We start from the raw sequence: 144,179 nt of genomic DNA on the forward strand, positions 1-144,179 counted from the left end.
ATTGTCACTGAAGGAAAAGTAAGTGCAGCTTCTCTGAAGGCAATAGTTTAGGAGTCCTCAGAAGCAGCAAGAGAATGTTTCTTATCCAGAACCTGCAGTCCTTTTGAAGATGATCTGTGAGGTTTTTTTTTTTTTAGTATGCTCAATAGGATATCTGTCTGAGGAGTCTCACAGGAATGCTGCAACAGGGGATTTGGAAGGGGCAACAAAGTGCCTCCTGTCACTTGAGGCCTTAATACCAATCCTGCACTCTGGAATGATCGATCAGAGATTGTGGCCTTGTGCTTTGTGACAACCCATCCAGTCCTTGAGGAGTAGTATCATAACTCCCTTCAGCCCCTTCATCTCCAGGGCAACCTTGCACAGGTCATTCAGTCTCTCCTCATATGTCATACTTTCAGGTGCACACATCATCCTTGCAGTCCTCTTCTGAATGCTTTCCTGTGCCTTCTTCTGAGATACTACAAATTTAATTTCTGTCTATGATGGTGCTGTGAATAACACATGAGATGTGCAGATCTGATCAACACTCCCTGCACTTCCTCATTCAAATCATCAATGCAAATGTTGACGAGCACCAGACCTTGTACAGAACCCTTAAGTACCCTGCATGTTATCTCTCCTTGGTCTAGAAGTGGCCATTGGTGAGCACACATTGGGTCCGATTCTCCAGCCAAAAGAGCTTCTATCTGAATGTTGCTGTATCTACCTTAATTGGAGCTTGTTTGCTAATCATGATATCATGGGGCACTTTGTCCAAACTTTTGCTGAAGACCAGATAGATGATATGCACAGCATTCCCACAGTCCACCAGGAAAGTTTCCCAATCGAAAAGTGCAATCTGATTAGATGAAAGGATTTATCCCTGACACATCCATACAGGTTTCTCAGCATCGCAATGTGTCTTGAGATCTCTAGTTTACAATCTGCTCCAGATTTTCCCATGCACTGTTGTCAGATGGACTGTTCTGTCATTCCAAGAGGCCTCCAGCTTTCCTTTCCTCATGGTGAGGACAAAATTAGGCCTTCTTTAGCCAACTAGACTTCTTCTGCCAGTTCCTTTCTACCATTTGGATGCAGTTCATCAGGCCCTGGAGACTGACTCCTTCATTGTGGGTAGAAGGTCATTTACCCTTTTCCTATCAGTCTTGATCTCCCACCATGCTCCTTCCTCTTGTCCCACCCTTCTGCAGAGGGCTTGTTATTCCTCCTCTTTGGCAGAGTCAAAGACAGAACTGACAAGTTTGGGCTTGCCTTATCCTCTGTCATCATTTTGGCCTCTGAAGGGACAACCCAAACCATGACGTCTTCCTTTTGTCTTTTACCCTGGACATATCTGAGAAATCTTTTGGTTGTTTTTCATATCCCTCACCAAGCTCCACTCCTTCTCCACTTTAGACTTCCTGATGCCATCCCGTCCATGCAGTGCTGCCTGCCTGCATTCCTCTGCTTTAGCTTGGCCATCCTTCCTCTTCCTCAAGATGCCCTTTTGGGTGGGTAAGGTTAGTTTTCAGATCATCATCAGACCCATTTTTCCTAAAAACACATTCACCAGAGCTTTTCTGTTGTTTTCTATTTTTTGAAAGAAAAGGATGTAATTGTGCCCATTGAATTGCCTTTTTAAAACATCTCCACCCAATGAGGACTGGTGGTTTGTCTCCCTAGAGTCATTTGCCATGGGACCTGCCTTAGGATTGTGTGGAGCATCTTAGCACGAGCTTTCCTGAAATTTGGGCAGTCAGTTTCACTACATTTGGATTTGCCTTCTGTAAGGATTCAAGTAAGGCATAGCTGCCTTGCCCCTGAGTTCCTTTAGCTGCCCCTTTGTGCATCAGGTCTTCCCCGTTGGGAACAAGCAGTCTGCGAGTCCGATTTCCTCTGAAAGTGATCACACGGTTGCACTGCTTCCAGTAGTGAAGAGCCGCTTCTAGTTCCTTTGCTCATGATGTGCCCCCCATTCGAGAAAATTTCCTCCTCATTGTCACTTCCCTCAGGATTCTCTTCCTCAGCCTTAGCTACCAGATTCTCCTCTGTCGCCACTTCTACACATACTGTTGCCACTGTACTGTTTGACCTCAAAATTGTCCTTGCCTTGAGGGTGCCCACTTACTCCTCAGGTGCTCTCATGTTTTCTTTCAAGATGGCCACCAGGTTGCACTGGTTGCACTTGCCTACCTCTCTGACGTTCGACAGAACACCAGACATGGCATGGAGGTTCCAGGCCAGTACAATGTGGAAGGATTCCAGGTCCATATTAGCTGACTTTGGATTCTACCTTTCTCTCCAGGTTGTGACATTCTGGCCTTTCTCCTCTCCTCTCTGAAGGTGAGCAGTGGAATCCCAGATCCTTGCCTCGATCTCCTCTCCCACTACACCCCAGTGCCAAACTCCAACTAGCTCTCCAAGTCAGATCACTCGCTGGAAACTTTCTTGCATGTATAGATCATCCCAGACCAACTGGGGCACCATTCTTTGCTCTTCCCAGGTTGGAATCTGAATGTATCCTGGGGTGAGGATGCACACACAACTAAGGGCAAATTGTGTTCAGCTGGGCATACCAGGTATAATACAGATTGCCTTGTATTCTGATCCCAGGCAAGATAGCAAGCCCCATTATTTGTAGGTCAAGGAATCTGAACAAGGACCTGTACAGTACTTGTCTAGACTTGTATACACACTTATTGATTCAGAAAGACTCAGAACAACTCTACAGGGCAGGAACAGCTGGATTCAATTTCAGGAAGCCAGCAGATGGGGCAAAAAGAGGGACCAGAATAGAGAGTGTTCCAACTGCCCCTTCATTGGGAAAATCTTATCTCCATTCTAACATTTTAAGTTTAACCGCTAAGAAGATGGTGATTTGGGAGAATACCTGCCATGGATGAATCTGGTGTAAATCTGGCCTGCCTCCACGTTCCATTTTCTTCCTCCTGGATCTGGAGGAAACAGCCACATCCACGGCACGGGCCATAGCCTGGACTGTGTTGTAAGAGAAGAAGCTGTCCAGAGAGAGTGTTTGCTCCTTGTCCACTTGGGGCAGGCCCTCCGGTCCCTCCTTCTCTCTGCATCTTGCCCACTCTTTCACTGACAGAACATGCTTTGAAAATGAACACTTGAAAGCTGTCTTCACAAATGCATGCATACTTTTATACAAATTCTTAAAACCATCATAGTTGGTCCTTTTACTTTTTGGGGGAAGGAAGGAAATGTATGCATAAATGTGTGGGAATATTCTTCTACTATTTGCATACAGTAAAGCCAAGGTAAAGTCACACATAGTTGTGGTGATCCAGATTTTTCCATTAACAGGTGGCAAAAACGATTTAATTACTAATTCAACAATTTCTATTCCATAGAAGTTGAAAATGAACTCTTCAAAATAAATGAAGACATTGATTTCTACCAAAATTTTCCCAGACTGCCACCTGACTGGTACATTACCCGATTTCATTTGCGAGATGCTGCGTGAAAAAATCAGGCAAATGCCATTCCTGATGAGCTCTGGTTTCAAGGTTCTCATGAACTTGTCTCCATTCTCAGTGTCCAGTGCAGAGAGACCCACCATCGTCCACTTGAAATGCAGCAGCAGCCTGACAATCCCTGGGTACTGGATGCCTTCTTTGGGGAGCATCCTGTGGAAGGAAGGGGACTGACTATTTTCTCTCCAAACCTGAGCAGTGAAAGCATACGTGACCTGGGAAAGAGAGGAAGAGGGAGAGTGATGGATTGGTTCATTCCAACACCAAATCAAAATTCCTCATCTTAAGGAAATAAACCATTTAAATTTCATTTATCTCCATACACTATGATTTGAAAGAAACAATGCTTATAATAATCTGAATAATAAAGTGTTTATCATAAAACATTTATCCTTTAACGATCCATTTGAAACATGATCTGACAGGAACCAATGCTTATTATTTTCTGAAAAATGAAGTGTTTTAGCATTCTAAGTTTAAAACTATGGCAAAAGGAAGCAGGGAGTAGCCTGCACTCTTGAGCTTCTCCAGATGTAGCATCTTTTTATGAATTCCCCAAGACTTTATCCCATAAAAGGGAGAGGAAATTTTTTGTAGGGTTGATCATACACAGATGCCGTGGACACCTTCCTAGGTTCTCAGAGTCAACCTTGTCGTTCTGCATAAGATGATGGGAAAGAAAAGGGAACTATCTTGGATGCCCATGATATGATTGACCCAGAAGTACAGAATTATTTGCTCTATAGCCCGTCCTAGTTAAGAAAAGAAATTTTTCCTGATGACAAAACTGCAAGGCTCAAGTATTTAGGAGACAGAGAGACATAAGAAGATCATTTTACCTATGATCAGCAATATCAGCTTGTTTTGATTTGAGAAGTGTAGCTTGAGTTAACTATGTCCAAAAGAATACTTTTGATGTTGTCTCTACATTTAATCATTGCAAAAAGCTGAACATATAGAAGCCCTGCACATGATGGTGGTGGCAGCCAGTCTCTAGTGGAGACGGACTCAGTCTCGATTAGAAACATATCAACATGGAAACAAAGGGAATCAGAAGGACCCCAGGCCCCAGCCAGCTCTGCTATATCAATCCTCCACATGTGGTTATTGGTTGTGCACCTACAGCCAAGAGTCTTTTTCATACAGTTACTTGCTATGCTGCCATCCCTTTCATGGTCAGACAAGAAACAAGAGGGTCCTTTTGGTTAATCCTCAACACTAAGAATACTGGATGGGTGCCTGGTGTGGGGACCAAGGGGGTTTAACCCTTTTCATCTTGGGTCTGTGAAGGATGGTCTGTTGTCCAGGGATAGAGATTGTACTTGCAAATTATTTGGAGAATCTTTTACTTTCTCTACGTACCAACTCATATTGCTTCTCTGAAGCCTCCCACCTGTGGGATTTTGAAGATGCCCAGCATGTTGGAAAGCTGCATGGAATTGTCGGAGTCTGATGATTCAAGGACGGCCAGCAGATGATTTTTCCTGCCACACATGTAGTTGGGCACATGGGCCCCAGCTGTTGAGAGTAGGTCTATGGCTGCATCGGATGTCAGTCTAACATCATGAAGGTTGTCATAGATGCTGTAGCCCAGGGTGATGTTGGGCAAGAGGCTGGGATTCTGGTTGACCTCCTGGATCGCGAACAGGAAACAGAGGATCTTCCAGTAATCTGTTGGAGCCATCCTGAAAAAAGAAAGAAAGTTTATCCCTGCCAACCCTGCTCATGAATCCTTCCAGTGCCCTTTCAGGTTTCATCCTGCTTCTCAGTCTTCCATGTGCTCAGCCTGGTCCCAACTGAAAGAAAGAGTTTAACTGCCGATTCCTGCAGAATGCCTGCTGGGATTCCAGTGGTTGGCAGGCCTATTTCCCATCTTAGTCCAGGTCCGTTCCCCAAGACAAGACCCCTGCAGCCAAGGTGCCCATCCCAGACATGAGCCCAGCAAGTGCAGCCATTAACCCTGAAGGGGAAGGGAAGGCAGAGGAGTACAGAGGCAAGGAATGTGGGCCATGTTCTCAAGTCTGGGGCCTCCCATTGCCCTGGACTCCCTGCTGACCTTTCTGCCCATGAGTTAATTGGCTGCATCTTTATGAGGAAGGAGCCAGCTGGAAGAAATTGCTCTGGGTTTGCATGCTACTAAAGTACTGACCGTCTTCCCACGGTGCTTTGTGGAATTAGGAAAAGCAGGTCAAGGACTTACACAAGCTTTTCATTAGAGGCAGGTTTATTGAAAGTGTGTGGCTTCAATTGGCCTTGTGCTGCAGAGATGCTGGCACTGAGGACGTAGTGTCCTGGCCAGTAAAAATTCCGTGGCTGCAGCTCCTTCCTGTGCCAGCTCCAGGGGCATTTGGCCTGCAGCTTCAGATAGCAGGCCCCTGGGAGCAGCAGCAAGAGCAGCAGTAGGGAGATGAATGCAATTCTGCCAGCACCTTGCAGGACCTCCATCCTGCCCTTTTCAACCAAAGAGAGTTACAATTAGGAGAATGAATTGCTTCCCGAATGCAGGTGGTGCTGAGCCAGCCAAGGCTTTAGTCAAAGGGAAGGAGAAGAGGGGCCTTCCACGGAGGCCTCCGCCTCTGTCTTCAGCCTCTCCTGAGTCTGAGCCAGACAGGAGGGAATGAGATCCCTTCCTTTTTGCACCTGGTTGCAAGACACACCTGTGCAATCTCAGGTGTGTATCAGGAGTTTCAAGATAGTCCTGGGGGATGGCACCCTCCCCTATTATGGCCTCTGCAGCAAGGGAATTTGGCCCTGCAAAAGCTCTTCTTCATTTTTTTCCCTTCCCGTTTGTGTTGTGCGCATCTGGGTTCTCGGAGATCCTGCTCAGGGCATATCTATCTCAGGGGAATCCCATCAGCAACAACATGTCACAATCCTTAGCAGCGTTTTTGGTGAGATCCTACAGGAAACAACCCTCTGCAGGGACAAACGGATAGTAATGCTACCAGGTAGTGGTGTACAATCCAGCTGCAAGATTTCAGAGCATACACAGAGTGTCTTAGAGTTTCCTGTCACATATGCAGGGGTGACAACGATGATGAGAGAAGGAAAGGTACATTTCTACAGATAATACATTCATGAGCAAAAAGAAGATGTGAAATTGCAGGGGGGACATAACAAAATGGTGCATTAAATATTGGGGATTACAGAGGATTGAAAGGCAATCAGGAAGGTTCACGAATCGTAAGAGGTCCTGGTTGTGAGCTTGATTGTCCCAACACAGTGTGTTACCTCCCTGGCAAGCTGGGCTTCCTGCAGCAGTCCCTTGTGTGGGCATGAATGCCTAAGACCCATGTCCTATTAGTCTCTATTCTCAGGGCTCCCCATGCCCCAGTTCCTCAGGGACCATCTAATGGCATACCATAGTCAGTCTTCCCCTTCAAGTTTGGGTTTACCCTTAGAACCCCATCCTGCCACTGCCCATGCTATCTGTTTAGCAACACCATGCAATTTCCCAAAAATTTACAAAACCAGTTTCCTCAGTGTTGCAAGAGAATCCTTTCCCTCTATATCTTTCCCTTTTTCTTCCCTCCAGGAGTCTCTGGATGCCCACCATGGGGATTCTCAGCACTTTTTTCTTTTGTCGACTTCCTGCAAATGCAAACCAGCCACCAGCCATCTCCCGAGTTGCCTTCCCTCCTGGAATTGCAGGCTGTAATACTTTCTCCCAGTCAAAGGAAACACCACTTTTCTAGGGGAGCAGTGATTAGGAAGCTCGGAGGGTGGCCTAAACTCTTGCCAGATTTTGGACAGATGTTAGTAAAGCTTAAGATGCCAGTGTTGCCATTTCTGCCAAGGAAGTGGACCTGCATCAAGATTTCTCCCCTACTCTCATTGCTCACTGGGCTCCCACACAGAATGAGCTTGCAAAGGGCATCCAGCATTAGTTGACCTGCACAGCGGGCCCCGTGAAGGGCACAGGAATTCACTCACTTTGTGTTTCTGGCTCATTTTCACCACAGTGGGAAGGACAAGGAAAGGATTCAACACACACAACACCAATCACTGCTTTCCCCCATTTGGACTCAGCTTTGCTTTGATTCAGGCAATGCCTTCATGGACCACCAGCAAGGCTACTAGCCTCAGATATCCCCCTCCCTCATTAATCTGACCATTCCAATTTTCTATCCATCCATTTTTTCATGGCAAAGAATTCCACACTTTTACTCTATGGTGTGTCAAGAAAGTCTGTCTTTTTTGAGTCCTCTCTCTCCCAGCCATCAGCTTCACCAGGTGACCCAGGTTGAACTGTAATGGGGGTGCTGAGCCCCTGGTGCTCAGGTAGGTGGGCATGAAGGACACCTAGACACTGCAGACGACCAGCATGCTAAAGGTGATCAGCTTGGCTTCGTTGAAGGCCCCAGGCAGCTTCCTGGCCAGGAAGGCTACTGTGAAGCAGATGGCAGCCAGGAAGCCCATGTAGCTGAGGGCAGCGTACAACATAGCCATAGAGCCTTCGTTGCACTGCAAAACAATCTGCCCTGACTGGGAGTGCTTGTCAGAATCAGGGAAGGATGAAGAAGTGCCCAGCCAGTTGGAGGAGAGGACTATTTGAACACCAGAACAAGATATGACAAAGGAGTTGGTCTAACTCCTCCTCAACCAGTTCCTTGCCCAGTTGCCTGGCTTGGTAGCCAAGAAGACCAGCACCACAGTGACTGTTTTGGCCAGAAGGGAAGAGATGGCCACTGAGAAGATGATGCTGAAGGCTGCTTGTCAGAGGAGGCAGGTGATGCTTCTTGGCTGGCCAATGAAGAGCAAAGATCATGCAAAGCAAAGCAGGAGGGCAAGCAAGCAGAATGTAGGAGAGGTCTTGGCTGTTGGTCTTGACAATGTGACTGACCTGGATTTTGCTGGTGACATTGACATACTTGCAAATGCTACAGCACAATGGAGGGAAATTACATGGGCACTTGCAACAGAGGCTTGTAATGGGAGTTGAAGAACTGGTGAAGAAGACACCAAGCTGGTGTAAGCCTTGTCCAAAAAGCACCCTGGCAAAAGCAGGAGGCCAGGTACTAAAATCGGTGTAGCAATTGGGTTACCTTGGCAGTATTATGAATGCAGAAGTGGGGACAGAAGCAGATGTGAAATGCCGGGTAGGGAAAGCAACCACTGGATTGCGACAAAAGTGCTTGTTTGAAGCATGTATACTGAGGTTATCACAAGAAAGTGCTGAATTTTTAATGCCATTGCTATGCCGATTGCTAGTGAGGCCTGGAGGTTCACATGAAAAATCACCCTGAAAAGAAATGTCTTCCAACAATTCCTTAGAAAGTTATTATGCAGTGCATGTTGCGACCATACTGTGAATGCAGAAGTATTGCAAAGAGAAGGTATCAGAAGAGTCTCTGCTGGTTGACACAAATGTTGGTGCATGCTCACAACGTTGCTTTTGGAAGGCTTCCCTTCCTTAAAAAAATTCCCCCAACCCCTCATTGAGAGGGCTTAAAGGGACTTTTGTTTCAACTTAATCCTACCTCCACACAGATGCTCAACATGAGGCAGTAGGAGCACTGAACATGCAGAGCTTCTCCCTCCGTGTCCTGCAAGTGCCTCGCCTCTTCTGAACAAACCCTCTGTGCTTTAGGCACACCCAGATTAGCTTTGAGTGTCAGCCCAAGCCTGCCTTCAACTGTTGCTTGAAGCAGAGCTCATATCACTTCCAAAGACACTTTGTGCTTTGCACATGTTCAGGGGCTATGTGTGCACACTACAGTGCTCACAAAGCGATGATAACTTCCTCACAGAGCATCCCATCTTTCCTTAGCTCGCTGGACTAGCCATGGCCACAGAATCAAAAGTTTGTGCAAAGTGTCCCCCTGCCATTCCCTGAGTCAGGCTGGCCGAACCAAACCCAGGGAAGAACTGCAGGCGTTGCCTCACATCACTGGCTGCTCTTAGCAAGCAAGGAAGAGGCCCCTTTTCCCTTATTTTGTTTTCCTTTTCCAAAGGTTCTGTGGCTGCATTCCTTTCCCCATGGCTTTCATTCTCTCCCTCGTGCATCACCTCTCCATTCTCACTGGTCAGGCCTCCCAAAGCCTTTCACATGCCAAGCAGAAGCAATCAGGAGGCATCCCAGGCCAATCCTCCACCTCACACAATCTCTCTCCCACAGGGCACACTCCCAGCACAAACTAGAAGCCTCCAGAGCATATACAGAGTGTTTTCTAGTTTTCTCATCGTGCACACAGGAGTGGAGTTGCTGATGAGGGAAGAATAGGGACATTTCAACAGATGATGTGTTCATGAGTAAAGACAATCTGAGAAACTGCAGAACAGACTGGACATAATGGCACAGTAATTATGGGTGATTAGAGAGTTGACATGGCAACAGGTACCGTACATGAAGCATAACAAGTCCTGCATGTGAGCTTGATTTTTCCAACACAGTGTCTTGCCTGCCTGGCCCGGTTGACTTCTACAGCAGTCCCTTGTGTGGGCAAGAAGGCACCAGACCAATCTCCAGAGCTGGCCTCAATTCTTGGGGCTCCCCCACCCCGACTCTTGTGCCTCTGGAACCATTTAATGGTTTATGGTGCCAGTTTAAGTTTTAGCTCCATGGGTGTGATTTGATGGCTGGCTGAATCCTCTGTCTTCTAATGATGGGCATTTTGTGCTGTGCTGTTCCATTTTATCACTGTACCGAAGGGCACATCCCTGAGTCCCTGGAGAATAATGAGGCACCTGTCCATTATATGAATTGCAGGAGAAGCATCTGGGAGCTCAAAGCTCTCTCCAGAGTGCTGAGGCTTTGATGTGGGTGTCCTGCTTCCTGCCCAAGGGGGCTAACCAGCCCTGAGAGCTGCCAATTCCTGGTTGGGCACATGCTCTGTGCTGCGGCTGCTGCCCAATCTCTCCTTCCCATCCCTTGCCATTTTTGACCCCCATTTTTCCTTTCAGCCTGTATACTTAAGAGCCCCCCCACCCCTATTTTTCCCCTTTAATACACTGCTCTGTTCCCCCAGCTTGGCTGTGTGGTGTGCTGATTCCAGAGCCTGGCTTTGGATTGACAGAACTGGGGAGTTCCTGGTGGGATTTTTCCCAGTGGGTTGGGAACAGGGAATTCCTGCCTGCTCTCTCTTATGCTAACCAAGCAAAGAATGAAAGGATCTTTGCCCCAGCAAAGTAGGAAATGCACCCCTTTGATCTTTTGCACTGCAGTAGCAACATATTACTTGAGGGATGAAACAAAATTCCCCCAAAGCTGGAATGTTGAACTGTGGAAGGGAAGGCCTGAAGAAGACTGGAGGGTCTTATGAGAGGTAGGGTGGCCAGGTGGGATGAGTGCCAAGTTGGAGACCATAGAGGTCCTGGTCCCTGCTCCCCTCATCCTCAAAGCTCCCACTCAGCTCTCCCCCACACAGGTTTCTGGTTGTAGGGTGGATATAAAAAGGAGAGGGGAAAAAACTGTAAGCCACTTGGGTCCTTGGCAAGAGGGAGCAAGGCAAGGAACACATGCAGCATACACAGAAAATGCAGAGCCCCAAATTCCTCCCCTTTCTGCTCCCCCACATGCTGCCTTTACACCCCTCAGATCAATTGTGGGCTGCTGCTCTTCTTGAAATATGCAGCAGGGAGACAGCCCCCTGAGGATATAGACTCCTGACCTCCATAAATAGGGGCATCATAGAAATGGTGCACTGAGTTCAGTCTGCCAGTTGCCTCCCACATGGCCCAGGAAGCAAAGCAGTGGTCCTCAGTAGGCCCCACATTTGCAGCTTCTCTCCAGAAGGGGCCTGAGCCAAGCAAGGCCAAGGGAGCTAAAACGGGAGGAGTCTGGCTGGATTTCTGCTCCTGACAGGACAACCTCCACCCTCAAAGCAGAGACCATGCTGACTCCTGAGTGAAGCAAGAGCTCTCAGTGCTAGGAAAGGACTTCTACAGTCCTTACTCATGTGGAGCAAGAAATTCCCTCTGCATGATCTTTCTCTTTGTGTTGTTAAGAGAAGTGTTTGGAACTCATGCTGAAAAGCATGTTTGTGAGCACATCCCAGGGAATCAGTGATGAGCTGGTGGCAACGAAAGGGACCTGCAATACCAGAAGCAGCTTCCCAAAGAACCCTCACACCCCACAGGAACACCACCCTGGTAATCTTGCTGGAGGGACTTCTGGGAAAATGGTGACTTGAAAATGATTTTTCTTGGCTGTCCAATGAAGAGAGAAAAGCATGCAAAGCAAAGCAAGAGGATGTGCTCCTTGGAGAGGTGTGCCCGGCACCGAGTCTATATTCTTTTCAGTGCCAGGTTAAAACACTTTATTTAATGGATATTTTAAAAATCAATTTTATCATCAACAGTCATGTTTTATTTTTGGTTTTTTGTTTTTGTTTTGGTTTTTATATTATTTTACTGTTACTGTTTTATTGTTTTCATTCTATGTTGTAAGCCGTCCCAAGATGCCTAGGCATGAGGGGACGCCATATAAAAGTTTTACATAAATAAATAAATAGGGATTCAAGCAGAATGTAGGAGAGGTCTCGGTTGTTGCCCTTGACTACTGGAGTCTCTTGGAATTTCCTGAAGATTTCCAAAATGCTTCCTGTGACTATAGAGATGAATAGAGCCATACCATTGAGGGAGATCCCCAAATATTCTTCATAGGACAGAAAGGTGATGGCTTTCATGATGCACTTGTCCCGGGCCGTGTTTGGATGCTGTTCTTCTGGACACTTCAAGCAATGCTCTGCATCTGTCGAAAGCAAGAGAAACAGCACCCCAACCGCCATTCCAGTCTCTGCTCTGTAAATTTTATTGATTATTGTGATTTTTGTTATAACTAGTACTAGTAATAGTAGTGCATGCTCACAACATTTCTTTTAGAAGGCTTCCCTTCCTTATACAAATAGGTTCCTCTATCTCCTGCATGAGAGTGCTTAAAGGGTCTTTTGTTTTAAAACAATCCTTTCTCCCCACAGATGTTCTCTATAAGACAGTAAAAGATATGAACACTCAGAGATTCCCCCTCCATGTCCAAAAACTGCCTGGCATTCCCAAGATTTACCATGAGTGTCAGCCCAAGCCTGCCTCAACCTGTTGCTGGAAGGAGAGAGGATCTAACTCCCAAAGGGGTTTTGTTCTTTGTACATGCTCTGTGGTTCTGTGTGCACAGTACCACACTCACAAAACAGTGATCCCTTCCTGCCAGAGCAACCACTTTTCTGAGCTCTCTGGACTGGCCATGGTGGCAGAGCCAAGAATTTGTACAAAGTGTCCCCCTATCTTTCCTTGAGTCAGGCTTGCTGAACCAAACCCAGGGAAGAACTGCAGGGGTTGCCTCACATCACTGGCTGCTTGTACTAAGCAAGGAAACCCCCTTATTTCATTTCTGTTTTCCTTTTCCAAAGGTTCAGCAACTGCATTCCTTCCATTTCTTTCATTCTTCCTCCCTTGTGCACCAACTCTTCATCCTCAGCCGTCAAGCCTCCCAAAGCCTCTCCCATGCCAAGCACCAGCAATCAGGGAGCATCCCAGGCCAATCCTCCACCTCACACAATCTCACTCACACAGGACACACTCCCAGCACCAACAAACTACAAGCCTTCATAGTATAAACAGAGTGGTTTTTTGTTTTCTAGTCATGTACAGTGGAGTGGAGTTGATGATGAGGAAAGAATAGGTAAATTTCAACAGATAATGTGTTCATGAGTAAAGACAATCTGAGAAACTGCAGAGTGGACTGATCATATGGGTAAAGTAATTACTGGTGATTATAGAGAGTTGGCATGGCAAAAAGGAAGGCACATGAATCAGAATAGGTCCTGCATGTGAGCTTGATTTTCCCAACACAGCGTCTCGACTGCCCGGCAGGATGGACTTCCAAAAGCAGTCCCTTGACTGGGCAGGAAAACGCCAGACCCGTGTCCAGGGCTGCTCTCGATTATCTGGGCTTCCCCCCTCTGGCTGCCACTGGGACCATCTAATGGCTTATGGTACCAGGTTTTATGTTGTTGGCACCAGGGCTATGATTTGATTACTGGCTGAAGCCCATGTCTTCTAGTGGTGGAATTTATTTATTTATTTATTTATTTTTGTGTTGTTCCATTTTCTCACTGCATCAGGGGGGCATCACTCTGTCCCTGAAGAAGAATGAGGCACTTCTCCATTTTGTGTGTTGCAGGAAAGCCCCCGGAAGCTTGAAAATCTGTCTGGAAAGCTGAGGCTGGGATGTGGGTTTCCTGTTTCCTGCCCAAGTGGGCCATCCAGCCCTGGGAGCCTCTTGTTCCTGACTGGCCACCTGCTGTGTGCTGCGGCTGCTGCCCATGTTCCACTTGCCGTCCCTTCCCATTTTTGATCCTTATTTCTCCTTTCAGCCTGGATGTGACAGAGCCACCCTGCCTTATTTTTACCCCTTTAAGACACTGCTTGGGTGTGTGGGTGCTGAATCCAGAGCCTGGCCTTGGATTGACAGAACAGGGAAGTTCCAACTGGGATATTTCCCAGTGGGTCGAGGGACAAGGCATTCCTGCCTTCTCTCTTTTAGGCTAGCCAAGTAAAGAATGAAAGGATCTTTACCCCAGCAAAGTAGGAAAAGCACCCCTTTGATCTTTTGCATGGCAGCAGCAACCTATCACTTGTAGGGAGAAAATAGGGGATGAGACAAAATTCTTCCCAAGCTGGAGAGTCGAACTGTGGCAGAGAAGGCCTGAAGAAGACTGCAGTATCCTCTGAGAGGAGCAAGGAGGCCCCACTGAGGATTAAGACTCCTGATCTCCACAGATGGGGGGCTCATAGATATGGTGCACTGAATTTAGCAGGTTGGTTGTTTCCCACATGGCCCAGGAAACACATGGCAGGAGTTGAAGTGGTGGTCCTCAGCAGGCCCCAGGCACATGGAAGCTCTCCAAAAGGTCCCGAGCCGGGGCAAGGCCAATAGTGCTAATATAGGAGGAATCCGACCTAGACTTCTGTACCAGACAGGGCAACCTCCACCCTCGGAGCATAGTCCCTGCCAACTCTGGGTTAAACCTGAGCTCTCAGTGCTGGGAAAAGGCATTTTCAAACTTACCTGATGTGAAGCAAGACATTCCCTATTCCTGGTCTTTCTCTTCATGTTCTCAGGGGCAGGCTTCCAAACTTAGCCAGCAAAGCACGTTTGTGAACACATCCTGGGGAATCAGTCCTGGGGAAGCTGGCAAGGAAAGGGATCTGCAATACCAGAAGCAGCTTCTCCAGGAAACCTCACACCCCTCAATAATGCCACCCTGGAAAATTTGTTGGAGGGATTTCTGGGAAAACGGTGACTTGAAAATGTTTTTGAAAACTGAGAAGCTGCATTCTTGCCACCATATCAGTTTCCAGTTGCCTCCTTGCACATCAAAATGTAGCAACATCTCTAAGACTGCAAAAAAAGATCTGTTAGTAGAAACAACAGAAAAAGACTAGACAAAAAGCTTAGATAATGAGATTAGCAAGGGAAAAATTCCTGCATGCTCTTTCCCCAAGGATGAAACAGAGCTTTTATTTTAACCAAGAACTGAAAGGTGCAAAATAATTTTTTTCCTATTGGTTCCTTTCCTTACTGTCCATATACCCAAATGAATCTATGGGCTGTACACAAAAATCAGACTCTTGAGCTCTTGACAAACAATAAAAACAGAATTCATGCTTTGCTTTTCATCATGAGTTGCTCCTTGGTGTTCAGGTCAGGCCTCACTAGAATAATGTAGCACTTGGGGAGGAAGATGCAGCCCAGCAGTCCGGCACTGGAGGCCAAGATGGAGAAGACCTGCACGGCCACCATGTACTTGCCCTTGGTGCTCAGGTAGGTGGGCACGAAGGACAGCCAGACACTGCAGAAGACCAGCATGCTGAAGGTGATCAGCTTGGCCTCATTGAAGGCCCGAGGCAGCTTCTTGGCCAGGAAAGTCACTGTGAAGCAGACGGCAGTCAGGAAGCCCATGTAGCCAAAGGCAGCGTAGAACATGGCCACAGAGCCTTCGTTACACTGAAGGATGATCTGCCCAGGCTGGGAGTGCTTGTCTGAGTCAGGGAAGGGTGGAGCAGTCCCCAGCAAGATGCAGGAGAGGACTACTTGGATGCTGGAACAGGAGATGACAATGGAGTTGGCCAAACTTCTCCCCAGCCAGTTCCTTGCCCTGTTGCCTGGCTTGGTGACCAGGAAGGCCAGCACCACAGTGACAGTTTTGGCCAGGAGGAGAGAGATGGCCACTGAGAAGATAATGCTGAAGGATGCTTGTCGGAGGAGGCAGGTGATGCTTCTTGGCTGACCAATGAAGGGGAAAGAGCATGCGAAGCAAAGCAGGAGGGAGATAAGCAGAATGAAGGAAAGATCTCGGTTGTTGGCCTTGACTACTGGGGTATATTGGAATTTCCTGAAGATTCCCAGTATGCTTCCAGTGGCCATAGAGAAGATTAGGGCCATGCCTGTGAGCAAGGTCCCCATATATTCTTTATAGGACAGGAAGTTAATGATCTTGGGGATGCACTGATCCTGGGCCGTGTTTGGATGCTGATCCTCTGGACACTTCAGGCAATGCTCTGCATCTGTTGAAAGCACGAGAAACAGCACCCTGGCATTTCTTCCATTCCTTGTTCTGTACATTTTATTCATTATGGTTGTCCTTCGTATTATGAGTATTAGAATAAATGGTAGTACTGCTGGTAGAGGCACAATTCTGCTGTGAGAGGCAACATAAGGGTGTTTTTCTGCCCTAAGTGGACTTGATGAGCCCCTTCATTCTGTAAAGTCAGCAAAAGTCTTCAGAGTAATTGTCATTGCAGCCATATACCTGGAAGGCACTTTCAAAATGTACCAGGATGTGAGGCAAACATGAATACAGTCATGCAACAGAAAATGTTTGATGCTGGTGGGGACTCCATTCCTTGCATCTGCACCATCTGGAGTATTTCGCAGAGATCTCCGACAGCTTCACTGGCTTCCCATTGAAGTCCGGGCCCAATTCAAGGTATTGGTTATGACCAATAAAGCCCTGAACGGCTTGGGACCTGGTTACCTGAAGGAGCGCTTACATCCATATTTGCCCGACCGCCCCTTGAGATCTGCTGGAGAGGCCCTTCTCCGGGAACCCTCCGTGAAAGAAATTAGGAGGGTAGGTTTTCGGAGGAGGGCTTTTTCTGTGGTGGCTCCCAATCTATGGAATGTGCTCCCCAGAGAGGTCCACCTGGCGCCGTCGTTATTTGTTTTTCGGTGCCAGGTGAAGACCTTTTTATTTAAGCGTCATTTTAATTGTTAACAATATTCACTTATTCCTCTGGCCAGGACAACTTCTTTCCTTTCCTTTCCTTTCCTTTCCTTTCCTTTCCTTTCCTTTCCTTTCCTTAACTTTTCTTTTCTTTTCTTTTCTTTTCTTTTCTTTTCTTTTCTTTTCTTTTCTAACTTCTTTTATATCGCTTATATTTTTAAATATTTATTTATTTTGTAATATTAATTTTAATTTTATATTGTTATTTTTGTATTGTATTTTTTTGTGTTGTAAGCCGCCCCGAGGCTTCGGCAAGGGGCGGCATAGAAATGTTCAAATAATAATAATAATAATAATAATAATAATAATAATAATAATAATAATAAATGCCACAAGAAGCTTTCCCAGGTCAAGCCAGGCACCAGCCTTCTCAAGACAAGCTCAGTGCAATCCCACTTGAGTGGCAGGATACAAAACAAGGGCTCAAAATTCCGCTGGGATTTCCCAAGTTCTTAGCTAATCCTAGCTCTAACTCCAATTATTCTTCTTATTACGACTGTTATTATTAACTGTAGAAGGAGTAGACTTGGTGGGCCACTTCTTTTTCCAAGCTCAGCAAATGTCCTGAGAAGGACCCTAATGAGGACGGTGACACATGGGCACTGCCAGCCCCCAATCTGCCTTTTCTGCCATTTCCTACGAAGTAGTTTCATCAGCTTTCTCCACAGCCAAGGAAATGGCAGGATATAAAGAAGCCGAATAAAGAAATGTTGGATGCTTTATGATGTGATATTCCATGTTCAGTACACTTTAAGACACATTCACAGTACTACTTTTATGCCTTTTTTTACATTTAGAAAAATATAGAATGTTGTGGAACTGTACAATCTTCTTGGACTGCATGGAAGCCCATCAGTCCCCTGCCCATTTCACAATATGCTGAAGCCCAACATGCACACCAGACGATCCAAAGAAATTTCCTTCCTCCCAACGCTGCCATAGAAATGTGAACCTTCTGCCCCGTTCCCCAAAAGCCAAGGGAACCGCTGGTTGCATCATCCTCTGGACCCAGCGACCCTGCTCAGCATCCTCCCTCGTGAACCACTGCAGTGCCATCAAGATGTCCTCTTTCAGCTCTACAAAGGAGGCAAGAGCAGGTCCAGAAACTCCTCATGCTTAAGGAAGGTCCTTTTCTGCAACCTTCCCACTTCTTCCTGGGGGAACTGCTCAGCGTGGGATTGGATGCTTTTTAAGTGGGGGGAAACAACAACAGAGAAAGGTTGGCTTCATGAGCCAAGGTGTTTTGAGGTGTACTGTGAAGGGAGAAAAAGGTGTATTGACACAAGAGCACCCACAAAACTGGGAGGAGATGTTCTTGGGGAGAGGGAGAAGACAAGGAGGAATGCAGGGCAGGGTGGGCAGGGGAGGTTTAACAGGAAGAAGCAGTGAAGGGAAAACATGTTTGGAGTGTCCTGAAAGACAAGGAGGCATCAGACACAGAAGGAAAGAGGAATGAGGCATTCTGGGAAGCAGAAAACAACCCCCCAGGGTGTGATCCATGTAATGCTTCCAGGACTGGAGGGAGGAGGTGGGTAAAAACACCCCCACGGATGAAAATTTTCAGCTCTGTTCCTCCAGAAACAACCAGACCATGCTAAATTCTTTGCAGAATGGCAGAGCACCCCCAAATGATCACCATACCATGGTGAGATCTTTGCCTTCTTAACAGGTATTGCCTTTTCCTCTACACTCACCCACCTTCCCAAGTGGAGATGGTCCCTTCTGTGCAGGGAGTGCAGTCATAACAGCACACGGGCTCTCCTTCCTGAGCCACCTTGAAGAATCCCGGGTGGCATTTCTCCTTGCACCTGGGCTGGGGCAGGGGCTGAGTGAGAGAGAGTAGGAGCATTAATGGAGGAGGTTTGCAGCTGAAGAAGTTGTGGAGATAGAGAAGGGATGGATAGAGAGGGGAGGACCTCCAGCATGTCACTGGATTCCATAAGTGATTCTCCATTCTGTGAGGCTGACGCAGCTGGACATTCCGTCCAAGTGAAACACATCACCCTTTACAACTCTTTTTATTTAGTTATTAAATTTCTGTTCCCCCAAATAACCAGAACATTAGTGAATGGATGGAAAATTAAAACGTTGGGATGATGGGTATGGTTTTCTTCACCTGTTCTTGCCATTGGGGCCATGCAATGGGATCTTGCAGAATGGTGAATTTGGGGCCAGGCAAGCCCGTTCTTTCTAGATTTCCAACTTTTACCCTTCCAACTGTCCGGTTTGGAAACATCACCCAATTCAAAAGATCCAAGTTGACTGCCAAGTCTCCTTTCTCATCTAAATACACCCCATCAACAGAATGATTGAGAAATTGGGGGTCTCTCAGGAAAGGATGGAGCTGGAACAGAGAAAGCAAAACTTTTGAGAGGACAGTGTTCATATCCCTCCTTTTGCAAAGAGCTGGTCCCAGTTTAATGTGGTGGGGTATGACTCTGGTTATGGACAGGATTTTGATTTCAGGGATGAATGCCCATGGTCTCCCGTAGGAATTTAGGAAGCCAAGAATAGAAGCCTCATCAATGAAGGGAAAGGAAGGGCAGCTTCTCTGAGGGCAATATTTCACCTACCCTTAGAAGCAGCAAATGGACAGTTCTGCTCCAGAGCCTGTAATCCTTCAGAAGCTGACTGGCAGTCTATTTCAGTGTACTAATAGCATAACTTCTTGAGGGTCTCACAGGAAACGCAGAGCAGGAGATTTCAAAGGGGCCCAAAAGGGCTTTGTTTCCTGTGAGCCCTTTCTTCCAATTCTGCACTCTGGGATGATCAAGCAGAGATTGCTATCATACCTCCCTTCAGTCTTTCCATCTCCAGGCTGAATGTGCCAAGTTCATTCAATCTGAACTCATATGTCTTTGTTTCCAGTCCACACGTCATCCTTGTTGCCCTCTTCTCAGGGCTTTCCTGTTTCTCCTAGTGACATCCTTTGAAACGTCCTTCGGTCTTCAAGGTTACCCTCCCTGTTTGTGTGAGCTCTGAGAATCTGATACACATTCCCTGCACTTCCTCATCCATGTCATCAGTGGAAACGTTGAAGAGCACTGGGTCATGAATTGAACCTTGCTGAACCCCATTTGTTACCTCCAGGTGTGCCATTGATGAACACACTTTGAGTCTGGTTCTGTAGCCAACTCTACATGCAACTGAGGGTTCTTGTATCTCCCCTGTTTGGAGCTACATTGCTAATCATGATGTCAAGGGGCACTGTGTGCAAGACTTTGCTGAAGTCCACATAGACGATATCCACAGCATTCCCACAGTCCTGCAAAGAGGAGGGGGTTACCCAATTAAACTGTGAGATCTTGTTGGTTAATGGGATTTCTTCCTGACAAACCCATACTGGTTTCTTGGCATCACTGAATGATTTGCAAGATGATTGATGAACACTAGCTTCATCTTCTGCTCCAGAATTTTCCAAGCCCTGAAGTTGGATGGTCTGTTCTGTAATTCCAGGAAGCCTGCTCTGTTCCCTTTCTCAAGGGGAGAACAATATTAGGCCTTCGTCAGACATATGGCTATTCTCCCTTACTCCATGACTGCTAAAGGAGAATAATGCGGTGGTTCTGAGACTTCTTCTGCTTACTCCTTTCTAACTTTGGATGAAGTTCATTAGGCCCAGGAGAAAGACCCTTTCACTCTGGGGAGAAGATCATTAAGCCTTTTCCAATCAAATTTGATCTCCTATCATACTCCTTCTGCTTGTCCTTCGCTAGCGCAGGGTGTTCCTTACTCCTCTTTTGGAACAAAAGAGTCAAAGAAGCACCTGGGCAATTTGGCACTTTCCTTCTCCCATGTTATCATTTTGCCCCCTGTAGGGACTACCTGAATCACAGTGGCTTTCTTCTGCCTTTTATTCTGGATGTATCTGGAGAAGGTGTTTGGTTGCTTTTAGAGTCCCTCACTAGTATCCATTCATTCTCCAGATTAGTCTTCCTAAAGCCATTCCTTCCATTCTATGCTTCATGCCTGGAGTTCACTGCTATTGCTTGGCCTCCCTTCCACTTTATAGATATGCCATTTGCGGAGGGATTGTATTCAGATCATCATCAGAGCATCTTCTGGTGAGAACATATGGAAGAGCCTTTCTGTGTTGTCTTCTAATTCTTCACCTTAAATAAAAATCTCCACCCACAGACTGCTTTTCTCATGAGAGTCATATGGCTTGGGGCTTTGCTTAGCATTGTTCTGAGTGTCCTAAAATGGGTTTTCCTGAAATCCATGCACGCAGATTGACCACAATAAGAATTTACAAATGGCATGGATGCCTTCTCCAGAATTTCTGAAGCTGCCACCTTGTCCACTACGTCTTCCTCTCTGGTTACACGGAGTCCACGAGTCTGATTTTCCAGATAGCGAAGGCAGATGCATGGTTGCACTGCTTCCACTAGGGAAGAGCATCTTCTAGCTCCTTGGCTCCTGACTGCCCTTCCCGCCCCCGCTTTCCAGGGACATTATCACTTCCCTCAGGATTTTCTTCTTCAGCCTCAGATTCCCATTTCACTTCTGTGCTGGACTTAGCATCACAACTACACTGCTTGACCTCGGAAATCATATGCTTCTCATTCCCATGAGGATGACCCCTCGCCGCTCCCGCACTCTCACTTTTCCTTCCAAGACGGCCACTGGCTTGCACTTCCTGCACACGCCTGCCTTTTAGACTTTAGACCAAAGACAGACAGACAGACAGACAGACATTTCATGGGGGTTGCAGGCCACTATTGTTGGGAAGGCTTCTAGGTCCATAGCCTTCCTTTTGGAGTCTACCTTTTCCAGCCTGAATATTCTTAGGAATAGGAGCAAGAATCTACGCAATCCTCCTGGTCCTTCAATTTACTGCTTCAGCATGATTCAGACCAAACATATTTTCCATGATGAGATGGACTCAGTAGAAGGGAATCCAGTAGGAGGGGCCAAAACAGGGAGCAGAACAGAGTTACAGGTGCCCTTTCATTTGGAAAATCACATCTCATTTTCTCACATTCTAAATTCAGCACCTAAGAAGGAGAGGGAATACCTGCCATGGATGCCATTCTTCTCAATCTGCCCCCCCCCCCATCACCACCAGCACCTCCATTTATTACTTCCTAGATTGTTACATTTGTATTTGCCTATAGCCAATCATCATCGAGTGAAGCAGCCAACTCCCTAGTGCTTTTTGCGCAGGCGCAGGATACAGGAAGCTTACTCATTGCTTTATATGGTCACAAGCCTTATATGGTTACACAGGTAAAGTACAATACTATTGGCTGGGTAAGTTGCAATACTATTGGCTGTCATGGCGGGCGGAACTACAGCGTAATCTAGCAATGCTATTGGCTGCCGCGGCGTGCGTAACTCAGCGCGACGCTGCGATGCAGCGATGAATTCCCACAATTCGTGCTGGAGACGATGCAGCCGAGGGAGTTTGGGTGTGCATCCATGCATGGGATCAAGTGTGCAATAAATGGAATTGGGACTGTGAGAGCCAGGTCTGGATCCCCACTCATCCCTGAAGCTCACTGGGCGACTTCTGGCAGGTCATTCATTCTCAAGCTATCCTACTTGACTGGGTTGTTGCTGTCAGGAAAAGAACGGTGAAGGGAAGCATGCAAAGTGCTTGCTTTCCTTATGCATGGAAAAGGTCAGGATAGAAGTGCAATGTGAGGCTAAGACTCATACTACCACTGAGAGGAGGAATATTAATGGAAGTACTGCATGGTGAAAATTCACTAGAAGATGCTTCAGTGAGAACTCATAGACCAGGTGGGCATCCAGGCTGCCAGGAAACGGCCTGCCCATTGTCACATTTTCAGACTTCATGACACATTGATGCAGCTGTGCAGAGAGTGGTGGGACGGAGTTGAGGGTTCTGGTCTGGGAAGGCCCTCTTGATGTGCAGAAGTGGAACCACGACCCTGGAGGCCAATGTGAGATTGCTGAAGTGAAGCCCACATCCCAGATGCCAAGGTGGTTCCTCTGGAAGCTTCCTGTTGCATGTGCAGGGAAGGGGTTGGCCCTGCGAATTCTTGGCCTTTCTCTTTCTCCATGTGCGCCTGGGAGGTTTCCTCCAGGATTACATTACAGAATTCGGAAGCGTCTTCAGCTCCAGGCTCCCCCTATGCTCAGCTCTCTCCTGGGATCCATTCAAATCTGTGCTGTCCCCTTGGGAGGTTTACCATGAGAGAAGTAAGGGAGAGAGAAGGCAGTAGCTGAGCACAACGTGTATTTTGATCCTGCGTTAAAGAGGCAGATGAATGAGAGGGGCAGCTTTCCTAGAGCCCATATGCACAGGACCCACAGCTCCTGCAACTGGTAGTGTCAGGGAATCCGGTTAGGAAGTCTGTGAGAATGTATTGCTCTGACTAACAGTAAGGCATAGGAATCAAAGCAGGTCTGGAGTGTGAGCTTGAGAAGTCAGCTAATGTGATTGGAACAGAATGAGCAAACCAGTCAGAGCAGCTTTGCTGCAGCCACAGAAGAACAGACATGAAGTACGAGTCATATCTTTCCTTGGGAACCACAAGTTGTCTGCACACACGCTGAGTCTCTCAGCCGCCTGTGATGGATGATGCAGTTCATGTGAGTTCTGGCAGAGTGAAGTTTAAAACGGGTGACTGGAAAAGGCCTTTCACACTTCACAGAAACTTGTGGTGGGCAGGAGATGGCTTCACCTGCTCTCAGGTGATTTTAAAGACTCACATAAGTCGGGGAAGAAATTGTGGAAAGTTGGGAAAGAAGATGGAAAACTGTGGCCTTTTTAACTCTGTCCCAGCAAAAGTCTCCTCATCAGTCTCAGAAGTTCTGGGTTGCAGTATAAGTCCACCGAACATGAAGAGCAGAAATGTGACAAAGAGAACCTGCTGCTTGCTTGGCTAATGGAAATGTGCTCTCCAATGGAGTTCATGGACGATGAGAATCAAGTTTCCCTCAATTTCTTATCTACCCAGGTGGTGTTTTCCCATATACGTACATAGGGACAAAATGCCCCAACTCGTTGCGAATACACGCAAACCTGAACTAGCACATTCTTCACCATGTTGCGCATTGCAATGAAATGAATGCTGATGCTCATGAAAATGTTCTAGGAGGGGGTGATTACCCCCCTTTTCTTCCTAGCTAACCATATCCCTGGGCTGACAAAGGGGCTCACCCAACTGCAAAGCATTGCTTTCCTTTTTTGGCACCATCAATCAAGCTTAAAGTTTGCTTTTATGTGCCTGCCATACCCCACAACATGCCTGCACTTGGTATGGGAAGAAAGCCTGGGCAAAACCAGGCCATCGTAATTCTATTGTTTTTGTTTTTTGTTTTAAATGTTGGTGTGCAACACACCCTTTAAGCAGGGAACCATTATGGAATACATTGCAAATATATGGCATTCCTAAGAAATATGTCCATGTTTCTAAACGTCTTCAGAATAATTTTAGGTGCTTTGTGAGAACTGAAAATGGCACCAATGACGTTTGCACAATTGATACTTTGTCAGAAAGGGCTGTATGTGACTCCCACTTTTATATTTGATCATTCTGGATTATCCCATGAAAAAAGCAGTGAAGGACTCAGGCTTTGGCATCCCGTGGGACAAACAGGGCAAATTGACCGACCTGGATTTTGCTGGTGCATCGCCCTACTTGCACATGCTGCAGCACAGTGGAGAGACTGACATGGGCACTTGCAACTGAGGCGCATAAAGTGGGCTCAAGTATTAGTGAAGATGAGACCAATTGATGCATGTTGCCCGTGTCCAAGGAAGCACCCCAATAACAGCAGGAGGTCAAGTCCTAACATTGGGGTAGCAATTGGTTCCCTTGGCAGCATTACAGATGCAGATGCAGGGACAGAAGCAGATGTGAAATGCCGGACAAGCAAAGCAACTGCTGGGTTCCAACAAATGTGCTCGTTTGTAGATATTACAAGTACGTGTTGATTATTCAATGCAAATGAGACCTGGATAGCGAATGAGACCTGGAAGATTACAAGAGAAATTACCCAGAAGAGAAACATCTTTTAGCAACGTTGCCTTAGAAAGATATTACACATTACGTATTCGCACCATATTTCAAGTGAGGAAGTGTTGCAAAGAGGAGGTACCAGAAGAGTCTCTGGTGGTTGACACAATCCTTGGAGCATGCTCACAACACCGCTTTTGGAAGGCTTCCCTTCCTTAAAAAAATTCTCCTAACCCCTCAATGAGAGTGCTTAAAGGGTCTTTTGTTTTAAATCAATCCTTTCTCCACGCAGATACTCTCCATGAGGCAGCATAAGATTTGAACACTCAGCGATTCTCTCTCCATGTTCAACAACTTCCTTCGCTCTTTTGCCCAAACCCTCTGTGTTTTAGGCACACCAAGATTTCTTTGAGAGTTAACCCAAGCCTGCCTCCACCTGTGGCTGGAAGCAGAGCTGATCTCACCCCAAAGGAACTCTGTGCTTTGCACAGGCTCAGGGGCTCTCTATGCACACTTCTGTGCTCAAAAAGCGATGATAACTTCCTCACAGAGCATCCCCCTTTTTCTTAGCTCTATGGACCTTCCGTGGTTGCAGAGACAAGAGTGTCCACCTGACATTTCCTGAGTCATACTGGCCAAACCAAACCCAGGGAAGAACTGAAGGTGTTGTCTCACATCACTGGCTGCGTATAGCAAGCAAGGCAGGCCCCCCTTTTTCTGATTTTGTTTTCCATTTCCAAAGGTTCAGCAGCTGCATTCCTCTCTCCATTTCTTTCATTCTCTCTCCCTTGTGCACCAAATCTCCATCCTCACTGGTCAGGCCTCTTAAAGCCTCTCTCCTGCCAAGCACCAGCAATCAGGGGGCATCCCAGGCCGATCCTCCACCTCACACAATCTCTCTCCCACAGGGCACACTCCCAACACAAACTACAAGCTTCCAGAGCATATACAGAGTGCTTTCCAGTTTTCTAGCAATGCACACTGGAGCGAAGTTGATGATGAGGGAAGAAAAGGTACAGTTCAACAGATAATGTGTTCATGAGTAAGGACAATCTGAGAAACTGCAGAGAGGACAGGATATAATGGCACAGTAATTATGGGTGATTACGGAGAGTTGACATGGCAACAAGGAAGGCGCATGAATCAGAATAGGTCCTGCATGAGAGCTGGATTTTCCCAACACAGTGTCTCACCTGCCTGGCAAGGTGGACTTCCAAGAGCAGTCCCTTGAGTGGGCAGAAAGGTGCCAGACACATGTCCAGAGCTAGTCTCAATTCTTGGCGCTCCCCCTCCCCACTGTCTCTGGGAACATCTAATGGCTTCCCTCGGGTGTCAGTTTTTTCGTTGTTGGCTCCATGGGTATGATTTAATGACTGGCCGAATCCTGCATCTTCTAGTGATGGTATTTTTGTTTTGTGCTGTTCCTTTTTCTCACTTCTCCGAAGGTGGCATCCATGTGTCCCTGGAGAATAATGCAGCACCTGTCCTTGTTGTGTATTGCAGGAAAGCACCTGGGAGCTCACAGTGGTTGTACCTTCTTGCCACAGCATCCCTCATTTTTGGCCAATGCCCACAGAGCTAAGAAATCCATAGTTTCCTGCACATGTTTCCCTGAATCCAGTTGGCCATACCAAACCTAGAGAAGAGGCTGCAGTTGCTAACTCAAATAACAGGGTGCACTTTGCAAACAAGGTAGAGCAACTCCCCTTCGGTTTTCCTTCTTTTCTTTATCCCAAAGTTTCAGTAGCCACATTATTTACACATTTTTCCACTCTGTACTAAAGCACCCAATGGCCATTTACCAAAACGCTTAACACGCCCTCTCACACTCCAAGCACTATGCACCCCTTACATCAAGGAATTCCTGCCAAATGCATCGTCTCTCGCACATGGCGCACAAACACAACATCCAGCAAAACATTTCTATTGCCATTTAGCCCAGCCTCTCATTCCAAAGAGCTGCATGTTCAACAGGGGGAGAAAACAAACCACCTAAGGGAGACAAAGGGGTATCTCTTCCCTGGCTGACAAGGTGGATTTCTAACAGCAGTCCTTGTGTGTGAGGGAAAGTGCAAGATCTGCACCCAGAGCTACTCTGCTCACAGGGCCTGCCACACCCTCCCTCTCACTGCCTCTCGGCCACCTACTGGCTTACTGCAATCTTCCCCCTGATTTCTCAATCTCCCTCTGTTGAACTCCAGCCTTCCACTCCCCTGGCTAATTGCTTAACACAACCATTCAAACTTCCAGGACTTTACCAACAAATTTCCTCAACATAGAAAAGGAAACCCTTCCCTGTATATCTTTTCCCCCTTTGCCTTCCTCTTCTTTACTTCTCTCTCTGGGAATCACTTCAGGATTCCCACCCTCAGAATTCTCAACAGTTTATTTTTTCTTCTGGCCTTCCCCCACCCACTTTTTTCTGGCCATAATCTATCTGCTCACCTGCCTCTGCCACATCTGCAGCACCTTCTACCAAAAGTCCCAGGCCAGCTATAAGATTTACAACTTCCCTCTACTAGCACAAAATCACACCACATAGTAGTTTCCCTTTGCTCATCATTTACCTGCGCAGGTTCAAAACACTTTAGCTTTGACCAGGTTACTTCCCACTTCCTTTCCTTCTTCTCTTTCCTAGCATGCACTTTCTGAACCTCCCTCAACAAATCTTCCAACATTTCACATCCATCCCGTTTCTGTCTAATATCCTCCCCTACCTTCCCTGCAAACTGATATTCCAGCAATACCTGATGGGCTGGATTTCCTGAATCCAGTTGCCCATATTTCTGCATCTGTTCCTTCAGTCTCCTCAGCCACTCAGATGGAGTTTCATCTTTCTTTTGTTCCAAAGACAGAGTCTTGTGTACCTCTAGAGACTGAGGTACCATCTCTTTAATTCTCTTAACCATATACCGGTGATATACTCTAATAATTCCTAACTCGCCTTTCTGGAAGCCAGCACAGAGCATCCCTTGCTGGTGTGGGGTTGTCTTTAATCCAGATCACTAGTTGCCCATTGGATCAGTTGCAATTCTCCACCAGAAAACAAGATACAAAAAATAGTCTTATTTTAGTTATTTTCTTAGTTCCTTCTAAGAAATATCTGCTGGACCCTAGAACTGATCTACCTGTTTTCCTACCTCAACTGGATCTTTTTCCTGGATCATGTATATGATTACATTATATATAATATACTAAAATAAATTATATCATGATTATTGTTGTTGTTGTTGTTGTTGTTGTGCGTGATTAACATCCATAAAGTCCCAAACCTCCTTGGGGAATACAGAACATGAAAGAATGGTTCCCAAGTCACCTCCATCCTTCCTAGGGTATAAAATATCTAAGGATTACATGATTTTAAGGCCATCAGATATCCAGGCCATACAAATGCACAGTAGCTTTCCAGTTTTCCTTTTTCAGTCCCTTAACCTGTTGAAAAATATCCAAGAACCTTAACATCCTCCCCAGGAACTTTCATGAACTTTCAAGGAAAGTTCCTTTCCCTTGTGCCTTGCCTTTAGGGGCATCCCCCTTTCTAAACCCTCTATTCCCCATCCCTAACCCTCAAGTAAGAAATAAAAATCCCTTACCTTAATTCAGATGCACCGATCAGGGTTTCCTCCTTTCCTCTGAGTAAACACTCCAAAACCATCCATCCCACTGGTGTCCTTAGAAGTCTCGGGTCAGTGATCCCGAATTCAATTTGTCTCGGGTCAGTGATCGCCCTCGTATTTTGCAGAGAGCTGCCAGTGGGACTGCTAAACTTAGCAGGGTGTACCTTCCCACTGCCACCCACTGATCAAGCCGATGATGGATGTAGGAGGATCCTGGACAAGGCCCCAAGTTGTCAGTAACTTTCCTTTCCCCTGGAAGAACAAATGTACCAGGCAACAGAGAGTTCTTTTTGAAACTTTATTGCAATAAAGGGAATTAGAAAGGTTTTCTTCCCCTTGCCAACTCACAAAGCACATGTTCACATCCCATATTTATGCCCTTTCTCCAGCCGCTTCTTCCCTCCTCTTTTTCCCTCAATAGCTAGGTACTGGGAGATAAGTCTTTTCTGTCTATCTATTCCGTGCTGCTCCAAAACATGTTCTTTCTTCCCACTTGATCCCTTCCAGGTGAATTATTATGAGCTTATTTCCTATCCAGAGTGTGTTTGTTAATAGGCATGAGGTCATTGAGCAAGGAATCTGCTATCTTGTCTATGTGCCAATTCCACAGTGCTATCTGATCCCAGTGTCCCGCTCCTATGGCTAAGGAATTTTCTTTTTTACATTTTTACTCTTCTTGTATCCTTGTTTCAAATCATCCTCACATCCCTATGATTTGCTAATGAAGAAGGAGTCTGGCTGGACTTCTGCTCCAGAAAGAGCAACCTGCACCCTTAGAGTAGTGTCCCTTCCAATTCCCAAATGAAGCATGAGCTCTCAGGGCTGGAAAAGGACTTCTTCAATCGATATACATGTGGAGCAAGACATTCCCTACTCCAGATCTTTCTTGCTTGGTCTCAGCAGTCTTGGGGATCTTCCTGCAGATCAGGCAGGATGCCTTTGCCAGTGCACTTTTGCAGCAAAGCAGGTGTGTGAGCATGCCCCCAGGAGCCAGTCCTGTGCAGGCTGGAAAGGGAAGTAATCCACACTGCCAGAATGAGCTTCCTGAGGAATCCTCCCCCAACAAAAAGCCCCCCGCACCCTGGAGAATGACTTCTGGATGACAGGCAACTTGAAAATGTTTCTAGAAGCTAAGAAGTTGCATTCTTGCTACCCAGTCAAGTTCTGGTCAACAAGAATTTATCTACTGATACTTTAAAATGCCGCAGGAACATCTCAATGATTGAAAACAGGAACAATTAGTAGAAACAAAACAAAAATGATAAAAACCAAACTTAGCTAATGTGATTGACATGGGGAAATTTCTTGCATGCTGCTTCCCTATGTATGAAAATAAGTTTTTATTTTTTCCAGCTACTGAAAAGTGCAAAAGATCTTTTTCCCCTTTGCATCATTTCTATATGATCTGTACACCTAACATAGATGATGCCTGAATGGTTCACAAATGTTACAATCTTGAGCTGTTGACAAACAATAAAAAGACACTTTATGCTGTGCTTTTCATCATCAGGTGCTCCTTGGTATTCAGGTCAGGCCTCCATAGAATGACGTAGCACTTGGGGAGGAAGATGCAGCCCAGCAGCCCAGCACTGGAGGCCAAGATGGAGAAGACCTGCACGGCCACCATGTACTTGCCCTTCGTGCTCAGGTAGGCAGGCACGAAGGACACCCAGATGCTGCAGAAGACAAGCATGCTGAAGTTGATCAGCTTGGCCTCGTTGAAGGCGCCGGGCAGCTTTCTGGCCAGGAAAGCCACTGTGAAGCAGAGGGCAGCCAGGAAGCCCATGTATCCAAGGACAGCGTAGAACATGGCCACAGAGCCTTCGTTGCACTGCAGGAGGATCTGCCCAGACTGGGAGTGCTTGTCAGAGTCAGGGAAAGGGGGAGAGGTGCTCAGCCAGATGGTGGAGAGGACTACTTGAATACTGGAACAGCAGATGACAATGGAGTTGGCCAAACTCTTCCCCAACCAGTTCCTTGCCCTGTTGCCTGGCTTGGTGGCCAGGAAGGCCAGTAACACAGTGACCGTTTTGGCCAGAAGGGAGGAGATGGCCACTGAGAAGATGATGCTGAAGGCCACTTGCCGGAGGAGGCAGGTGATGCTTCTTGGCTGGCCAATGAAGAGGAAAGAGCAGGCAAAGCAAAGCAGGAGGGAGACAAGCAGAATGTAGGACAGGTCTCTGTTGTTGGCCTTGACTACTGGGGATTCTTGAAATTTACTGAAGATTCCCAAAATGGTTCCTGTGGCTATGGAGAGGAGTAGGGCCATGCCAGTGAGAAAGGTCCCCAAATATTCTTCATAGGAGAGGAAGGTGATGACCTTGGGGATGCATTGATCCCGGGCTGTGTTTGGATGCTTATCTTCAGGACACATCAGGCAATACTCTTCATCTGTCGAAAGCAAGAGGAAAAGCACCTGACATCCCTTCCAGTTTCTCTTCTTTACACGTTATTCTTTATTGTTCTTCTGATTTCTAGTATTTTTATTAATTGCAGTAAGATTAGTAGGGTCATAATTTTGGTGGGAGAGAAACAGAGAGTACTTTCCATTCGGGCATGGACTTGGTGGGCTCCTTCTTTCTCCAAACTCATCAAATATCCTCAGATCCCTGGACCATCCACAGTTCCACCACAAACCCACAAGGGGGGCAACGCAATCCAGCATTGATGCTTAGACTCCAGTGTGAAATGATTGAGGAACAGCCTGAGCAAAGCCTCCATTGCATATGAATGGGTTTTCGCTGTCCCTCTCTGACTTCTGAGTTGTCCAGCATGGTTTTCACAGTACGCAAAATTACTACCTCTTTTTCCTGCAGCTCCAGGACAAGGAGAATCTGCATGTGTGGTGGAAGTTGAAGTTGTTCAAAGCAGCGCACAACAAGCATTCTCAGGACAAGCCAGGCATGTAGCCTTCTAATGACAAGCTCACTGCAATCCTGCTTGAGTAGAGGGAGATGATACATGGTTGCACCACCTTACTGGGATTCCTCTAGTTTCAGTCCTAAAACCAGTTCTAACTCCAGTGGTTGAGCCACCCCTTGAGAGTCAGGGAAGAAGCTGGAAGGGCTGCTGCTCTCCCACCCAGGACTCATCCAACCTGATTCCTGACTCTCAAGATGCATGGAACCTGACACTGGCTGAGCACGCACCAACAGGTCACCAAAGCCACACCATGGTCTGTCCTTCCACTGTTTCCAAGGCTCCAGCTGTGTGTCCTGGGAATTCCATCTTCCCAGTCACAAGCCCATCTTCTGCCACAAGTTCTCCAACAAGTCACTTTTCCAGGACCAGAATGCCTGCCTACTCCTCTCTGCTCAGTTGAGACACCCATCCCTCCATGAGTTGAGCAGAGAGACAATCTGGACAATACTAAACAGTTGCATCAACCTCCTCCACAGCTATGCATAGAACCATCTCAGAGCATCCCTAAATGTGCTGCTTACTGAGGACAGATATCTGCCCTCCTCCCAGGTTATGACTTTTCCTCTGTATTTACCCACCTTCCTGACTGGAGATGGTTCCTTCTGCACATGGGGCACAGTCATAGCAGCACACGGGCTGTCCTTCCCGAGCCACCTTGAAGAATCCCGGGCTGCAGCTCTCCACACACCTGGCCTGGGGCAGGGGCTGAGCAAGAGAAAAGGAGCATCAAGGGAGGAGATTTGGGGCTGATGAAGCTGGGTACTGGGGAGACAGGGCTAGAAAGGAGAAAGAGGATTTCAGTGGATTTCATAACTGAACCCCCTTCTGTGAAACTGAAGCAGCTGGACATTCCCTCCAAGTGCAATGCGTCAATGCATTCACCATACCTTTTACATGGCATGCATTTTATATAATTATTAAATGTCTGCACCTCCCATAAGACAGAATGTTAATGAAGGGAAGGGAAATTTAAACAGTGGAACAATGCGGATGGTTTTCTTCACCTGATCTTGCCACTGCTGCCACACAATGGGATCTTGGTGAATGGAGAATTTGGGGCCCGACAAGCCCTGTCTTTCTAGACTCCCAGCTTTGACTTTTACAACAGTCCCATTGAGAAACATCACCCAATTGATCAGGTCCAAGTTGATTGCCAAGTCTCCGTTCTCATCTAAATACACTCCATCAAGAGAATGGTTGTGAAACTGGCGGTCTCTCAGGAAAGGGTGGAGCTGGAACAACACAGAAGGAACAAGCATTTGACAAGGCACTTCTCATAGCCTACTATTAACTGAAGAGCAGGTTCCAGATTAATGTGGCTCAGTTTGTCTCTTATGGACAAATTACCAATTTCTTTGCTGGATGCTCATTGTCTGCTTTTTGTATTTAGGAAACAGAGAATAGAACCCTCATCATTGAAGGGACAGGAGTGGCAGCTTCGTTGATCACAAGATTTCAGGAATCCTTAGAAGCAGAAAATGGACAGCTCAGCTCCAGAGCCTGGATCATTCAGAAAATGACCTGGGAGTTCATTATGGTGTACCCAATAGGATTTGTTTCTGAGGCATCTCAGGCAAAACCTAGAAGATTTGGAAGGGGTCAAGAAGGTTTTCCTTTCACTTGAGCACTTTGTTCCACGTCCTGCGATCTGGAAAGATCAAGCAGGGATCGTGACCTTACCCTTTGTGACAACCCATCAAGTACTTGCAGAGTGCTATCATACCTTCCCCCAGTTTTTTCTTCTTCTGGCTAAACTTGCCCAGTTCATTCAATCTCTCCTCATCTGGCTTTCTTTCCAGTCCACCCAACATTCTCGCCATCCTTCTCTGAATGCTTTCCAGTTTCTCCTACTGAGATCCTGTGAAATTTCTATCTTTGTTCTAACCTCTTAGCTAGCCCACTGGCTTCCGTGAGATCTGCAGATCTAATCACCATACCCTGCATTTCCTCATTCAATTCATGAATACAAACATTGAAGAACACTGGGCCATGGACTGCACTCTGCAGTGCTCCACTTCTTACCTCTTCTTGGTGTGGAAGGGGCCATTGATGAGCATGCTTTGAGTCCGATTCTGTAGCCAAGTGTGCATCCAGCTGAGAGTTTTTGTATCTCACCAGTGTGGAGCTAGTTCGCCAATCACGATATCATGGGGAACTTTGTGCAAAGCTTTCCTGATGACCGGACAGATGATAGCCAAAGCATTCCCACAGTCCACCAGGGAGGCTACCCAATTGAAAAGTGAAATCCAACTAAATAAAAGGATTTACTCCTGACAAATTCATATGGGTACCTTGGGATGACTACACTATTTGCAAGGTTTTCAGAGCACTGAATCCAGATGGACTCTTCTGTCATTCCGAGAGGCTTCCTGCTTTCCCTTCCTCAAGGTGGGAACAACATTAGGTCACCTGCACCCATCTGCCACTTCTCTTATCCTTCAGGATTACTAAAGAAGCATAAGAATGTTTTTGTGAAGCTCCTTCTGCCAAGTCCTTTCTAACAATTGGATGAAGTTCATCAGGCCCAGGAGACCGGCTTCTTCATTGTGTGTACAAGTTCATTTACCCTTCTGCTGTCAAACTTGTTTTCTCATCATGCTCCTTCTGCTTGTCCTTCCCTTTCTCAGGGGCTACCATATTCCTCTTTTTGCACAAGACAGAGTCAAAGAAAGAACTGAGGAATTTGGGCTTTTCTTGTCCTCTGTCATCATTTTGCCACCTGCAGGGACTCCCTGAACCACAACATCACTCCTCTGCTTTTACTCTGTAAGTATCTGGGGAACTCCTTTGGTTGCTTTTAACATTCCTTATTGACCTCCACCCATTCTCCACATTAGTCTTCCTGATGCCACCCCTTCCCTTCTCTGCCTCCTGCCTGCATTCTCCTGTTGTAGCCTGGCCTGCCTTCCGCTAGCTACAGATGGTATTTTGGGTGAAAACATGTGGAGCAGATCTTCCCTGTTATCTTCTATTTTTTTATTTAACAGACATGTATAGAATTATGCATTTAGAATTGCCATTTTTAAAAATACACCCCCCACACACTGAGGACTGACTGCTTTTCTCCTTAGCATGATTGTCCCTGGGGCTTGACTTAGCATCTTTCTGAGCATCTTCAAATGCATTTTCCTGACATTCAGGCAGTCAGTGTGGCTACACTTGGATTTGCCTTCTGTAGGAATTCAAGTAAGGCATGGCTGCTTTTCACTGAGTTCATGTAGTGGCCATTTTTCCACTGGGTCTGGCCTGCTGGTTTCATGCATCCTGCGTGCCTGAATGTCAAAGTGCTGAAAGTGGTCACTTGGTTGTACTGCTTTCAGTAGTGCAAAGCATCTTCCAGCTCTTTGCTCCTGACTGCTCCCTGCTTTTCCAGGGACTTCCATCCTCTTTTTCATTTTCCACAGGATTCTCTTCCTCAGCCTCAGTTCCCTGATGCTCTTCTGTCTCCGTCATTACATGTAGAGTTGTGGTTGCACTGCTCAACCTAAACAATTGTCATCTTCTCATTGCCTTGAGGGTGCCCACTCCCCTCTCCAGCATTCTCACAATTTCTTCCAAGATGGCTTCTGGCTTGCACTTGTTGCATCTGTCTGCCAGTCTGAGGTTAGGCAGAAAAGCAGGCTTGGTATCGAGGTTGCAGGCAGCTACCAGTGGGGAGGTTTCTAGGTACATATTCTCTGATTGTGGATTCTACTTTTCTCTCCATGTTGCAACATTCTGTGCTTTCTCCTTCCCACCCTGAAGATGACTAGCAGAGTCCCCTTTCCTCTGCCTTGGTTTCCCGTGCCACTACAGCTCCACTGCCAAGCTCCTCAGAACTCTCCATGTTGACTCGCTTGCCAGAAGCTTACTTGCTTGTCTAGAAAGACCTAGACCAGCTGCGACAGAATTCCCTGCTCTTCTCAGCTAGGAACCCAAATGTATCTTGTGATCAGGAATGCAGACGCAACCAAGTGTGGGTTGTGTTCAGCCAGACATATCAGGTCAAACATGGATTGACTTGTCTTCTGAACCCAGGCAAGGAAGCAAGTTCTACTATTTTTATGTCAAGGAACCTGAGCAAGGATGCATATAGTCCTCATTCTCCTTCTACTTTCCACTTAAGGCTGACTTGAAGCAACTCTATGGGGCACGATCAGTCAGGCTGAATCCTGGAAAGCCAGTAGGAGGGTGCAAAGCAGAGAGCCTTCCAGGTGCCCCTTCATTTGGAAAAGTTCGTCTCATTTTCACACATTCTGAATTCAATACCCAAGAAGGGGATGGAATACCTGCCATGGATGAAGCTGGAGCACATGTAGCCTGCCTCCAGTTTCCATATCCTTCTTCCTGGATCTGGAGGAAACAGCTGCATCCACGGCACGGGCCACAGCCTGGACTGTGTTGAAGGCAAAGTAGCTGTCCAGAGACAGTGTGCGCTCCTTGTCCACTTGGTGCAGGCCCTCCGGGTTCTCCTTCTCTCTGCATCCCACCCACTCTTTCACTGACAGCACATGCTTTGAATAGGAACACTTGAATGCTTGTGTCATGAATTTCTCCATAGATATATAGAAATCTTCAATACCATCATAGCTGATCCTTTTACTTGTTTGGGGAATGAAGGAAAAATATGCAGAGACATGATGAAAATTCCAATTTACATATGCTAAAGACATGGTAAAGTCGTACAAAGTTGTGGTGATCCAGATTTTTCCATTAACAGGTTTTTCATACGTTTCAATGCATCTTTCTACAATTCGTATTCCATAGAATGAGAAACGGAACTCTTCAAAAAAAACAAAAACATTGATTTCTGCCAAATCCTTTGGTGAATCCAGTGTGATTTTTATATTGCCTGATTTCAGTTCTGAGATGCTGCATGAAAAAATCAAGCAAATGCCATTCCTGAGGAGCTCCAGTTTCATGGTTCTCAGGAACTTGTCTCCATTCTCAGTGTCCAGTGCAAAGATGCCAACCATCCTCCACCTGAAGTGCAGCAGCAGCCTTACAATCCCTGGATACTGGATGCCTTCTTCAGGGACCATTCTGTAGAAGGAAGGGGACATACTTTTTTCTCTCTGCACCTGAGCAGTAAAAGCATAAGTGACCTGGGAAAGAAAGGAAGAGACTGATGGTTTGCTTCCTTTCAGCACCAGATCTAAGTTCTCTAACTCATGAGGATAAACCAGTTACCCTTGAACTATCTGCATGAAACATGACTTTCCAGGAAGCAATGCTTAGCATTTTCTGAAAGATAAAGTGTTTTAGCATCATGAGTTTAAAACAGTGACATCCAATAAATGGGAGAAGAATACGTTTTTGGGGTTGGTCAAACACATATGCTGAGCACACATTCCTGGGGTCTCAGAAGCTGCCTTGCCCTTCTGCATTTCATGCCTTCGAAAGAAAAGGAAACTATCTTGTATGTTTATGACATAATTGACTGTGCCATTCTATTTGCTGTACATTTGATACTATTGAAGAATAGAATTTTTTCCTGATATAAAATAAAATGTATAAACCTCTGTCTCGAAGGTCAACATGTGAAAATGATCAGCCTGGAGCCAGTTGTTTTGACTCGAGAGGTGTAGTTTGAGATGGCCATGTCCAGAAGTAACATGCATTAATTTCTCTCTACATCTGATCACTGTAAAAAGCTGAACTTGTAAAGGCCCTGTGTGTGATGGCTGTGGCTGCTGGTCTCTCCTTGAGATGGCCTCACTCTCTAATGTGGGTGTGCACCTACAAGAAAGTCTTTTTTATAAAAATTACTGGTCTGCATTGCCTGTCTCTCTCATGGTCAGACAATGAACAGAGACACCTTTTTGTTAAACCTCAACAAAAACCAAACCTGATGGGTGTCTTGGGTTGGGGCAGAGGGGGCTTGAACTCTTTTCATCTCCGTGTTGGGTTGGACGGTCTGTTGTCTTGGGAGGGGTATCATGCATGCAAATGATTTGGTGAGTCTTTGCTTTCTCTACATGGCCCCTCACATTGCTTTTCCCTGAGGCGTAGCTTAAGATAACTGTGTAGAAAAGTAACCTGCAGTACATTCTATATCAAATCATTGCAAGCAGCTGACCATTAAAAAGTCCTGTGCATGCTGGCCATCCACTGCTCTCAACTGGAGATGGGCTCACACTCTGATGTGAGAGTGTACCTAAAATAAAGAGACTTTTTACACAATAACTTGCTGGAGTTTCCTGTCTCTCTCACAGTTGGAAATTAAAGAAGAGGAACCCTCTGTTAATCCTTACCATTAACAGTACCGGATGGGTGCCTGGTGTGGGGCAGATGGACTTGAACCCCTTCTATCTAGGGATTGAGTAGAACTGTCTCTTGTCCTGGGAGGAATACTATGCATGGAAATTTTTTGGAGGATCTTTGCTTTCTCTACATAGCAACTCGTATTGCTTCTCCCAGTCCTCCTACCTGTGGGATTTTGAAGATGCCCAGCATATGGGAAAGCTGCCTGGAGTTGTCGGAATCAGATTCTTCAAGGACAGCCAGCAGATGATCTCTCCTGCCACACTTGTAGTTGGGAACGTGGGCCTGAGAGGTCGAGAGCAGGTCTATGGCTGCATCGGACGTCAGTCTAACATCATGAAGGCTGTCATAGATGTTGTAGCCCAGGGTGATGTTGGGCAAGAGGCTGGGATTCTGGTTGACCTCCTGAATGGTAAACATGAAGGAGAGGATCTTCCAGGAATATTGGGTTGATAACCTGAAAGAAAAGAAAAGAAAGTGGTCGTCCTGTCATCCATACATGTGAGTCCTTCAACTGTCCTTTGGGGCTGGTTCCTGCCTCTTGTGCTTCCAGAAGGTCAGCCTGATCCCAACCCTAAGCAAGAGCCCAACTGCTGATTCCTGCAGAAGTTCTGGTGGGATTGCAGTGGGTGAGAAAGGCGTATTTCCCATCCAAGTCCCTGTCCATTCCCCATCTCAAGACGCCTGCAGCAAAGGGGCCCATCCCAGGCTTGAACCCAGCAAGTGCAGCTGGTCACACTGAGTGAGGAGGGAAGGCAGAGGAGGGCAGAGGCACAAAAAGTGCCATGTGTTTTAGGGCCTGTTGCCTCGATTGCCCTGGACTTCCCCTGGACTTTGCTGCCTGTGAATTCGCAGGCTGGGTCTTTGTGAGGGAGAGGCCAGCTGTACGGAATTGCTCAGGCTTTGCAATTTCAGGCTGCCCTGCCCAGCTGCCCATGGTGCAGTTTGGTGTCAGGTCAAGCAGGCCAATGACTTACTGAAGCTGCTCGTTAGAGGCAGGTTTATTGAATGTGTGTGGCCTAAATCGACCATGTGCTGCAGAGATACTGGCACTGAAGACAATGTCTCCTGGCCGGAAGCATTTCCATGGGTGCAGCTCATCACGGTGCCAGCTCCAGGGGCATTTGGCCTCCAGCACCCCACAGCAGGCCTCTGGGAGGATCAGTAGCAGCAGCAGGAAAAAGAGTACCATTCTGCCTGCACTTGGCACAGCCTCCATCCTGCCCCTTTCAACCAACTTGAATTCTGGAATGGACTTGGTGCCCGCACAGCCATGACTTCCTCTGAAGAGTGTGAGCAGAAGTGCCGCACAGGTAGGGCTCCTCCCCTTCCCTCAGCTCTTCCCTGAGCTCTGACAGCAGGGAATAAGGTGCCTGCCCTTGTGCGCCTGGATGGAAGACACCTCTGCAATCTCTTGTTTTCATCAGGAGATTTGGGATGTCCTGGGGCAGGGGACCCCATGAGGTTTAGACAGAAGACCAGTCATGCATTATGATTTCTATAAAACTGTTCTACACATTTTGGAAATTTTCAACCTCTGAGATAAAATGTGCTAATTCTTACATATTTTGATTACATGAATTAGAAAACAGGTGATAAAGGTGCTGTTTGGCTAAAGTTTTCAAGATATTTCACAATTAAGATTTATACACAGGCGAGTATATTTGCCTACAAGGGATGGAAGTGTCTGCTGTTCATGATGCCCCATAACTTCTCAACAACGTGTGCCAGAACAATGAAAATGGTACCACATGGAAGTGTCTAAATGTATCTTCACTTTGAGACCAAAGATTATTACCTAACTCTAATTTATGGTTCTTTCAATGCGAGGTACATTTGTCTCGGTCACATCTACACATCACAGAGTTACATCTGGTGACTTGTGAAATTGTCATTGCCTAACATTTCCATGCTGATTCCCCAGGTATGAAATAGTACTTTTTTCCTCCAAGTACTGAAACATTGAAATGAATTTTATATCATTGGTTTCATTTGTATACTATGCACATACCCAAAATGGAGGTCTGGGCTGTTCACAAGTATAAGAACCTTGAGCACTGGATGTAAAATACAAATCCAGCTTTATACTTTGCTTTTCATCATGAGGTGTTTCTTGGTATTAAGGTCAGGTCTCAGGAAAATAATGTAGCACTTGGGGAGGAAGATGCAGCCCAGCAGCCCAGTGCTTGAGGCCAAGATGGGGAAGACCTGCACGGCCACCATGTATTTGCCCTTGGTGCTCAGGTAGGTGGGCACGAAGGACACCCAGGTGCTGCAGAAGAGCAGCATGCTGAAGGTGATCAGCTTGGCCTCATTGAAGGCCCCAGGCAGCTCCCTGGCCAGGAAGGCCACTGTTAAGCAGATGGCAGCCAGCAAGTTCATGTTGCCAAGGACAGTGTAGAACGTGGCCACAGAGCCTTTGTTACACTGCAGGATGATCTGCCCTGGCTGGTAACTTTGCTGAACTTTGTGTTTGCAAACCCAATTGTTTGCGAGCAGAAGCATTCATGAACCGAAGTATGACTGTATTCGGATTAGCTACATAGAAAACAAGTATATCAGAGGGTCCCCCAGGCCATCCAGTCTGACCCTCAGTTTCTGCCGGCTTTGCTTATGTAATACCCAACAAGTGCTTATCCAATCTTTCCTTGAACACCCTCACTGATGGGACCTCAACCACCTCCCTTGGAAGCCCATTCCATATCCTAGGGGTCCTGACCATCAGGAAGTATTTCCTGACATCCAGCCTGAAACCCAGTTCCCTGAGCACTTTCCCACTGGACCATGTCCTTCCCCTGACCAAAGGAGAGAACAGATCACAGCCCTTTCCCATGTGACACCTATTTGCATACCTAGATGTTGCTATAAGATCCCCTCTGAATCTTCTCCAGGTTATGAAAAAGAAGGGTTGCACCTTCTCCTTTCCTGAAGAGCCCAGGGGCATGTGGTAAGTGCATAATGTACATCTATTAATGGGTATGGTCCAGGAGCCCAGTCAGATGGAAGCAAAGAGAAACTTTAGATTCCCAGTGAGCTGCTACTTCAGCTTGATGCTGTGCCAAACACGACAAAGAGGATGCGCTTCTTCAATGAAATGCACTCTGTACATGCTCAGTGGAATCCATCGCAGGGATGGAAATTCATGGCAGGTTGACTGGGTTGCAAGCCTGTCTTTGCTGAGGAGGACCCTCCCCCCTCATATGTCCATGACAGTGCTGAAAGATCCCCACTCTCCTTGAAACTTCCTGGCCACACCACCGTGTGACAACCATGTTGTGGATGGGCTGGTCTCATCCATGCTTTAGCGGGCTCCAAGAGAATACTCTGTCTCCTCCTACTAGAAAATAAGAGCAACCTTCCCCGTGTTTTAGCAACTTCCTCCAGCAGCCTGATTCCTGAATCCTGTACATGTGGTTCATTTCCTCCTCACCCTCCTCAGCTGTGAAGACTTCAGTGTGGCCCCTGCCCCCATCACTAGGCCTCCAAGAGACGAAAAGCAAGGGAAAGAAAAGCGCATTGCTTCCCTGAGTACTGGGAGAATCCCCAGGGTGAGGCTGCGGGCATAAACCCTAAATTCCAAGCTTCCCTTTTTTCTCATAGACAGGATCGATCTGCAACCTTCACAGAACCCCAGAAAAGGACCCCAACCTTTGCAGGGCCTATTCTGCCGAGCTGCTTTGTAAGTCTGCTTTTGCATGCAGTCACCCAGAGACCTGGCTTGCTAGTTTGACCTAATGGATTAATGGATGCCAGTTTGACTTAATTCTTTTGAGTTATCTGCCATGGCCAGTGCTGGGATCAGGCCAACACCATCCTCCGTGTGCAGTCTCCAACTGGCCCAACTGGCGAGTCCTCCCTGATCCCTGAACTTGAATACTGTGGGTTACACATCTGCTAAAACCTCTCACAGCCAACCAACATTTTTATTTATTTGACTTATATCCTGTTTTTTTCTTATGAACTCAAAGCGGTTTTCACCATCCTCCTCCTCCGGCTCTCACTCTTATCCCCACAACAACAGCCCTGCCAAGTAGGTTGGACTGAGAGTCTGTGGCTGGCCCAAAGTGACCCATTGATCTCCATAGCAGGGACCAGAACCCAGGTGGCCCAAGCCCCCATCCCATGGTCTTAACCACAACACCACTTTGGCTCTCTCAGGAGTTTCCAGGTGAACAGTTTTCCCCCACTCAGATGCCATGGAGCACCCTCTCATCCAGCCAACTGCAAGTGGAAAAGTATGGCAGCACAAACCAAGGGAAATCTTGGATTAATTAACCCATGGTTTGCTGATGTTCCATGGAAATGCAGCCAGTACCTGGAGTAGGAAATCCCTAGTTAGGGTCAGGTCTTACAGGTCAATTACATTTGGTTAGGGGGCATTCTCTCTCTCTCTCAGAAGACATTCCTCTGCCAAAGCAGTCCACACAATCTGTTCTCTTTTCAGTACACAGAGCTTCTGATAATGTTCAGACTTTGTAAGCATCTCTTTCAAAAGGCCACTGGGACATGTCTTTTCACATTTTTTTTACTGGTTAGTCAGGTAGTAAGCTGTCCACCCAACCTGAAAAGAGAATGGAACTGTAAAAGAGGAAGGTACAGATAAAAGGAATTCTATTAACTGCCTTCCCATAAAAAACAAAACTGGATAATCAATGCTTTATTTCTTTAAGGTGACTGTATTTCTTCTCATTGTTACACATTTCATTTTCTTCTATTGTAAATGACATATCTCAACATTACTAAGTAATTGAATTTTCCCCTCTTTCCTTCCTTCCTTCCTTCCCTCCCTCACTCCTTCCTTCCCCTCCTGCCTTTCCATGTAGGCAGTTTCCCATTCCATTGACTGCTCTGTGGGTGGTGCAGGATCCCTCCCTCTGTGGGCTGCACTGCTGGGGATGAGCCACTTGCGCTGCAGGGAAAGAGCAAAGCATAGGCAGGTGAGCCGGAGGCAGCTGGGACAGGAGGCCAGAGAGTCCGTGTGGACCAGTTGCTGGGCATTTGGAGTGTGTGCCTTTCCTTTACCTTGACTGAAAGAGTCTTCTGAAGGTTTCTGCTTCCATAAAAATCAGGAATTGAAGAGCAGGAGCCTCCAAATCTCCTCCACTGACATCTGGGTGCAATATCTCCAGACTGCAGATGAGGGTCCTGAGACACTTCTGATGGATGTGGATGAATGATTTCTTAATTTAAGTTCCTGACAATAAAGGGTTCTTGGAGATCTTTGGGCCTCTTCCTCTTCACAACAAAATTGTAAATTTAAGCAGATTTGATTGGACACTCAGTAGGTTTGTAGGCCATGAATTCAGGTGCAAGAAGATTTGGGAAAGGAGATGCACAGTCCTCACATTAGTGATCTCAAAATTTCTCCAAGTGTAGGAAAGAACTTTTTTAAAAAAGTTGAGAAGTTGCATGTCTGCATCCTGTAAAGTTCTCGTCAACAAGAATTTTTCTTCTGACACTTCAAAATAACATGAAAATTTCAAAGACTAAAAATGGAAACTAATAATAGAAAAAAAAAACACACAAAAAAGATAGCTTAGCTAATGAGATAAAAATGGGAATTTTTTTGCATGCTCTTCCCCAGGCATTAAATAGAGCTTTTTCCCCTCCAAGTACAGAAAAGTGCAAAGGAATTTTATATCATTTGTTTCATTTACATCCTTTTGGCATACGCAAAATGCATCTTACCTCAGATTCTAAGGGAAATTCTTGAGCAGTTGACAAACAATAAAATATACTTTATGCTTTGCTTTTCATCATGAGACACTCCTTGGTGTTCAGGTCAGGCCTCACTAGAATAATGTAGCACTTGGGGAGGAAGATGCAGCCCAGCAGCCCAGCACTGGAGGCCAAGATGGAGAAGACCTGCACGGCCACCATGTACTTGCCCCTGGTGCTCAGGTAGGTGGGCACGAAGGACACCCAGACACTGCACAAGTCCAGCATGCTGAAGGTGCTCAGCTTGGCTCGTTGAAGGCCCCAGGCAGCTTCCTGGCCAGGAAAGCCAGTGTGAAGCAGACGGTAGCCAGGAAGCCCATGTAGCTGAGAGCAATGTAGAACATGGCCACAGAGCCTTCGTTACACTGCAGAATGATCTGCCCTGCTTGGGAGTGCTTGTCAGAGTCAGGAAAGGGGGGAGCAGTCCCCAGCCAGATGCTGGAGAGGACTACTTGGAGGCTGGAACAGCAGATAACAATGGAGTTGGCCAAACTTCTCCCCAACCAGTTCCTTGCTCTGTTTCCTGGCTTAGTGGCAAGGAAGGCCAGCACCACAGTGACAGTTTTGGCCAGGAGGGAAGAGATGGCCTCTGAGAAGGTGATGCTGAAGGCTGCTTGTCGAAGGAGGCAGGTGATGCTTCCTGGCTGGCCAAAGAAGAGGAAAGGGCATGCAAAGCAAAGCAGGAGGGAGACAAGCAGAATGTAGGAGAGCTCTCGGTTGTTGACCTTGACTACTGGGGTTTCTTGAAATTTCCTGAAGATTTCCAAAATGCTTCCTGTGGCAACGGAGAAGAGAAGGGCCATGCCAGTGAGGACGATCCCCAAATATTCCTCATAGGAGAGGAAGGTGATGACCTTGGGGATGCAATAGTCCCTGGCCTTATTTGGATGCTGATCTTCTGGACTCTTCAGGCAATGCTCTGCATCTGTCAAAAGCAAGAGAAACAGCAGCTGACAACTCTTCGTGACTTTGCTTCATGCATTTTATTCATTTTTTCCTCATTAATAATAATAAAGTATTAACTGCAGTGGTGCTAGTAGGGGCATAATTTTCATGTGAGAGGAAATATAGAGTTCTGACCAGCCAGGAGTGGAACTGGTGGGCCCCTTCTTGTTCCAATCTCAACAAATTTGCCAAATAATTAGCCAGAAAGGAACTTTGCAAAATGGACTAGGATGTGTGGTAGTCATGAAACAACCCTGACCCCAGAAGATGCTGGACCATGGCAGGGACTCCATCCCTGTGTGTCTAAATGGAGTGGGGAGAAGTTGGCAGGATGAAGTGTGGGGAGATAATCTTTGCCTGGATGTGTGGGAGGACCATGCCGTCTGGTGGGGCAGATCCCTGGAGCATCCATTGCCTCTTCCCAAACACACATTGGAGGGTTACATCCTCCAGCATCAGTGCTTAGATTCCCGTCTGAATGATTTAGGGAGAGCTGAAATAAAGTGCCTGTAGTATATGTCTGGATGCGCCCAACTTCACTCTCACTGCTCAGTTGTCCATCATGGTTTTTTCATCACTCAAAAGACCATCCCTTCCTCCTGCAGTTTCAGATTTGCTTTTCCAAGCTTGTATAGAGCCAGGAGAAGCTACACAGGATGAGGAAGTTCAAGGATATCAACACAGCCCACAAGAAGCTTTCTCATGTCAAGCCAGACCAGCTGCCTTCTCATGACAAGTTCCCTGCAATCCTGCTTGAGTGGATGCAGATGATGCAGGGTCGCAGCACTCTGCTGGGATTTCTCTAGACCAAGCCGTAATCCTAGCTCTAACTCCAGCACTTGAGCCACCCAGCTAACCAGCTGGAAAGGAAGCTGTTCCTTCACCCAGGACTCTTCCAGTCTGACTCGCACACACTCAAGATACATTAAGCCTGACACAGGCTGAGCTTCCATGTACGGTGCACATAAGTCACACTGGGTTGAGGCATTAGGCTGTGCACCCTGGGTATGCCATCCCTGGCACCCCAGCCACCACATGGCCCACCTTCTGCCATAAGCTCTCCAGCAAGGCATTTTTCCAGGACCCAAAGGAGTGCCCATTTCCCTCTGCTCAACAGAGACCACCACGCTTCCACTGGTTGAGAAGAGGGCCACTCTGGACAGATTGAGGAATTGGGACCAGTCATTTGGTGATCCATACCTTGACTGACCCAGGTTACATGTGGGTGGAGAAGAACCCAAAGAGGATGCTGACACATGGGCTGATCATCTGCCGCTGTGTGGCCTTTTCTGCCCCTCCCTATTTAGTAGTTACCTCACCCTTCTCCAAAGTCATGCAGAGAACTACCTCAGAGCCAAATGGACTGGGACCAAATGAGAAGTTCAGCATTTGACTCCTTCTGCCCAGCAAAACGGTCTGAGTGGGTCATCTCGCATTTGCAAAGTATTCTGGGAGGTTCTCTGAGTTTTTAACTAACTCTAATTCTCAAGGTCTTCTGGATGGGAGAAAAGAGGAAGTAGTATGAGGGTGGGATGTTCTGACTTGGTGGAGGGAGTTCACTCTCCTAATGGGGTGAGGGAATTCCACAACTGGCAGTTCCTGCCTGACTGGGGGCCCAGAAGGTGCAGTAGGAAGGTGATCCAGATTCTAGTCCTGACTCAGCCATGGAGGTCACTAGATGAAGGGGGGAGCAGTCCCCAGCCAGATGCTGGAGAGGACTACTTGGAGGCTGGAACAGCAGATAACAATGGAGTTGGCCAAACTTCTCCCCAACCAGTTCCTTGCTCTGTTTCCTGGCTTGGTGGCCAGGAAGGCCAGCACCACAGTGACAGTTTTGGCCAGGAGGGAAGAGATGGCCACTGAGAAGGTGATGCTGAAGGCTGCTTGTCGAAGGAGGCAGGTGATGCTTCCTGGCTGGCCAATGAAGAGGAAAGGGCATGCAAAGCAAAGCAGGAGGGAGACAAGCAGAATGTAGGAGAGCTCTCGGTTGTTGACCTTGACTACTGGGGTTTCTTGAAATTTCCTGAAGATTTCCAAAATGCTTCCTGTGGCAACGGAGAAGAGAAGGGCCATGCCAGTGAGGACGATCCCCAAATATTCCTCATAGGAGAGGAAGGTGATGACCTTGGGGATGCAATAGTCCCTGGCCCTTGATTTTCTCAATAGATATGGCTGAATGTAAAGAAATTGAATAAAGAAATAGTGAATGCTTTATCGTGTTGTATTCGACATTCAGTGCACTTGAAGACACATTCATTGTATTACCTTTTATGCCTTGTTTTTCACTTTTAGGAAAACATAAAATGTTGTGGAACGTTACAATCCTCTTGGACTTAAACCCATCTGCCCCCTGCCCATTACACAAAATGTTGAAGCCCAACATGCACATCGGACGCTCCAAGCAAAATGTCCTTCCTCCCAACACTGCTTTACAAATGTGAACCTGCTGCCCCATGCCCCAAAAACCAAGGGAACCACTTGTTGCATCATCCTCTGGACCCAGCAACCCTGCCCTGCATCCTCCCTGATGTGAAGCACTGCAGTGCCATCAAGATGTCCTCCTTCAGCTCTTCCAAGGGAGGCAACAGAGGGTCCAAAAGTCCCTTATGCTTAAGGAAGTTCCTTTACTGCAAGTTACCCACTTCTTGTTGGGGGAACATCTCAGGGTGGGGTGGTTGCTGTACAAGTGGGGGGAAACAACAGCACAGGAAGGTTGGCTTCATGTGCCAAGGTGTTGTGATGGGTACTGTGGAGGGAGAAAAAGGTGTACTGACACATCAGCACCCACAAAAGTAGTAGGGAATGTTCCTGGGGAGATGTACAAGACTAGGAGGAATGGAGAATTAGGGAGGGCAGGGGAGGCTTAGCAGCAATAAGCAGTGAAGGGAAAACATGTTCTGAGTCTTCTGAAGAACAAGGAGTCTGTGGATGCTGAAGGAAAGAGGGAACAAGGCATTCGGGGAAGCAGGAAAGAACCCCTCAGGGCTTGGTCCATGTAATGCTTTCAGGAGGGGAGGGAGAGGGTGGGTAAACGCACCCCCAGGCATGAAAATGTTTTGTTTTGATCCTCCAAGCCATTCTAAGGTCTTTGCAGGATGGTTTAGCACCACTAAATGCTTCCCAAAATATGGTCAGATCTTCTCCCTCTTCACAGGAAGTGCCTTTTCTCCTGCACTCACCCACCTTCCTGATTGGAGATGGTCCCTTCCGCACATAGAGCACAGTTGTAGCAGCACACGGGCTGTCCTTCTCGAGCCACCTTGAAGAATCCCGGACAGCAGCTCTCCACACATCTGGCCTGCAGCAGCAGCTGAGCGAGAGAGAAGGAGCATCAAGGGAGAAGGGTTGGGTTGAGGAAGCTGCGACTGGGGAGACAGAGCAGGAAAGGACCGAGAAGAGAGGACCTCCAGCAGTTCAGTGGATTCTCTAATTCAGTGGGTTTCAACCTTTTTACCATTGTGGACCAGCAGTAATAGGAAAATTATTTCGGGGACTGCTGAGGCAGGAGTAAAAAGCCGTCTATAAACAATATATTATCTTGTGTATTAGTTTTTATATATATTACTAAAAAAAGAATTTTCTCTAAAATTACCAGAAACTGAGCAGTAAAGATGCTAATAAAAGAATAAAACATTGAAATTAATTGTAACTGAATGCAACTGAAATTTTTAGAGAGCAATATCTGGTGCAGATAGGGCTACTGTGAAACCTGGTGTCGGGGTTGAGCTAATGAAGCTGGGAAATGGGGAGACAAATGAGGAGAGGAGAGGACCACCAGCATTTCAGCAGATTCCATATCTGGACACATTCCTGTGCAGCTGAAGAAGCTGAATATTCCCTCAGAATTAAATGCACCACCTTTATTCACTACAATGCTTACATCTCATGCTTTTTATTTACATAATAAATTTCTGTACTCCTGTTATCCAGCAGCTTGGTGAAGGGACGGGAAATGAAAAGAATGGAATGATGAGGATTGTTTTCTTCACCTGATCTTTCCATCTCGGCCACACAATGGGATCTTGGCAAATGGTGAATTTGGGGCCAGGGGAGCCCCTCCATTCTAGACTCCCAACATTCCTTCTTGCAACGCTACCATTGGGAAATTTCACCCAATTGACAAGGTCCAAGTCGACAGCCAAGTCTCCTTTCTCATCTAAATAAACCCCGTCAACAGAATGATTGTGAAACTGGGGGTCACTCAGGAAAGGGTGGAGCTGGAAGAACAGAGAAAGAAAAAACTTTTATGGCTTGGTATGACTCTTATTATATGCAGAATTCTGCTTTCAGGGGTGAATGCCCATGGTCTCCTTTAGGCATTTAGGAAACCAAGAATACAAGCCTCAGGGAAAGATGGGCAGCTTCTTTGAGGGCAATGTTTCACCTACCCTTAGAAGCAGTAAATGGACAGTTCTGCTCCAGAGCCTTTAATCCTACAGAAGCTGATTGGCAGTTCATTTTAGGATACTAACTTCTTGAGGGTCTCACAGGAATCACAGAGCAGGGGATTTCGAAGGGGCCCAGAAGGGCTTCATTTCCCTCAAGCCCTTTCTTCCAATTCTGCACTCTGCGATGATCAAGCAGAGATTGCTATCATACCTCCCTTCAGTCTTTTCATCTCCAGGCTAAATTTGCCAAGTTCATTCAAGATAAACTCATATGTCTTTCTTTCCAGTCCATGTGTCAACCTTGTTGCCCTCCTCTGAATGCTTTCCTGTTTCTCCTAGTGACATCCTGTGAAATGTCTTTTGGTCAACAAGGCTACCCTCCCTGCTTTTGTGAACTCTGAGAATCTGACCCACATTCCCTGCACTTCCTCATTCAAGTCATCAGTGGAAATGGTGAAGAGCACTGGGTCATGGATTGAACCTTGCAGATCCCCATTTATTAGCTCCAGGTGTGCCATTGATGAACACACTTTGAGTCCGATTCTGTAGCCAACTCTGCATTAGCAACTCTGCATTGCTAATCATGATGTCAAAGGGCACTTTGTCCAAAACTTTGTTGAAGTCCACATAGATAATATCCGCAGTATTCCCACAGTCCTTCCCTTCCACAGGGTGCTCCTTCCTCCTTTTTTTTAAGGAAGACAGAGTCAAAGAAGCACCTGAGAACTTGGAGCTTTCCTTCTCCGTCATCTTTTTACCAGCTGCTGGGGCTACCTGAACCACAGCAGCTTTCTCATGCCTTTTACTCTGGATGTATCTGGAGAAGGTTTTTGGTTGCCAAAGGTTTTTGAAGTCCCTCACTAGTATCCATTGATTCTGCTCTTTAGTCTTCCTGATGCTGATGCCCTCCCTTCCATTCTATGCTTCATGCCTGCATTTCTCTGTTGTTGCTTCGCCTTCCTTCAACCTCTTATATTTGGGTGCAGAGGAATGGTATTAAGATCATCAGAGTCTCTATTTTGAAAGCATGTGGAAGAGACTGTCTCCTTTGTCTTCTTCTTTTCCTTAAATAAAAATCCACACCCCATCCTTTTGTCATTAGTTTCACATGGCATGGGACTGCATTTCTCTTCAACGTCACTTGTCTGGCCCTTTCCTTAGCATTGTTCTCAGTTTCCTAAAATGGGCTTTCCTGCCATTCGGGGCATCGGTTTGACTGCACTTGGATTGGCCTTCAGTCAGAATTCAAGCATTGTATGGGTGCATTGCCCCAGAGCTCCTGTAGCTGCCACTCTGTCCACTCGCTCTTCCATTGTGGTTACATGTAGCCTGAGAGTCTGATTTTCAGGGAGCCAAAATTGGTTCAATGGTTGCAGTGCTTCCAGCAGTGAAGAGCATCGTTTGGCTCCTTTGTTCCTGACAGCCCTCCCTTTTATCCAGGGACTTCCCTCCATATTTTCACTTCACTTGGGATTCCCTTCCTCAGCCTCAGATCCCCATTTCACTTCTGTACTGGACTTAGCATCACAACTGCACTGCTTCACCTCAGAAATCATATTTGTCTCATTCCCATGAGGATGCCCCCTCACTGCATCCGCAATTCCACTTTTCCTTCCAAGATACCTGCTGGCTTGCACTAGCTGCACATATCTGCCTTTCCGACGTTAGACCAAAAACAGACAGACAGAAAGATACTTCATGGAGGTGTCAGGCCACTACTGTAGGCGAGGTTTCCAGGTCCTTAGGCCTTCATTTTGGATCCTACTCTTTCAAGTCTCATTATACTTAGGTCAAGGAATGTGAGCAAGAATCTTTACAATCCTCCTCCTCCTTCAATGTTCTGCTTCAACATGATTCAGACCAAATATATTTGCCATGATGAAATGGACTCTCTTCCAGGAAGTCAGCAGAAGGGGCCACAACAGGGACCAGAGCAGAGATAAAGCTGCCCCTCCATTTGGAAAATCTCATCCCAGTTTCTCACATTCTAAATTCAGCACGTAAGAAGAGGAGGGAATACCTGCATTGGATGGAGATGGAGCATGTCTATCATGCCTCCACGTTCAATGTCTTTCATCCTGGATCTGGAGGAAACAGCCGCATCCACAGCACGGGCCACAGCCTGGACTGTGTTGTAAGCAAAGAAGCTGTCCAGAGACAATTTCCTCTCCTTGTCCACTTGGGGTAGGCCCTCCAGTTTCTCCTCCTCTCTGCATCTTGTCCACTCTTTCACTGACAGCACATGCTGTAAATAGGAACACTTGAATGCTCTCTTCATGTATTTCTCCATGAAGAAGTACAAAACATTAAAACCATTAAAATTAATACTTTTACTTGTTTGGTGAATGAAAGAAAAATATGCATAGAAATGCTGGAAATCAAAAGATGTATAAACTAAATCCAAGGTAAAATCATACAAAGTTGTGGTGATCCAGACTTTCTCATTACCATTTTTCATAAACATTTCTCTAACTGCTTCTACAATCTGTATTGCATACGAGGAGAAGGCCTCTTCAAAATATACAAAGACATGGATTTTTACCAACTCCTTCAGTGACTGCAGCTTGATTGGAATACCACCCGTTTTCACCTCGGAGATGCTGCATGAAAAAATCACGCAAATGCCATTCTCATGAACCTGTCTCCATTCTCAGTGTCCAGTGCAAAGAGACCAACCATCCTCCACCCGAAGTGCAGCAGCAGCCTGACAATCCCTGGGTACTGGATGCCTTCTTCAGGCAGCATCCAGTAGAAGGAAGAGGACCAACTATTTTCTCTCCTAACCTGAGAAGTGAATGTATACATGATCTGGGAAAGAAAGGAAGAGACTGATGGGTTGCTTCACTTCAGCACCAAATCTAAGTTGCTCCATTCATGAGAAAAAGTCATTCAACCTTTAATTATATGCATGAAACACAATTCAAGAAGAAGCAATGCTTATAATTTTCTGAAAAATAAAGTATTTTATCAATAGTTTAAAACACTGAAAAATGGATGCTAGGAGTAATGTGAACATTTGAACTTCTCCTGATTTTTCATCTGCAAACAAACTTCCCAAAACTACATTGTATGAGTGGGAGAAGAATTTGGTTCATGGGGTTGGTGAAGCACAGATGCTGTGGTCACCTTCCTGGGGTCTCAGGGTTGTCTGTTCCCTTCTGCATTTCATGCATGGGGAAGAAAAGGAAATTATCTTGGATTTCAATGATTCGATTGACCCTGAAGGGCAGAATAACTCATTCTACATCTGGTCCTAATGGAGAATACAATTTATTCCTGGTGGCCAAACAACAAACATCTATTATTTAGGATTCTATCCTGGAGACATAAAGAGTCAAAAGTATAAACCTTGGCCATGAAGGAGAGAACTTGGGAAAGATCAGCCTGGAGCCAGATCATTTCACACCAGAGGCATAGCTTAAGGCAACTGTGTAAAAAAGTAACTGCCTTTATATTCTCTCAGTATCTAATCATTGCAAAAAGCAGAACAGAATAAAGCCCTGTGCATGCGGCTGCGGACAGTGCTGTTGACAGGAGATGGGCGCACGCTCTGATGTGGGAGTGTACCTACAATAAAGAGACATTTTACTCAATAACTTCCTGGAATGTCCTGTCTCTCATGGTCAGAAAATGAAGAAGAAGGACCTTATTCAAATCCTTGCCACGAACAGTACTGATGGATGCCTGGTGGGAAGCAAAGGGTCTTGAACCCTTTTCATCTAGGGATTGAGTAGGACTGTCTCATGTCCTGGGAGGGATACAATGCATGCAAATGTGTTGGAGAAACTTTGGCTTTCTCTGCATGGCACCTCATATCGCTTCTCCCAAGTCTCTCATCTGTGGGATTTTGAAGATGTCCAGCAGGTTGGAAAGCTGCATGGAGTTGTCGGAGTCAGATTCCTCAAGGACAGCCAGCAGTTGATTTCATCTGCCACACTTGTAGTAGGGAACGTGGGCCTGAGAGGTCGAGAGCAGGTCTATGGCTGCGTCGGACGTCAGTCTAACATCATGAAAGTTCTCATAGATGCTGTAGCCCAGGGTGAGGTTGGGCAAGAGGCTGGGATTCTGGTTGACGTCCTGGATGGCAAACAGAATGGAGAGGAACGTCCAATAATCTGTGGAGCCCAACCTGAAATAAGAAATCAAGCGGGCCACCTTGCCATCCTGCTTGTGAATCCTTCTTCTGCACTTTCAGGTTACATCCTGCTCCTTAGGCTTCCACATGCTTTGCCTGGTCCCAACCCAAAGCAAGAGCTCAACTGTTGATTCCTGCAGAATTGCTGGTGGGATTCCAGAGTTTGGGGAAGGTCTATTTCCTGTCTGAGTCAGATCCACTCCCCATTCAAGACACAGGCAGCAACTGTGCCCATCCGAGGCAGGAGTCCAGCAAGTGCAGCCACTATTGCTGAAGGAAATGGGAAGGAAGAGGAGTGCAGAGCCAAGAAAGTGGTGCACCTTCTGGGCCAGCGGCCTTTCCATTGCCATGAACTCCCCTTTGGCCTATGCTGCTTGTGGGTACCTGGCTGGGAGTTCACGAGAGAGAAGCCAGCTGAAAGCAATTGCTGCAGCTTTGCATGCCACTGCAAGCTTCGCTGCTTGGCTGCCCACAGCGCTTTGTGGCATCATGTCAAGCTGGCCAAAAACTTACTGAAGCTCTTCATTAGAAGCAGGTTTATTGAAAGTGTGTGGTCCAAAAATACCTCTTGCCAAAGAGATGCTGGCACCAAAGATGAAGTCTCCTGGCCGGTAAAAGTTCTGTGGCTGCAGCTCAGCCTTGTGCCATCTCCAGGGACACTTGACATCCAGCATCCCACAGCAGGCCTCTGGGAGGAGCAGCAGCAGCAGAATGAAGAGCGCCATTCTCCCGGTTCTTGGCAAGACTTCCATCCTTCCCCTTTCAACCAAGTAGAGGAACAGTTAGAGGAATTTCCTTCCAAAATGGACAAGGAGCCCAGGCAGACAAGGCTCCAGCTGAGGGAAATGAGAATAAGTGTCCCTGCATGGAAGACTCCTGTGCTGCCTCCAGCTTCTCCCTATCCCTGAGCTGGGCTGCAGGGAAGGAGGGGCCTTGCCTTTTTACTTAGATGCTAGGCACAGCCCTGCAATCTCAGGTGTGCCTCATGGGCTCAGGATGGTCCTTGGGGGAGGGGACCCCATGGGGTTTAGCAGGAAGACCAGTGTGCAGTGTGATTTCCCTAATAAATGGCCATATGGCTGGAGCACCCCTGTGGTTTTCAGGCTGGAGCACCCCTGTGCTCCAGCCTGAAAAGCTTCCTCTCTCCCATGTGCAAGAAAGGCATGCTCTGAGAACTTGCTGACATGACCCAGTTTAAGTAAGCAGGATCAAGGGACTCTTTCCCTCATGTGCTTTGCTACTGGCCTTTAAGGGGTGATCTGCTGTATCCCCTGCTTGCAATCCTTCCACCCCCATGTTGCATCTGCAGTGGGGCAACTTGGCCCTGCAAAGCCCCTGCCTTGCTTTGCCATTCCCATTTTTGTTTTCTCAGGTTGGTGCCTGGAGCTCAGGCTCATGCCAACTTTATCTCTGAGTGTGCACCCTCATCACGTTGCAGACTAATTGTCCCTCAGTGCCCAGCTTCACCTCTGGGGATGGGGCCAGGTGTTCTGTCCAAATTTCCTTCTGCAGGGATGGCCAAGAAGTGCATTGAAAGGGAAAGGTCTTGATGGAGGATGTCAGCCCCATCCCAGCAGCCTCTGAAGGACTGGGAGGGAAGGCTCTTTTCCTCTTTCTTCTCCCCTCCCCTTCTATTTCCCTTTGGAAAAGTTTCCATTTTCCTAACTGCTGTGGCCACTGCCCATTTCTGGCATCCTCTTCCCCTTGGACTGCATGTGCTGGGACTGCGTGTTTCCCGCTCATGTATCCAGGAGGGGAAGCCATTTTGAGGATAGGCATGTCTAACACTGAAACTGTTCTTGCTTGATAGGATGAAGCAGAGGGAGTTTGGGTGTGCATCCGTGCATGGGATCAAGCGTGCAGTAAGAGGGATGGGGACTGAGAGAGACAGGTCTGGATCCCCACTCATTCCTGAAGTTCACTGAGTGACTTCTGGCAGGTCATTCATTCTCAGCCTATCCTACCTGGCAGGGTTGTTGTTTTCAGGAAAAGAATGATGCAGGGAAGCATGCAAAGTGCTTGCTTTCCTCCTGAATGGAAAGGTCAGGATAGAAGTGCCATGTGGTGCTAACAATCATAGTGCCAACAATGGTAAGAATATTAATGGAAGTACGCCATCAGGAAATTCTCCAGAAGACACTTCAGCAAGCAGTCATAGACCAGGTGGGCATCCAGGCTGCCCAGAAATGGCCAGCCCACAGTTATGTTTAAGATTTCATCCCACATTGAGGCAGCTGTGCAGAAAGCGCTGGGAAGGAGTCAGGGTTCTGGTCTGGGCTGACCCCAGTGATGTGCAGACATGGAAGCATGATCCTGGCAGCCAGTGTGAGGTTGCAGGAGAGAAGTCCGCATCACAGATGCCAAGGTGGTTCCTTTGGAGTGCTTCCCATTGCACATGCAGGCCCAGATGGGCAGCCCCCATGTGGATGAAGGGGTGGGCTGGATGCTTTTATTGGAACTCCTCAGCTCTCCTTTTCCCCCATGTCCTGCTGGGATATTTCCCCCAGGTTCCATTACGACATCAGAAAGCATCTCCAGCTCCAGGCTTCCCCCTCTGCTCAGCCCTCTCCTGGGATCCATTCAATGCTGCCCTGCCCCGTTGGGGGTTTGACTGTGTGAGGAATCATGGAGAGAAAAGTCACCAGGTGAGAATGACATGGATTTTGGTCCTGTGGAAAAGAGGCAGACAATTTTGAGGGGCAGCTTTGCTTGGGCCCTTGTGCGTAACTGTTGCTTCTGCAACTGGTAGTTGCAGGGAATATGATCTCACAGTCTGTGAGGCTGTCCGCTCTGATCCACAGGGAGAGCTCTGTGTCAGCAGATTTCAACTTTTCTACAGGTGGGGAGTGGCAAAAATGGGAAAGTTATTTCAGGGACCACTGGGGCAGAAATAAAAAGCAGTGTATGCATAATATAGTATTTTATGCATTTGTTTTCAAATATAGTACCAAAGAAGGAAAGAAAATTCTGCTAACATAACCAGAAACTGAGCAGTAAAAATGCTAATACAAGAGTAAGATATTGAAATTAAAAGTAGTTGAACATAACTGAAATGTTCAGAGAGCAATATGCAACTCAAATAAACTGAAATCTCCGGTTGCTTCTTTTCAGGAATAATTGATCAAAAATTTAATATAGGAAAACCCAAAATCAATATAAATGCAAAAACATACTTATAGCTAACAGGAATTCAAGTACAATATTAGCATCAGAGCAACACACAATCAAACAAAGTGACTTAATACAATAATCACATTGTGAAATACTGAAATACAACTCCCCCCCACAACAAACCCCCAGACCCACCAGCCAAGCCTAGCCTAGAAAATGCTTCCCACACCAGCCCGCCCCATTTCTGCCCTGCCTGGCAGAGAACGTGGCAGAGAGAGGGGAAGGCTGGTCTCGGTCCCCACCCAGAGGCAGACCTGGCCAGGCACGGATCCCACTGAGCTGCCTCTCCTCCTCCCACTCCCTTTGTCGTGGAAGAGGCAGGCAACTGGCAGGGGGCACAGTGAGTCCCAGGTGGTCCTGGTGAGCGAGATGTGGCTCTCAGGCACGCATGGCAGTGGCTCTTCCCCGGAGTAGCAGGGAATGCCAGCGGCCCTAGGCCAGTCCCAGACCGTGGAAGACCACTGACTGTGTTGCTGACCTAGGAAGAAAAGCCCTCTGCAGAGACAAGCCTTCACGGACAGCACTGCTGGGTAGTGGTAGGCCCACCAACAACACAGTTCCAGAAAATGTGCAGAGTGTTCTACAGGCTTCTAGTCATGTACGCAGAGCAGGGGTGATGACAAGGGAATATAGGTACATTTCAAAAGAGAATGCATCCATACACAGAACAATACGAGTCAACTGCAGAGGGGCCATGAGATGTTACTGTAAGTACCAATGATTGCAGAGTATCGATCTGACTATCAGTAAGGCACCAGAATCATTACAGGTCCTGAAGGAGTATCTCATTCCATATGTATCTAGCCGCCCCTTAAGATCTAGGGCAGGTGCCCTTCTCCGGGTGCCCACCCTGAAGAAGTTAGTAGGTTGACTACCTGGAGAAGGGCCTTGTCTGAAGTACAGCCCTGTTGTGGAATTCGCTCCCCAAAGAGGTTTGCCTGGTGCCATCACTTTATTCTTTTCAGCAACAGGCCAAACCCTTTTTATTTTCCCAATGTTTAAAGACCTGGCTGTTTTAATTGGGGTTTTATAATTAGCTAAATGTTAGAATGCTGTATGTTTGTGTGAGTGAGTGTGTGTGTGTGTGTGTATAGTATTGTTATACTCTCCTGAGACTTCACTAATGGGACAAAAGTTTTAAACAAACAAACAGGTCTGGGGTGTGAGCTTGAGCAATTTCGCAAATGCGATTGGAACAGAATGAGCAAACCTAGTCAGAGCAGCTTTGCTGCAGCCACACAAGAAGGGGCACAAAGTAACTTTCCTTGGGAGCTGGAAGTTGTCTGCACAGACGTGGAGTCTCTCAGCTGCCTGCGATGGATGCCAGAGTTCATATGCAGTCTGGCAGAGTGCAGCTTAAAATTGGTGAAGGGAAAAAGCTTTCACACTTCCCAGAAGCTTGTGGTAGGCAGGAGATGACTTCACATGCTCTCAGGTGATATTGAAGACTCACCTTAGTTGGGCAAGAAATTGTGGAAAATTGGGAAAGAAGATGGAAAGTCCCTGGCCTTTATAACTCTGTCCCAGCAGAAATCCCTTGAGCACAGCATCAAATGTTCTGGGCTTTGTATCAGTCCAGCCAACACAAAGTGCACAAACATGATGAAGACAACCTGCTTCTTGCCTTGGCTAGAGGAAAATGTGCTCTCAGTGGAGTTTATGGACAAAGAGACTCAAGTTTCCCTCAATTTCTCATCTACATGGGTGGTATTTTCCTGCATACATAGGGACAAATTCCTCAACTCATGGTGAATACACACAAACCTGACCTCACACACACTTCAACTAAACAACCAAAGCTTGGCCATTGGGATGAAATGAATGAAATCTAGGAGGAGCATTTTTCCATTTTGTCTTTTGAAGTGGCCACATCCTTGGGCTGAAAATGGGCTCACCAAACCCACCAAATGGTGTAAAATACAGCCTTTAAGCAGAGAATTGTTATGGAGTATATTGCAAATATACGGCATTCCTCGGAAATATGTCAACCTTTGTAAAAACCTTCAGAATAATTCTAGAAGCTGTGTGAGAACTGAAACTGGCACCACTGATGTCTGCACAACTGAGACTGTGTCAGACAGGGCTGCATGTGATCCCCATTTTTGGTATTTGATCATTATGAATTATGCCATGAGAAGAGCCATGAAGAACTCAGGCTTCAGCATCCCATGGAACAAACAGGGCAATTTGACCAAAATGGATTTTGCTGGTGACATCACCCTACTTGCAAATACCACAGCACAGTAGAGAGACTTGACATGGGCACTTGAAACAGAGGCACATAAAGTGGGCTGAAAAATTAGTGATCAGACCAAGATGATGCAAGCTGGCTGTGTCCAGGAAAGTGCCCCAGTAAGAGCAGGAGGCCAAGTTCTAACATTGAAAGCAATTTTGTTATCTTGTCAATATTATGGACGCAGAAGGGGGGACAAAAGCAGATGTGGAAGGCTGGGTAGCCAGAGCAACTGCTGCATTCCACCAAATGTGCTCGTTTGGAGCACGACCTCTGAGGGTATTACAAGAAAGTGCCGATTATTGAATGCCATTGCTGTGCTGATTGGAAGTGAGAACGAAGTTTAGTATAAAAATTAGCCAGAAGAGAAATGTCTTTCACCAATGTTGCCTTAGAAATATGTTACGCATTACATTTTGGGACCATATTATGAATGAGGAAGTATTGCAAAGAGGAGCTACTGGAAGACTCTGAGTGAAAGAAAATATTTTGCTGGACTTTCGCTCCACATGAATAAGCTACGTTCTGCTAAGATCGCAATGGACTGGTTACCACTCGGTCGGAGCAGGAGAGGAGGACCAAAAATGGCTGCACATCAACCTTTCTAAACTAAACTGAGAAATATCAACCTTGAATGGAGGAATAAGGAAATCGTTGCTGTGCATCAAACACTGGGAGACACTTGTATCCTTTACCCAGGATATAAAGGGAGGAAACACACCCTGCAGCCTCCAGGACTCTCCCTGTGCATTCTGGGGCCTGATCACCTCTCTCCTCACTGAGAGTGCTTGAAAGGTCTTTTCTTTTAAACCAATCCTTTCTCCACACAGATGCTCTCCAGGAGGCAGTATAAGCTCCAAACACTCAGAGCATCTCCCTACATGTCCTGCAACTGCCTTGCCTCCTTTGCACAAACCCTCTGTGTTTTAGGCACACGCAGATTTCTTTGGAATGTCAGCCCATGCCTGCCTCCACCTGTGGCTGGAAGCAGCGTGGATATAACTCCCAAAGGCACTTTGTGCTTTGCACGCCCTCAGGGGCTCTGTGTGCACACTGCTATGCTCAAAAAGGGTTGATACCTTCCTGCCAGAGCATCCCCTTTTTCTTAGTTCTCTGCACTGGCCATGGCCACAGAGCCAAGAGTTTGGGCAAAGTGTCCCCCTGACATTCCCTGAGTCAGGCTGCCCAAACTGAGCCCAGGGAAGAACTGCAGGTGTTGCCTCACATCACTGCTCATGGCAAGCAAGGAAGAGCACCCTTATTTTCTCATTTCTGCTTTCCTTTTCCAAAGGTTCAGCAGCTGCATTCCTCTCTCCATTTCTTTTGTTCTGTCTCCCTTGTGCACTAAATCTCCATTCACATGGGTCAAGCCTCTAAAAGCCTCTCACATGCCAAGCACCAGCAATCAGGGAGCATTCCAGGCCAATCCTCCACCTCACACAGTCTGTCTCCCACAGGGCACACTCCCAGCACAAACAAACTACAAGCCTCCAGAACATATACAGAGTGTTTTCTAGTGTTCTTGTCATTCACACAGGATTGGAGATGATAATGAGGGAAGAGTAGGTACATTTCAACAGATAATGTATTCATGAGTAAAAACAATATGAGAAATGGCAGAGCGGCTGGACATAATGGCATAGTAATTATGGGTGATTACACAGAAATGTAATGTAATGACTTTGGGCCAGTCACAGACTCTCAGCCCAACCTACCTAACAGGGTTGTTGTTGTGGAGATGTAAGCTGCCTTGAGTCCTTTGTGGGAAAAAGGCAGGATATAAATAGGAAAAAAAAAATGGCATGGAAACAAGGAAGGCACTTGAATCATAACAGGTCCTGAAGGTGAGCTTGATTTCCTCAATAGAGTGTCTTGGCTGCCTGGCCAGGTGGACTTTCAACAGCAGTCCCATGAGTGGGCAGAAAGGTGCCAGACCCATGTCCAGTGCTCGTCTGAATATCAGGACACCCCCCACCCCCGCTCTCTCTGGGAGCATCTACTGGCTTATCTCGGGTGCCAGTTTTTACACTGTTGAATCCATGGGTGTGATACAATGACTGGTTGAATCCTGTGTATTTTCAAGATGAGATTTTAGTTTTGTGCTTTTCCGTTTTATCACTGCATTGAAGGGGGCATCCCTGTGTCCCTGGAGAATAGTGAGGCATCCCTCTACTTTGCATATTGCAGAAAACAGAGCGCTCTCGAAGCTCTCTCTGGACAGCTGAGGCTGAGATGAGGGTTTCTTGCTTCCTGCCTGAGGGATTCAACCAACCAGGGGAGATGTATGTTCATGGCTGGCCACATGACATGTGCTGTGGCTGCTGCCCAATTCCCTTCCCACCCTTCCCCTATTTGACCCTCTTTTATCCCTTCAGCCTGGATGCTTCAGAGCCCTCAACTCCTATTATTATGCCTTTAATACACTGCTCATTTCCCCAGGCTTGGATGTGTGGTGTGCTGAATCCAGAAGCTGATCCTGAATTGACAGAACAGGGAAGTTCTAGGTGAGATTTTTCCCAGTTGAATGAGGACCAGGGAATTCCTGCCTGCTTTCTGTTCTTTAATTAAGCAATAAATAAAAGAAACTTCACCCCAGCAAAGTAGGAAATGCACCCCTTCCCTTTTTGCACTGCAGTGGCAACCTATTGCTTGCAGGGAGAAAATAGGGGATGAAACAAAATTCCCCCAAGCTGAAGAGCCAAACTGCAGCAGGAAAGGCCTAAGGGAGCCTGCAGGGTCTTCTGAGAGCAGGGTGGTGTGGTGGGTCGGGTGCTGAGCTGGAGGCCTGGGAGGTCCTGGTTCCAGCCCTACACCCATCCTCAGAGATCCCTGAAGATGCTTGGCCAATCCATCCCTCTGAGCATGCCTCCCCACAGGGTTGTGGCTGTAGGGGGGATAAAAAGGAGAGTAGGACAAACGTGTAAGCCCCTTGGGGGCAGGTAAAGAGGGAAAAATGCAGGGAATAAATGCAGCATGAATATGAAATGTAGAGTCTCAAATTCTCCCCTCTCTGCTCCCCACAATACACTCCCTCTTCTACCCCAGATGTCAGTAGTGGGCTGCTGCACTCTTTCAGATGAAAGGCAAGGGGACCCCCCCTAATGACATACACTTCTGGACTACAAAAATGAGGGGATCACAGAAATGGTGCACTGTATTTGGCAGCCCAGATGCCTCTAACACAGCCCAGGAAATGCAAGCAAGGAGCTGAATGGTGGTCCACAGTAGGCCCCAGCCATGCGGCTGTTCTCCAGAAGGAGTCCAAGCTTTGGGCATGGTCAAGGTTGCTAATAAAGGAGGAGTCTGGCTGGATATTTGCCAAGAAAGGGGAACCTCCACCTTTGGAGCGTTGTCCCTTCTGACTCTCAAATGAAACCTGAGCTAGTAGGCCTAGGAAAGGACTGCTTCAATTCTACCTCACGTGGGGCAAGGCATTCCCTCTTCCTGATCTTTCTCTTCCTGCTCCCAAGGGCAATCTTGGGGAACTCCCCACAGCTCTGGCAAGATGCTGGTGTTGGTGAGTTTTTGCAGCCAAGCATGTTTGTGAGAACTTCCCATGGAGCCCACCCTGAGCAATCCAGCAAGTGAAAGGATTCGCAATACCACATGGAACTTCACCAAGGAACCATCCCACTCCCAAAAATTCTACCCTGGAAAACATCCTGGAGGGATTTCCAAGGATGTGAAAATGTTTTAAAAATTGAGGAGCTGGCTTCCTGTTACCCAGTCAAGTTCTGGGCAAAACCATGAAAATCTCAAGGACTGAAAACAGAAATTATTCATAGGAACAAAGCAAGAAAAAACAAAAAACTTATCTAAGGTGATTAAAAAGGGAAAATTGCTTACATGCTTTTTCCCCATATATGAAATAGTTTTAATTTTTCCTAAGTACTAAAAAGGCAAAGGATTTTTTTTCATTTATTTCAATTTGATACTCTCCTTATTCATAAAGTGGATTTCTGGGCTGTTCAAAAATGTCAGGACCTTGAGCTGCAGATGAACAATACAACACAATTTATGCTTTGCTTTTCATCATGAGATGCTCCTTGGTGTTCAGGTCAGGCCTCACTAAAATAATGTAGCACTTGGGAAGAAAGATGCAGCCCAGCAGCCCAGCGCTGGAGGCCAAGATGGAGAAGACCTGCACGGCCACCATGTACTTGCCCCTGATGCTCAGGTAGGTGGGCACAAAGGACACCCAGACACTGCAGAAGACCAGCATGCTGAAGGTGATCAGCTTGGCCTCGTTGAAGGCCCCAGGCAGCTTCCTGGCCAGGAAGGCCACTGTGAAGCAGACGGCAGCCAGGAAGCCCATGTAGCTGAGGGCAGCATAGAACATGGCCATAGATCCTTCGTTGCACTTCAGGATGATCTGCCCTGGCCGGGAGTGCTTGTCAGAGTCAGGGAAGGGGGGAGAGGTGCCAAGCCAGATGGTGGAGAGGACTACTTGGACACTAGAACAGCAGATGACAATGGAGTTGGCCAAACTCCTCCCCAACAAGTTCCTTGCCCTGTTGCCTGGCTTAGTGGCAAGGAAGGCCAGCACCACAGTGACAGTTTTGGCCAGGAGGGAAGAGATGGCCACTGAGAAGATGATGCTGAAAGCTGCTTGCCGGAGGAGGCAGGTGATGCTTCCTGGCTGGCCAATGAAGAGGAAAGAGCAGGCAAAGCAAAGCAGGAGGGAGACAAGCAGAATGTAGGAAAGGTCTCGATTGTTGGCCTTGACCACTGGGGTTTCCTGGAATTTCCAGTAGATTCCCAAAATGCTTCCTGTGGCTATAGAGAAGAGTAGGGCTGCACAAGTGAGGAAGGTCCCCAAAGTTTCCTCATAGGACAGGAATGTGATGAGCTTGGGGATGCACTTGTCCCGGGCCATGTTTGGATGCTGATCTTCTGGACACTTCAGGCAATGCTCTGCATCTGTTGAAAGAAAAACAGCACCCCGAAAGCCATTCCAGCCACTGCACTGTACATTTTATTCCTTGTGGTTGTCCTTCTTATTATGAATATCAGTATATATGGTAGCACTGCTGGTAGGGTCAAGATTCTGGTGGGAGATGACACATAGAGTCCATTCCTGCCCTGTATGGACTTGATGGCCCCTTCATTTTCTAAGATGAACTAATGTCCTAAGATTAATTATCATTGCAGACAAATACCTGGAAGGCAATTTGCAAATTGGACTAGGATGTGTGGCAATCATGAATGAATTCATGCAACAGAATATATCTGATCCTGGCAGGGACTCCACCCCATGCATCTCCACCCTCTGGGGTATTTCATGGAGATCATGAAAGCCCACAACAAGCTTTCAAATGTCAAGCCAGGCAGCAGCTTTCTCATGAAAAGCTCTCTGCAATCCTGCTTGAGTAGTGGGATATGATAAATGGGAGCACAACTCCACTTGGATTTCCCTAGTTCCAGGCCTAAGGCCAGGTCTAACTCAAATGCTTGAGGAAGCCTTTGAGAGTCAGATACGAGGGTGGGAAGGGTGCTCTTCCACCCAGGTCTCATCCATCCTGATTCTCAGGCCCTAAGGATGCATAGAGCCTGAAACTGGCTGAACACCCACCACCATTGCATGAAAGCCACTCCCAGGTCCGTCCTGTTTGCAAGCCTCCAGCTGTGCACCCTGGGAATTCCATCCCTACACTCCAGCCACCATCCAGTCAATCTTTCCCCACTAGCTCTCCAACAAGGCATTTTTCCAGCATCCACAGCCCTGCCTGCTCCCCTCTGCTCAGTGCAGACCCCTACCCCTCCATGAGTTCCAGAAAGGGAAAGTCTGGACAAACTAAGGAATTGATACTGGTCATTTGGTCAGCAATCCTTTGACTGTCCCAGGTGATGTGTGAACGGAGAAGGACCCAAAACTGGATGCTGACACAAGTACACTACAAGCCCCCGAGCTTACTTTTCTGCCCTTCTTACTTACTAGTTTCATCAACCTCATCCAAAGACATACACAGAACCATCTTGGTATCAAACATTCTTGAACCAAGTGACTCGTTCGATGTTTTGCTCCTTCTTTCCAGGAAAACCTTCCGATTGTGTCATCTCATGTTTACAGTGTACGCTCAGAGGGTTATGTGAGTTCTGAACTCTCTCTACTTCACAGAAGGTATCAGGGTGGGAGTGAGACTGGAGGAATACGGGAGGTGGGTAGTTGCGGTTTGCTTGAGGGAGTTGAGCTCCCCCATTGGTGTGGGGGAATTCCAATCCAGGCAACGCCTTCCCAACGGGAAGCCAAGATGTTGCAGTAGAAAGTGATCTTGATTCTAGCCCTGATTCAGCAAAGCAGGACACTAGGTGGCTCTGGGCCACTGACAGACTCTCAGCCCAGCCGACATCACAGGGTTTTTTTGAGGATAGCATTGATAGGAGGAGGAACTTTGCGAAATAAGAGAATTTTGTATCTTGAAGGTCATGATTTGCAAATGGGTTGGCATGCTTATATGTGGTATGAGAAGGCTAGGTCACATGTGTCTTTTCTGAGTCACTTTATTAGAAGATCATTAATGTTGGTGTGGGAAAAGTTAAAGCTAAAATTGTTTAACCAACTACCAAAATGGCTTTTACCTATGGAAGCTTTTGTGTTTCCAAATGCTCTGGATTTTGAAGGGATCATAAGATACGTTGATATTTTGGATAAGGATGGAGGTCTGAAGTTAGATCAAAAAACACAAGAACAGGGATTTAATATTTCTTGGTGGCATAAGGTGCAGATGCAATCGAGATACGCTAGACTGTAAAACATGGGGGTTTTATAAGGACTTAACAGTGTTTGATAAAGTGAGGCTTAAATCAGATGAGAAAATGATTAAAAGATTGTATGACTTCTTACTTGATAGGAAAATGGAAGATGAACAGGTTAAGGAAACTATGATAACATGGGCACAAAATTTTGGATATAATATTGAAATAGAAAAGTAGCAAAAGCTATGGGAGAGAAATATTAAGGTAACATTAGCAACTTCGTATAAAGAAAACTTACATAAAATGTTTTATAGATGGTATTTGTTGCCAAATCGATTAGCTAAGATGTCTCCAAATATGTCAAATAGATGTTGGAAATGTAAACATAAATTGGGTACCTTTTATCATATGTGGTGGACTTATGACAAGGTGAAAAAGTATTGGATTAAAATAAATGGCTTGAAGGAATGCTACAAAATCCTTTAGCGTTTAAACCTGAAGTTTTCCTATTAGGCATTATACTGGAAGATATTAACAAACAAGAAATGTATTTGATGTTACATGTAATCACTGCGGCAAGGATTGCATTTGCGCGCACTGGAAAAGTGAGGAATTACCCACTGATGAACTGATCCTAAGAAAGATTCTGGACTGTGCAGAAATGGATTGATTAACTTTATCACTGAAGGAGAAAGAAGATACTGACTTCTATCAAACTTGGGAAATTTTTTATTATTGGCTGGAGAAACGACACTTGGCTTAGATTTAAAGGTGTCTTTAAGCTGTTATAAATGGATTTGATCATGACTATAGAATGTTAAAAAATATGTAGTAGGGGGCTGACCCAGTAAGTCTGATGTATTTGATGATTGATGTTTTCAGTAGTAGTTTAAAAATCTTAATAGAAATCTTAAAAAAGAGAGAGAGAGAGGAGGAGGAACAGACTTGGATATACCACCTTGACTTTCTTTAAAGAAAATGGCAGGGTATAATGAAACTGAATAAAGAAAATCAGGACTCTTTATGATATCGTGTGCCCAGTTCCATATATATGAAAAAAAAAAACTTTCATTTCAGCACTTGCTTTTTGTTTGTTTTTTTACTCATAGAAAAATACAGAATATCATGGAATTCCTCTACTCATTAAGGACTCCATGAAGAAGAGCATGCACAGCTGAAGATCTGAACAGCCTGTCCTCCCTCCCATCCTCTCCATGCATCTGTGAATCACCCATTCCCAAAAACTTTTTGCTGGCATAATCCTATTGGCTCAGCCATCTTCCCCAGCATCTTCCTGAAGGCAAGTCCTGCCATGCCAGTGAGAGGAGACGTCCTCTTCCAGCTATTCCTGATGAGGAAAAGAAGCTCCAAAATCTCCTCATACTCAAGAAAGTTCCTTTTCTCCAAGCTACTCAGTTCTCCTCAGGGGAGCTGTACAGAGGTGGTGCAGAAAGATGGAGAAGGCATATAGCTATGCATGGGCAGTAGACATTTAACAGCAAGAGGTACCAAAGGGAAACCATGCCTATAGTGCCCTGAGATCCAAGGAGCACATGGCAGCAGAATCAAGAAGGGGATGAGGAATTCTAGGAAGCAGAGAACACCACTCAGAGCACGGATTATGTAATTCTTCCAGGAGGGGAGGAAGGGGGTGGTAATATAACCCCACGGACTACGATTTTTTGTTCTGCTGCTCCAGAAACAACCAGGCCATCTGAAATTTTTTGCAGGATGGTTTAACACCCCCACATGTACCCCATAAAGTGGTTGGAATTTTGCCCCCCTCCCTGGCACTCACCCACCTTCTAAAGCGGAGATGGTCCCTTCAGCACACGGAGTGCAGTCATAGCAGCAAACAGGCTGTCCTTCCCGAGGCACCTTGAAGAATCCAGGGTGGCAGCTCTCCACACACTTGGACTGGGGCAGTGGCTGAGGGAGAGAGAAGGAACATCAGAAAGAAGGGTTGGGACTGAGAAAGCAGGAAACTGGGGAGCCCGAGAAGGAATGGATGGGATTCTCGTGTTGATTCTCAGGCTATTGATTTATTTATTAAATATCTGTACCATTCATTCGCCAGAATGTTAGTCAAGGAATGGTAAATGCAAACAATGGAATAATGCAGCTGGTTTTCTTCACCTGATCTTTCCATCTTGGCCACACAACGGGATCTTGGTGAATGGTTAACTTGGGGTCAGGCCAGCCCCATCTTTCTAGACTCCCAATTTTCACTTTTTCAGCAGTCACATTTGGAAACCTCACCCAACTGAGAAGGTCCAAGTTGGCTCCCAAGTCTCCATTCTCATCTAAATACACCCCATCAACAGAATGATTGTGAAACTGGGGGTCTCTCAGGAAAGCATGAAGCTGGAAGAAGACAGAAAGCAACAGCATTTGAGAAGACCCATTTGATATCCCAGTTTTCGCTAAGAGCTGGTTCCAGTTTAATGTGGCTGGGTATGACTCCTATAATGGACAGGATTATGATTTCACTGCTGGATGCTCACCGTCTGGTTTAGGAATATAGGAAACAAACAGTACAAGCCTCATCACTGAAGGGAAAAGGAGGGCTGCTTCTCTGAGGGAAATTTTTCAGGAATCCTCAGAAGCAGCAAAGGGGTACTTCCACTCCAGAGCCTGCAGTCCTTCAGTAGATGATCTGGGAGTTCATTGTAGCATATTTAAGGAGATTTCCTCCTGAGCAGTCTCATGGGAATCCCAGAAATGCGAATTAGGAAGGGGCCAAGAAGAGCTTCCTGTCTGTTGAGCCCTGAATTCCAATCCTGCTCTCTGGGATGATCAAGCAGAGATTGCTATCAGACCTCCTTCAGTCTCTTCATCTCCAGGGTAAACGTGAAAAGTTCATCCAATCTGAATTCTTCCTCTTTGTTTCAAGCCCACGCATCATTCTTGTTGTCCTCCTCAGAATGCTTTCCTCTTTCTCCTACTGAGAACTTGTGAAATTTCCTTCTGTCTTCAAAGTGATTAGCTAGCCCACTAACTAAAAATTTTATGAGTGCTGGATTGATCCCTTCAGTACCCCAGTTGTGATCTCTCCTTGGTTTGAGAAGGGGCCATTGATGAGCACCTTGTGTGTCCAGTTGTGTAGCAACTGCGCATGTAGCTGAGAGTTGCAGCATCTAACTGGCTTGGTGCTAATCACAACATCACTTTGCTGAAGTCCAGATGGAAGCTATGCACAGCATTCTCACAGTCCACTGGGGGTGACTGCTTGCTTGCACTTAGTGCACACTCTTGCCATTCTTCCTTTAGGCAGAAAACCAGACATGGCAAGGAGGTTGCAGACCCCTCCCTTTGGGGAGGTTTCTTGGTCCATATTCTCTGATTTTGGATTCTACCTTTTTCACAATGTAGCAACTTTCAACAATTGCTCCTCTGCTCCCTGGAGGTGACCAGCAGAGTCCCCTTTGCTCTTGTTTGGGCTCTTTTCCACTGTAACTGCACTGCCAACCTCCTGAGACTTCTCCAAGTCATCTCACTCACACAAAGCTTTCTTGCTTGTCTAGAAAGTCCCAGACCAGCTGGGGACCCATTCACTGCTCTTCTCAGCTCAGACCTGATTGTATCCTGGAATCAGGAATGCAGCAACAACTGGGATTGCCTTGTGTTCTGAACCCAGGCTCGATAGCAAACCCTATTATTCTTAGGTCAAGCAATCTGAGCAAGGACCTGTACAGTCTTCATGCTCCTTTTATGTTCTGCTTCACAATGACTCAATTGAACTCCATGGGCTACAATGAGCTGGAATCAGTCAGGGTAGCTGATAGAAAGGACCAATTCAGAGACCAGAGGAGATACTGTTCCAGGTGCCCCTTCATTTGGAAAATCTCATTCAGAATTTTCACACAATGTGAGAATTCTCAATTCTCAAATTCTGAATTTAGTACCTAAGAAGCAGAGGGAATACCTGCCATGGATGAAGGCAGAGCACATCTCGCCTGCCTCCACATTCCATGTACCTCCTCCTGGAGCTGGAGGACACAGCTTCATCCACGGCACGAGTCACAGCCTGGACAGTGTTGTAGGAAAAGAAACTGTCCAGAGAAAGTGTTTGCTCCTTGTCCAACTGGGGCAGGCCGTCTGGGTTCTCCTTCTCTCTGCATCTTCCCCACTCTTTCACCGACAGTTCATGTTTTGAATAGGAACACTTGAAAGCCCTGTACACAAAAAAATGCATAGCGCCATACAAATCTCGAAAACCATCATAGCTGAACCTTTTACTTGATTGGGGAATGAAGGAAAAATATGCATAGACATGCTGGGCATCACAATCTCCATGAGCTAAAAGCAAGGTGAAGTCACACAAAGTTGTGGTGATCCAGACTTTCCCGTTAACAGGCTGCTTGAACCTTTCAATAGCTGTTTGTACAATCAGTATTCCATAGAATGTGAAAAGCAATTCTTCAAAATAAAGACATTTATATCTCTCAACTTCTCCACTGACCCCTGGTTGAGTGGTATAATACCCGATTTCAGTTGTGAGACGCTGCGTGAAAAAAGCACGCAAATGCCATTCCTGAGGAGCTCAGGTTTCAAGGTTCTCATGAACTTGTCTCCATTCTCAGTGTCCAGTGCAAAGAGACCCACCATTGTCCACCGGAAATGCAGCAGCAGCCTGACAATCCCTGGGTACTGGATGCCTTCTTCAGGGAGCATCCTGTAGAAGAAAGGGGACCAACTATTTTCTCTCTGAACCTGAGAAGTGAAAGCGTACGTGACCTGTGAAAGAAAGGAAGAGACTGGTGGATTGCTTCACTTCAGCACCAAATCAAAATTCCTCCACTATATGCATGAAAGATGGTTCGAAAAGTAGCAATGCTTATTATTTTCTGAAAAATAAAGTATTTTAGCATCATAAGTTTAAAACACTGAAAAGTGGATGCTAGGAGTAAAGTGAAATTTTGAGCATCTCCTGATTTTCCATCCACAACAAACTTCTGAAAACTACTTCATATAAATGAGAGAAGAATTTGGTTTGTAGGGTCGGGAAACACAGATGCTGTGGATAACTTTCTGGGATCTCAGTATCATTATTCCCCTCCACATTTGATGTATGGGAAGGAAAGGAAACTATCTTACTTACTTACTTACTTACTTACTTACTTATTATATTTCTATCCCACCTTTCTTCCATTGTGGAACTCAAGGTGGCTCCAAGAGGTTCCCAGGTGGTCTCCCTTCCAAGCTCTGGCCAGCCCCAGTCCTGCTTAGCTTCCACAGGAGGGATGATTTCTGTGACATGATTGACCTTGAAGGGCAGAAGTATTTGCTCCACATCTGGTCCTAATGAATACAATTTATTCCTTATGGCCAAACAATGGGGGTCAGGTATTTAGGAGTCTATCCAGGAGACAGAAGAGAGTAAAAAATATCAATCTCCACCAAGAAGGTCACAATGTGTGAAAGATCAACCTGGAGCCAGTTCCTTTGACACCAGAGGCAGAGCTTAAGATAACTGTGTATAAAAGTAACCTGCATTATATTCTCTCTGCATCTAATCATTGCAAACAGCTGACCATAAAAAAAGCCTTGTGCATGCTGGCTGGTCGCTGCTCTCGACAGGAGATGGGCTCGGTCTCTAAGGTGGGTGTTCACCTAGAATAAAAGACTTGTTATACCAATACTTGCCAAAGTTTCTTGTCTCTCTCATGGTCAAAAAATGAAGAGGGATCTTCTGTTAATCCTTACCTCTACCAGTACCAGTACCAGTACCTCTACCAGCCTGGAGTAGCACCAGTTCAGAGGGACTTGAACCCTTTTAATCTCAGGATTGAGCATGACTGCCTGTTGTTCTGGGATGGATACCGTGCATGCAAATGATTTGGAGAATCCTTTGCTTTTTCTATGTGAAACCTCATATGAATGTTCACAAGCCTCTCACCTGTGGGATCTTGAAGATGCCCAGCATGTTGGAAAGCTGCATGGAGTTGTCAGAGTCAGAAGCTTCAAGGACAGCCAGCAGATGATCTCGCCTGCCACATTTGTAGTTGGGAACATGGGACTGGGTTGTGGACAGCAGGTCTATGGCTGCATCGGACATCAGTCTAGCATCGAGTAAGGTGTCATAGATGTTGTAGCCCAGGGTGATATTGGGCAAGAGGCTGGGATTCTGGTTTACCTCCTGGATGGCAAAGAGGAAGGAGAGGATCTTCCAGTATTCTGTGGATTTCCTCCTGAAAAAATAATAGAAATGGGTCACCCTGCCACCCCTGCTCGTGAATCCTTCCACTGCCCTTTGAGACTGCATCCTCCTTCACAGGCTTCCACAAGCTCAGCTTCCTCCCAAGACCAAGCCAGAGCCCACCTGCCGATTCCTGGAGAATTCCTGGTGGGATTCCAGCTGGTATTCAGGCCTATTTCTGGTCTGTGTCCAGAGTCATTCAAGATGCTTGCAGCAAAGGTGCCCTGCCAGGCAGGAGCCCAGCAAGTGCAACCATCCCCACTGAAGGGGAAGGGAAAGCAGAGGAGTGCAGAGGCAGGAAATGTGGCTCACTTTTCAGGGCCTGTTGTCCCGGACTCTCCCTTGGGCTTTCCTGCCTGTGAGTTCCTTGTCTGGGTGTTCATGGGAAAGGAGCCAGCAGGAAGAAATTTATCTGGCCTTGCATGCCATTGCGGGCTGCCCTGCCCAGCTGCCCATGGTGCTTTGTTGTATCAGGTCAAGCAGGTCAACAACATACCAATACTGCTCATTAGAGGCTGGTTTCCTGAAAGTGTGTGGTCTAAATAGGCCTTGTGCTGCAGAGATGCTGGCACTGAAGACATAGTCTCCTGGTTGGTAAAAATTCCTTGGCTGCAGCTCATCCATGTTCCAGCTCCAGGGGCATTTGGACTGCAGCTTCCCACAGCAGGCCTCTGGGAGCAGCAGCAGCAGCAGGAAGAAAAGTGTCATGCTGCTGGTCCTTGGCACGGTCTCCATCCTGCCTGTTTCAACAAAACAGAGGAACATTTGGAAGAGTAATTTGCTTCTGATATGGATGTAGTTTTTGGCCAGCCAAGGCTTCATCAAAGAGAAGAAGTGCCCTGTAGGGAGGTCTCCTCCCCTTCCCTCACCCTCTCCTGAGCAATACATCAGAGAATGAGGTGCCTTCCCTCTTGTGCCTGGATGCAGGACAAATCTCTGCAATCTCAGGTAAGCATCAGGAGTTTCAGGATGGTGCTGGGGGAAGACACCCCATGAGGTTGAGCAAGAGGACCAGGAATACATTGTGATTTCCATACTTATGCAGCCACATAGCTGCAGCACCTCTGTGGCTTCTTGAATCCCTCCATCAGTCCTGTGTGCAAGAAAGGCATGCTCTGAGAATTTGCCGATGCAGCGCCTTGGAGGCAGGAAGGGATTCCTTTGGTCATAGATTGCATAATTGGCCTTGGAGGGCTGATCTCATGAATTACTCACTGGCTATTTGCCCATCTCCTCCCAATGATTGTTTCTGTAGCGAGGGCATTTGGCCCTGCAAAAACTCTGCTTTGCTTTTTCCCTTCCTGTTAGTGGTGAGTTCATTTGTGTCCCTGGAGGTCCTGCTCAGGGCTGCTCTAGCTCAGAGGAGTGTCCGCTGCAACCCTATGTCATGAATGATATACAGAATGTTTTATAGGTTTCCAGGCAGGGGGGAGTTGATGATGAAGGAAGAAAAGGTCCATTTCCACAGATAGTGCACTCAGGAGCAAAAACAGTATGCAAAATAGCAGGGTTTACATGACCAGCTGCTGCAGTAAATATTGGTGATTACAGAGAATTGACATGGCAATCAGGAAGGCGCATGAATCATGACATGTCCTGGGTGTGCGCTTGATTTTCCCAACACAGTGTCTTACCTGGCTGGCCAGATGGGCTTCCACAGCAGTTCCTTGTGTGGGCAGGAAGGTGCAAGTCCCATTCCCAGAGCTAGTCTCTGTTCTCAGAGCTGGTCCCCACCCCTGCTGCCTCTGGGACCACCTAATGGCTTACCACAATCAGCCTTCCTGCTAAACATAGCCTCTGGTGCATATGGGTTGCCCTGCAAGAAACTGCAGGAAGAATGGAGCCCCCAGGGCAGCCTTCTTGAGGGGTTGAGTAAAAATGCATAGTTCCTTTGAGTAGAGAGGTGGAAGGGCACTGCTGCCAGATTTTATATTAAAGGACAGATGAAGGCACATCTTTTTATTTGAGGATTTATTTGGACTTTCTCACCATGAGATATGGAGAAGCAGGCCTCTCTCTCTACTTTCTCCACACCTCTATCATGTCTCTCTTTCCTCAGCATTTTTCTAACAGCTGGGAATGTTTCTGAACAGTCCCATATGTTGCTCTGGATCCTCACAGGGAGCTGCTCCAGCCCCCTGATAGTTGCCCTTCTCTGCACTTTCACACAGGAAAGTGCAAGAATGTCACACTGTGAAATGTGACTTGACTTGTGGCATCCCTGTCAGACTGCTACGAGAGGGATAGGACATCACGGTTGTCCTGTTCCACAGATCCCCTGTCCCTCCTCCCAGCAGCTGCAGATTTGCTCTTGCAGGTTGCCCAGGGCACGGAGCAGCCACATGTGCTGTGGAAGGTGGAGGAGATCAAGCCCCCAGCTCAAGCCTTCCCAGCTCAAGGCAGGCACCAGCCTTTTCATGACAAGCTCAATGCAAGGCAGCTGGAGTGGAGGGATCTGATGCAAGGTTGCTCACTACAGGCACTAACTGCACACAGGGTGGTGGGTGTCCATACATTTTGCCTCTAAAGTTATGCAACTGCTTTAGTTGCTGAAAAAAGCACTACCTCCTCCTGTGTGGTTGAATAAGTTCTCTGGTGTTTAAGAATACATCTTCTGCCATTAGTCATCCAGAGTCATTCTCAGATCATTTTGTATTGCTGACAAAGGGTATGATCCAGCTTAGAGTACACCCATTTCAATGAAAGGGACTTAAAACAGTCAGGAATGCTTCCAGTCCCATTAGGTTCCTTAGGCCCGCATTAAGTCTAACTGTGGTGAAACTGTGGAATTTGCAGCTGTGGGAATGGCCTCTGGGGCAGAGTGAGGGATCTGCATCTCAGGGTGCTTGGTGCATCTCACCCTAGGTGGAGACATGGAGGATCTGTGCAAGGGGAGCCTTCGCACCACTTGAGGCACCAGCATACAAGTGTGGAAGTGGAGAGTCTTGCAGGGGAGCATGGAGGACACCTTTCTCAGTGAGGCAAGCAAAAAAAGCCTGAAGTTTCAAGGTGGGCTAAAATAAATATAGAAAAAGCATGCATGAGAAGGGAAGTTTCCACGCAGTGAGAAAAGGAGAGTGCGGTCTGTGGGCACAGAAGTGCCAGAATGACATCGGGAAGGTTTAAGCAGAGAATGAGCTGAGGCTAGCAAGGAAGGCAAAAGAAACACACAGGCTTTTTCCTAGTATGTTGACAGGAGATGGCAGAGAAAGGAAGCAGAGGTTTGGCTGCTCAGTGAGGTGGGCAAATTGGTCCCAGAAGACATAGAAAAGAGACCTTGTGGTGTAGCAGTTAAGAGGAAGGGACTTGGACTTGGGTGATCTCAGTGTAGTCCCCACTCAACCGGGATGGGCAATGGGAGAGTGAAGCAAACCACACCATGTTTTTTAGATGAACTATGCATCATATAATGATAAAAATGAAACAAATTAATAAGAACAAGCCAATGGCAGGAAGAGATCAGATTCCCTGCTTTCAGGCCTTGGGATTCCAGTCTGATTTTGGGAGGAAGGGGGTTTCCCTGAGTTCTGGATCCTACTTGCAAGGAATCAAGCCCCACAAGCTGCACAAGTAGTCCCTCTCTTATGGTCCCAGCCCAGCCTTTCCTTTGGTCAGCTCCACCTGCTGCAGAAGCACACCAGCTGAACCCTGACGAGTGGCCACAGGCATACCCTTGCCTTGGCTGCACACAGGACAGAACCAGGAGGAAAGCAAGTCCAAAAATGATCAAGGAGTAGACTCAGAAAGGTTCCTCCCCAACTTTTATTAATGGTATGTGTGAAAAATCAAAGAACATCCATAGAGGATCTGTAACCCTGGAGTGGAGATGAAAGGCGAGCAGAATTTTTGTAGTTGTGCAAGAAAACACCTGAGAAAGAATTTTGTGCAAATTATACATGTATTTATCAGGTGCTCCTTGGTGTTCAGGTCAGCCCTCAGCAAAATAATGTAGCACTTGGGGAGGAATATGCAGTCTAGCAGCCCAGTGCCAGAGACCAAGATGGAGAAGACCTGCACGGCCACCATGTACTTGCCCTTGGTGCTCAGGTAGGTGGGCGTGAAGGACACCCAGATACTGCTGAAGACCAGCATGGTGAAGGTGATCAGCTTGCCCTCGTTGAAGGCCCCAGGCAGCTTCCTAGCCAGGAAGGCCACCGTGAAGCAGATGGCAGCCAGGAAGCCCATGTAGCCAAGGGCAGTGTAGAACATGGCCACAGAGCCTTCATTGCACTGCAGGATGATTTGTCCAGGCTGGGAGTGCTTGTCAGAGTCTTGGAAATAGTTTCTCAAGGAGGTTTGCCTGATGCCTCCTCTGCATTCTTCTGGGTGCCAGGGAAAGACCTTTTTATTCACACAAAATTTTAATTTTAAAGATCACTTTAATAGATATTATTGTATGTTTCATATTTTAAGCTATTGCTCCTTTTAACAGTTTTAATACTTTGTGAACTTGGGTTACCTTCTGGATTTGTGTGAGTGGTTCGGATTGTGCTGTGGGGTAGGTTGTGTCTCATATGTGATTTTATTGGTTAAACTATATTATGCTTCATTATGTACCTTGTTATTAGTATACTGTGGTATTTGTTACCAGCACAGAGAGCTCTTTTAATTTATTTTAAAGTGTTCTAAATGCTGCTTTATGCATTGTTTGTTTCCTTGTTTCTTTTTATATCCTGTTGTGAACCACCCACAGAGTTTCAGGTACAGGCGGCATAGAAATGCAAAAAAATGCTACTAATCCTGCCAATAACAATCATTTGAAAAAAAAAAAAAACTTATGACACCTTGAGTCACGGTTTGAGGAGTAAAGTGCACGCGTGTAACTTTTCAGCCCATTAACTAGCTTTTCCTATACAGTTTGAAGTCCTTTGGAAGAATTCCAGAACTCAACCATTCAAACCTGGATGCCAGTTTTCAAGTTCCTTGCTCCATGGGTATGGTTTGACACCTTGCTGAATCCTGAAATGTATGATGATAGGATTTTTGTTCAGTGTTGTTCTTCCGTTTTAGCACTTCAGTGAAGGGGCATCCCTTTGCCCCTTTCTCTTGAGAATAACAAGGCAACTTTCCATTCCGCATGTAGCAGCTCCAAAACGCCAGAAAATGGGGGCCGCTCTAGGCAAAGCGCTGCAGAGGTGCCTGATGCTGCCAAGGGGAAGCTGGAGACCAGAATGTTTTAACTGCTTGTTATGCACTGTCCATTTGTTTGCTTGCTTTGTTTTTCATATCCTGTTGTGAACCACCCAGAGAGTTTCAGTTACAGGTGGCATAGAAATGTAGTAAATACAATGACTGCAGCTGGAAAAAATAGTTTGAAAAAAGCCTATGACACACTCAGCCACAGTTTGAGGCAGAAAGTGCAAATATATTACTTTTCAGGACTTTTAAATTGCTTTTCTTGCACACTGAGACATTTATTATTTGGCAGCATTGCAGAACTCATCTGTTGAATCTCGGAGGCCAGTTTTTATGTTGTTGGCTCCGAGGGGATAATTTGTTGACTTACAGAATCGCGTGCTGCAGACCCAGTTAAGAGGACAAACATTTCGCCATTTCCCGATTGTGGCTCATTCCCATCACAGCAGGTGGGGTGGGGGAAGGAAAGGATTCCACACACACAAACACACACATGGTCTGATAACTGCCTTCCCCCAGCAAAACTCCATCTTGCTTGGGCTCAAGCAGCTGCCACATGGACCATTGCCTGAAACATGCCAGGGTTGCTCACACCCTCCTCCCTGGGACAGAAATGCCCCCCATGCCCTCTCTTTCAGTCCAAGCTTGGTCCTCAGCCAATTGGCGTAGCAGGACAGGGGGTGTGGCTGCAAGGGGGCTTTGGTTCCTGAGGTGCCCCCGGCCACCCACTTGGAGCTACTGCAGCTGCCCTGAAAGGAAAATACTTTGAAGCAAAGGCTTAAATGGGTGCAACACAAAGAAGACACAAGCACAACAAGACTTGCTGAAAACCAGTGCAAACAGATCCTGTACATCTCTAAACAAATCCCACATTTGTGGCTCCTGGTGCCCCAGTACAAGATCCCACATGGAGATGTCCAAATTGCTGTACCAACTTTTCCTTGATGCTCTGGCCTGTGTCCTACCCAGGTGGCCAAACCCTGCATACTGTTTCCACTGGTGCACTGCAGGGGACTTCAGGAGATTCTGACCATCCTGAAGCTTCTGCTGCTGCTGCTGCTGCTGCAAAGAAACCTGAGTGCAGGGAGGGCTGGAAGGACCTCGTAAGTCTTTCTTGGCATCCTGACCCTTTGGAATGCAAGAGGAAAAGGTCCTCTTTTTGCCGCTGGGGGATGTAGCTGTGGCTTGCCTTCCGCTGGGCCAGAACTGATACGGGAGAACCACCAATCCCATCCTCGTTGCCATCTGTCAGTATTCCAGAGCTGCTTGGAATGAATACTTGATTTCAGTGGACGCATACACTGAAGCACTCCAACTCCACTCGCCTCTCCTTAGCACTTACAGTCCAATCGGTAATATAGACCAGACGTACTGCATAATAATATAACATCAGATTAGGTACAGCAAGGCCTCCTTTTTCCTTTACATCCTGGAGAATTTTTAATCTGATCCTCGGTTTCTTGCAATTCTATATAAAACTATTCAATTGTCTCTGCCAATCTTGAAAGACTTTTTCCTGTATCACAATTGGTATCATCTGAAAAGGAGAGTTCAGTTCAGGTAAGGCATTTATTGGTATAATGGAAATTCTCCCCAACCAATTTGCTTGTATTTCAGTCCATTTTTGTAAGTCTTTTAGAATCTTCACCCAAGTTGTTTGAAAATTGTCTGGAAAAAGTGTGTCTTTATGTCCTGTGATGTTTATCCCGAAGTATTTAACTGGGTTTGAACTTATTTCACATCCTGAGATTTGTCTTTCTTTGTTTTCCTATTCTCAATTTGTTACAAATTTTAATACAATTTTGTACTTATTGATCTTATATGCTGAATGAAATCCGGATTTTTCAACTTGCTCCATTATGTGCTTTAAGGATTGATGTGGATCCAAAATAGTCCAGACTATATCATGTGTGTAACATTTTATTTTATATTCTTCTTCACCTGTTTTAAAGCCTTTAATTTTTGGATGCTGTCTTATATTTTTGCCATGATTTCCAATACAAGATTAAATAAAAGAGGGGATCAAGGGCAATCTTGACGTGTTCCCCTCTCCATTTGAAAGCTGTTAGTTAGTACACCATTGATTAAAATCTTTGCATGTTGTCTAGCATAAACTGCCTGCATTCAATTCCAAAAGCTTGAGCCACGGTCTAAATGTTGGAGGTTTTCACTACTAAAGTCCAAGCTGCATTACCAAAGACTTTCTTCACATCTAAAAAGATAAATGTAGCTTTTTGCCTTTTCTTTTTGACCCATTCAATCGCATCAATCACAAAAGGTATATTGCCTTTCGTATTTCTTTCTGGGTCATATCCCTAAGTGAAATGCAAATGCACTCTTTCATCAGGCATTTCATGCCAAAGCATGGATATTAAATTCTACCATTACCATATCTGTGTCCTAGGAGATGGGTGGGTCTGTGGCCAAAGGACTGGTGGGAGTTGCTGCTGTTGTTGTGTGTGCCATCAAGTTATCTCTGCCCTCTGGAAGCCCTCTGCATGCCCTCAGAAATGCCCTGTCCCTGACAGCCCTGCTCCATTCTGCAAACTCAAGACTGTGGCTGCCTTGATGGGGTCAATGCATCTCAAAGGCAGTCTTCCTCCTCCTCTGCCTTTGACTTTGCCAACTACAAAGGTCTTCTCCAGGGAATCCAGCCTTCTCACGAGGTGTCCAAAATGTGGCAGCTTCAGTATTGTCATTTTAGTTTCCAGAACAAATTCTGGCTTGATATGATCTGGGACTGTCTAGTTTTGTCTTTCTGTCAGTCCAGGATATTCCCCAAGCAGCAAGTATCACATGGATCCATTTCCTTCCTCTCAGCTTTCTTTACATTTGGGCTTATTCCAGCAGATGGAAAAATAGAAACATAGTGAGTCAGAAGGGGTCTCCTGGGCCATCTAGTCTGCCCCTTGCCCCAGCCAGCTTTGATCATGCAGTCCCCAATATGTCCTTTCATACCCTCGCTGATGGAGCCTCAAACACCTCCCTTGGAAGCCCATTCCACATCAATGCGTCCTGACCTTCAGGAAGTACTTCCTGACATCCAGCCTGAACCCCAGTTACTTGAGCTTTGCCCCATTGGACAGTGTCCTTTCCTCCACACCAGAGGAGACAATGTAAAGGCCGTCCACTGTGTGACACCCCTTCACATACCTCTTTCACAGCTGGTTGGCCAGAGTCTGCAGGATTTTGGAAATGATGCTTGCTCCTGCATGCATTGCCCCCACAGTGACCACCTACTAAGCCTTTCCAGGGAATTCAGCTGTGCAAAAATCCAAGGAGATGCTGCAGAGTTGTGACTTGATGGCCAATCCATTTTCCAGAGATCAGAGCTTGACACGGCATCTGGAAGGATCTCACCACTGGAGAGGCCACCTGTTGCCTGATCTGGCACCTGGTTCGTGTGTTGATGGCTCATTCATAGGAGAGGGGAAGTCATGGACCATCCTTGTATTTGATTATCTTGTCCACTTTTCCCAAATACTGAAAAGCGCAAAGGATTTCCCCCCCATTTCTTTCATTTCTATACTATCAATAAATCAAAAATGGATCTCCAGGCTATTTACAAATGTGAGAATCCTGAGCAGCACATGAACAATAGAAACACAACTTATACTTTGCTTTTCATCATAAGATGCTCCTTGGAATGCAGGTTAGGCCTCCATAGAATGATGTAGCACTTGGGGAGGAAGATGCAGTCCAGCAGCCCAGCACTGAAGGCCAAGATGGAGAAGACCTGCACGGCCACCATGTATTTGCCCCTGGTGCTGAGGTAGGTGGGCACGAAGGACACCCAGATGCTACAGAAGACCAGCATGCTGAAAGTGATCAGCTTGGCCTCATTGAAGGCCCCAGGCAGTTTCCTGGCCAGGAAAGCCACCATGAAGCGATGGCAGCCAGGAAGCCCATGTAGCCGAGGGCAGTGTAGAACATGGCCACAGAGCCTTCATTGCACTGCAGGATGATTTGCCCAGGCTGGGATTGCTTGTCAGAGTCAGGGAAGGGAGGAGTGGTTCCCAGCCAAATGGTGGAGAGAACTACTTGGACACTGGTAATGGAGATGACAAAGGAGTTGGCCCAAGTCCTCCCTAACAAGTTCCTCCCCCTGTTGCCTGGCTTGGTGGTCAAGAAAGCCAGCACCACAGTGACAGTTTTGGCCAGGAGGGAAAAGATGGCCACTGAGAAGATGATGCTGAAGGCTGCTTGTCGGAGGAGGCAGGTGATGCTTCTTGGCTGGCCAATGAAAAGGAAAGAGCATGCAAAGCAAAGCCCCTGAAGCTGATTGGTGGGGGGATTTGAACAGATCAAATAAGTATTTCTTCGCACATCATGTAATAGAAGTGAGGAATTTGCTGCCATGGAGATGAGTGATGGCCACCAATCTGAGTGACATAAAAGGATTGTACTGATTCATGAGGGAGTAGGATATTGGGAGCTACTATCCTTGCTGGCTGTGCGATTACCCCTTTCCCAAATGTGGGTTGTCTGTTCACATCAGTTGCTGAGGAGCTTGGGCAGGAGAAGGTGTGCACTCATCCTGCTTCGGGACCATGTGGGCAGCTGCTTTGACACCCAGTTCTGGACAAGATGGCCCTTGAATCTAATCTTATCTCCTTAAGTTCCTATGTCCAAAAGGCCTTCAAAGAGTCCCTGTTACAGACAAAGCCCTTCAGAGAAGTATCATCCAGCCAAGGCATGTTTTCAGAGCTGTGTGTCTGCCAGGCCAGAGGGAGGGTGCTCAGTTTTCTCACCCCAGGAAGAGACTTGCAGGCTCTGTCCAAGGGAGCCTTCATGCTACTTGTGGCACTGGATCACATTGCAAGTGTAGAACTGGATGGCAGCCCAGGGGAGGTTGCAAGGCCATATCCTTAGTGAGGCAAGCACAAGGAGCCTGAATCTTCAAGGTGAGCTAAAATAAATATAGAAAAGGCATGCATGGGAAGGGCAGCAAATACCCAGTGAGAAAAGGAGTTCACAGACTGTTGGCACAGAAGTGCCGGAATGACATTGGGAACACTTTAGTGGAGAATGAGTAGAGGCTAGCAATGGACAAAAGGATTGTTTCTGGTGTGTTCACAGGATATGACAGAAAAAAAACGTTGTTCCACTGCTCAGTGAAGTAGGCAAATTAGTCACAGAAGACTTGGTAAGAGCCTGGGTGGTGTAGTGCTTAAGAGGAAGGGACTGGGACTCGAGCGACCTGGATCCATTCCCCACTCAGCCATGGGGTCAGCTGGATCACTTTGACCCACTCGGGCCCTATTGACCCAGCCTGCTTCACAGGGCTGTTGTTCAGGGGACAACACTGAGATCAGCAGGAGAAGAGTGAAACAAGTCACATGGAGTGTGTTAGATGAAATATGCAGCATAGAACATCAATAAAATGAATAAATATTATTTATTTATTATTCATTGATTTATTTAGGACATTTACAGGCCTTCCATCACTGTCGTCTCTGGATGGCTTACAATATAATCTGAATCCTAAACAAAATAAATTAACTGTAGCTCGACTGAATACATAAAATAGAAGAGTTAAAAAAGTTAAATAAATATACAATTAAATCAATTAACCTTAAAATATTGGTTATACAAACAAGAACACAACAATGGCAGCAAGCCATCAGCTTCCCTGGTCTCAGCCCTCTGGACACCAGTCTGATTTGCAGGGGGACTGATCTGAGTTCTGCATCCCACTTGCAAACAGCCAAGCCCCACAGGCTGCACTGGCAGTGCCCCGTTCTTTGCCCAGCCAGACTTTCCTTTGGGCAGCTCCACCTGACTCAGAAGCATAACACTTGCACACCCACGAGCAACCACAGGCTTCCTCTTGCTTGGCTGACCTCGCGGGAAAGGAGGAAGGAAGGAAGCCCACAGATGCTCAAGGGGTTGACTCCACATCATTCCATCCCACTAATGTTAGTATGTGAGAAACCCCAAAGAATGTCAATATATTTTCTGAAACCCTGGAGTGCAGAGGAATGGCAATCAGATTTTATGTGGTTGTGCAAGAAGGTTCCAGTGGAAGAATTCCATGCAAATTACACATTTCATTTTTCTTTGACCATCAGGTGCTCTTTGGTATTCAGGTCAGGCCTCACTAGAATAATGTAGCATTTGGGGAGGAAGAGGCAGCCCAACAGCCCAGCACTGGAGGCCAAGATGGAGAAGACCTGCACGGCCACCATGTACTTGCCCCTGGTGCTCAGGTAGGCTGGCACGAAGGACACCCAGACACTGCAGAAGACCAGCATGCTGAAGGTGATCAGCTTGGCCTCATTGAAGGCCCCGGGCAGTTTCCTGGCTAGGAAGGCCACCGTGAAGCATATGGCAGCCAGGAAGCCCATGTAACCAAGGGCAGCATAGAACATGGCCACAGAGCCTTCATTGCACTGCAGCACGATCTGCCCAGGCAGGGAATGCTTGTCAGAGTCAGGGAAAGGGGGAGAGGTGCTCAGCCAGATGGTGGAGAGGACTACTTGGACACTGGAGAAGCAGATGACAATGGAGTTGGCCAAAGTTCTCCCCAACCAGTTTCTTGCCCTGTTGCCTGGCTTGGTGGCCAGGAAGGCCAGCACCACAGTGACGGTTTTGGCCAGGAGGGAAGAGATGGCCACTGAGAAGATGGTGCTGAAGGCCACTTGTTGGAGGAGGCAGGTGATGCTTCTTGGCTGACCAATGAAGAGGAAAGAGCATGCAAAGCAAAGCAGGAGGGAGACAAGCAGAATGTATGAGAGATCTCGGTTGTTGGCCTTGACTATTGGGGTTTCTTGGTATTTCCTGAAGATTCCCAAAATGCTTCCTGTGGCTATAAAGAAGAGTAGCGCCACACAAGTGAGGAAGTTCCCAAAATATTCTTCATAGGTCAGGAAGGTGATGACCTTGGTGATGCAATGATCCCGGGCCATGTTTGGATGTTGATCTTCTGGACACTTCAGGCAATGCTCTACATCTGTTGAAAGCAAGGGAAACAGCACCCTGACATCCCTTTCAGTCACTGCTCTGTACATTTTATTCATTTTTTTATTACTAGCATTATTAATTGTACTAGTTCTAGTTAGGGACATAATGGGTGGTATATTCACCACCATGGATTGCAATTTTATGCTCTGCTACTCCAGAAACAACCAGTTCATCTGAAATTCTTTGCAGGATTTTTTAGCACCCCCGCATGTGCCCCATACAGTGTTTGAAAATTTTCCTTCCTCCCTAGCACTACCTTTTCCCTTGCACTCACCCACCTTCCCAAGTGGAGATGGTCCCTTCTGCACATGGAGCACAGTTATAACAGCAAAGGGGCTGTCCTTTCCGAGCCACCTTGAAGAATCCCGGGCTGCAGCTCTCCACACACCTGGCCTGTGGCAAAGGCTGAGCAAGAGAGAAGAAGCATCAAGGGAGGATGGTTGGGTTGAGAAAGCAGAGGCCTGAGGAGATAGAGCTGCAAAGGACGGAGAGAAGAGGACCTCCAGCATTTCAGTGGACTTCATAACTAAACCCCACCCTATGAAGCTGAAGCATATGGCTATTCCTGTGAAATGAAAGGAAACATGTGTTTCACACCTGTTGCATCTCAGGCTATTGATTCATTTATTCAATATCTGTACTAGTGATGATCCAGAAAATTAGTGAAGGGATGGAAAAAAAACAAAAACAACAATGGAGTAATGGGGATGGTTTTCTTCACCTGCTCTTGCCATCTGGGCCACACTACGGGATCTTGGTGAATGGTGAATTTGGGGCCAGGCAAGCCCCACCTTTCTAGACTCCCAAATTTCACTCTGTCAACTGTCTTATTGGGAAACCTCATCCAACTGACAAGGTCCAAGTTGGCTGCCAAGTCTCCATTCTCATCCAAATACACCCCGTCAATAGAATGATTGTTAAACTGGGGGTCTCTCAGGAAAGGGTGAAGCTGGAACAGAGAGAGCAAAAGCATTTGAGAAGGCACATTTCATACTCCTGTTTCCGCTAAGAGCTCATCCCAGTTTAATGTGACTGGATATGACTCTAAATTTAAAACATTTTTATCCTGTCCTTTGCACAAGCATCAGTACGGCTTACAAAAGGTTAAAAAAATGATATAAATTACAATTAAAACATTGGATAATAAGGACAGTTGAAAACTAAAAGAAGGAGAGGAAGAAAGAAAAAGTAAAAAAAGCAAATGTAACTATGTAAAATGTTATTAATTTTTTTAAATTATTAATTCAATTATTTAAATTTTGGCGAAATAAAAAGTTGTTTTACCTGTTGCCTTCTAAAACTTTTCTTTAAATGGAAAATATATCATTCTCGCTTTAGATTTTTTTTTTTTTAAATATCCCCAAACCTTGGGGACTGCTTTTCTTCTCACAGTCATTGGGAGTGACAGAAGTGTTCTCAGTGTCTTGAAATGGGCTTTCCTGCCATGTGAGTGATTAGTTGGCCCACACTTGGACTGGTTTTGCTTAGAATTCCTTAACAGCAAGGGCACTTTCCCCACAGTTCCTGTAGCTGCTGCTTTGTGCACAGGGTCTTCCCCTTGGGTTCCCTGCAGGCTGCGAGTCTGATTGTCGAATTCCTGAAATTTGTCACATGGTCTCACTGCTTTCAGTAGTGCAGAGCATCTTCCCGTACTTTTGCTCTTGTATGCTCCACCTTCCCAGGGATTTGCCTCCTCATTTTCAAATTTCTCAGGATTCTTTTCCATGGATTCCGCTCTATTCTCTTTTCTTCCATGATCTCAGCCCCCCATTGCTCTTCTGGATCCTTTACTACTCTAAGTGTTGCAGCTGCTCTGCTTGACCTAAAAACTCAACATCTTCTCCTTGCCTTGAGGGTGTACACTTGAAGCTCCAGCACTCTCACTTTTCCTTCCCAGATGGCTGCTTGCTTGCACTTGTTAGATATTCCTGCCTTTCTAACCTTGGGCAGAAAACCAGACATTGCATGGAGGTTGCAGGCCACTTCAGGTGGGAGGTTTCTTGGTCCATATTCTCTAGTTTTGGATTCTACCTTTCTTTCCATGTAGCAACATTCAACACTTTCACCTCTCTGTTCTGGAGGTGAACAGCAGAGTCCCCTTTGGTCTGTCTTGGTCTCCTCTTCCACTGCAACTACACTGCTAAACTCCTGTGACCTCTCCAAGCTAGCTCACTCACTGGAAGCTTACTTGCTTATCTAGAAAGTCCCAGACCCACAGGAAACCCATTCCCTGCTCTTCTCCATTAGGAACCTGAATGTATCCTGGGATCAGGAATGCAGACACAACTAAATGTAAATTGTGTTCATAAGGGCTGAGAAGGTCAAACATGGACTACCTTGTATTCTGAACCCAGCAAGATAGCCAGCCCCATAATTCTCAAGTCAAGAAATCTGAGCAAGGACCTGCACAGTTCTTATGCTCCTTCTATGTTCTTCTTCAGGATAACTTGAAGCAACTCCATGGGCCACGATCAGATGGACGCAGTTCCAGGAAGGGACCAAAACAAGAACAGAACAGAGAGATTTGCAGCAGCCCCTTCATTAGGAAAATGTTGTCTCAATTTCTCACACTCTAAATTCAACACCCAAGAAGGGGAGGGAATACCTGCCAGGGATGGAGCTGGGGCACACCCTGCCTGCCTCCAAGTTCTCTGTACTTTCTCTTGGATCTGGAGGACACAGCTGCATCCACGGCATGGGCCACAGCCTGGACTGTGCTGTAAGAGAAGAAACTGTCCAGAGACAATATTCGCTCCTTCTCCACTTGGGGCAGGCCCTCCAGTTTCTCCTCCTCTCTGCATCTTGCCCACTCTTTCACTGACAGCACATGCTTGTAATTGGAACACCTGAAAACACTCTCCATGAATTCTTTCATAGAGAAAAACAATTCTCCAAAATCATCATAATTCATCCTTTTACTTTTTCGGGTAATGAAAGAAAAATATGCATAGACATGCTGGAAATCAACATTTATATAAGCTAAATCCAAGGTGAAGTCACACAAAGTTGTGGTGATCCAGACTTTCCCATTAACAGGTTTCATAACCATTTTAATAACTCTTTCAACAGCTGTATTCCATAGAAGGGCATAAAAGACTCTTGAAAATAAATGAAGACATTGATTCCTACTATCATCTGCAGTGACTGCACCTTGAGTGGTACTTTTCCTGATTTCACCTGGGAGATACTGCGTGAAAAAATCACACAAATGCCATTCCTGAGGAGTTCTGGTTTTAAGGTTCTCATGAACTTCTCTCCATTCTCAGTGTCCAGTGCAAAGAGACCAACCATTGTCCACCTGAAATGCTGCAGCAGCCTGACAGTCCCTGGGTACTGGATGCCTTCTTCCGGGACCATCCTGTAGAAGAAAGAGGACTGGCTATTTTCTCTCTGAACCTGAGAAGTGAAAGCATAAGTGACCTGGGAGAGAAAGGAAGAGCCTGGTGATTGCTTCACTTCAGCACCAAATCAGAATTCCTCCACGCATGAGAATAAACCACTTAACCTTTAAATATATGCATGAAACATGATGTGAAAAGAAGCAATGCTTATTATTTCCTGAAAAATAAAGCATTTTAGCATCATAAGTTTAAAACACTGAAAAATGGGTGCTAGGCATAATGTGAACTTTTGTGCTACTCCTGATCTTCCATTGGCACACAAACTTCCCAACACTAATTTGCATGAATGGTAGAAGAATTTGGTTCCTAGAGTCGGTCAAACACAGATGCTGTGTACACCTTCCTGAGGTCTCAGAATCTTCCATGACCTTTTGCATTTGATGCATGGGAAAGAAAAGGAAACTTTCTTGGATGTCCATGATAGGATTGAAACTTAAGTAAAGCACGTTTTGTTCTACATCTGCTCTTAATTTCAACTATTTTCCTGAAAACTAAAGAGCAAGTGTCAAATATTTAGGGTTATATCAGAAAGACAGAAGGGTGTTGAAATATAAACCTCTGCCAAGAAGGTGTGAATGTGTAAAATATCAGTCTGGAGCCAGTTCATTTCACACCAGAAGCATAGCTTAAGATAATTGAGTACAAAAGTAACCTGAATTATATTCTCTCTACATCTGATTATTGTGGAAGGCTGAACATAAAAAAGCCCTGTTCATGCTCGCTATGTATCTGGTCCTGAACAGAGATGGGCTCACTGTCTAATGTGGGGGTGCACCTGCTTTAAAGAGACTTTTTATGCAATTACTTGCTGGAGTTTCCTGTATCTTTCAGTCGGAAAATCAAGAACTGGGGCATTCTGTTATTCCTTACCACTAACAATACTGGATGGATGCCTGGTGGGGAGCAGAGGGGCTTGAACCCTTTTCATCTAGGTATTGAGTGGGACTGTCTCTTGTTCTGGGAGGGATACCATGCATGCAAATGATTTGGAGGATCTTTGCTTTCACTACATGAAACCTCATATCACTTCTCCCAAGTCTCTGACCTGTAGGATTTTGAAGATGCGCATCATGTTGGAAAGCTGCATAGAGTTGTCGGAATCAGATTCTTCAAGGACGGCCAGCAGATGATCTCGCCTGCCACACTTGTAGTTGGGAACGTGAGCCTGAGAGGTCGAGAGCAGGTCAATGGCTGCATCAGAAGTCAGTCTGACATCATAAAGGCTGTCATAGATGTTGTAGCCCAGGGTGATGTTGGGCAAGAGGCTGGGATTCTGGTTGACCTCCTGGATGGCAAAGAGGAAGGAAAGGATCTTCCAGTAATAGGTTTCTCCCAAACTGAAAAAAGAAAACAAGTGGGTCACCCTGCCATCCCTGCTTGTGAATCGTTGGACTGCCCTTTGAGTCTGCATCCTGCTTCTCAGGATTCCACCTCCTGAAGCTGGTCCCAACTGAAAGCAAGAGGCCAGCTGCCGATTATGTGGAATTTCCAGTGGGATCTCAGTGGGTCTGGTGGCCAGTTTCCTGTCTGAGTTCAGATCCATTCCCCATGAGAATAGAGCTGCAGCAGTGTTGTACTCCCAGGCAGGAGTCCAGAAAGTGCAGCCATTCCGACAGAAGGGGAAGGGAAGGAAGGAAATGTGGTGGATTTTCTGGGGCCCTGGGCCTTCCTATTGCCCTGACTCCCCCCCAGGCTCAGCTGCCCATGAGTTTGCTGGCTGCTTCTTCCTGAGGGAGAAGACAGCTTGAAGGAATTGCTCTGGCTTTGCATGCCACTGCCTGGCTGCTCATGGTGCTTTGTGGTATCAGGTCAAGCAGGCCAATGACTTACCCAAATTGTTCATTAGAGGCAGGTTTATTGAAAGAGTGTGGTCTAAAACGGCCTTTTGCTGCAGAGATGCTGCCGCTGAAGACAAAGTCTCCTGGCCAGTAAAAATTCCAGGGCTGCTGCTTGTCCCTGTGCCAGCTCCAGGGGCATTTGGCCTGCAGCTTCCTATGGGAGGCCTCTGGGAGGAGGAGAAGCAGCAGCAGAAAGAAGAGTGCCATTCTGACAGGACTTGGCACGGCCTCCATCTGACCCCTTTGAACCAACCTGAGGAACAAGTAGAAGAATAATTTGCTTCAGAAACGGGTGTGGTGCCTGGCCAGTCAAGGTTTCAGCTGAAGGACAGGAGAAGAAGGGCCCTGCACGGAAGCCCCCTACCCTGCCTGCAGCCTCTCCCAAGCTCTTGGCAAGAGAGCAGCAGATGTAGTGCCTTCCCTTTTGTGCCAGGCTGCCAGGCACATCTCTCCAATCTGAGGTGTGCACCAGGGGTTCAGGATGGTCTTTGGGGAGGGGACCCTGTGAGGTTTAGCTAGAGGACCAGTAATGCATACTGATTTGCTTAATAACACGGCCACATGGCTGCTGCACCCCGCGGCTTCCTGAATGTTCTACACAGTCCCATGGGCAACAAAGGCAGGCACCAAGAACTCGCCACTGTAGCTCCTTTGAAGCATCAGGGCTCAAAGGACTGCTTCAGCTGTGTGCTCCATGAAAGTCCAAGGAGGGGTGATCTGCTGCAGCACACACTTGCCATCCTCCATGTCCACCCTTGCCCTGAATGAAGGCAATTGCCCCTGCAAAAACTGTTTTGTCCCTCCCCATTTTTGGCATGTTCAGCTGGTTCGCAGGAGGCCCTGGTCAGGCCATCTCCAACTCAGAGGACTGCCATTGTCATGGTGCAGACACATTTTCCCTTGGTGCTCCAGGGATGGGACAGGTTACAATTCTGTCAAAAGGTTTCTTCTGCAGGGATGGCCAAGAAGGGCAGCAGGTGGGAAAGTCCCTGCTGGGGGAACGATCCTGTCCGGCCTATCCCAGCTATCCCTGAAGGAGGGAAGGCACTTCCCCTCTCTCTTGTCTTCTTTTTTCTTATTTCCCTTGGAAAATGCTTCTCCTTCTCCTCCACTACTGGCTGAGCTCACTGCCCATTTTTGGCATTCTCTTCTCCTGGGGTGCATGTGCTGGGACTGTGTGTTTCCCACTCATGTATCCAGGAGAAGAAACCAGTTTGAGGATAGGCATGTCTAAAAGCAGAACCCAAACCATTCTCGGTTGGCAAGATGAAGCAGAGAGAGTTGGGTGTGCATCCGTGCCTGGGAACCAGTGGGCAATAAGTGGGATGGAACTGCGGGATCCAGAATGAATCCCCACTCAACCCTGAAGGTCACTGCGTGACTTTTTGGCCAGTAACTCACCCTCAGTCGACCCAACCTGACATGGTTCTTGTGGTCAGGAGAAGAATGGGGAGAAGAAGCAGGCAAAGTGCTTGCTTTTCTCATGCATGGAAAGAACTGGATATGAATGAAAGGTGATATTAAGAATAATGGTAAAAGTGACAATGAGTTTTAAAATATCAATAGAAATACTCCATCACAAAAAGTAACCAGAAGACACTTCAATGAGCACTCTGGGTCAAGATGGGCGACCAGGCTGCTCAGAAATGGCCTGCCCATTGTGAAGTTTGCAGGCCAGATTGAGGCAGCTGTGCAGAGAGCACTGGGCAGGAGTTGAAGGTTGTGGGCTGGGCTGGCCCCAGTGATGTGCAGAAATGGAACCACAACCTTTGGCAGCCAATGTGAGGTTGTGGGGGAGAAGCCTGCATCCTGGATGCCAAGGTGGCTTCCTCTGCATTGCTTCCTCTTGCTCATGCAGGGCCAGCCGCACAGCTGCTGAGGAGCTCCCCGTGTGGATGAGGCAGTGGGCAGTGAGAGGGTGTGTCCCTGTGAACTCCTTGGCCCTCTGTTCCCCCATGTGCTGCTGGGATGTTTCTTCCAGGGTTACATTATGGCATCAAGAAGTGTCTCCAGCTCCACGCTTCCCCCTCTGTTCTGCTCTATCCTGGGACCCTTTTAAACTTGTCCTGCCTCATTGGTGGTTTGACTGTGTGAGGAATCAGGTAGAGAAAAGGGAGTCAGTGAGCATGGAATGGACTTTGGTCCTGTGGAAAAGAGGGAGATAAATGAGAGGGGAAACTTTGCTTGGGCCTGTGAGCGTACCCACAACTCCTGCAGTTAGTACCCTCAGGGAATCCCAGTTACTCAGCCTGCAAGAATATACACTTGGATACATAGGGAGACCTCTATGTTACGAGCCTCAGAAGTATTTTTGGTGAGAACATCCAGAAAAAGTCCCTCTGAAGTGACAAAACCACAACAGCATGGCCGGGTAGAGGTGCACAAACCAACTACAAGCTTCCAGAGCATATACAGAGTTTTTTACAGGTTTCTAGTCACACATGCTTGATGATGAGAGAGGAACAGGTACAATTCAGCAGGTAATGTGTTTGTGAATAAAAAGGATATGCAACATGGCAGAGGGGACATGACATACTGGTTCAGTAAATATTGGTGATTGCAGAGAGATCAAGGGAGATCCTTCTGCCACTCTATACTACTCTGGGGCACCTTCAACTGGAGTGTTGCATTCAATTTGGGGCTCCACATTACAGGAAGGATAGAACCATGTTGGAATCAGTGCAGTGTAGGGCCAAAAGGATGGTGGCTGGATTGCAGCGTAAGCTGCATTAGCTGAGACTGAGGGAACTGGGTCTTTTCAGCCTGGAGAAGAGAAGACTCTGAGGGGATGTGTTGGCAACCTAAAGGTAAGTGAGGGGGTTTCACGTGGAGATGGGTAGAGACCTTTTACTCCTGTGGTGGAGGGCAGACTGTGCTCCAGTAGAGCATTTCACAGGGAACCAAGTTTCAATTTGGATGCTGGGAAGAACTTCCTGATGGTTAGGGCTTCTAAGGTATGGAATGGGCTTCCACAGGAGGTAGTTGAAGCCCCATCAGTGAGGGTGCTCAAGGATAGGCTGGACATGCACATGGAGAGCATGTCATGAGTGGGGCCAGCTGGAGCTGGGGGTCAGACTAGGTGGCCCAGGATGCCCCTTCTAACTTGCTCTGTTTTTATATTTTGATGTTTCCAATTTTCTAGGAGATTTTCCAACCAGTTTTCCCAATGGTTATAGGTGTCAGGATATCTCGGAATCAGAGAACCAGGAGACTGTACATTTGGATTCACAGGAGGATGCTATACTTAGTCTCAGCAATTTTTTGGCAGGGCACCCCAGGAATCCCTCTCTGATAGAGAGAAAACAACAGTGCTGCTGAGTGGCCAGTTTACCAAGCTGGCTATGAAATTCCAGTGGATATGCAGAATTTTACTAAGTTGTGGGTCATGTGCACAGTTTCAGGGCAATGATGATATTCAGAGAAGTGGCAAACAATGGGGAAGTGCAAAATCTAATACAGAAACATTGAGAAATCATTACAGGCATCAGGAAAAACATTGCAACCCATTGAAGGCATGAGTAGCAGATAACAAATAAAACAACCAATACCTGGGAATTACAGATATCTGGCAGGTTTCAAATGTTGTGGTTTTGCCATCATAAGGCAAAAACTGGCTTGGTACTTTCACTTTGCAAAGGAAGCAGAGTTGCCCCAATGGGCTGGCAGCATTGTTTCAACACTGTTTCACTGGGGTGCTGGTCAGAGAGTGGGCAGATTGTTCGCCTGTTTGGGGCTTTTTATCCACAGAAGAATGAGGGGTGAAAATCCCATGCTCTAAGATGCAGGAGTCTGCTCTCGTGCCCCAGACCAGCATGCTCTGGGTGATCTTGGGTGGGAAGGACATCAGGGAGGCCTCCAGCAATGGCAGCACTGCATGAATGGGGGACTTTGACTTCCCACACACAGACTGGAGAAATGCATGTTCCAGTTCTGGCAGAGAGATCCAATTTTTGATGTCATAAATGACTGTGCCCCAGAGCAGTGTGTCATGGAACTTTGACTTCACAAGAGGAGACATCTCCCAAATAGAGGGACTGGTAAAGAAGAAGCTGAAGAAGGGACCCAAGATATTCAAATGGCTTGAAAGTGCTTGGAGATTTGTCAGATTGAACATAATTGATGTATAAGCACACCACAAGTGAGAAAAGGCAGCATAAAGGCCAGGAATTCACCACCGTTTTTAATGCAGAAAGTCTTGGAATCTTTTAGGCAGAAGAAATCTCCCTTCCTTCAAAACAAGGAAGCTTGTCAAAATGAAAAGAACAGATGGAAGCAAGGCAAGCCCAAGGGAGATGCAGGAAGACTACGAGAGAAGCAAAGGACCCCTTTGTGGAGGTCGTTGCTAACAATATCAAGGATAACAATGAGGAGTTCTTAAAATAGATCAAAAGAAAGAAAGCAACAAAGGAAGCAGCTGGGCCATTGGTTGAGGATGGAATTGAAAATGAGGAGAGCACTCATCCTGCTGGGGGCTGTGTGGGCAGCTGCTTTGCCACCAAGTGCTGGACCAAATGGCCCTTGGGTCTGATCTTATCTGCTTAAGTTCTTAGGTTCCAAAGGCCGTCAAAGGGTTGCTGTTCCAGACAAAGCCCTTCAGAGAAGAATAATCCATCCCAGGCATGTTCTTTGAGCTGTGTGTCTGCTGGGGCAGAGTGGGCAACCGGTGTCCCAGGATGCTTGGTGCATCTCATCCCAGGAGGAGACATGCAGGCTTTGTGCAAAGGGAGCCTTCGTGCCACTTGAGGCTCTGGCCTGCATTGCAAGTGTGGAAGTGGAGAGCATTCCAGGGTAGCAGGGAAGGCCACATTCTCAGGGAGGCAAGCAAAAGGAGCCTGAAGCTTTAAGCTGAGCTAAAATGCATATAGAAAAGGCATGCATGGGAAGGGGAGTGACTACCCAGTGAGAAAAGGAGGGCACAGACTTTTGGCACAGAGGTGCGCTAATGACATCAGGAAAGCTTCAGCAGAGAATGAGCAAAGGCAGATGCAGAAGGGAAAGGCTCTCTCCTGCTATGTTCACAGGACACAGCAGAGGAAAAAAAAGTGGTCCACAGCTCAGTGAAGAGGGAAAATTAGTCATAGGACACTTCAAAAAGAGCCCATGCGGTGCAGTGCTTAAGAGGAAGCATCAGAGAAGCATGATCCAGACAAAGCCTCAGAGTTGTATGTCTTCTGGGACAATGTGAGGGACTGACATCCCAGGATGCTCACTGCATCTCATTCCAGGAGGAGACACACAGGTTGTGTACAAGGGGTGTTTTTGTGGCAAATTGCAAGTGAGGACCTGGAAAGCAGCCCCAGAGGAAGATGGAAGGCCATAGGCTCAAAGAAGCGAACACAAGGAGCCCAAAGCTTCCAAGTGAGCTAAAACACATATAGAAAAGGAATGCATGGGAAGGGGAGTAACCACCCAGTGAGAAAAGGACAGTGCAGACTGTTGGCACAGAAGGACAGGAATGGCATCAGGAAGGCTTCAGCAGAGAATACGCTGCAGCTAGCAATGGATGTCCAAATCAACACAGAGGACATTTCCTGGTATGTTGCCAGGACACAAATGAGAAAAGAAACGGAGGTTTGACTGTGCAGTGGAGAAGGCAAATTGGTTACCAAGGACTTAGAAAAAATCCTGAGTGGTGTGCAGGTGAAGAGGAAGGGACTGGGACTTGGGCAATCTGGTGGGGTCCCTGTTCAGCCATGCAGTCAACTGGAAGACTTTCACCATTAAGACACTCTCAGCCCAACCTGCCTCAAAGGGTTGTGGTTGTGGGATGAAGATAACCATCAGCAGGAGAACGATATAAGCCACACTGAGTTTGTTATATCAAACAAGCAGCATCTAACTCTAAGAAGTAAGCCAAAGAAACAAGAACAAGCTGATGGCAGAAAGGCATCTGGCAGGATTTGCAGGGAGGCTGATTCTGAGTGCTGGATCCTGCTTGGAGGCATCGAGACACATCAGCTAGACATGCAGATCCCTTCTTCTGGGCCCAGCACAGCCATTTTTTGGGCAGCTGCACCTGATGCTGAAGCACACCAGTTGCACAACAGTGAGTGTCCACAGGCGTACTCTTGCCTTCACTGACGTAGTAGGGCAGGGCCAGAAGAAAGTAAGACCAGGGTTGTTCAAGGGGTGGACTTTGAAATGTTCCATCCCAACTTTTCATACAGTTATGTGTGTAACCAAAGAGTGTGCATGTATGATCTGAAACCTTGGAGTGGAGATGAATGGGAAGAAGAGGACTTGTGGTTGTGAAAGAAGGCACCTGTGAATTAATGCCATGCAAATTACTCATTTATTTTGCTTTTGACCTTCAAGTGCTCTTTTGTATTCAGATCAAGGCTCCATAAAATGGGGTAGCTCTTCGAGAGGAAGATGCAGCCCAGCAGTCCCGCACTGGAGGTCAAAATGGAGAAGACCTGCACAGCCACCATGTACTTCCCCCCTCATGCTCAGGTAGGTGGGCACAAAAGACACCCAGACACTGCAGAAGACCAGTGTGCTGAAGGTGATCAGCTGGGCCTCATTGAAGGCCCCGGGAGAGTTCCTGGCTAGGAAGGCCAGCATGAAGCAGATGGCAGCCAGCATGCCCCTGTAGCCGAGGGCTGTGTAGAACATGGCCACAGAGCCTTCGTTGCATTACAAGGCAATCTGCTCAGCCTGGGAGTGTTTGTCAGGGAAAGGGGGATCGGTCCCCAACCAGATAGTGGAGATGACCACTTGAACGCTGGAACAGAAGATGGCAATAGAGTTGGCCAAAATCCTCCCCAACCAGTTCCTTGTCCTGTTGCCTGGCTTGGTGGCCAGGAAGGCCAGCACCACAGTGACTGTTTTGGCCAGGAGGGAAGAGATGGCCACTGAGATCATCCTATTCCTCTTGCATGGTTGACATAGCTGGATAGGGCCAGGGAGAAAGGAAGTCATCAGATGCTCAATAGAAGGACATTTATTTTGCCTTAGACCATCTTGTGCTTATTTCAAGAAAATAAAGCTGAAGAAACCTCTTTGCAAAATGTCTGGGATACAGCTAAAGCATATGTTAGAGCCTTGATTATAACATACTCAGCAAAAATAAACAAAAAGAGAAAGCAAGAATGACTTAAACTAATAGATGAATTGCTGAAGCTTGAACAGGAGCTTCAGGAAGACCCATCAAAAAATGATCTCAAGATACAAATGAACACTCTAAAACATAAATTGAACCTCTTAGACACAAACGAACTGGCTAAACAAATGAAACTAACTAAACAGAACTCCTTTGAAAATGCTAATAAACCATGGACATGGTTAGCTTACAAATTAAAGAAGGAAAGAGAAAAGAGACTAAGTAGAAAGATGGAGAAGGACAACTGCAGGTACAAAGTGCAACTGCAGGTAAACTTCAGAACGTTTATAAATATATTCTGAAGGAAAACTACCAAAGTTGTTGGAGAAATACCAAAAAATATTAAACAAGGAAATAACAATGACAGAAGTAACTGAGATGATTTAGAGATGAAAGAATGATAAAACTCCTGGCCCGGATGAATTACCAGCAGCATTTTACAAAACTTTTGAAGGAACCTTATCTACACCTCTAAAGGATATAAGTAATGCTGTATTGTCAGATGCTAAAATACCAACTACATGGACCGAGGCAAATATTACCTTATTTCCGAAAGAAGACACAGACTTGACACAGTTTCAAAACTATAGATCTCTATCACTTCTAAACGTAGATTACAAAATTTTTGCCTCTGTAATGTCAGAAAGACTGAAGAATTATCTAATAGCCTTTATACATACAGATCAAAATGGCTTTTTACCTAAGAGACTAATGAAGAACAACCTGAGAATTATTTTGGATATCTTAGAATATTATGAAATCCATTCTGAAAAACCAATGGCACTATTGTTTCTTGATGCACAGAAGGCCTTTGACAATGTTAACAGGCAATTCATGAAAAAACAATACAAATGGAATTTGGTGGAACATTTTTTAATGCAATATCAAGCATTTATCAAAAACAGACTGCTAGGATAATTAAAGGAGAACTTACAAATTCTATAGACATTCAAAAGGGCACAAGACAAGGACGTCCTTTATCACCATTGTTATTTATAGAAGTTTTAAACAGAAATATTACAGAAGACATGGATATTAAAGGTGCCAGAATTAGAGATGAAATTTATAAATTCAAAGCATTTGCAGATGACTAAGTTTTTATCCTTGCCAATGACGCCTAAACTTTTAAAAAAGATAGAAGATTATAGTGAAGTTACTGGAATGAAAATAGAGAAAAGATGAAATTGCTAGTGAAAAATCTAACATTGGAGCAGAAAATGACTTTGATGGAACAAGTAGACCTTCAAATTGTTAAAAAGGTTAAATATTTGGGAATTTCCTTACAGCTAAATGTGCTAAATTGAAAGACGATAACTATGTTTATTTTTTTATTTTTTTTATTTAAAATATTTTTATGCCACCCCCATCACAACAAAACCTCGGGGTGGCTCACAACAAAACTATGTTAAACTATCTAAGAAAAGTATGAGTCATCTGTGAAAATGGACTAACTTGCAATTATCACTGTTAGGAAGAATAGCAATAGTTAAAATGAATATATTACAAAAGCTTGTATTTTTATTCCAAACAATTCCCTTAAAAATTGATAAAAATATTTGATGACCTAAATACCCAAATTTTGAGATTTATAAGGCAAAAGAAGAAGCCACGGATTAAATTAAAAATGCTCCAGGAGGCCAAAAGGAATGGGGGTTTTGGCCTTCCTGATTGGATGCTGTATTATCAAGTTTGTGTCTTAATGTGGTAAAAGAATGGATAACCTTAAGAAATAAGAGAATCCTTTATCTCGAAGGGCATGATTTACAAATGGGATGGCATGCATATATGTGGTATGAGAAGCGTAAGACACATGGTTGTTTCTTAAGTCATTATATTAGAAAGTCATTAATGTTGGTTTGGGAAAAATTAAAAACAAAGCTTTATATCAAGTTGTCGAGTTGACTTTCTCCTATGGAAGCTCTTGTATATCCAAATGCATTGAATTTTGATATGATTGTGAGATATGATGATATTTTGGATAATGATGGAAAAGTGAAACCTAATCAAGAACTACAAGAGCAGGGTATTGATATTTCTTGGTGGCATAGGGTTCAACTACAATTGAGATTTGTTAATGATTATGAAATGTGTGATTATCAAATGTGTGGAATTAATAACATTTGATCAAATGCTTTTAAAATCAGATGAAAAAATGATCTTTTGTATAATTTTCTTTTGGATATGAGAATGGAAGGCAAACAAGTTAAGGAAACCATGATAACATGGGCACAAAATTTTGGATACATTATTGAGTTACAGAAATGGCAAAAGCTGTGGGAAAGAAATATTAAGGTAACCTTAGCAACCTCATATAAAGAAAACCTCCATAAAATGTTTTATAGATGGTATCTATCACCAAATAGACTAGCAAAAATGTTCCCAAATATGTCAGATGGATGCTAGAAATGTAAACATAAACCAGGTACTTTTTATCATATGTGGTGGACTTGTGATAAGGCAAAAAAAAATGCTGGGTTAAAATACATAAATGGCTTGAGCAAATGTTACAAAAACCTTTAATATTTAAACCTGAAGTTTTTCTATTAGGCATTATCTCTGATGACTTTTGGGAAACAAGCTATATACCTGATTCTACATGTAATTACTGCAGTGAGGATTGTATTTGCCCAACATTGGAGGAGTGAAGAGCCACCTACTGAAGAACTGATCTTAAAAAAGATTTTGGACTGCGCAGAAATGGACAGATTGACCTTGTCTCTGAAGGAGAAAGAGGATACATACTTCTATCAAACTTGGAACTCTTTCTGTTATTGGCTAGAGAAATGGGACTATGCGTAGATTTGCATATGGTTATGGACTGTTAAAAAAAAAAGATGGGGGCTGACCCAGTATGTCCGATGTCTTTGATGATTGATGCTTTAATGTTTGTAGAAAATAATAAAAATAACATTTATTTTTTTTAAAAAAAAGATGCTTAACGGATGGACTTCAAGACATTCCACAAGCATTAGTATCATGCGGTGGAAGGTCTATGGATACTTCAGCCCATTCAACTCGCACACATGCACTTCTGCCATTTTCATGGGAAAGAAAAGTACCCATCAAAGTTCCCTGGAGAAGTCTTTGGTTTCTCAGAGAGAACCTGGCAAGAATTCCAGCCCACCTGAGGGACTGTGTAGATGCTCAACAGGGGGGACATCTGCCTCGGAGCTGCTCCTTCAGGACCACCCAGCAGGCCTTTCTAGCTCCCATGCTTGTAGCTGAGCACATTTGCCCATCCATCAGACAGCAGATCTACCAAGGCCTGAAAGGGTACTCCCAGATCTGCGGAATTCTCATATATGCTGTATCCAAGGGGTGATGGGCATGTGCAACCCATGAGCCTGAGAGGAAAATATTGACACAACAGGAATTGTATCAAGTGCCATTTGTATCATCCAGGTATTGTATCAAGTGTTGTCCTCACGAGGCATTTGTAAGTCAGCTGGACCAAAATTTCCAGAATTCCATTATGCATTAAGCTGCAACTAGGAGTAAATAGTGGACAGTTCACCTTGTGTCAACAGGTACCCTTCCAGCTACATTTGAATTTGGAGGCTCAAAACTGCAGGATCTGATTGTTTTTGCAATTCACCCCAGCCACAGGAGCACCATGATACGTCCCTCTTATGCTACCAAACTTCACAGTACATGGGCATTTCTCTTAAGGGAAACAGAGAAACAGAGCGAGTCAGAAGGGGCCTCCTGGGCCATCTATTCTGACCCCCAGCTCCTGCTGGCTCCGCTCACGACATGTCCACCATGTGCAAGTCCAGCCTATCCTTGAACACCCTCACCGATGGGGCCTCAACCAAACTTAGCTGATGAGTTTAAAATGGGAAAATTTCTTGCATGCTGTTTCCCCAGGTATGAAATGGAGCTTTTCTGTTTCCTGAAGTGCTGAAAATTGCAAAAGATTTTTTTCCACTTGTTTCATTTCTATAATGTCCAAACACCAAAAATGAATCTGTGGGCAGTTCAAAATTGTAAGATTTTTGAGCTGTTGACAAACAATGCTTTGCTTTTCATCCTGAGATGTGCCTTAGTATTCAGGTCAGGCCTCACTAGAATAATGTAGCACTTGGGGAGGAAGATGCAGCCCAGCACTAGAGGCCAGGAGGGAGAAGACCAGGAAAGTCACCATGTACATCCCCCTGGCATAGTCAAGACTATGGTTTTTGCAGTTGCAATGCATGGCTGTGAAACTGGACCATAGCGAAGGCTGAGCACTGAAGAATTGAGACCTTTGAATTGTGGTACTGGAGAAGACTCCTGTGAGTCCCTTGGACTGCAAGGTGATCAAACCGGTCAGTCCTAGATGAGATCAACCCTGACTGGTCTGTAAAAGGCCAGATACTGAAGATGAAACTCAAATACTTTGGCCACCTAATGAGAAGGAAGGACTCCCTGGAGAAGAGTCTAATGCTGGGAACAATAGATGGCAAAAGAAGAAGGGGACGGCAGAGAATGAGGTGGCTAGATGGAGTCACTGAAGCAGTTGGTGTGAGCTTGGGTGGATTCCGGGAGATGGTGGAGGAAGGAAGGCCTGGAGGAATGTTGCCCATGAGGTTGTGATGGGTTGGACATGACTTCGTGACCAACAACAACAACAACTGCCAGAACTGGAACATTCATTTCTCCAGTCCGTGCGTGGGAAGTTGAAGTCCCCCATCCTTACAGTGCAGCCCCTGCTGGAGGCTTCCCTGAGGTCATTTCCCATCCCAAGATCACCCAGAGCATGCTGGTCTGGGGATGAGAGCAGAATCCTGTGACTTGGAGCCAGGGATTGTCACCCCTTGTTCTTCAGTGGAGCAATCGCCACAGTTCTGAGTATCCATTTTGCTTGACTTTATTATATTCTTTACACGGGGGGCAACACCTTCCCTGTCTATACAGAGATCTCCACATCCCATTGGGAATCTCCCTCCACTTGAGTCATCTCCCTGCACCAGAGAACACCCACTCTATTGAGCTTCTCCTTTATTATTATGTATTCTAGACTTCTCATTTTGGCTGAAGGCTTCTAGACTTTGCAGAAATCCACATGAGCACAGTCTCCCCCACCAGGCATGTGCACTTTGGAACTGGAGTGAATCTGGAAAATCTTTAGTACAACATGGTAAGTGAAAAGGCTTTTGGTTACTCACTGGAGAGGGGGACAATGGAATCACCCCCACATACACACCATTTGTGAAAGTGAGACATGGCAGAGCCAGGCCAAAGTTCCATCATGATGAATCTCACAATGCAGTAATGCATCAAATGACACCCGTGGAGCCAGTGACATAAATCCTGGCATCTGAGGTGAAACTGAGGAGACCTTAACTGCTGCCAATTGATAAAAATCCAATTTTATTAGTAAAGCAAAAGAAAGTGCTGAAAATGAACACATTCACACTTCAGGTGTCAAACCATGGTTCAATAGATCATAGAATTCATTTCTACTTTAAAGAGAATGATACACACTTTTAGGTTTGTCAAAGAGGCATGCTGTTCTTGGTTCTCTGCAGTGGTTCAGAACTCATCAGGGCTTTTCCAGCCCTGTCATGCCCCATCCAAGAAACTCCTGGCATGCTCAATGCTATTCTAAAGTTGGAATACTGCCATTCAGCTCTGCCCTTTCTTTTAGGTAATGATGCTCTCTGACTTACAAGTAAGTGCATGGATTGGGACTTTGGTCTAAGGAGGTAAGGAAGTGTTAGCCCTCAGCCTCTCAGCCCCTCCGTCATGCTTTCAACCTGGATCAGGCCCCTGTGCCTCTAATTCTCAGTATGAAATGCTTGGGGAATGCATAGCAGGGAGGATGTCTCTCCTCAAGGCTCAGGGGTTCTTGGCAGGTGAAACCACCAGCCTCAGAAAACTGCTTTGCAGGAAAGCCCATTCAAACTGACCCTGTTTGAAAGTGCAGAGAAGGTCAACAATTGTGGGGCTAGAGCAACCCCCTGTGAGGAGCAGCTACAACAGCTGGGTCTGTTGAGCTTATAAAAGTGCTGAGGAAGGGAGGGAGGCACGTTTCTCTGACTGGTGGGAGGCTGATGACCAATCAAAGGAAACATTTCTTCACACAGCATAGAGAGAAAGCATGGAATTTGCTGCTATGGGAAGTGGTGATGGCCACCAATCTGCATGGCTTAAAAAGGGGATTGGATGGATTTGTGAGGGAGGAGACTGTCCATGGCTCCTATCCTTGCTTCTGAAGGACACAAGAGTCCAGCCTTGGCATGCAAACTCAATCAAGCAAGACAAGACAGGAGAGGGAATACATGGATTTTATTCTCAAGAAAAAGTTTGATCACAAGTGAATGGACAATCTACCCAGAAAACAAGGTGTAGTTCCCTTTTATACCAACAGTGACCAGGCAGCAATGGCAGACACTCATTGGATGGGAGTGCCAATCGCAGATGCTGATTGGAACATCTGCATTCTGGTGGCTCTCGCTCTTGTCTGGGAGGCTGGGCTCAGAGCAGTGGGGGATGCATAATTCCTGCTGCTGTGACTTGGTTCTGAGTGCTTCAGCGTGCAGGACTAGATGCACCTTTGGTCAGATCCAGCATGGTTTTTCATGTCTTGTTGTGTGAAAACATGCATAATACTTAGCCAGGAAGTCTCTCTTCTTGGGACCATCTGGCCCAGGTTCTTCAAGACTGTCCTTGGTCACCCTAGGCCTGGAACTTTGAACATGGAGCAGAGCCTAGATTTCAACATCCCATCCTGCTGGAGGAACATGTCTGCTTTCTTTTGGACAATCAAGATGGCATCCTGGGGAGAGTCTCACATGAAAATCATATTGACAGTTCTTGAAATAACCATGGGAAGAAGTCAAAATATGTATCTGAACCTTGGATGATCTAGGTCAAAAGCACTTCCAAGATTAAGAAAATCCATGGGCATTTTCATGGAAAGAAACACATTAACTCTGATTCAGAGGAAAGCCTTTTCTTGTTGAAGGTTAGGCCAAGCTCAGCTTTCTCTTGCTCACTAGCTCAGGTGGTGCCCCTGGAGAGTTCTTGCAAAGCCATTTTCCCCCAGCATCTCCCTTGTGAATGAACAATAACATAACCATCAGGCACTTGCAGAGCTGATACAAATTCTTCTCTGGAAAATTACAATGGAATCTGCGACTTAGTGATTTGTAATGAACATTCCCTCCAGGGCCCAGAGGGTGTCTCCAGAGCCCTGCTTTAATTCCGTGGAGTAAACACACAATTTGGGAAGGGCTGAAGGTGAAATCTTGCATCAGGGCACCGAAGGACTGGCCCACAAAAGTGTCATGCCACTGGGAGCCTGGGTGGCATTTCAGAACAGCTAACAAATATCCTGTGTGTGAGTCAATTATTCTCACCCCTTTAAAAGAGGAAGCATTGCTTGTCTGGACTTTGTCCATCCAGGAAAGTGACCCCAGCCTTGGTGTCTCTGTGCCTGTTCTTGTTACTTTCTCAGAAAGCTGAGAAGAGGAGGCGCAAGGGTGAAGGTTGTCCTACGATGCTTCTTCTGCAGTTACTGATTGTGCTATCCTGGTCTACCTGTTGGATGCTCCAGGCCACATGCCCCTTGACTTGGCGTGTGGGTCGATTTGACCCATTGAATTTTTACCGGCCAGGCGACCTCCTCATAGGTGGGGTCGTCTCTAATGCTCATATGGTAATTGAACCATTCACTTTCTACGATCCTCCCTCTCTCAAATATTTCAGGTGAGTCATTAGGTGTGTGATGGGATTACAGCTCATCTATTCAGGGCAGATTTCCTGAGCTCCAGCCTCCCTAGGTGGAGCTCTGGGACCCAGAAAGAGGCAGCTTCAGGAAGTGGTGGGCACCTTTCTCCTGGAGACCTTTCAGCAGAGGCTGCCTGGCCAAGCAGCAGTGATCCTTGGGCTGTCTCTGGCATGGCTGATTGCATTCTGAATCCATCCATGAAATGACTGTCTTTCGGTTGCATTCTTCCACATCCCACTGGGACCTTTCCACTGTGAATGTCTGCAATTGATCAGATCTCCCAAAGATTAAAAAGAATGACCCTATTTAGTGTGCTATCCTCATCTGGCAACAAATAAAAATATTCAACTACATAAATCAATAACTGAGCAAAGGCCAATTCTGTAGCTGATAAATGCAGTATTTGCAGCCACAGGGAGTCTGAGCCCAGCTGCCATCTGGAAGTGCCTTGGAATTCCGAGTGCCTTTCCCCACCCTCCCAGCCAGTGCAGTGCTTTCCTTGGTGCACCTCTGCAGTGTTCCACAGTTGGGTGGAGTGAAGAGCCACAAACACTTCTTCATACAAAAGGGTTAGATGACTGACTTGGCCATCCAAATATTTTGCCCACCAGGGGCATCTTGGAGGCACCTTTCCCTCCACATTCCTTTCTTGTGCAGGAACCGCATATGTTGGAGGTTCAGACAGCTATGGCCATCCCTTGGGATTGCACAATGTATTTATTTATTTGAAGTTTTGAATGCTGCCCCCTTGCTATATAGCGTTGGGATGGCTCACATATATATATATATTTTATACACCAATTCTGTGACAGTGGGATAAAACTGAGAAATTCTTCCTGTACTGTCATCTCCAACTTAATTTGACCAGGTGGATGAATGCACTCCAAATTGTCCTGTCAGTTCTATCCTCCAACCCCAATTGTGTGGCTCGCTCAGTGGATTCATTCCACCTCAGGACTGGTCTTCTGCAAGAGTCTTCCCTTCTTATCATATGCCCAAAGAATGGCCAGTCCAGTTCTCTCATGTTTGCTTCTAGGGAAACTTCCTGCTGGATTTGCTTTGTTTGGCCTGGCATTGTTGCCTAGCTCTCCTCCAGCACCAGGTTTCAGAGATGTCATTTTCCTTCTTGTCAGCTTTCTTCATGGTCCAGCTTTGACATCCACACATGGTGGATGGGTCTGTCTGAATGCTGGCAGGAGGAAAGCTTGAAAGATTTCTGTAGGAATATCGATTGCCTGGAAAGGCTGATGTGCTCAGAGAGGCAACCTCTGAACAGATTGGTTTTAAATGTCTCTTATGCCACCAACAGGGAACGATCTGCCATGCCCTGGTATTTCTGCTCTTTCCTGTTTGCCATCCAGGACATCAACCGGAATCCCACCATCTTACCCAACATCACTCTGGGCTACAGCATCTATGACAATTATTTTCATACAAGAATAACTTCGGAGGCCATGCTGGACCTACTTTCTCCTGGACAGGCATTTGTGCCAAATTACAGATGTGGGAGAGAGACCAGCCTGCTGGCTGTTCTTGAAGGGGCCAACTCAGAGCTGTCCATGCAGATTTCCTTGATGTTGAGCATCTACAAAATCCCTCAGGTGGGCTGGAATTTGAAGGATGTGTAGGGTTCATTCCAAAGAAGCCATAAAATTTTCCTGAAAACTTAAGTTAGGGCTTTGCCTTCTCAGAAAATCGGAGGGGTGTATGAGCAGACACATATGTGCAAATGTGTTAGTTGACTTCCCCATGATATGAAAAGCTAAACGCCTCAAAGCAAAACAGCAAAAAAAAAAAAAATTATATTTGGGGAGAGCTGAAAATCAGTGAACAGAACGAATGGCCTTAGACTCCAGCACCTGGTGTGTGTTAGTAGCAGCAGCCCCAGATTTGTTCCCATGCATAGGCCTGCAGGCAGAAAACTCCTGGGCATCGGGATTTGTGTGAGGAGGGGGAACCTTTCAGTGCTTCTCACCACTTGACAGCCTTCCAGGATCAAGCAGACTCCAGTTCATTGGAAAATTAAGTGAAAGCTGTGCTGATTGCACTCGGAATATTTAAAGAACTTTAAATATTTAAAGTTAAAATATTTAACTTTAAATGTTTAATATTTGAAGTAGACAGAAGACCTCTGGGAGCTGAGCGTGACTTCTTTCAGCGGTTCTCTTTGGCCAGTCACTTGGTCAGTGGGAAAATGGCCACCGTGCCCAGAAGCTCTCCTGTCCTGGGCTTCCAAGCGGGATAGTTGTGTTTGCCAGGCTTGAATGGCACAATCGGCTATGGTTGGAGGAGAAAACCATCAAGGTGCCCCTGTAGGACACTAGAGGACTCAAGATGGTACACTGGAATATCAAGACTGTGTTTGGAGGGCTCCATGAGCCAAACATGAGAACGAGCTGTTTGGCGTCTTGAGTCATGCAGCCCACCCAATGGCTTTATAGTCCATAGAAGGAAAAGGGAATCCTTGACAAAGGGAATACATGTTTGAGCTTTGATGGGAAAATTAATGCCATCTTCATCTCTTCCTTCCCTTAATAGATCACCTATGATTTTGTTTCCCAAGCTCAGGAAGACAAAAGACTTTCCCTGTTTTTCTACCGGATGGTTCCCAAAGGAGGAACCCTCTACCTGGAGATGGCCCAGCTGCTCTTGCATTTCAGATGGAAGCTGGTTGCCCTCGTTTCTCCAGACACTGAGAATGGAGAGACCTTTGTAAAGGCTTTCAGACCTGTCCTCCTCCAAAATGGCATTTGCCCTGTTATCACCATCACCCTCCCAGCAGTGAATATGAAAGAAATCTCATTGCCTGTTGCTTCACTCCGCACATGGAGACAAGTCAATGTCTTTGTTAGCTATGCAGAGACCAATTCTTTTGCAATAGAAATAACGACTATCCAACTTGTAGTGGAACACGTGATGAAGCCCATTGTAGCGAAAATCTGGATTGTCACAGCTTCATGGGATCTCGCATTGCCATTGTTGTACCTTCAAAGCTATACCAAACACATCCATGGCATATTTTCTTTTCCAGTCCTCACAGTTAAGACTACGAATTATCCTGAACTAGATCCCTTGCAGGATGTTTTGAGAAAGCTGAAAGGCAAAGCATTTCGGTGTTTCTACTCCATGCATGCACGTTCAGTGAAAATCTGGCTCAGATGCAGAGAGAATGAGAAACTGGAAGCTGTGCCCCAGAAGGATATGGACGGGCTCCTGTCTCAGGATGGCTACCTCATCTACAGCACCATCCAGGCTGTGGCCCAAGCCATGGATGCTGCTCATTCCTCCCGATCCGGAAGGAGGGTGGTGGGTGCTGGAGAGAGAATGAACCCTCTCAGGGTGCAGCCGTGGCAGGTACTCACTGTTTGACCACCAATATCCAGGCTGAATCTACTGTACAATCAACCATGCAATGCATGGACTGTTCCTTTGGATTTAGCATATGAGGGTTGCTAAATAGAGCAGTTGGGTGAAATGTTGTTTGGTTCTAGAACAAACGTAGTTGCCTGTGTCACTGTGCAAGTCCCCTTTTTGAAGGCATTCCTGGACTTGAGGGGACACCACCAATCTAGCAACCAGGTGCCAGCAGTGGCCACTTTCCCATTCTCCAGCAAGGAAGTGAGGCTACCATCCTACCATCTGCTTTGGAGTGAGGCAAAAGTTGTCATTCCTTTGAGCCACTCTGTTTCTGGCAGGTTGGCTGCTTGAGGACCAAAGTGGACCCACAGGAGCAGCTCCTTCACTCTTTCCTTTCTCATGGGTAACTGTGCGGGATAGATTGCCCTCTTCTTGATTTTTTTTCTCTCTCTGTTGGTACAGATTGGCAAGTACTCACTCTTTGACCTCCAATATCCAGGCTTCTTATAATGTGCAATCAACCATTACATTCATGAATTGTTGCTTTGGATTTGGCATCTGAAGACAACCAAATACAGCCCTTGCCTGAAATGTTGTGTTGTTCTAGAAAAAGCCCAGTTGCATGTGTCCCTGTGTCACCTCTCTTCTTGAGAGGACAGCTGCCATCTAATCACCTGGTGCTTACAATGGCCTCTTTCCCATTCTCCAGCAAGAAGGTGAGCCTCCCATCTCACCATCTGCATAGGAGTGAGGTGAAGGTGGTCATTTTTTTGAACCTTTCTGATTCTGGCAGGTTGGCTCTTTGAAGACCAAAGCAGTCCCACAGTAGCTGCTCCTTCACTCTTTCCTTTCTTATGGGTAATTGTTCAGGTTAGATTGCCCCCTTCTTGATTTTTTACTCTCTCTGTAGGTACAGATGGGGGCAAATTCCACCAGCTGAACTGGCATTGTAATCCATGCTAATTCAACCCCTTCCCTCATTGCTTTGCACACTGAACTTTTCCACAGAATCAGAGACTGCCTCATTCTCAGAGATTTCTTTGGCTCATCTGTGGTTCCTTGGCCATCCAGCTGCACATCCGGCCCTGCTCTTCCTCCTTTCAATCTCTAACCCATTGAAAGAACTTTGGAATCTGCACCAGAGCAGGAGCTGACCCAGTCCCTGGAGGAACATGGGGCTGCAAAACACTGCATGGCGTTATGTCATTGATTTCAATAAGCTTTCATGTGTGCAGCAAGTTTGGTGCATGCAGCTAGCCACTGAGATGTTCCTCTGAAACAAACAGTGAAGATATAATATCAAACATACATTTTCCACAAAGTTAGAAGTGTGGACCAAGCAGGCCCTCAGTTCAGCCACATCTCAGTGCAGGACTCCAAATTCATCCATCCCTCTCAGATTGTTGTCCAGCTGCATCCTGAATGCCTCTCTTGTGGGGGAGCCCACAACCTCCTGAGGCCACTGGTTCAATTCTCATCCTGCTCTAACAGTCAGGACATTTTTCCTGATGTCCATCTGGAAACTGGCTTCCTCTATACTGAGCTGGGAATTCCATGCCCTGCACTATGGGATGATGGAGAAAAGATTGTGGCCTTCCTCTTTGAGGCATCCTGTCAGGTTCTTCAATCTCTCCTCAGAGGGCTTTTTTCCCAGTCCTCAGATCATCCTTGTTGCCTCCTCTAAAGCCTCTCCAACCTTTCAGCATCTTTCTAAGGTGTGATATCCAGAGCCGAATACAATGCTCCAGATGAGGCCTACCAATGCTGAGCAAATGCAAATTAGTACTTCATGGAATTTCAAAGCTGTACTCTTATTGATGCATCCTAAAATATCATTTTCTCTTTTTATAGCTCCATCACATGGTTGACTCATTCAACTTGTGACCTAGCACAATTTCAGGATCTTTCTCAGTTTTTGTATTTTTGAGCCAAGTATTCACTATCTTGTAACAATGAATTTGTTCATCCCCCCCCCCCCCATGTGGAATACTTGGTATTTGTCCAATTGAAATTTATTCTGTTGTTTTCCACCTAGCATGCCAGCCTATCAAGATCAGCTTAAAGCTTCTCCCTGTCTTCCATAATATCTCCCGTCCCACCAATTTTGGCATCTGAAGCTGTCCCCTGCACCTCCTCATCCAAATCAGTGCCTGACAAAAAGGTTCAGAACTGAGCACTGGGCACAGTTCTGAACCCTCCCGTGCCCCACTTCTGTGTGAAGGATCCACCGATGAATACAATTCTCTGGTGACCTGTGGATCCACCTAGCCCACATTTAGTTAGTTTGCTATTCAGGATATCTTGGATACGTTGTCAGAAGCTTAGCTGATGTAAAATAGATGATGCCCACAGCTTTCCAACAGTCTATCAGGGAAGTTAGCCTATCAGAAAAGGAAATCAGATTGGTCCGGCAGGATTGGGTCTTGAGAAATCCGTCTTGGCTCCTAGTAATCACTGCATTCAAAGAGGATTGACAGTTATTCTGAGAGTTTGTCCACCAGCTCCTTTATGACACTGATGGATTTATCGAACCTTTGAGACTTGAACTCATTTAACCCAAATAGACAATCCTTGACCATTCGTCCATCAATCCTGAACTGCCATCCTGGTCCTTCGGACCATGTTTCCCTTGTCAAGAAGGTCATAGGTCCTCTTTGGGAAAAGACAGAGCCAAAGTAGGAATTGAGCACTTCTGCCTTTCTTTGTCCTCATTTCAACATCTGCATCAAGTAGTTCAATGCTCATTTTGCTGTCCACATTGAGTAACTGAACCCACATTCCTTTCCTCTGTTTCTCCCTATGGCCAGCTGGAAAATACTCTTGAAAGGCAAACTAGAATCTACCCAAGATGATAAAATGGGTGGAAGCTGCTCGGCACAGAAGCCTGATTCAAATGTAAAGAAACACAAACACACCTATACACTTGCATTAGAGACAGACAGACAGACAAACAGTGAAGAGAGAGGCCAAAGTCAGGAAACAGCAGGATAGAAACATGCATGAGAAAGAGATAATGAGAGAGAATCCTAGCACTGTAGAGAGATTGAAGCCAGAGATAGGGAGGTGTGAGATGTCCACTTCAGTGTCCTGTTCCCTCAACTGTGCTCTTCCCTATGCTGTTCCAGCTTCACCCTTTCCTGGAAAGCTCCCAGTTTCATAACACTTCCACAATCAGAGTGCACTTAGATGAGAATGGGGAGCTGACAGCAAATGCTGACATCGTGAATTGGGTGCTGTTTCCCAATCAGTCTGTTGTTCCAGTGAAATTTGGGAGCATCACACAACAGGGATCTGCAGACCGCAAGATCACCATTCATGAGGATGCCATTTTGTGGCTCAAGTGGCTCAACCAGGCAAGGAAGAACATGCATTTTTTCCCCTCCACTTTTCATCCCGTATACAGAGATAAGTGTACCAGACTTTGGGTTTGAGAGTCTTTGAATGCTTCCAATCCTTAGTGGCAGCCATCATGCAACATTTGAGAGAGGGTTGGTGTTCTGCAACTTCTACCACCCAGATCAACATCAGAGATTCTGCCTTGAAACATTGCCTGGGATTATTCAGTACATTATTTGATTCTATCACACTAAATATGAGTCACAGTTCTTTAGAGATTGCAACTATTGGACCCCCGGGCCCTTTCCATTTCTTCATTAAATTTTCCTCAAGCATTTCACTTGATCATGTTTCCTCAGTCACCTTGTCTTTCTATTTAGACCCTGCCACCTTCCAGGTGTGTGGATAGTTGCCAGTCCGGATTCCTCAAGCGGGTGAAAGAAGGCCAGCCGGTTTGCTGCTATGGTTGTGCTCCCTGTGCAGAAGGCACCATCTCCACTCAGGAAGGTGGGTGGCTCTGGGGGAAGAGCAGCTTCATGGAAAAGGGGCACAGTTGCACTTTGAACTTTCCTGCAGGGGTTTTGTGAAAGAGATGTTGGAACATGTCTGGATCCTTTCCTGCAAGAGCCATAATGGCTGCACAAGCTGCATCACATGAAAGGTCCATGGACAATGGAGTGCAGGTGGTGGTGGAGGAATGGTGCATGGATAGATGGGACAAGGCTCGGCATCACCAATTCCTGAGCACCTTCTTACCTTTGCCAGGTCCAGTTCAGCACCATCGTGCCTGGTGGAATGGAGGCAGATGAAGTGCAGGGGAGCTCGTGGCAGAGTTGCCGGGTGGAGCCTTTTGGCTGCTCGGGCAACTTGCACAGGCAGACTGGAGGGAGAATCCAACTGGATGCTCACCTGCTGGTTGAGCTGGACCGATCTTTTCTTTGGGGACAAAGTTGACCAGGACCTCTACGTCAGAAAGCAGAGAGGAGATGCAAACCTTGGGACTTCTTTGCATGAGGACACCTGTACTTGCCAAGAAGGATGTCCATAGAGAGGAGAGGGCATCTGAGATAAAAACAGACAGGAAGTTCCAATTCTATTGAATGCAGAGTGAAGAAGGCCTGCAATCAGGTAGACAAGGATAACTCAAGAATCTTACAGGGCCACACCTCAGCTCAGATGACCTGGAGCCCATGTTCATGGGCTTGTTCTTTAGAGCTCCCATGTCTTTGAAGTTCTATTGGCTCGCAGATGTGAGACGCAAACCCATAAATCTCCTCAAACCAGGTGTTTCCCTGATCTAACATCCAACATGTGGCGTCTTCTGAAGTTGTGAGCTGCCCTCCTACCTGCTTTCCTGGCTCATGGGTATCATAAGCTCTGTTTCTTGAAGGTAAAGGAAGCAAGAATGACAGTAGGTGTAATTGAAGCATTTCTCTTACTCTTGACAGATGCAGCCTTCTGCACAAAGTGTCCAGAAGATCAGCACCCCAACACAGCCCGGGATAGATGTGTACCCAAGGTCATCAGCTTCCTGTCTTATGCAGAACCCTTGGGAGCTACCCAGGCTTCCCTTGCCCTCCTCTTGTCTGTCAGCACAGGCTTTGTGTTGGTAATCTTCATTCACTTCCGAAACACTCCAATCGTGAAAGCAAACAACCGAGACCTCTCCTTCATTCTGCTCATCTCCCTCCTGCTTTGTTTTTTATCCTCCTTCCTGTTCATTGGGCGGCCAAGGAAAATCACCTGCCTTCTCCGACAAGTGGCCTTCAGCATCATTTTCTCAGTGGCCATATCTTCCCTCCTGGCCAAAACCATTATGGTGGTGCTGGCTTTTCTGGCCACCAAACCAGGGAACAGTGTGAGAAGATGGCTGGGGAAGAGTTTGGCCAATTCCATTGCCATTCTATGTTCTACTGTCCAACTTGTTACCTGCACTGTCTGGCTGGGTATCTCTCTCCCCTTCCCTGACTCTGACATGCACTCACAGACTGGGCAGATCATCCTACAGTGCAATGAAGGCCCTGTGGTCATGTTCTACTCTGTCCTTGGCTACATGGGCTTCCTGGCTGCTATCTGCTTCACGGTGGCCTTCCTGGCCAGAAAGCTGCCTGGGTCCTTCAACGAGGCCAAGCTGATCACCTTCAGCATGCTGGTCTTCTGCAGTGTCTGGGTGTCCTTCGTGCCCACCTACCTGAGCACCAGGGGCAAGTACATGGTGGCCGTGCAGGTCTTCTCCATCTTGGTCTCCAGTGCTGGGCTGCTGGGCTGCATCTTCCTCCCCAAGTGTTACATTATTGTAGTCAGGCCTGAGCTTAATACCAAGGATCACCTCATGCTGAATACTAAAATACTTAACTAGAAATGTGATTTCTATAAAAAAGCACTGGCAGAATTTATGAAGCTCAGTGTAAAATGTCTTCATATGATATGTGAATATTCCCCAGTCATGAGAGGAGCCACTATAACTCCCCTCCATTTTGTAGTTTAGATGTATACACTCCCAATCTCAAATGCTCCCAAAATCCTATAATGGAGGTCAATTTTCTCCACAACCTCTGAAAAAATTGTACAGTTGTGTGTGTTAGGACCTGCGAAGTACTACAGCTCCCCCAGTGGCCTGATAATGAAGACATGTTAGGTCCTCTTGCAGTTAAATGAACCCAGATGGGGAGATGCTCTAAGGATTAGCCCTGGTCTACTCATGAAGACCATCCATGCATCACCACAGACTCTCTGCTCTTTGTTCCCACTTGCCGCTCTAGTGCTGCAGAAACTCCCTCCATATCTGGCATTGGCCTCCCTCTGATGCCCCTTCTGCTTCTGCTTCTGCTCTGACCTTTCTGCCCTTTGGTCCTCCCCTCCTCCAGTTTCTCCTCCTCCCTCCACCCCTCCCTGCCTCACACATATCCAGTCCCTGCTTGAGGAGGCCTTTCCTTCCTCTGCCTGTATAATGCCTGGACATGGTTGTGTATCAAGGACTCCTGAGGCTGATTGCAGACCCTACTCTGACTTGGCAATGAGCACAATCTACAGATAAAGTCAGTGGAGCTGGCCAAGAGGACTGCAACATGGCAGCATGGTGCCATCCAATGCCATTTGGAAGGACTGGCAGAATCATAGAATAGCAGAGTTGGAAAGGGCAATGAAGGCCATCACGTCCAACTCCCTGCTGTTGCAGGATATTGGACCTTGACTGCCTTGCACTTCTGCAATTTATTTATTTATTTTAGAACTTTTGTATGCCGTCCTTTATGCCTTGGCATCTTGGGACAGCTCACAATCCATAAAATTGAAATATAATAAAATCACATGTATAAATAACATAATTCAATAAAGATTTACATAAAGGACAAAATCAAAGTGACTGTTCGACACAATTAATATATTAATTTTTAAAATAGTGATAAAATGAAAAGGTTTTGACCTGGTGCCACAAAAAATATAAACTCAGCACCAGACACACCTTTCCAGAGAAGGCCCTGCTCTGGGAAAGATCCATTCCATAATCTGGGTGCCACCACAGAGAAGGCCCTGCTCTGGGTAGTTGTTCTTTTTATCTCCTTTAAAGAGGGCTCCTGCAGCAAAGCCTCTTCCACAGATCTAAAGGGTTGTGAGGGCATGTAAGAGAAGAGGTGCCCCTTCATGTATACTGGTCCCAAGCCATCCCAGAAATGCCTTTCCATTTCTGCCAGGTGAACTTTCTTCCTTTTTTTCCCCTGAAGGTGCTTTGAAGACTGGAGGTGAGTCAGGATAGCTTGTCTCCTGGACCCTGCAGTCTCCACCAATCCCAAATTGCTCCCCAAGTCCCCATCTCTGAGGTTGCATTCCTGACCTTCTGAAGCACCCTGGGCCATTCTTTCCATTCCAGCTTCATGTTAGAAACAGAGGTTGTTTGGAGCTCAGAATCCCAGTTCTGAGGCTCGACTGCAGGCTCTGAGCACAGATCTAGGATTCTAAACAAACTTTTGGCTCCTCATAAATATGTATGGGCCATAAGATTGCTTCGTTCATATTCAAGAATGCCAAGAAGTGTCAGTGGTGACAAAAACTTCTACAGCCTCACAAATAGGTCATATAAACTGATTGCCTCTGGATTCTCATCCATCCCTTAACATCCTGTTCTTCAGATCAGTGGAACACTGAAATTCTCATTTGTTGATATATTGTGTATTTGGATATGCAGTATTTAAGGCACGATCCCAAATGTGCCCTTTCTCTGCAATGCCGTGTCTCCAAATGTAGTCTTATTGCACTTTGTCCAGTACTTTACTCAGACACATTGGAAATCACAGAAAGCAATGTTGACCTCACAACGAAACCAAATTCCAGAGACTCAGTGTTGTCATGTTGCAAAAGTATAGATCGGAGGAAGGATCCTGAGGAATTGGTCCAGTGTGCTGCACTTCAGCAGAACCCTGATTTATATAGGAAGGGGGAGGAGTGGGATGAAGAGGAAGACCCATGGATGGATCCATGAATGGCCCCATGGATAGACACATGTTCCATCTAATCCTGTGTTGGGTTCACATAGTGGCCACCTCAGTGCCCACCATGAGATTGTACCAGAAAGGCCTGGGAGCAGAGCACCTACTGGCCACAGTCTTCAGGAAATAATGTGTGCAGGCATATTGCTTCTGATTGAGATGGGGCATTTGCATGTGTTCTGGCAAGATTTCCAGGCACACATGAGAAGCTGACCACTTTGGGTGACTGACAGCTCAGATTCTGAGAATGAGCCGTGTGGAGTTGGTTGATCCCAGCAGGACTGACCATTTGGGCTGTTGGTAATAACCTAATCAAGCTTCAAATAAAAAGATATGCCTTGGTGTGTTCTTTAACATGAAATCTGGCAGCAGTGCCCTTCCTCCTCTCCCCTCAAAGGGACTAGAACTTTTTGCCCAGCTCCACACACCTGGTAAAAGCAGACAGTCCCTGGGCTCCATCATTCCTGCTTTTTCTTGCAACTCATGCACGGCAGGGGTAATGCAATGCAAAGTACTGTTGGAGTAGCTCTCAAAAAAGTTATCACTTTTCTATGCTAAAACGTGGAGAGACTCTCCTATCCTCTGCCCTTCCAAAAGTGTAGGGTTTTTGCTTTCAAATTTCTTCTCTGGGGAAAGGAAAAACAGCAGCAAGCAGGTGAACCATGCACCCACTCTCAGGCAAACTCCTAACCAAAACAGTACTGAAACATAGTTGCAAGCTGATTGGGGCAGCTGTTCTTCCTTTGCAATGTAAAAATACTAAGCCAGCTCATGCTTTGTCCCAATAAATTTTGTATTTCTGATTGCAACAACCAAACATTTTCAATCTGTTAGATTTCTGCAAAACTTGGTTGTTTTATTTGTTGTTACTCAAGCCTTCAATGGGTTGTGATGTTTTTCCTGATGCCTGTAATGATTTCTCAGTGTTTCTGTATTATGACCTTGCACATCCCCATTGTCCTCCATGTCTCCAAATCTCATTACTGCCCTGAAACAGTGTACATGATCCACAACATGTGAAAACTCTGCATATGCTCTGGAAGCTTGTAGTCAGTTTGGTATGCTAGCCACCCAACAGCACCATGCTTTTTGCTCTGTTGGAGAGGGATTTCTGGGGTGTCCTGCCTACAAACTACTGAGACTGAATGTAGCATCTTCCTGTGAATCTGAACATCCATTCTCTGAACATCAATTCCGAGATTTCCTGACACCCGTAACACTCGCACGTGGGTCATCCCATGAAGTTGAGTGCTGGGAGAGAGAGGAGAGATGAAAGGAAGGCCTTCTTCACCCAGTGCATAGTAAAAGTGTGAAATGGGAAGTGGTGATGGTGATTAATCTGGGTGCCTTGTCCACACTGGGCAAGTGTGGGGAGAGGATCAGGGCACTGGGACCAGGATTCCAGCGGTACTGCAGGGACTGACAGGACTCTTACCAAGACAAGACTGGTATCAGGGAAGATGTGAGGAAGGAGGAGGCTGGGGATTTCAAAGAAAGGAAGCTGGGGAAAGGATTTGAGGTGCATGTACACCAATGCTAGGAACATGGGTAATAAGCAGGAAGAACTGGAAGCTCTCCTGGGAATAGGAGGTTTTGAACTGGTGGGGATCACAGAAACTTGGTGGGATGGAAGGCAGGACTGGAATGTGAACATAGAGAAGTACCAGCTGTTTGGAAAGGACAGGAAGGGAAATTGGGGAGGAGCGGTTGAGTAATATTTCAGGGAAGGGATAGGGTGCAATGAGATAGAGTGCTATTCTGATATTATGGATTATTATGGGTTTGTGTATGTATTGGGTGTTAGATTGTAAGCCATCCACAGACTTGCAGTGTAATTGGACGGGATGAAAATACTCAAGTAAATAAATAAATAAATAAATAAATAAATAAATAATAAACATGAGCCAGCAGTGTGGCACATCAGCCAAGAGGGCACATGCCACCCTTGGATGCATAGCCAGAAGCATGGCTTCTACATGGAGAGAGTTATTACTGCCACTCTATACAACTCTGGTGCGCCAGCAACTGGAGGATTGTGTTCAATTCTGAGCCCCTCATTACAGGAGAGCTATAGGAGGGACAGAATCAGTGCAGCTAAGGGCCACTTGGACGGTGGCTGTTTTGCAGGGTAAGCCACTCCCTTTTTCCACTGCAGTGGAGGGCAGGGCACATTCCGATGGAGCAAAGCTCAGGGAACCGATATTGGGGGGGGGGGGTGCCAGGAAGTACTTCCTGATGGTTAGAACCTCTAGGGTATGGAATGGGCTTCCACGGTATGTGGTTGAAACCCCATTAGTGAGGGTGTTTAAGAATAGGCTGGATATGCATATGGTAGGCATGTGATGAGTGGAGACAGCTGGAGCTGAGGGTCAGACTAGATGGCCCAGGAGGTCCTTTCTGACTGACTTTGTTTCTATGTTTCTATCCACTGGAGGCAAATTACTGAGCACATGACTAAAGTAGTCCTTTTATTGTGCTTGCCTTGAAGGAACTACCTTGGAGAGTTCTCTGAACATGCCTTTCTTGTGCATGGGATTGAGGAAAGTGTTCAGGAAGTCACAGAGGTGCTGCAGTCTTGTGGCCATATAATTATAGAAATCACGATGCATTACTGGTCCTCATGGGGTCCACTCCCCCAGGACCATGCTGAACCCCCTGATGGAAAGATGAGATTGCAGAGGTGTGTCTTGCATCCATGTTGAAAGGGGAAGTCACATCATTCTCTGCTGTTCTGCTCAGAGCTTGAGAGAGGTTAAGGGCAGGGGAGGAGGCCTCTGTACATGGCGCTTCTTCTCCTGCCCTTAAGCTGAACCCCTGGCTAGCCGGGCAGCACCTCCATTTCAGAAGTAAATTACTCTTCTACTTTTTCCTCAGGTTGGTTCAAAGGGGCCAGATGGAGGCCAGACCAAGTCCTGTCAGAATGATACTTTTCTTTCTGCTGCTGCTTCTCCTCCTCCCAGAGACCTCCCATGGGAAGCTGCAGGCCAAATGCCCGTGGAGCTGGCACAGGGATGAGCAGCAGCCATGGAATTTTTACTGGCCAGGAGACTTTGTCTTCAGTGCCAGCATCTCTGCAGCAGAAGGCGAATTTAGACTACACTCTTTCAATAAACCTGCCTCTAATGAAAAAATTGCGTAAGTCATTGGCCTGCCTGAACCGATACAACAAAATGCCACGAGCAAAGCCTGAGCAATTTCTCCCAGCTAGCTTCTCCCTCATGAACGCCAAGCCAGCAGACTCAGGGAGCTGAGCCCAGGGGGGAGTCGAGGGTAATGGGTGGGCCCTGGACCCAGAAAGGGTCCTTCCTTGCCTTTGCACTCCTCTGCCTTCCCATACCCATCTGTGTGAATGGCTGCCCTTGCTGGGATGCTGCCTAGGATGTTCTCCTTCACTGCAGGCGTCTTGTCATGTGGAATGGATCTGGACACAGACCAGAAATTGGCCTGCCTTGTTCAGGGAATCCATGAGCTGTTCGGTCATTCGTTTGGGCTGGTACCAGACTGAGGGTGTGGAAGCCTGGGAAAGCAGGATGCAACCTTAAAGAGCAGCCAAATTATTCATGAGCAGGGATGGCAGGGTTTGCTTTCTTTTTTTCAGGAGGACAGCCACATATTACTGGAAGATCCTCTCCTTCTTGTTTGCCATCAAGGAAGTCAACCAGAATCCCAGCCTCTTGCCCAACCTTACCCTGGGCTACAACATGTATGACAGCCTTCAGGATGTTAGACTGACATCCGATGCAGCCATAGATCTGCTGTCGACCTCTCAGGCCCACGTTCCCAACTACAAGTGTGGCAGGCAAAATCATCTGCTGGCCATCCTTGAAGAATCTTACTCGGACAACTCCAGGCAGCTTTCCAACATGCTGGGCATCTTCAAAATCCCACAGGTGGGAGGCTTGGGAGAAGAAATATGAGGTGTCATCCAGAGAAAACAAAAGCTTCTCCAAATCATTTACATGCATGATATCCATTCCAGGACAACAGACCATCCCACTCAATCCCAAGAGTTAAAGCCCCCTCTGCCCCACACCAGTCACCCATCTGGTATTGCTCATGCTGAGTATCAACGAAAAGGTCCCTCTTGCTCATTGTCTGACCATGAAAGAGACTGGCCATGCCAGCAAGGTCACCAGAAAGGTCACATTAGTAATGGCCACATGATAGGGATTAAATGAGTGCAGCTGGGTGGAGCTGGGGTCAGACTAGATGGCCCCCGAGGTTGCTTCTATCTCACTTTCTTTTTATGTTCCTAACTTTCTAATTTAGAGTGAGCCCTTCTCCTGTTCGAATCTGCTGTCACAGCCATCATGCACAGTGCTTTTATGGGAGCAGCTCTTTGCAATGATTAGATGCAGAGAGAACATCATGCATGTTACTTTTGTACACAGTTAGGTTAAGCTGCACTTCTCAAGTCAAATCAAGTGGCTCTAGGCTGATCTTTTACATATTTTGACCTTTTGGCAGAGGCTTTTATCTTCTACTGTTTTATGTCTCTCTTATAGAACCATATATGATTGACTCTCATTGTTTTGTCATTTGGGAAAAGTTGTTGTGTTCATTGGGACCAGATGCTTAGCAAGTAATTCTACACTTCAGGGTCAATCATTTCATGGACATCCAAGGTAGTTTCCTTTCCTTTCCCATGCATCCCAAGTGGAAGGGCAAGGAAGATTGAGAGAACCCAGGAAGGTGTCCACCACATCTGTGTTCAACAAACCCTATGAATTAATTCTTCTCCCATTAATGGGAAGAAGTGCAGGAACATGTATTCCAGGCTGGAAAATCTGGAGATGCTGACGAGTTCAGGCTGCTCCCAGCATCCAAATGTCAGTGTTGTAAACATGTGTAATGGAGCACTCATTTTTCAGAAAATCATAAGCATTGGTTCCTATTAACTCATGTTTCAGAAAGGTTGAGTGGCATATTCTCATGAGTTGAGGAACTTTGATATGGTGCTGAAATGGAGCAATCCATCAGTATCTTCCTTTCTTTCCCAGGTCACTTATGCATTCACTTCTCAGGTTATTAGAGAAAAAAGTCAGTCCCTTTCCTTCTACAGGATGGTCCCTGGAGAAGGCATCCAGTACCCAGGGATTGTCAGCCTGCTGCTGCACTTCAGGTGGATGATGGTTGGTCTCTTTGCACTGGACACTGAGAATGGAGACAAGTTCATGAGAACCTTGCAACCGGAGCTCCTCAGGAATGGCATTTGCGTGATTTTTTCACACAGCATTCCACAACTGAAATTGGGCAACGCAGGAATGAAACTTCAGTCACTGAAGAAGTTGCTAGAAATCGATGCCTTTGTTTATTTTAAAGAGTTCTTTTCCTCGTTCTATGGAATACGGATTGTAGAAAGAGTCATTGAGATGTTTAGGAAGCCTGTTAATGGGAAAGTCTGGATCACCACAACTTTGTATGATTTTACCTTAGCTTTAGTTTATACAGGTTTTGATTTCCAGCATGTCTGTGCATATTTTTCCTTCATTCCCCAAACTAGTAAAAGGACCAGCTATGATAGTTTTGAAGATTTGTATACTGCTATGAAGGAATATGTGAAGACAGCATTCAAGTGTTCATATTCAACGCATGTGCTGTCAGTGAAAGAGTGGAGAAGATGCAGAGAGAAAGAGAAACTGGAGGACCTGCCCCAACTGGTCAAGGAGCAAACACAATCTCTGGACAGTTTCTTCTCTTACACAGCAGTCCAGGCTGTGGCCCGTGCTGTGGATGCAGCTGTTTCCTCAAGAACCAAGAGGAAGTATGTGGAACATGGAGGCAGGCTAGGTGTGCACTGGCTTCATCCATGGCAGGTATTCCCTCCCCTTCTTTGGAATTGAATTCAGAGTGTGAGACACTAAGATGGGATTTTCCAAATTAAGGAGCAGCTGTAACACTCTCTGTTCTGGTTCCTCTTTTGGTCTCTTCCACTGCAACAAGCACAAGCTCCCACCTACATTTTTGTATCATCTGCAAATTTTATCAGCAGACTGGTCACCCCCACTTCCAGGTCATTGATGAAAGATTGAAGAGGAACAGTCCAAGGACAGAGCCCTGAGGGACCCCACTCATCACCAGTTGCGATTCCTATGATTCCCCACTAATAGGTACCTTCTGCTTTCAGTCTGTCAGCCATGCCTCACTGCATCGGGCAGTGCTTTGATCTATCACCAAACTCTTCAGTTTCTCAACAAGGATATCATATGGCATGTGGTCAAAGGCCTTACTGAAATCCAAGTAATCCACACCCCAAACAACCCCTCCATTTAGCCACATCTAAACCTTGTCATAGAATTCAACAAGGTTCATCTGGCAGGACCTATTTTTGCAGAAAATGTGTTGCCTAGCCATCAAATTCTATCTATCTCGATCTCTCACTATTATGAGCCTTTCCATTGCCTTTCCTAGAATGGATGTAAGGCTAACTGATGCAAAATTCCCCATGTCCCCTCTAATACCCTTTTTGAAAATTGGGACCACGAATGCCACCCAGCGTTCCTATTGTAAACCAGTTGATATTTAGACACATTGAAAGAAACCTGTATGGATTAGTATTTAGAAATCCTCTCATTAAATCAGATTTTGCTTTTGATTCAGTAAACTCCCTGGTGAACTGTGGGAATACTGCAGATATCATATATCTGGTCTTCAGCAAAGCTTTGGACCAAGTGCCCCATGTTATCGCAATTAGCAAACTAGCTCCAAACAGGTGGGATAGAATAACTCTCAGCTGGATGCACACTTAGCTATAGAATTGTACTCAAGTTTGCTCATCAATGGCCCATTTTCAGACCAAGAAGAAATACATTTTTGGGTACTTCAGGGTTCAGTCTGTGGCCTAGTGCTCCTCAGCATTTGTATTAATGATCTTAATGAGTAATGATCTAATGCTGATCAGAACTACAGATCTTGCAAAAGGGGATAGGCTAGCTAATACCTTGGAAGAAAGAGAGAACAAGAGAAAGAAAGATTTCAAAACATCCCAGTAGAAGAAACAGGAAAGCATTCAGAGGAGGACGACAGCAGGGATGATGTGTGGACTGGAAAAAAGGTATATGAGGAGAGATTGAATGAACTGAGCATGTTTAGCCTGGAGATGAATAGACTGAGGGGAGATAGGACAGAACTCTTCAAGTACTCTCTGCTTAATCATCCCAGAGTGCAGAACGTGGAACAAAAACCTCAAATGACAAGAAGCCCTTTTTGGTCCCTTCCAAATGGCCTCTTCTGGGATTCCTGTGAGACTTCTCAGGAATAAATCCTATGAAGTACAATAAAATAAACTCCCAGGACCATCTGTGAAGGACTGCAGGCTCTGGAGCAGAACTGTCCATTTGCGGCCTCTAAGGATTTCTGATATGTTGCACTCAGAGAAGATGCACTTCCTTTCCCTTCAGTGATGATGCTTCTATTCTCTTTTCCCTAAATTCCTAAGGCAGACCATGGGCATCCAGCAATTAAATAAAAAACATGTCCATAAAAGAGCCATAACCAGCAACATTAACTGGAACCAGCACTTAGCAAAAACTGGACCATGGAATGTGTCTTTTCAAATGCTTGTTCTTTCTCTGTTCTTCCAGCTCCACTCTTTCCTGAGAAACCCCCAGTTTCACAATCATTCTATAGATGGAGTGTATTTCGATCAGAATGGAGACCTGGCCATGAACTTGGACCTTGTGAATTGGGTGAGGTTTCCCAACAAGACTGCTGTAAGAGTGAAAGTTGGGAGTCTAGAAAGACAGGGCTTGCCTAGCCCCAAATTCACCATCCACCAAGATCCCATTGTGTGGCCCCGATGGCAAGATCAGGTGAAGAAAACTATCTCCTTCATTTCCTTATCTCCATGTCCCATCCCTCCTCTAGCATTCTGGGTAATGGATGTACAGGAATAAATTTATTAATTAAATAGCACACTAATTAAAAAGAGTAGTAAATAAGTGTGATGCATTTCACTTAGAGGGAATGTCCCGCTGCTTGAGTTTCACAGAGGGGAGTTCACATATGGAATCCACTGATACATTGGAGGAACTCTTCATCTGTCCTTTCTACCTCCAACTCCTCAGTCCACATCCTGAACCCTCCTCCCTTGATGCTCCTTCTCTCTCGCCCAGCCCCTGCCCCAGGCCAGGTGTGTGGAGAGCTGCTGCCCAGGATTCTTCAAGGTGGCTCAAGAAGGAAAGCCTGTTTGCTGCTATGACTGTGCTCCATGCCCTGAAGGGACCATCTCCAATCAAGAAGGTGGGAGAATGTAGAGAACAAGGCACTGCCTGGGAGGAAGAAAATGATCCAAACATGATATTGGATGGTTTGCAGCGTGGTCTGCAACCCTGAAAAGAATTTAGGTTTGCTGAGCTTTGTCTCAAGTGTTAGAGCAGATACTCTTCTTCCTTGCGGTGGTGTTAGTCACTCCACCCCTCCAGTCCTGGAAGCATTGAATGGGCCACCTCCTGTTTGTTGTTCTGTGCTTCCCAGAATTCCTCATTTCATCATTGCTTCAGCAGCCATGTTCTCCTTGGCCTTCTGTCTATTGTCAGCATGTCTTCTGTTTGCTACCTCTTTTGGCTATGCATCCCGTGCCCACAACTGCCCCTGCATCCCTCCTTGTCTTTTCCATCACTCCAAAAAATTTGCCTTCCACTTTGTTCATGCTCTTTTGTCAGTACACATTCTATCTCCCTCCATAGTTCCCCTCATGACATCTTGGCACGTGAAGCCAAACATATTGTGCAGTTTTTCCCCTCCCCTTAATGGAACCAAGTGTGCAGTGTTTAGCTCCCACAAGGAGATGCGGGTGGCTTTCAGAGAAGGAATATTCCTGAGCATGAGGAGCTTTTGAAGCGTCTGAGCTGAAGAGCTGAAAGAGGACTTCTCCTCTTGCTGGCATTGCACAGCTTGCCTTCAGGGAGGATGCTGAGTAGGCTGGGTCGGTTCAAAGGATTAAGCAAACAATGCTTCCAGTGATGTTTGGGGTATGGGGGATTCGCCTATTAATTTGACAAATGGGAAGGAGGACATATGGGTTGGATCTGCAGATGTGCATTTTGGGATTCAGCATATTCAGCAGATTCATATTGTTGTGAGCCACCCCGAGGCTTTGTTGCAACGAGGACGGCATAGAAATGTTTTAAATAAATAAATAAAGAACTTCTGAAAAGGGCAGGAGAATGATATGCTTGCTTGGAGCCCAAGATAACTGGAGAGTTCCATGTTATTCTATATTTTTCTAACAGTAAAAAGCAAGGCATAAAAGGTATTAAAATGAAGGTGCCTTCATGTATACTGAATATTATTTATTTATTTATTTAAAACATTTCTATACCGCCCCATTTGCCAAAGCCTATGGGTGCCACATGATATGCTTCCTGCATTTCTGTTTCAAGTTTCTTTATATCCAGCCATGTTCTTTCAAGAAACTCCAGGTGGTTTGTGTAGCACTCCTCCCACTCCTCCCAGTGCTATTCTAATAGAAACCTTTCAGGTGCACAGTCAGGTGGTTCCTGCAATTCCCCTCCTCTTCTCAATGTTACCCTCACAAGAGCTTCTGTGTAATGTGAAAACCATGATGGACAAATGAGCAGTCAGAGAGGAATTGCACAAATCCAGTTACATTCTACACATTTAGCAACATTATTAGGCTTTTGCTAAATAATTTCAACCTGGATTCTGATGCTGGTTGATGTTGCCCTCTATGTGGGTTTGTGGTGCGTCAATGGATGGTCCAGGGATACACACCACCACATTGCACAACCTTTCTGCACTTCCAGGTATAGATGGGTGCCCCACATTGATCCTGGGATGTTCACCTCACTCCATTAAGATGCACAAGGAATGGCATTCCTGACAGGGTCCGTCATTTTCTGGTGCCTAAACTCATTCAAGATTGCAAGAATACTATCTTTGTTCCTTTTGCAAAGTGCCTTGGAGTTATAGGCTGCCTTGTTGATTTAACTGGGAACTTTGCAGAATGAAGGGGCCAACCTTGTCCCTGCCCAGCAGAAAAGCACTCTATATTACCCCACATCAGATTGAGGGATGTCAGTTTACTGTTTCTCCTGCTTTCAACAGATGCAGAGCATTGCTTGAAGTGTCCAGAAGATCAGCATCCAAATACGGCCCGGGATCAGTGCATCCCCAAGGTTATCACCTTCCTCTCCTATGAGGAATATTTGGGGATCGTCCTCACTGGCATGGCCCTACTCTTCTCCATTGCCACAGGAAGCATTTTGGGAATCTTCAGGAAATACCAAGAAACCCCAGTAGTCAAGGCCAACAACCGAGACCTCTCCTACATTCTGCTTGTCTCCCTCTTGCTCTGCTTTACATGCTCTTTCCTCTTCATTGGCCAGCCAAGACGCATCACCTGCCTCCTCCGACAAACAGCCTTCAGCATTGTCTTCTCAGTGGCCACCTCTTCCCTCCTGGCCAAAACTGTCACTGTGGTATTGGCCTTCCTGGCCACCAAGCCAGGCAACAGGGCAAGGAACTGGTTGGGGAGGAGTCTGGCCAACTCCATAGTCATCTCCTGTTCCAGCATTCAAGTAGTCCTCTCCACCATCTGGCTGGAGACCTCTCCACCCTTCCCAGACTCTGACATGCACTCCCAGCCTGGGCAGATCATCCTGCAATGCAATGAAGGCTCTGTGGCCATGTTCTACTCTGTCCTTGGCTACATGGGTTTCCTGGCTGCCGTCTGCTTCACGGTGGCCTTCCTGGCCAGGAAGCTGCCCGGGGCCTTCAACGAGGCCAAGCTGATCACCTTTAGCATGCTGGTCTTCTGCAGCGTCTGGGTGTCCTTTGTGCCCACCTACCTGAGCACCAGGGGAAAGTACATGGTGGCCGTGCAGGTCTTCTCCATCTTGGTCTCCAGTGCTGGGCTGCTGGGCTGCATCTTCCTCCCCAAGTGCTACATTATCCTACTGAGGCCTGACCTGAATTCCAAGGAGTATCTCACGATGAAAAACAAAGCCTAAGTTCTCTTTGTATTGTTCATCACGTGCTCAAGAATCTGAATTTTGTCAACAGCCCAGAGATTCACTTTGGGTATATGGACAGTATGGAAATGGACCAAATGGGGGGGGGGGGATCTTTTGCATATTTTGTACTTGGGAAAAATAAAAGGTCCATTTCATATACATGGAAGAAACATGTGCTTTTTTGTGTTTGTTGTTTTCTATTAAGAGGTTCTTTTTGCAGTCTTTGAGATTTTCATGCAATTTTTTGAAGTGTGAGGATAAAAATTCTTGTTGATCAGAACTTGTCAGGGTTACTAAAATGCAGCTTCATAGCTTTTAAAAATTTCAAGTCACCATTCTCCCAGGAGTTTTTCCAGCATGTTTTCCAGGGTGGCATTCTTGTGGGGGTGTGAGGGTTCCTCGATGAAGTTTTGTTCAGCATTCTGGATCCTTTCCCTTCCCAGCCTGCTCAGGGCTGATTACCATGGAGGTGCTTGCACACATGCTTGGCTGCAAACCTGAACCGCCACAGGCAACCTGCCAGAGCTGCTGGGTGGTCCCTAGGACTGCTATTGAAAGCAAGAAAAAAAAGATCAGGAGGAGGGAATGTCTTGCTTGAAATGAGGAAGGACTGAAGAACTACTTTCCCAGCCCTGAGAGTTCAGAGTCAGCAGGGACACTGCCCCAGGGGTTGATTTCACCTCTTTTTAGAGCAGCAATCAAGCAGAACTTGTCCTGAAATAGCAACCCTGGCCTTGCCTTGGGCTCAGACTCCTTCTGCAGAGCAGCCACATGGTTGGGAACTGCTGGGGAAGGCCGCTTCACCTCCTGCCCAGCACTTCCTAGGCCATGTGGGAGGCAACTGGCTCTCTGACCCCCTGAATGTTTACAGGCCAGCAGTTTTTGTTCTCAGGGGGGGTCAACCTGCCCTCTCACAGCCTGGATGGAAGGAACTATGTCAGTCCCAAAATTGATTTTGAGGGAGAAAAAGGAGCAAGTCAGAGAAGCAGAGGAGAGAGGAAGTTGGGGCTGGGCATTTTGTGTTCATGCTGCATATATTTCCCTGCCTTTTCCCCTCTTGCCAAAGACCCAAGTGTAACTGAGACCTCCCAGGGCTTCCATTTGGCACTCCACCCACCAGGCCACACTGCCTCTCAGAAGATGCTCCAGTCCCCTTCAGGCCTTCCCTGACGCAGTTCAATTCTTCAGCTCGGGGGACTCCTGTTTGGTCCCTTTTTTCCTCCCTGCAAGTTGTAGGTTGCCTTTGAAGTGCAAAAGAGGGAAGGGGTGCATTTGCTTCCTTGCTGGGGAGAGGATCTGACTCCCTCCCATTCTTTGCATGGTCAGCCAACTAGGCAACTTCCACCTATATCTTCCCTGTTCCATCAATCCAGGGCCTGCCTCTGGATTCGGCACACCACTCCCAAGCTGGGGGAACAGAGCAGTGTATTAAAGGGATGAAACTAGGGGTGGGGAGCTCTGAAGCATCCAGGCAGAAAGGACAAAACAGGGCAAAATAGAGGAAGGGGCAGGGAAGGGGAAATTGGGCAGCAGCAGTGTTCAGCAGGCAGCCAGCTGAGAACCCTCAGCTCCCCAGGCCACTTGACCCACTCAGCCAGGAAGCAAGAAACCCAAATTCCAGTCTCAGCTCTACAGCCAGAGGATTGACCTTCCAAAGGCTCAGGATGTGAAGGTAGCACAGCAAACTTCAGCAGGGAGCAACAGCAACCAAGCAGAACCTCACAGCAGAAGAGCAAAGAGCCTCCCTCCCTCCCTCCTGGCTTGATCTGCCCCAGGCAGGGTCCACCAACCTTAGGGACATTCCTTTGCTCCAGGTGCCCAGCATCAGGAGGCCATGGCTGCTTCTGCTGGCATCTCTGAGGCTGTAAGTTTGGACAGTTTAGAGGAGGCAACTCACACGGCCTTGGGCCAGGTTCCTGCTAGGCTGTCCCCTGGATCTACAGCATTTTCATGGGTGCAAAATCCACCCTGTCCTTTCTCTCTGGAGCCCCCAAGACACCTCACCTTACAGGCAATTGCAGATTTGTTTCTAATGCCCTTGATGATAAAACTCATTTCTCTTCCATCTGCTTATGGTCCCAATCTCTGGGGTCTGCACAACTGCACCAATATATTAAATGTAATATATTGTGTTACATTAATGCAAAGTAATGGATTAGATAATTGTAAGCCGCCCCGAGGCTTCGGCGAATGGGGCGGCATAAAAATGTTTTAATAAATAAATAAATAAATAATGTCACATTATATTCCATTTCTGATATGACCAGAATCCAAAAAGGGCACAATCTCAGTTTATAAATTATATGGAATTATGTATGTATTTTTACAAGCCTGGGAGTAGTCCAGAGAGACTCTCTAGGTCAGGGGTCCTCAAAATTTTTCAACAGTGGGACAGTTGAAAGGTGCTGGAGATGGGTGCGGGCCACCAAACTGATGTGGATAGGGGGTGTGGGCTGAAATGGGCCAGGCTGGTCTGGGCCGGGGAGGGGGTGCACAGGCATGCGCTTGCATGGCAAGGCGGGGCGGGCACAAAGATCATTTTCTCTGAGCAAGTCCAAAACAATCTCCTTGCGAGCAAGCCACCGCATGGAGAGACACCAGCTTCCTCGCAGGGAGATCATTTTGGACTTGCTTGGAGAAAATGATCTCCTTGCAAACAAGCCTCCTTATGGCAAGGCACTGGCTTGCTCGCAAAGCCAGTTTTCTCTTAGCGAGTCCAAAACGATCTCCTTGTGAGCAAGCCACCACCTCACGAAGCATGCGCAAATGCGTGCGCAAGCAGCGAGTCCAAAACCTCTATTGGTGGGCCAGATAAATGGGCATGGCCAGCCGAATCCAGCCCCCAAGCCATAGTTTGGGGACCCATGCTCTAGGTGGAGAGCAAGAGCAAAATCACCACTAGGTGGCAGTTCCAAACACCATGGCTTTGGGACAGTTTTCATTCTCCTCGCTGAGAATATGGCCCTTCCCTCTAGAGATGGTGCTGGTTTCCAGTTACCACCCAGCAATGTGGGATGGAGCCTTACTCAGCACAGATGCTTCAGCAACACAAACTCTGTGTCCCATCTGGGGAACAGACCTCCCTGGATGTTGGTTGCCCACTCGGCCCCAGCAGCTATGAAGCTCTGAGGCTTTTCATTGCTGAATCAGGCATCTCTGCAGTGCTTGGCCCACACAGCCCCTGTTTACTGGCATTCTGGAGCTGGAGTGGAGCTGGAAAAGCTTTACTGCAACAGGCGAATGGCAAGGTGTCCCGTTATTCCCCAGAGATGGGAACACAGAGTTGCCCTCTCTGTTGAACTGTTAAAAAGGAGCAACACAAGGCAAACATGCCAACATGATAAGTCTCAGGATCCAGCAAGTGGTCAAATCATACCCATGGAGCAAGCCACATAAAACCCAGGATCCAAGATTGAATGGATGAGTCTTGCAGTGCTGCCAAATTATAAATGACAAACAGAACATGAAAAGCAAGTTGCAACCACTGAAAAATAATAGATCTGCACTTTGTTCCTGACACCTTCCCTCAATATGTCACAGATTTTTTTTTTTTTTTCAAATTAGTTTTAGCAGCAGTTGTATTATTTACTACATTTCCATGCCACCTGGATCTGCAGTTCTCTGGGTGGTTCATAATTGGATATAAAAACAAAACAAGCAAACTCTCAAAAGCGGCATTTAAACAATTGACAATCAATTAAAACAGCTCTCTGTTAAAAATACAATGGTATAATAATATCAGCGAGAGCCAGTGTGGTGTAGTGGTTAAGAGTGTGGGACTGGGACTCAGAGGATCTGGGTTCGAGTCCCCGCTCAGCCATGGAGCCAACTGGGTGACTTTGGGCCAGTCACAGACTCTCAGCCCAACCCATCTCACAGGGTTGTTGCTGTGGGGATAAGATGGAGGAGGAGAATGATGTAAGCTGCCTTGAGCCCTTTGTAGGAAAAAAATGAAAAATAAATAAATAAAATATCATTATACATAATAAAACACAATGCAGTTAAACCAATAAAATTGCTTATCAGATGAAATTTGCCTCCCCCACAATCCACACCACCCCCATAAATCCACATTGGTGACCCTAGTTCAAAAACTAATGAAACCATTCAAAGGGACCAGAGTCTCAGCTTTGTAAAAGTGTGTGTAAACCTGGTTAGTAGCCAAGAGACTCCTGGAGGAAACATCCCAGCAGCACATGAGGGAACAGGAGGGCCTCACACTCTTGCTGCACCTCTGCCTCATCCACACTTGGATCTCCGCAGGGGCTGCCTGCCTGCTTTTCAGAGGGGCTGCCAAATCCTTCAAGGTGCCTACTTCTCCCCAGCAGCCTCAAACTGGCTGCCAATGGCTCATGGTCCCACTTTTGCACATCACGGCCGCCAAACCTGTGACTCCAGCCCAGGGCTTTCTCCATGCATGTCTCAATATGCCGTGAAATGCAAAACCTTCACAATGGGTACAGGGTTGCCCACCAGGTCCATGAGTGCTCACTAAGGCTATTCTGTTGAATTTTCATGATAGAGTACTTCTACCAGTATTCTCACCATCACTATCAAAATTATCCATAATATCACATTGCACTAATATCATGCACAGTGCCCTTCTCCATGCATGAGGAAAGCAAGCAGTTTGCAGTCTTCTCCTCTCCATGCTTTTCCTGACAACAACAACCCTTCAGGTCGGTTAGAGTGTGAGTGACAGGCCAAAAGTAACGGAAATATCTCCTAGGATGAGTGGTGATTTAGGCCTGGATCTCACAGGCCCCACCCCACTTATTGCACACAGGCTCCAATGGATGGATTCACACCCAAAATCCCTCTACTTCATCTTGTCAACCAAGACTGGTTTTGGTTCAGCTTTTTGACATGCCTTTCCTAAAACAGGCTTCATCTCCTGGATACATTGGCAGGAAACATGCAGGCCTAGGATATACAGCACAAGGAAAAGATGACACCAGAAACGGGCAGTGGGCACAGCCAGCAGGAAAGGAGAACATTTCCCAAGGGAAATGGGAGAGGAGAGGAGAAGACAGAGAGAAAGTGCCTTTCCTCCCAGTCATTCTGAGATTGCTGGGATGGGTATGGCAGGACCATTCCTCCAGCAGGGACTTTTCCGCTTGCTGCCCTTCTTGGCAAGCTCTGCTGGAGCAACTTTTTGACAGAATCACAGCCTGCCCCATCCCTGGAGCTCAAGCTGGACACTGAGTGGACAATTATTCTGCCAGGTGATGATTGCAGTCCTCTGAGCTAGAAATGCCCTGAACATGATCTCCAGGTCCCTGCTGAGCCCAAGTAAAATTGGCATGGACAAAGCAAAGCAGAGTTGTAGCAGGGCCAAGTTCTGTCTTTAATAAGGCAATATTGCAGGGGAGGGAGGGGAATAGCAAGTCCTGAGGCCAATTTCAGAGCACATGATCAAAGGAGTCCCTTGACCCTGCTTGCTTGAAGTGGTCGCATCAGTGAGTTCCCAGAGAATGCCTATATTGTGCATAGGGCTGAGGAAAGTGCTCAAGCTGCAGAGGTGCTCCAGCCATGTGGCTGAATAATTATGAAAATCATACTGCATTACTGGCCTTCTTGCTGAACCTCATGGGGCTCACTCCCCAGGGCCATCATGAATGCCTGATGCAAACATGAGATTGCAGAGGTGTATCTTGAATTCAGGCAGAAAAAGGAAGACACCTCATTCCCTGCTGTCACGCTCAGAGCTCGGGAGAGGTTGAGGGCAGAGGAGGAGCTCTCTGTGCAGGGCGCTTCTTCTTCTTCCCTTCAGTAGAAGGCTTGGCTGGCTGGGCACCACATCCAGTTTGGAAGGAGGCCTTCTTCTAACTGTTCCTCTACTTGGCTGAGAGGGAAAGGATGGGGGCCATTAAGCACCAACAGAATGGCCCTCTTCCTCCTCCTCCTGCTGCTCCTCCAAGAGGCCTGCTGTGGGATGCTGCAGGCCAAATGCCCCTGGAGCTGGCACAGGTATGAACAGCATCCACAGAATTATTTCCAGAAAGGAGACTTCGTCTTCAGTGCTAGCATCTTTGCAGCAGAAGGCAATTTCAGACCACACAGTTTCAATAAACCCACCTCTAATGAAAAGATTGTGTAAATCATTGACCTGCTTGACACAATACCACAAAGGAGTAAGGGGAGCCGGCAGTGCAGCTTGCAGAAAAATTTCTTCCAGCCATCTTCTCCCTCATGAATGCTGAGCCAGCAAACTCACAGGCAGAAAAGTCCAGGGAGAGTCCAGGGCAATGGGAGCAAAGGTGTGCCATGTTTATTGCCCCTGCACTCCTCTGCCTTGCCTTTCCCCTTTGGTTTGTAGCTGCACTTCCTGGACAGGAGTCTTGCGATAGGGATCGAATCTGCACTCGGACTGGATATAGGTTAGTCCCTCCAGTGGAATCCAACCAGGAATTCTATAGGAATTGGCAATTGGTCTCCTTCTTTGGGTTTGAACCAGGCTGAGAGTGTGGAAGCCTGAGATACAGAAAGTAATTTCCAAGGGCAGTTGAAGGATTCATGTACAAGGATGGCAGGGTGACCCACTTGTTTCCTTTTTTCAGGCTGGGAGACACACAATACTGGAAAATCCTCTCCTTCCTGTTTGCCATTCAGGAGGTCAACCAGAATCCCAGCCTCTTGCCCAACATCACCCTGGGCTACAGCATCTATGACAGCCTTCATGATGCTAGACTGACATCCAATGCAGCCATAGACCTGCTATCCACCACTCAGGCCCATGTCCCCAACCACAAGTGTGGCTGGTGAGACCATCTGCTGGCCATCCTTGAAGCATCTGACTCCAACAACTCCATGCAGCTTTCCATCATGCTGGGCATCTTCAAAATCCCACAGATGTGAGGCTTGGGAGGAGCAGTATGAGGTGCCATTTAGAGAAAGCAAAACATTCCCCCAAAATTTGGTGGGCATGATATCCCTTCCTGGACAAGAGATCATCCTACTCAAACCCGAGCTGGAAAGGGTTCAAGCCCCCTCTTCCCCACACCAGGCACCCGTCTGGCATTGTTGGAGTTGAGGATTAACATAAAGGTCCCTCTTGTTTGTTGTCTGATCTTGAGAAATAGAGGCCAAATCAGCAAGTAATATTATAACACAGACCCTTTATTGTAGGTACAAATGCACAATAAAGAATGAGGGCATCTCCAGTCGAAACCAGTGGCCACAGCCATCGTGAACAGGGCTTTTATATGTTCAGCTTTTTCCGTGATTAGATGTAGAGACTACATCATAGAACCAACTTTTGCACATCATTATCTTATTGATAAGATAACTTTTGCAATCATTATCATTGCACATCATTATCTTATTTTCTTGCCTCAAAATAAGTTTCTCCAGGTTGATCTTTTACACATTTTTTCCACCTTGGCCAAGGTTTATATTATTGATTTTCCTATTCCTCTCTGATAGAAACCTGAACAATTGAACATTTCTTTTTGGTCATCAGGAAACATTTGTATTCTTCGTTAGGACCAGATGTAGAGCAAATAATTCAGCACTTCAGGTCAATCATATAATGGACACCAAGGTAGTTTGCTTTTCTTTCCTGGTCAACGTATACAGAAGGGCAAGAAGTATTCTGGGAACCCAGGAAGGCGTCCATGGCATCTGTGTTCAATGAACCCTACAAACCAGTTCTGCCATTTCTGGAATGAAGTCATGGGAAATGTATTCCAGGATGGAAAATCTGGAGATAAAAAAGAGTTCAGGCTACTCCCAGCTTCCATATGTCAGTGTTTACAATTTATGGTGCTAAAACACTTACTTTTTATATAATAAGTAGCATTACATGGTTTTGAATTATGTTTCAAAAAATTTAATGGTTATATGGTTTATTCTCATGGGTTGAGGAACTTTGATTTGGTGCTGAAATAAAGAAATTGATAAGTCTCTTCCTTTCTTTCCCAGGTCACATATGCTTTCACTTCTCAGGTTAGGAGAGAAAAAGGTCAGTCCCCTTCCTTCTACAGGATGCTCCCTGAAGAAGGAATCCAGTACTCAGGGATTGTCAGGCTGCTGCTGCATTTCAGGTGGAGGATGGTGGGTCTCTTTTCACTGGACACTGAGAATGGAGACAAGTTCATGAGAACCTTGAAACTGGAGATCCTCAGGAATGGCATTTGTGTGATTTTTTCACACAGCATCTCACAACTGAAATCAGGCAATTCAGAAGTCCAGGTGCAGTCACTGGAGGAGTTGGTAGAAATCAATGTCTTTGTTTGCTTTGCAGAGATCTATTTCTTGTTCTATATAATAGAATTTTTGCAAAGGGTATTGAAATGCTTATGAAACCTGTGAATGGGAAAGTCTGGATCACCACAACTTTGTCTGACTTTATCTTGGATTTAACTTATACAGATAGTATATCACAGCATGTCAATGCATATTTTCCTTCATTCCTCAAACAAGTAAAAGGATCAACTATGATGGTTTTCAAGATTTCTATATCTTAATGGAGGAATTTATGAACAGATCAATTAAGTGTTCCCACTCCCAGCATGTGCTGTCAGTGAGAGAGTGGACAAGATGCAGAGAGGAGGAGAAACAAGAGGGCCTACCCCAATTGGACAAGGAGCAAACACTGTCTCTGGGCAGCTTCTTCTCCTACAATACAGTCCAGGCTGTGGCCCATGCCGTAGATGCAGCTGTTTCCACCAGATCCAAGTGGAAGTACATGGAATGTGAAGGCAGGCTGGATGTGCACCAGCTTCATCCACGGCAGGTATTCCTTCCCATTCTTGGGTATTGAATTTTATTGTGAGAAATAGAGAGCAGCTTTTCAAAATGAAAGGGCAGCAGAAGCAGTCTCTGTTCCTGTTATTGTCCCTCTGCTGGCTTCCTGGACTGAGTCCATCTGGTTGTGTCTCATACAGTTGCTTCAAGTCATCCTGAAATAGAAACTGGAAAGACTGTGAGAACTGTCCTTGGGCTGATCCTGTTTCATATTTTCAGCAATGACATGGAAGAAATGGCGAACCGTCTGCTGATCAAATTCACAGACAAAACTAAAACTGGGGCAGTGGCCAAAACTGAGGAGCAGGCACTCCAGATCCAAAAGGATCTGGACAGACCATGGAAGTGGGCAGGAGACAACAAGATGACATTCAATGTGGATAAGTGCAAGGTCTCGCATTTGGGGATAGGAATAGCTGTCATAAGTACAGGTTAAGGGACAAGTGGCTGGAGAGCTGCACCTGTGAAAGGGACCTCAGGGTGCTGGTTGACTGCAGGATAAACATGAGTCAGCAGTGTGATGCAGTGGTCAAGAGGGCGAACGCCACCCTTGGTTGCGTAGCCAGTAGTGTGGCTTCTAGATCAAGAGAGGTATTACTACCACTCTATACGACTCTGATGCGCCTGCAACTGGAGTATCGTACTCAGTTTTGTGCCTCTCATTACAGGAAGGATATATCCAGGTTGGAGTCAGTGCAGTGTAGGGCCACAAGATTGGCAGCTGGTTTGCAGGAGATGCCATATGGGATGAGACTGAGGGAACTGGGTCTCTTCAGCCTGGAGAAGAGGAGACTCAGAGGGGATCTGTTGGTGACATACAGGTATGTGAGGGGATGTCACACGCAGGTGGGTGGAGCCCTGTTCTCCCCTGCAGAGGTGGGCAGGGCATGCTCCAACAGAGCAAAGCTCAGGGAACCAAGGTTCCATTTAGACACCAGGAAGCGCTTCCTGACAGTCAGGACCCCGAGGATATGGAATGGGCTTCTATGGGAGGTGGTTGAGATCCCATTGGTGAAGGTATTCAAGGATAGATTGGACATGCACATGGTGGGCATGTCGTGAGCAGAGCTGGCTGGAGCCACGGGTCAGACTAAATGGCCCAGGAGGCCTCTTCTGACTCGCTCTATTTCTATGTTTCTATGTTCATTCTCAGATTCTTTCACCTGCAAATAATCAGGCTTGCTGCTTTGCATGGGTTTAGAACACAAGGCAATCCATGTTTCACATGGTATGCCTGGTTGAACACAATCAAAATTAGTTTTGTCTGCATTCCTGATCCTTGGATACATTATTATTATTATTATTATTATTATTATTATTATTATTATTAAACATTTCTATGCCGCCCCTTGCCAAAACCTCGGGGCGGCTTACAACATGATAAAATACATTGAAATACAATAGTACATAATAAATTACCATTAAATATAAAAATACAAAAAATACATTGATTTACAAATATAAAATTAAAATTATCAGTATAAAATAAAAATATAGGAGGAGAAAGAGAAGGAAGAAGAAGTTGCCCTGGCCAGATCATATGTTTTAACAATTGAAATGATGTTTAAATAAAAAGGTCTTTACCTGGTGCCGAAAAACCAGTAACGACGGTGCCAGGCGGACCTCTTTGGGGAGTGAATTCCATAGGTTGGGCGCTACCGCAGATAAAGCCCTCTGCACGTTCATAGCTGAGAAGAGCAGAGAATGGTGCCCCACCTGGTCTGGGACTTCCTACACAATCAAGTAAGGTTCCTGTGAGCAAGCTGACCTGAAGAGTTAGCAGGAGTGTGGCAGTGGAGTTGTAGTGTTAGAGGAGAGGAAGACAGAGGAAAGGGGGCTACACTGGTGTTCTCTGCAGCCATCTTGGAAGAACAAGTAAGAGTGGTGCAGTGGAGAATCTGTACCCTCAAGGCAATGAAAAGATGGTGAGTTTTGATGTTGATGTTGAGAGAGCAGCTGCAACTTTATGTGTAGTACAGGAGCCAGAAGAGTGACAAGGAGTGGAGGATGAAAAAGAGAATCTTGAGCAAGGGAAGATGAGGAGGGAAGTCCATGGAATAGTGGGGTAGTCAGGAGCAAAGGAACCAGATGATGCTTTGCAATATTGAAAGCAGCTGAACCAGGCGACCACTTTCAGCGCCTCAAAAGTCAGACTCCAAGGCTGCATTTAACCAAAGGAGAAGACCTAGTAGACAAAGTGTCATCTATAGAAACTCTGGAGGAAAGCACTCATGCTAAACTTTAATTCCTACAGATGGCAAATTCAAGTGCAGTCAAACTAACAACCAGAATGTCAGGAAAGCACATTTGATGATGCTCAGAGTAATGCTAAGCCAAGTCCCATAGCAAATGCCTCTAAGGAGGAAAGCAGTCCCTGATGGATGGGAATTTTTAAAAAGGCAATTCTAAAGGTAGCATTATATCCTCTTCAATCCAAGAAAAGAAGACAACCAAGAAAGTCTCTTCCGTGAGTTTTCCCCAAAACAGGCTTTGATGATGTTCTGATAATCCAACAAAACGTGACATCTCTAGGAAACAGAAGAAAGGACAAGCTACAAGAGGAGAATGCAAGCAGGAAGCACAGAAGTGAGGGAGTGGAAAATGAGAGGAGTTAGTCAGGGATGCTAAAAGCAACCAAAAGTCCCTGCAGATGGCAAAATGAAAGAGGACAAGAAAGGCAGGAGTTCTCAGCTATTTCTTAGACTCTGTCCTGTCTCAATAAAGGAGTAAGAAACCTCTGCAGGAGGGAAGAATATGCAGAAGAACCATGATGAGAGATCAAATTTGATGGGAAAAGGGTAAATGATCTTCTACTCACGATGAAGGAGTCAGTCTCCCAGGCCTGATGAACTGCATCCAAATGGTAGAAAGGAGCTGACAGAAGATGTCTCACAACCACTGTCTTACTCTTCTTCAGAAGTGCCAGGTGACTGCAGAAGGCCTACTTTTTTCCTCACTTTGAGAAAGGGAAAGCTGGAAGTCTTAGAATGACTGAACAGCCCATCTGACTACAGTGCTTGGGAAAAATCTGGAGCAGCTTGTAAACCTAGTAATCTCAGGACACCTTGCAGTGATGCTGAGAAACCAGTATGGATTTGTCAGGAAGAAATCAAGTTATCTAATCAGATTTCGCTTTTTGATTGGGTACCCTCCCTGGAGGACTGTGGAAATGTTGTGTATATCATCTAACTGGACAAAGCAAAGCTTTGGACAAAGTGCTCCATGAAATTGTGATTCGCAAACTAGCTCCAAGCAAGTTAGATATTACAACTCTCGGATGGAGGCTCCTTTCTCTAGAGAATCGAACCCAAACTGTGCTCACCAATGGCCCCTTCTGAGACCAAGGAGAGGTAACACGTAGGGCTCTTAAGGGTTCAGTACCTGGCCCAGTGCTCTTCAACATTTGCATTGATGATTTGAATGAGGAAGTGCAGGGAATGCTGATCAGACCTGCAGATCTCAAGTTTTCTTTCTAATACCAACGTTACCAACGAGAAAAATTGAATTTATAGGATCTCAGAAGAAGAAACAGGAAAGTATTCAGAGGAGGACCACAAGGATGATGTGTGGACCTGAAACTAAGCCGTATGAAAAGAGATTGAAAGAACTGGGCATGCTTAGCCTGGAGATGAAAGGACTAAAGGGATATAGGACAGCACTCTTCAAAGACTCGATGGGTTGTTAGAAAGAGCAAGGCCACAGTCTCTGATTGATCATTCAAGAGTGCAGGATGGGAATTAAGGGCTCAAGTGACAGGAATCACTTCCTGTCCCCTTCCAAATCCCCTGTTGTAGGTTTCCTGTGAGACTCCTCAGAAAGAAATTGTAGGCTCTGGAGCGAAAATGTCAATGTACTGCTCCTGAGGAGTCCTGGAACATTGCCTTCAGAGAAGCTGTCCTCACTTTTCCTTCAGTGACAATGCTTGTAGTCAATGAGCCTCAGGATCCTCATTAGATGATAGGCATGCAAGAATGAAATCAGAATCTTGTTGATAATAAGTGTCATACTCAGCTGTATTAAACTGTAACCCACTCTTAGCAAAAACAGGGTTGTCAAAAAAAATTCTTTCTCTTTTCTCTCTTTTCTTCCAGCTCCACCCTTTCCTGAAAGATCCCCAGTTTCACAACAATTCTATTGATGGGGTGTACTTAGATGAGAATGGAGACTTGGCAGTCAACCTGGACCTTGTGAATTGGGTGATGTTTCCCAACAGGACTGTTGTGAGAGTGAAAGTTGGGAGTCTAGAAAGGCAGGGCTTGCCTGGCCCCAAAGTTGCCATTCACCAAGATCCCATTGTGTGGCCCAGATGGCAAAATCAGGTGAAGAAAACCATCTCCATTTTTTAGATTTTCCATCCTTGCTCAAACATTCTGGTTAGTGGGATGCACACAAATTTAATATGTTAATAAAAAGCATGAGATGTTAAAGGTTGGTAAAGAAAGATGAAGCATTTCACTTGAAGGGAATGCCCAGCTTCACAGGTTAGGGTTCATTTATGGAACCTGCTGAAAACCTGTACCTCCTCTCCACCGTCTCAAACCTATCTCCCCTGTCCACAACTTCCTCAGCCCCTACTCTCCTCCCTTGATGCTCCTTCTCTCTCATTCAGCCTCTGCCCCAGGCCAGGTGTGTGGAGAGCTGCCACTCAGGATTCTTCAAGGTGGCTTGGGAAGGACAGCCCATTTGCTGCTATGACTGCACTCCATGTGCAGAAGGGACCATCTCCACTCAGACCATCTTCCTCTTCTCTCCAACCCTGGACACCACTGAGAAGTAGAGCTAGTTCAGAACTCACAGAACATTCCAAACTACTGTACAAACATGAGATGAATCAGTCAGGAGGTTTTCCTGAGCAGAAGGATCAAAATGTTACACTTGTCATTCAGTTTCAGCCCATTTGGTTCTGATGGTTCTCTTCAGGGCTGTTGAGAAGGTTGATACAATTATTTAGTAGGGAGTGGCAGAAAAGCCAGATCCTTTTTTGGGTTCTTCTCCATCCACACATCATCTTGGACAGTCAAGGGGAAAGGTGACAAAATGACTAGTGCCAAGTAGTCATGATAAGAACAAGAACAATAATGAATATAGTGTACAGAGCAGAGACTAGAAGGGATGTCAGGGTGCTGTTTCTCTTGCTTTTGACAGATGCAGAGCATTGCCTGAAGTGTCCAGAAAACCAGCATCCAAATGGGGCCCGGGATCAGTGCATCCTCAAGGTCATCACCTTCCTGTCTTATGGAGAAAATTTGGGGACCTTCCTCACTTGTGTGGCCCTACTTTTCCCCATTGCCACAGGAAGCATATTGGAAATCTTCAGGAAATTTCAAGAAACCCCAGTAGTCAAGGCCAACAACCGAGATCTCTCCTACATTCTACTTATCTCCCTCCTGCTTTGCTTTGTGTGCTCGTTCCTCTTCATTGGCCAGCCAAGACACATCACCTGCCTGTTCCAACAAGCGGCCTTCAGCATTGTCTTCTCAGTGGCCATCTCTTCCCTACTGGCAAAAGCAGTCATGGTGGTGCTGGCCTTCCTGGCCACCAAGCCATGCAACAGGGCAAGGAACTGGTTGGGGAGGACTTTGGCCAACTCCATTGTCATCTGCTGTTCCAGCATCCAAGTAGTCCTCTCCACCATCTGGCTGGTGACCACTCCTCCCTTCCCTGATTCTGACAAGCACTCCCAGCCTGGGCAGATCATCCTGCAGTGCGATGAAGGCTCTGTGGCCATGTTCTACACTGCCTTGGCTACATGGGCTTCCTGGCTGCCATCTGCTTCACGGTGGCCTTCCTGGCTAGGAAGCTGCCTGGGGCCTTCAACGAGGCCAAGCTGATCACCTTCAGCATGCTGGTCTTCTGCAGCATCTGGGTGTCCTTTGTGCCCACCTACCTGAGCACCAGGGGCAAGTACATGGTGGCCATGCAGGTCTTCTCCATCTTGGCCTCCAGTGCTGGGCTGCTGGACTGCATCTTCCTCCCCATGCGCTACATTATTCTAGTGAGGCCTGACCTGAATAACAAGGAGAATGTCATGATGAAATCAAAGTATTAATTTAGTTTCTATTTTTCACCAAGAGCGCAAGAATCTGAAATTTGTGAACAGCCTGGACATTCATTTTAGGCATATGGACGGTATAGAAATTAAACAAGTGGGAAAAATTGCTTTGCACTGTTTGGTACTTGGAGAAACAGAGAAGCTCCATTTCATACATGGGGGAGCAGCATGCAAGAGTTTTTCTCATACTAATTGCATTAGATGAGCTTTGTAGAGTTTTTTTCTTTTTTCTTTTCCTAATAACATTTCCTGTTTTCAGTCTTTGAGATTTTCATGCTTGTGACTGTATCAAGAGGGGGAGAGGTGCAAGCTAAAGCCACCCCTTTCTTGTTTTTCCATGAAGAGCAACACAAGAAAGTTGGTGCACTCACCAGGCCTTTATTCTCCAGTTACACTTCTCACTGGTTCCCTTCCCGCAGCGCCTTGTCCCTTTCCTGCTCTGGCTCCCTTCCCACCTGTCACTATGGCAATGAATGGTGTTGCCCCGACTGTAACTCTTCCCTGTCTCTCCTCTCCATTTGCACTGGCCTGCTTGCCAGTGACAGCTGCGACAGCTCTTCCCATACAACACACAAGTTTCGGCTTTCTGTCCTCTCTTCCATCTCTCTTTGCCTCTCACACTCTCTCTCTTCCTCTGCATCCCCTCCTCTGCTTCCTCTATATACCCCCTCCTCACACAACACTCCACCCAACACAGCTGTTCCTGCCTCTGCCCACAATCCCACACATCTGTTGGCTTGCCTGCAACTCCTGGTCATTGCCTTCTTTTGAGTTGCTCTCCCCACACAGATTCCCAGCCTCACCCTGTTGTCCTCATCCCAGCTCTGTTGAAGGTCCCAGGAAAAGTGGTGAGCTCCTCTGCCTCCTCACATACTCCCCCTCCAAGAGGGGTTCACCATCTCTGTGCAAGGGCCAGGGATGCTGGCAGGAAAAGAAATCAGTGTTAGCATGTTGGTGACTATGTCTATGTTTGACTGTAAACATGTACAGCTGTAATGCTAAATGCCAATGGGTAAGTCGAGCGTTGTCATCCTTCATCCTATTCAGCCATTGTAGTGGAGTATGGTCGGTGACCAACATGAATGGGGCACCCCAGAGATAATGTCTTAGAGCTAGAACAGTCCATTTGATGGCTAGAGCCTCCATCTCTATTGTGGAGTACCGGCATTCTCATGGCTCCAGCTTACAGCTCAAGTAGAATACTGGATCTTCACCTGCCTCTTCTCCCTGGGTCATAATTGCTTCCAAGCCCATGGTTGAGGCATCGGTTTGGAGGCTAAAAGGCCAAGAGAAATCTGGCAACCATAAAATGGGCTGGCTGAGGAGACAGGTTCTCCATTTTTCAAAAGCTTGCTTCATTTCCGTAGACCCTACTAGGGTACGGCTCTGCCTTTTCTTAAGCACCTCTGTCAAGGGGGCTGCTTCGGAGGAGAAATAAGAAATGAATTGCTGATAGTAACTGGCAAGGCCCAGACGCTGTTACACTTCCCTTTACGTGTGATGCTGTGGCCACTGGCTTAGCTTCTCCACCTTATCTGCCATAGGTCATATCTGCCCGTGCTCTACGATATACCCCAAATACTGCACCTCCTGTCAAGCTATTCTACATTTGCCTGGATTAGCCGTCAACCCAGCCTGTCTTAGAGCCATTCATACTTCCGGTGGTGGTCTAGATGCCCCCACCTGGTACAACTGAATATTACAATATTGATATAGGCCATGGCACAATGGGACAAATGTCCCAAGACTTTGTCCATAAGCCGCTGGAAGGTTGTGGCAGCCCCATGTAACCCAAAGAGCATATATTTAGATTGTAATAGCCCTACAGGGTGGCAAAGGCTGTCTTTTTCTTTGGACTCTTCAGTGAATGCAATTTGCCAATATGCCTTAGTGAGATCTAAGGTTGAAAGGAAATGGGCCTGCCCCAGAGGATCCAGCAACCCACCTATTAGGGGTATGGGATAGGTATTGAATTTTGATACCTCATTGACCCTCCTGAACTCAACACAGAAATGAACATTCTGATCCTGCTTGGGGACCAAGATCTGCTGACTTCAAGTGCCTACCGATTCCTCACTGACCCCTAATTGGAGCATCTGTCTTACTTCCTCTATTAACACTTGCTCCTGTTGCGATGGGTAGGGTCATGTTGGTGCTCTGACAATGGCCCCAGGGACTGTTTGTATATGATGGGCTACAACCATCGTGTGCTTGGGTCGATCAGAGAATAGCTCCTCAAATTCTGCCTCCAAGGCCCAGACTTGTGCTACTTGAGCAGGTGTTAGTTGGGGATCAAGAGATAACTTTCCAGGGCCTAAAGACAAAAATTCCTTAACATTCCCCCTCCCAAATACCATTCTTACAAAAAAGACTGCCTTCCCTCTTTCTCCTAGAATACCATTCTCCTGAACCTTACTCCCACCTCCACAGAAGGGAGGTGGGGGACCACTGGTCTGCTTGTCTCCAAGTATCTACTTCCCTTTGCCTCTATACCCCTTTCATCTTAAAGAGTTTCAGTTCTCTAACTCCTTAAATTCTCAATGCTACCTTTCCCAGTTATACTTCACATATTCAAAATTCATCTTTGATCATATTTAGCTTATTCAGAGTTGTTACTCTATCTGATTTATACATTTTTCTATCTTATAAACTTTTGTGTTTAGTGGCTAAGTTGTGCCTGATCCTTCACAACCCCATGGACAACATTCCTCTAGGCTCTTTTAATCCCATAATAAGTCTTACCTAATAATTACCCACAAACAAAAAGTAGAGTGTTATTTAACTTCCAGCTCCCAAATATTGACTAGAAAGCCTCTTCTTCAACTCATGTAATAGTCTAAATTGGAGGAAGACACCACATTGTCCCTTGCCACTCCTCTCTTTCCTCTTCATCCTGGAGAAGCCTTTGAATTATGGCAAGATCTGCTTCTTTGTAGTCAATAACCAGGATCAAAGAAACTCAACCAACTGCTCCATTTCCTTCTCTTGAAGGAAATGCTTGATCTTGCCTTCTATTCTGACCACTGCTCTTCATCTCTAAGGTTCAGAGGCCAATTTGAAACTTTGTTCCAGCAACACTATTTTGTAATGTTTTCCATTATGCCAGACTCTCATATACACTCAGTATCCCAAGGTATATTTAATATTCTTCTTCAACAAAATAATCTAGAATGCTTGAAGCAAATGTCTGAATGAAATTGTCTGGAAGCATAAATTTTGAACTACTGGAATGGGTGCATCCTTAAACTGGAGTTGACCTGAATTTTCTCTCAAATTTCTCATCAGCCTTTCCTTCTTATGGAAGTTGGAGAAACATATCAACACATCTCTTGGAGTTAGTCTAAACCAGCATGGGAGGTCAACATGTGATATGCTCTCTATTTTTTAAACTATGCAAGTACATCACTTCTAAGCGTCTTCTCATAACTCTGGCATGGTTCTCAGTTGTAAAGTCATTCCACAATCTCTGTCCTCTGAGTCAATCACCTTTTTCTCCAGGTCTGTTACTGTGAATTTCTTCTCCATCACCTTCAATTGATTTATCATTTTGGTAAAAGCTTTCTATTTTTCAGTTTTTATCTGATTAATAACCAGCTTGTTCATTAATATCTCCTTTCCATTGCTCTCTCATTCCCTTCAATTCCTGATAATTATCTTCCTTCCATTATTTCATACATGAGCCCAGAATTTTCTGAAAAGCTTTCAAGGTCTTTTCTTCAGTCATATTGCTTCCTATGGCTCCCTCCAATTTCTCTGCACTCTCTGTATATTTTTCTCTAGGATCTCTACTTAGATTCAAATCTGATAGTCTTCTGATTTCACATCTCCTGACAGAGTGAGTTTTTTCTTGTGCTGTCATTGTGGCACCAACATTTTAAGACCCACAAATTAATATTCCAAATATATTATCACTTATTGTTTAAGCTTCATTCCACCATATTTTAAAAAGCTATTCAACATTCATCCAGCAGATGGAGCACTATATATGTGTCAAGACATTGAGTTTTATTTCACCAATTTAACTTGGACAGCAAGGCGATCAAACTGGTCAGTTCTAGAGGAGATCAACCCTGGTTGCTCTTTAGAAGGCCAGATACTGAAAATGAAACTCAAATACTTTGGCCACCTAATGAGAAGGAAGGGCCCCCTGGAGAAGATTCTAACCAGCA

General features: G+C 46.2%; 3 protein-coding genes across 3 annotated transcripts; 1 reads left to right on the forward strand and 2 right to left on the reverse strand.

Annotated features, from left to right (window-relative positions):
• Nucleotides 1–29,739: 29,739 nt before the first annotated feature.
• Nucleotides 29,740–53,329, reverse strand: LOC123018039 (vomeronasal type-2 receptor 26-like). Its single transcript, XM_044419776.1, has 5 exons — nucleotides 53,118–53,329; nucleotides 51,012–51,069; nucleotides 32,303–32,407; nucleotides 31,763–31,880; nucleotides 29,740–30,644 (listed from the first exon to the last, which is right to left on the reverse strand). The coding sequence occupies exons 1-5, from the start codon at nucleotides 53,327–53,329 to the stop codon at nucleotides 29,740–29,742; spliced, it is 1,398 nt and encodes a 465-aa protein (XP_044275711.1).
• Nucleotides 53,330–62,062: 8,733 nt separating this feature from the next.
• LOC123018036 (vomeronasal type-2 receptor 26-like) lies at nucleotides 62,063–62,911 on the reverse strand (the record flags this gene model as incomplete). Its single annotated transcript, XM_044419773.1, has 1 exon — nucleotides 62,063–62,911. A coding segment is annotated over one exon (849 nt), but the record flags the coding sequence as incomplete, so codon positions are not given.
• A 59,446-nt stretch (nucleotides 62,912–122,357) lies between these two features.
• Nucleotides 122,358–125,207, forward strand: LOC123018040 (vomeronasal type-2 receptor 26-like; the record flags this gene model as incomplete). The annotated part of the gene is made up of 2 exons (XM_044419777.1): nucleotides 122,358–122,475; nucleotides 124,303–125,207. Coding segments are annotated over 2 exons (1,023 nt in total), but the record flags the coding sequence as incomplete, so codon positions are not given.
• Nucleotides 125,208–144,179: the final 18,972 nt, after the last annotated feature.

The sequence above is a fragment of the Varanus komodoensis genome, unplaced genomic scaffold (genome assembly GCF_004798865.1).
Source record: "Varanus komodoensis strain SLA01 unplaced genomic scaffold, ASM479886v1 scaffold108, whole genome shotgun sequence".
Classification (NCBI taxonomy): domain Eukaryota; kingdom Metazoa; phylum Chordata; class Lepidosauria; order Squamata; family Varanidae; genus Varanus; species Varanus komodoensis.

Excerpts from the sequence above, each read along its gene's own strand:
- LOC123018039 (XM_044419776.1), bottom strand. The coding sequence starts at position 53,329 with ATGGCGCTCTTCATTCTGCTGCTGCTGCTCCTCCCAGAGGCCTGCTGT. Across the intron at positions 32,408-51,011 it reads TGCAGTCACTGAAGGAGTTG|CTCCACCCTTTCCTGAGAGA; the intron begins GTAAAAATCCAT and ends GTGTTGTTCCAG. Across the intron at positions 31,881-32,302 it reads ACTTGGACCTGATCAATTGG|CCCCTGCCCCAGGCCAGGTG; the intron begins GTGATGTTTCTC and ends TCTCTTGCTCAG.